The 144,179-nt window shown below is 41.6% G+C and overlaps 1 protein-coding gene across 1 annotated transcript; it reads right to left on the bottom strand.

Annotated features, from left to right (window-relative positions):
• Window positions 1-37,352: 37,352 nt before the first annotated feature.
• FOXO1 (forkhead box O1) lies at window positions 37,353-124,960 on the bottom strand (the record flags this gene model as incomplete). Its single annotated transcript, XM_084235218.1, has 2 exons — window positions 37,353-38,690; window positions 124,310-124,960. The coding sequence occupies 2 exons, from the start codon at window positions 124,958-124,960 to the stop codon at window positions 37,353-37,355; spliced, it is 1,989 nt and encodes a 662-aa protein (XP_084091344.1).
• Window positions 124,961-144,179: the final 19,219 nt, after the last annotated feature.

The raw sequence follows: 144,179 nt of genomic DNA, 5'->3' as shown, positions 1-144,179 counted from the left end.
AGCGCTGCTTTCAGTTCAAAGTTCATAGTGTGGTAGTCTTCATCACCATCAACTCTTTTATTCACATCTCCAGTTCTTGGTTTGAGGACATTCTCACTTTTCCCCAAACATGGAGTCATGCCAGCTGTTCCTGTTGACCACCATTCAGATCCCATCCCTCACTGTGGAAGAATTCTGCCCTATTGCCACAAGCTGTTAGACCTTAAAGCACAGAATAGTCTTCGCATTTCTAGCTTTGGAAGAAGATAAAGCAGTGACTTTGTGGCCATTTGCGTCAGAATTTACTCACATTACAGTCTTGAAAACATTCTACCGTTTTGATCCAACAGCCTTCCTTGGGGGAGGGCCATACATTTTTACAGTAAAACCACTGTGTCAATTCTCGGGGTTAACCCAAGCCCACTGTGGCTTTGGCAAAATTCCCAACAGCTGGTCCTATGGCCCCCAAATCAGCCATCCTCAGCCTCCATGCAGTCATGGACCAATTTAGAAGGAGCCATGGAGGGCTTTGTACTTAATAGTTTTAAGATTAGTAACAGGGAGTCGTGACCTTACCAAATGCTCACAGTACTTCTACTCATCCAGTGGCGCGTTAGGCAGCCCACCCTGATGTGCTGAAAAGCAGAGTGAAGGGAAAATAAATTTGTTAGAGACAGAAGTCCTTGGAGCCAAAATTAACTTACTCTAATCTATCTTTATTCTCTGTCTGAAACTCATTCATATATTCAGACAACACCAGCACCCAAATAATTAACAAGTAGCTATCAGTTCCCACTAGGTCACTCTTTGTCAGAACATAATTCTGGAAGGACCCTATTAAATTTGTAAAACCCAAGGGAGGGGAACCTTATCTGTTATGTCTTTACATTTCAGTTCTTAGCACAAATAGCCAGCATAGAACAAATTCACCAAAGATATTCGTGATATGAGCTGAATCAAGAAAAGCATCGTACTCCAGGGTTTAGTATTCTGAGGAATCCCCATGCTTTAAGGGAATAACTGGAGTACCTCAGAGCTCCAGTCACACCATGACTAGAGATGATTATTCAGTTCCAGGAATACATGCACCCTTGTGTCCATGGAGGCCCCATTGTTTCCCTAAACCAAAAGTCAAATAGTAGGATGCAGATTTTCTGGAACACACCTTCCTGGAATTCCCAGCTTATGTTGATTCTATGAGTAACAGTCAGACATTGGCTACCACTATCTGTCATTGGATAACGTCCTCTTCCGCCAGTTAGCCAACTGCATTTTGAATTTGAAATACCCTTAGAAGGGCATGTTCATTTCAGTTCATAGTCGGGCAGGACACAAGGGTCACCACACATTGCTCCTGGGAGGCAGGCACAGGTCTCTCGTCATCAGGGCCTTGCCAGCCAACATCCACCCATCACCACAACATTCATCACCTAAAGGCCTGGCTCACCAGCCAACTTCCTCTTAACTCTATTATTCTGAAGCCCATGGCTCTCTTTTGTTCCTCTGTCACTATTTTTTACATGCCACACAAATGTGTTTCATTTTCCATTTCTGGCGTCCCGAATGCCCTAGTTACAGCACCTGATTTGCCACTCTCTGCTTTCAGAATTTCTTCTTGAATGTGCTTTTCAAATAAATACTGGTCTCCAGTTTGGGGCAGCAAGTGTAGATGACTTGTCAAAAACGTTCCAATGGTTAACACCACTGAAGGCAAGTGTCCCCTCACTGCCCTTGGATTCCTCACCCTGGGATGGGCCAAAGCAGAATTGCTAGAGCTGGGTCCTCTGCAGTAGGAACCCAGGCAGAGGTCCATCTTGCTGGGCTGTAAGGGTGACAACGGATTCATTCTTTTTGGTTAATTAGCTCGTCAATAATCAAAAAATACATACATCAGGGTCTCCCCGGTGGCGCAGCGGTTGAGTGCTGGGTTGCAAAACTGCCCGCAGCCTCTGCAGCGCCAGTTCTATCCCTGGCCGCCGGGGAGGGTCCCACAAGGGGCGCAGACCTCTCCTGCCGCCCGCTGCTCCCCTCAGCAGTGTATTTCATCGGTGTCCCTGTTCTGTTCCCTGCTCTGGCTCTGGTGAATTCTCTCACCCTCCCGCGCTTCTCACTGTACCCAGTGCTTATATAAATAAATAAATAAACATTAAAAAAAAAAACAAAAAAACATATACATTAGTTCATTTCCTAGATTTTATCTTCTTAGTGTACTATTGTTTTTGTTATGAAATTTTTGTTACAATTTGCTTGCTAATATCAAAATAGTCTTATGGATTTCTTATGGAAATGTATGAAAAGCAATTTTTATATGGTGCATTTTTAATTACATATGCTACATGTTTAAGTGTATGCTGGATAAGAGAGAATTTCTGCTTTGATGAGGCATTGATGGGACTTGAATGCTCAGCTTAAAATTTTACATATCTAATAACTGGAATAATTTACCACAGAATAATTTCTGTTTCCTTCCATCCCGAGCCTTGATTATCTTGTGTTACCCACATATTTCCCGTGCCAGGTGCTTCAGAGTCTGTTCACACAAAATATCAGTGGGCTTACTGCACGGGGTGAATTAGTTCAATGGGCATTGGGTGCATTTCTAGCAGCCACTCCCACACAAGAGTGGCTAGAAATGTTCCACTAGTCACAAAAGTGACTGGAAAGCACATAAATAGATCCTTCTAAGCCAAACTGAACATTGGCCTGACTCTGCTTCCTCTAGCCTGATTCCCTATAGGACTGCAGCCCCCAATTCAAGAAGTGTGAAGGAGAGAAGTCACTCTGGAAATAGACGGTGTCTCCACAAACTGAAGTTAATCCATTTTAGGTGTACAAATATTACACAAATGTATGACCACATGAACACTTTCTTAGGGCTGAAAAACATCTGTGAAAGTAAAGCTTTTTGAACTGAAGGCTTGATTACCTTTATGCAAATCCACTCCAGCACCGGGCATGCACAACCAGCTCAGTCCTCAGGCACCTGATGGCCAAACAAGCATCCCTGAATGTTGACAACTGATGTGCATAAATATCTGCAGGTGCTAAGTAGCCCATGAAGACCAGATTCTCATGCTAACTTGTTTAAAGTTCTGTTTTGCTATCCTTTTGTTAAACAGTTCATTCTTACACTTTTTAAACTTATTTTCTGTACTCCTAATATCTTTCATTTTTTTATGCTATTCCAACTTGATAGGGGTAGAGTAGACATTTCAAAAATATGTGTTGCATTAAGGGGTTTTATGAAAACTGCATCACAGGACATACATATCTTCAAAGGAGGGTATAAAAGTGGCTTGGATTAAAGGACAACACATGGAGATCAGATGAAGGAAGGTATCAAACAGTTGATGACCCAATTGACCGAGTGACAGAGAATCCTAGAAGCATTAATCAATCCATTACCCATCCTCAGATTGGATCCAGAGCCAGGCCTAGGTGTCTATTTATCTACTAGCATATCAGTGTGTTGAGAGCAGGGGCTGCATGCTTCATCGTGTACCCAGCATGGTACAAGTACAATAAACTTTATTACTGGCTGAATGGATGAATGATCAAGCATGGGAAATGGTCCCTTTTTATTGTGTCGAGGAGTCACTGAAAACCTTGGCAAGTGTGATTCTGGCAAAGGTAAGGCAGGGAAATCAGATCAGAGAAATTCCGGAAGAGTGTTGTTTATTAAGGAAACTCATTGTCGATGCTGCTGCAGGATGTAGGGAGTAGGGGGAAGGGAAGTGCAGCTGTAAACAGGGCCAAACATCTGGGTTGTATTTCATAAAAGAAGGTATTCAAAAGGAGGGGCCAGGGCCCAAAGTAGAGAAGGGAGCAGGCCAGTGCAGGAGGCAGGACGAGGAGGTGGCAAGATGAGGGTGACAGAGACTTTAATGGACTTGTCTGATGTGGGTGGGGTCCTGGATCATTTCACATGAGCCTCTTGGAAAATGCTTACCTTTCAGGCCATAACACCAGCACAAGCGGGTGAGCTTCCTGGCCACAAGGAGTGACATGACAAGAAGAGACACTTAAAACTTCCCCAGAAGGGGAGGCTGAGGACTCAGAGGCACTGACAATGGAAAGAAAGCAACACAAGCACTTACAAACAGCAACAATGGGAATGGAATGCTTGAAAAGGCACCGATGGGTAACCAGAAGCAAATTCATTAACACTCCACAGTTTCTTTTAAAGTTTGCTCTAATTGCAAATCATTCAATTATTTTCTTCAGTGTTCTCCAGGATTGCCCTCTTCCCATTTCCATTGAGGATTAACTTGACAAAATTGTTGAATGGGTTTGACCCCTGTGGAAAAGCAGTGAGGAATGAAAACAACCTGCTATCCTTCATTTTGAACTTGTTATTAACTTGCACCTGATTTTTTCCTGCTCTTCCACTCCCAAAATCTCCCTTCCAAGATGGATGCATATGTTACCTAAGTGAATGATTCTGTGGTTGTAATCATTAAATTTCCTCCCCCAACTGACTAGATGTATGGGGAGTTTGAGCATAACCCTCCAAGGTGCCAACTTTCCCACTCGGCACAGTGTCACACATAAATTGAATGCCCACACTGAAGATTTATTCAGGTGTAAGAACGAGAAGGAAGGATGTTCATTTCCTCTTAGACGAGCTTTTCCCATTTTTTTTTTTAATGTCTATTTGATTCTTTGACCTCAGTACAAAGTGAAACCAAATCTAGAGAGAGAGAAAGAGAAGTTCATTCTGGGAGCAAAAGATAGAGCCCTTTCTATTTCATTGGCTGGCAGTAAAGCCTGAAACTCCATCACCACGTTGCCTGGCAACCTAGGAAATATTGTTCTGATTAAACAAAAACTATCTGGAGTAAATTCACAATGAAATAGCTGGAAAGCATTATTTCATTCCACATTCCACTAAGACATAGCAGCAAACACCTTGGGACATTTCACCCCCAAGAAAACAAACACAAATCTACTGTCATCACTAAGAGGTAGCCTGGGGACTCAGAAATGCATGGGATAGGGGTCAGAAGTCCTGGGCAAGTCTCATAACCTTTGGGAGACTCAGTTTACTCCATCTGCAAAGACAACAAGTGGTATTAATGAACTCTGATACCTCATGATTCAAAAGAAACCGTAAAAAAGGAGAGCACAGTACTAATCACCTTTTGAACTGCAGCATTTATTACTCATGTAGGTCATCAACTATGATACACAGGCCTAAAGGGTAAAAGTCATCCATGATACCTTAAATGAAACCCACAGCAGGAATTGGCGAGGTTCTGATAGGTTATTAATCCCCCTGTTATTACAAGAAACTTCTTTACTTTAGAAAAGCTGAGACTCAGCATTATGGAAACTGTTCGTCTCATTAAGATAAAAATACCTCCTAGAAATTTCTTTTAGGCTATTCTAGTGAGCAATGCTGGAGTCAAGAAGCCCTGGTAAAATTAAAGCAACTTGTTTGTGGAAATCACAGATGAATGGTTATAAAGCTATCCAAAAAAAGAAGCTACCGTTGAAAACTGAAAACTGCAGCAACAAAGCTTTGAAAAGTATAGTATGGTGTTTAAAAAGCAAGGCCTCTGTGTTCACCCTCGCTAGCACTTGCTACTTTGACTGATATTTACTCTCTGCATTTTGGTTTATCCATTCACACATAGGTATGAAATTAATAAACATCCCTCTTATAGTAATTGTAGGAATAAAATGAGTTAGTAGTGATGTTGACATTTCCCCTTCAATACATGGGTTCTATATTCCCTCCCCTTGAGAGTGGACCTTTACAACTTTTCTACAGCTAGGGTACAGCTATGTGACAGTTGTGTGTAAAAAGGCAATATAGCTTCCAGATACCTGGCTCTCTTTCTCTTGGAATATCTGCATTGGTATCCACGAACCACCATGTAAGAAGTGTGGCCTACTAAAGCGCCATCCTAAAGCTGCTAGGATGGAGACAATATAGGGAGATTACATAGAGAGGGTACTTCCCAGCTGTTCCAGCCCCCAGCAATTAGAGTCTTCCCAGCCCAGATACTAGAATGTGAACAAGTGAGCCTTCCAAGGATTCTAGTCCCCAGGCTTCAAATTGCCCCCATTCAATGCAGAAACAGATTGAAGATTAGTAAGCAAAACAAATGTCAGTGTCATTGATGCCTTTGAGAAAATGGTATAATCTAGGAATCCTCTCCCACGAAATACAAGTACATATCCCCTAAAATTTGCAGTTTCAGGAGTTTCACAGCTCCCCTAAGCTTCGTAGGGTAAGAAGCTTTGATGCTGTCTAAATTGAAACTTAGAGAAGATGTGACAATGGTGAATAGTTTCATTTCCATCAAAAGCACTGTCTGACCAATGAATGGGTAGATTATAATCTGTCTATGGAAAGGCCTGGAACTAACTGTTGGAGAGAATGCTGGAGTAAAAGTTAGAGCTCGTGTTTGGAATGCAGTCCCTCACCTCTAACTCTAAATTATATCATTTCCCACCTCTCTAACTCACAGGAATATTGTGAACATAAATAAAATAAAATGATAAAAATGCCTATTTTTTAAAAACTGAAAAAGTACTAATGAAGTAGACTGAGGAAATAAATGAAAGAGTTGGGTGAAATTGCATGTACTTAATGCAATTGCATTAAGTACAGGGTAGGGGCATACAACAAGTCCTTGGCCTTAGACAGATCTTGAGTTTAAGTCCCATTCATCATAAAATGAACTTAAATTCATGCCATTTGTAGCAACATGCATGCAGCTGGAAGGGTTGATGCTGAGCAAAATAAGCCAGAAGGAAAAAGATAAATATTGGATGGTTTCACTAATATGTGGAATGTAGAGAAACCAAACTACGGTCAGACAAAGACAAACCTTGAAAACTGACCATGGATCTGAGGCATCCAGGAGGCGAAAGAGAGGAGAAGGGGTAAAAAAAGGGGAGTGGGTGAGGAGAGCACAAGGGAATATGGTGATGGATTATGGGTGCCTTGGTTACAGGACAACTACAGTTACCACCATGAGGGGAGAAACCATATAATTGTCCAAAAGTTAATAACAATGTAAGAAAAAAAAAGTATGGAAATAAAATATAAAAATAAAATGACTCCCCCCTCAAAAAATTATAAAATTTACTTAAATACTCTCAGCATCAAATTTACTTAAACACTTTGAGCATCAGTTGTCTTGTCTGACAAACGAGGGCTAGCAATACCTAGGGCTATTATGAAAATACAGTGATGTAATGGCCCTGATAGTCTTCCAAAGGGACTTCCCCCCCACAGGGCTTGGCTCCCTAGTAATCATTCAAATAAGCAGTTGTTCACTGGGTGTCACCCCTGGTGGATTACAAGCTTTGAGAGAGCTTTGTTCACAACTGTATTCCCAGGAGCTCTATAATTGCTGAAGAATGACTGTTTTGCTCAAAGCCTGGTGCATGGTCTGTGCTCGATAAAGGATAGCACTTATGAACACCCAGCTCAAACTGATAACAGCAAAGAAGCACAGCTAGTCAAGGAAAGGCTGTCTGCTCAGGAAGCCATGGAGAAAATAAAGGGACTCCCTGGAAGAGGAATAAGTGCTGTGCTCTCTGTCACCATCCCCACACAAAGTAGAGGATTCACAGACTCAAAATCTACCAGTCCCATAGACCACCTGAAAATGAGCTTCTTCCCAGTTCTGGTCCACAAAACAGCTCTTAAAACTCAGCCTGACTCGCGATTCTGAAAGAGCAAGAAGCCACTGGTGAGTGGGAGGCAGTATCATCTATGGCGAGAGGCCTAGCCCTCTCCCAAAAAGGTGTTACTTTTGATTTCCTTCAAGTATGATCAAGGTGGGGGAAGTGGTAGCTATTGGAAGGCTGGGTGAGGTGTGGGCTGGCTGAGTCAGTGCTGGCCAGGTTCCCCTTGGGAAATTCCCATGGGGAGGGGAGCGGGTGGCAACTGTCAGCTGGGAAATTAACCAGGCGTGACTTCAAGATCAATGGGGAGATTATAATCTGCCCATGGAAAAACCTGGGTCTAATTAATGGATAGAATGCTGGAGTAGAAATAAGATCTTGTGCTTGTGGGCCTCCCCGGTGGCGCAGCGGGTTGAGCACCGTGCTGTGAAGCTGTCTGCAGCCTCTACAGTACAGGGTCGATCTGTGGAGATACCCACATGGTGCAGCAGACCTCTCCTGTCTTGCTTGCTGCTCCCCTCAACAGCGTATTTCATCAGTCTGCCTGTGCTGTTCCCCACTCTGTCTCTGGTGAATCCTCTCACCTCCACACATCTCTCTGGCCTGTACCCCAGCTCTTGTATGCATAAATAAATAAATCTTTTAAAAAAAGAGAGAGAGAACAGACAGCTTTTTATCAATAATGATTTTCATTTTATCACACATCAACTAGGCACTACTGCTTGCGCATTATTTCTAAGCCCCAAAACGAGTCCCAGTTCATCTACACAAGACAGAGAAAGCACAAATGGCATAGAAGTTCGCTATCCTTCTGAAAGGTGGGCTGGGCAGTGCGGGGGAGCTCAGCCAGCCTGCTGGGCAGCAGCCTCCCTTGAGGTCGTTCGCGGTGAAGCCCAAGCGGGTGGCACTGCTGGCCGGGAGGCCCAGCCTCCAGACAGGGTCCAGCCGGGCGTTTTTGCAGGCTGGGCTATGCCGCTTCTCTAAACTAGGACGCTTACACTGACAGAAGTCCAATGTTGAACTAGACAACCCCTTATTTTAGCTTTTCTCCGGTAAAATGAAAATTTAAAAACCAGACATGAAAAAAATATTTTTGACGCTTTACTGTAGAAATTTTCAAATGCACACAAAAGGCAAGAAACTGGTCAAAGTTAGCTTTTCTTCCCTTTCCAATAATGACCGGCATGTTGTCATTCTTGTCTGGTCTATCCCTTTGTTCCTTGAATATTTTAAGTCCATCCCAGACCTTATGTAATTTCACCTGTTAAATATTCTAGTATTGATCCTAATATGTGGAGACTTAAATTTAACACGAGTTCATTATCACTCATAAGGAAAGTAATAATAATTCCTTAATATTATTTTTCGGGTATACCATTATTATCTCTAAGATGTCTTCTTACAGTTCAACTTACTGTATTCTGTCCACACATAAAATCGTGTTCCTGCAGTTGTATACAGTTTTTTTTTTTTTAATTATAAATAAGGGAACATTATTGCTGTATGGTCCAAGATGTACCTTTCACAGTGAACTCGGGAAGATGGAACCACCCAAGCAAAGCAAGCTGACTTGTCCCAGCAGTGCACTTCCTATTGGCCAACGTTATTGCAGCGTTAGGAATTGGTTCCTGTCACTGCTGCAGAGAGAGTAGTTTTCATTGTAACAGATAATGTGCAGACTGATGAAGGAAATAGAATGTGTGTGGAATGGGTAAAAGTGAACTTCGTGGGGCCTCCCTGGTGGCCTAAGATTCAAGTCTCAGCTACCACCTCAATGGCCTGAGTTCGATTCCCAGCCATGAAGCTGGCACAGCAGACCTCTCCTGCTGTCTCACCTGCTGCTCCCCTCATCAGTGTATTTCAATAAATCTGCCTGTTGTGCTCCCCATTCTGTTTCTGGTGAATCTTCTCACCCTTAGTACCTCTGGCTTACAACCCAGTTCATTTATAAATAAATAAATAAGTGAACTTCATAATCACCTCAATGGTTGTTCTGAAGTAGAAAAAAAAAAAACTACTACTAGAATACATATATGTGTATATATATATATACACATATATCAATACAAATGTACATATTCACAACAATAATTGTCATCCTTCCCATAGAGAAGGCTTCAGAACAGGTTATATGCCCCCTGATACACAAAATCATTTCCAAGGAATACCTAAAGATTTTAAAGCAAATATTTTCCCCAGTCTCAAGTTCTACCTTCATTATTTCTTTTAGTGAGGTAACACTGGTTTATAACATCTATCTGCAGTCCTTTCTCAACTTTTTTTTGACTGAGTATGACCAAGGTAAAGCATCTTTCAAGTTCCTCTTCTTACATCCTCTTTCATAATAGAGCCTTCTCCCACTTTACAAAAGGAATATTTACTTCTCTCTCATCCCAAATCTTATAGTGACACATTGTCCATCAAAACTCCAGGGTACCATAGGTATATTTGAAATGTTAACATTGTGTTTGAGAAAATGCATGACACCAGTGACTACATAAAATATCTTATTGCAATGCAAGCAGTTTCTAAAGTCATTGTTTTCCCAAAAAATGAAAGGAGTTCCTGATAGAGTTATTCACTATAGAAATCTAAAAATAATTTCTGATGAAAGATCACCAAATGATTTTTGGCATTTAACTCTGAAGGAGTTCTGAACACATAAAGAACTCATATAACTGAACAGTAAGACAAAAACTCAATTTTTAAATTAGATAAAGATTTAAATTCACATTTTACTAATGAAAATAGAAAAAGGGCCAACAAGTACTTGAAAAGATGTTCAACACTAGCGACACGAAGGCCAATGGAAACCAAAATGAGAGAACACTTTACACTCACTAAAATGGCCATGATAATAAAGACAGACTGGAAAGAAAGGCAAAGTGTTGGTAAGGATATGGCAAAACCAGAACCCACCTACTTAGCTGGGATGAGTGTAAAATGATACAACCTCTTTGGGAAACAATCTGGGACTTTTTAAAAAAATGAAATATAAACTTACATGATCTAGCAACTCCCCACCTAGCTCTCTGCCCAAGAGAAATTAAAACCTAGGTTCATATGAGTATTTGTACGAGAATGTCCACAACAGGATTATTCATAATGGCTAAAATGTAAAAATAATCCAAGTATTTTGAGTTGGCAAATAGATACACAAAGTATATCCTTGCTGCAACACAGACCCACTCACTGGTGGCCTTAAAGACAATGCGAAGGGTCGTCCTCCCAACGGGTCCAGCTATAAACAGTGCACTTGGTCATTCATTTTTTACGGGGGACAAAATTGTTCAAGATATGGATTTACAGATACTCAGAAGGTGGTTAGTTGAGAGGCACCTGTTCAGCTCCCACACGTGAAACCTGGACGAGCGAGAGAAATATCAATGGAAACAAATACCTCCTCACTCTGTAGGGCTTTTTAGACAGTTCTAGTAAAACCCAATCCTAGCCTCCCACTGAGGGTTGGGACAAAACAGAGGCAAGCAGAAAAAGTGAAGCATTTGGCTCAGGTGCAAAAAGAAAGGGGGGAGGGAAGGGGGCACCAAGAAATTAATAATATTTTATTAACATTTTAAAATACTATTTTTAAAAATCCAAATCAATATAAAAATCCATGCTGAGCAAATATCAAGATTTTAAGTAAAGATAGGATCGATATTACTAATTTTTTCCTTTGGCCTCCAGCTCCAAAAATGTCTCAGCACAGCACTCTCATTGGCCGTGGGCGCTGCCAATCAGCACCTTGATTACACAGTCCTGTCTGGTCTTCCTTCCCTGTTCACGAGCCCATTTTAAAACAACAACAACAACAAAAAAAACCCACGTGTTATAGGCTCAAAATGGAGTAAGGTTCATAATGGAAAGGAATAAATTATCGACACGTGCTGCAACATGGATGAACCTCAAAAACTGTGTGCTATGTGAAAAGAGTCAGACGCAAAACACTATGTCACCACGTACTGATGATTCCATTTATATGGAATGTCCAGGTAAGGGAAATCTAGGGAGCCGGAAAGCAAGGTCTGTTTGCCTAAGCTTGGGGATGGACTGCAAACTGGTACAAAGAATCTTTTTGGGTGAAAGCCTGGAAATAGTTGGATAATTCTAAAAAATGATTAACAATTATTGAGTTGTATATTTAAAATAAGTGATATGTAAATGTGCCTCAATAAAACTGTTAAACAAAAAATCACTTTCTAAAAATGTAAAGTGAAATAAAGCAAATAAATCCAAATTTGTATGATTTAGTGGAATACCCACAGAAACCAAGATTATTTCTTAGTAACTTTAAATTTTAATGATGTTGGAGGATAAAGATATTGGGGGGCAGTGGAATAGAGAGGTAGAACATTGGCACAGGAGATTTGGTACAGGGTGAGTGAAACATGTACACATGGAGAAATAAAAGCTAACTCCAAAGTTATACGGACATGTGAAAGACAGACAAGTTAATAATATTTTTTTTTAATTAGTGAAATCATTGTGCATTCCTCAGAAGAAAAAAAATTTTGAAGTTTAAACTGTTTTCTCTAAGCATATTGTTGGCCACGGTTTTTCTAGAACAGTTTAGACTGTTCTAAATATTGCTGTTGCTGTAATGAGAATTTTCAATGTAGAGAAAGGAAATACAAATGTACAACTAGATTAAATTTTAACACCAGAGAACTTATTTCTTTTTTTCCCAATTATGTTTATTGGAAGTAACAATATGAATTAATGATGTAGTTCTTCTTAAATGGTTTTTCTATATTTGTCCACTGAAAATCCCAGTGAAAAATGAGCTATCCAGCACTAATGAATCTCCAAGCACCACAGAATGGTTTCTAAGTACAATTTTCCACTGAAAAGAACAAGTGCTTCATGAAGGAATAACTGACACCAGATCTGTAGCACAAAGTACACCAGATGAGCCTGGAGATTTTTGTCATGACACCATGAAAAAGAGCTTCCAAACACAAGTATATTCATATCCAAAAGAATGGAGGCACCAAATTAGATTCCACTTGACCAAAGCAAAATGATGAGTATCAAAGAGATGAATAATCACTATACATTCAACACCCCCAGCATGTTTGAATCTCTAACTTTATAAAGGTGCTAAAAGACAAAACAAAAAATCCCAGTGGTTGCCTTTGGAGGATGTTGGGGAAATTGATTATTTTGCAAAAATGGTAAATAAAAGAATTCGGCCTTTATCCTGAATTTCATATTTGAATTAAACCATTGGGTGCCATCAACAGCAAACTTTGAAAGCCAGGTCCTTCTATATTTGTCTGTAGTACTCCCAGGAGCTCTCACAGAGAACTTATTTCTTTTTATTCCCCAATTATGTTTATTGAGGTAAAGTTGCTTTATATCACTGTATTTGCCTTAGGAATTATAGGTTCAAACCTCTACAAACATATGTTCTCACAGCATGCCCACCACCAATGGCCCAGGAATCCTCACTGTGTTCTACTGTGTCCTCTCTCACCCTACTCCTACCCCACAACCTCCCCTTTAGGTTGCCTCAGTTGCCTCAGTTTTGCAGTCAGCTGTCAAAGATTTATTACTGGTTTGGTTTTGTCTGACCTGTTGTTTAGTTTATATTCCACATATAATTGAAACCATCCGGTATTTATCCTTTGCTTTCTGACTTATTTTCCTGACCACTATCCTCTCCAGTTCTATCCATGTCATCGCAAATGGCAAGAGTTCATCTCTTTTTTATAGCTAAGTAGTATTCCTCTGTACATATATGCCACATTTTTCTGATCCCCTCCCCTGTCCTTGGGTACCCAGGCTACTTCCAAAACTTTCCAGAACTTAGCTACGTAAATAGGGCTGCAGTGAACATAGGAGTACATACAATCCTTCAAATTAGTTTTTTTGCATTATTCAGGTAGATACCTGCAAGTGGAATTGCTGGGTCATATGGTCGATTTATTTTTAATATTTGAGAAACCTCCATACAGTTTTCAGAGGATGGACCAGTCTACTGTACAGCCAGCAGAGTACAAGGGTTCCTTTTTCTTCTCAACTCACCAACAATTGTTTCTGGGTTTTTTGTTTTGTTTTGTTTTGTTTTGTTTTTTGCTATGGGCCATTCTCACAGGTGTGAGATGGTTTTGATTTGCATTTCCCTGATAATAAGTGATGATATGCATTTTCTCATGTGCCTTTTGGCATCTGTATGCCTTTCTTTTTTTATTTTCCTAAGATTTTATTTATTTATGCATACAACAGCTGGGGCATAGGCCAGAGGTGCGGGGGTGGGGTGGGAGGGGTGTTGAGACGATTCACCAGAGATAGAGTGGGGAACAAACAGGAGGCAGATGGACTGAAATACACTGCTGAGGGGAGCAGCAGGTGAGACAGGAGAGGTCTGCTGCGTCATGTGGGTTGCTCCCTGGCTAGCAGGGAATCGAACTTGAGCAGCAGAGGCTGCGGATAGCTTCATAGTGCTGTGCTTAAGTCTTTGAGCCACTAGGGAGACCCCACCTGTATGTCTTCTTTAGGAGAACCTATTTCTAAATTTGAAAATCTTTCAGTGTAGCGGTGGCAGGCACACAGCCTGTACATCGATAATCCCCTAATGCCATTAAAGTGACTGGGTAGAAGAGGGACTTCCTTAATTACCAATTCTAAGAGGATCTGATCTTAAAGGATTTGTCTAGTGCTGTCATTGTATGACAATATGCCTTTCTTAGGTGAGAAAGTCACTGAGCTGCTGAAGAGAGTATGCTACCTATGTATAACTGTCCCCCAGGCCTCTTGCATTCACAGTAAAAATAATACAACAAAAGAAGCAATCAGTTAATTGAGCTTTGGATACCGAATAATTTAAGAGGATGCATTTAAATTTACAGAAGTATTCCAAGTAGTTAGGGAAGAAGGAAAATGAAATCAGAAAATCACCATCCTAATGATATAATGGATTTAGGCAATAATCACCAAAGGTTGCTATAGCAGGGGGGATTTTCACATATAATGATGTCCTGGTCGGAGTATATTTTGCCATTTATGATGCAATCTTGCTAAAAAAAATTTTTTTTAACCTGAACCTATAAAGGCCTTTAAAACACAACTTACAGGAAATACAGGAGAATTGGGACTTGTTAAATTATACAATGATGCTATACAAATATCTAGACTTGGGGAAATTCTAAAGAAAGACCCACTTCTTCACTTCAAAAGCAGGAAAAGCTGAAATAAAGACAAACCTACATATTAAAAGAGACTAAGAGACACACCAACCAATCACAATATATAGGCAGTAATAAAATCCTGATGTGAAGCCATTAAAACTATGAAAGGGTTTTAAGATTGGATTGTGGTGATGTTTGTACAACTGTATACATTTACAATAAAATCACTATAAAATTCAAACTGTATATTTACAATGGATGAGGTTTACACTTTGTAAATTATACCTCAATAAAACTGGAAAAAAATGCATCAGTCTACCAGGGAAATATAAACACTAATGAGCAGTAAAGAATTATTGTTGATTTTTAAGACATAATAAATATATTGTGAATTTTTTTTAAAAAGGAGTCCTTACCGTATAAAGTCTAATAATGAAATATGCAGATAATTTGAAGTATTTGCTTCAGAATACTCTGCTTTGGAGTGAATGGGAGCTTTAGGTATTAATGTTCAGTGATAAGCACAGAGGTTATTACATTATTCTACATTTGTACATATTAGAAATTTTCTATAATAAAAAGTAAGGTATAAATGGTAGCCTGAAAATCAAAAAGGAAAAAAAAAAAAACAGTGTAGAAGAGAAAGTCTTATAATGAATCAGTTCTCTTTCCCTAAATCATTTAGTTTTGACCTTTCCAACTTTAATATTAATGCAAAGGCCACATGAGGTAGGTGGGAAATAAGTAATGACACCAGAGCTCAAGTCCCATGGCTTCAGAACCACATGAGGTGTGGAATACTGCCTCCCACCCCTGGGGTGCTGGCAATATGAAAATGGGCCACCATATATGGGGGTCCAACTGCCTAGCAAAGGCCTGAGTGTGGTTTAGTCATGGTTCGTGCCCGGCAATGCACACAGACTTCGTGTCATTTTGTGGTGAAGCTGTCAAGCTGGTGGAGTAAGCTCAGACCCATTAAATGGCTTCTTATTAAAGTAAATACTTTACATTGTTTAATGGACATCAGAGGTTCATAAGTGACTTTATAGCAGGAAGCTTCTGAGAAGTGAACTTTACCTGCAAAATTTGGAAACTAGCCCTGAAAAGTCTAAAGGTCTCAACCATTACAGCTCTGCATAATGAATGCTTATTGGCTTATACAGTTTGTTGCATTCCAACCCCCACTTTAGTCTTGATCCTGGGTTATTTGTTCCAGAATCCTCCATTCCTGAAGAGTGTGCCCGTTAAGGCCGAACAGTGGTAGTGTGTGAAACCATCTTCACCTCCCAGAAGCTGTAGAAGTTATGGCCTATGTTGGGGAACACCTAACAGGTGCATACTATGTTTTTCCACAACTGAACTGGAGCCCTGGACACCCAGCTGGAGAAAACTATTCCATTCAGCAAGCTGGAGATTCTTATTCTCTTTAATCCTCAGACTCCTCACCAGGGAAGGAGGAATAAAGACACATTCTTCCCAGGGTAGATAGAGGCATTAAAGGAGACCACACAGGTAATGTGTTTAGCACTGTATCTGGCACCTGGGACAAAAGCAGTTCCTATGATTGTTCCTAACACGAGGCCTTGGGGAGACTGGAGATGGGCCTTGCAGCCTGTTTCACCAGAAAATGAATATATAAGCAGTTGGGTCACTGGATGACCTGGCAGGGCACACATTTGATGAACAGAGTTTTCCAGTGATGACTCTGCGCAGGGGAAGATATTTAAAAGAACTTCAAAGGTCAGTGCATTTTCTTGGAGCCCAAAGTCTGGGCCTGTCAACCTCCTTGTGGGCCTGGCATGATGGAAAGAGTGTAGACAGATGGTTCAGGGGGTTACACAGTCCTCTCGTCTTTGGCTGAGCTGAGAACTGAAATGACAATAATATCTACTTCACTGAAAAGCAAAGGCTGAAGCTGATGCTGGCTCAGACTGTCCTCTGTGTCGGTGATATGTCCAGAGCTTACAGTGTCCTTCAGCCTCCAACAACTCCATAAAGAAGCTGTAATGATCCCATTTCGTCACTGAGGAAAGTCTCATATCGAGGGCCCTTGCCAAGGTTACAAAACAGTTATGGGGAGGAGCCAGCATTTGACAATGAGTCTGAGAATGAACTCCAGCCCTACTAACCTCAGCTCACTCAGTAACCTAGCCTGGACACAGGAAAGAAATTGTGTAGGAACACGATTTCTTAAGTCGATTTTAACCCCTAAGATTTTATGAATCCCCATGGCAGCTACAAAGAGGAAGGTTTGGTGAAGGCCAAGCTAAGCCCCCTCTTTAGTTTCACTACAGACTTTTCCTGAAGGAGTGAGCTCTACCATATACAACAGGACCAACGGCAAACATCTATGTACCCAGAAGGTCAAGGGAATAATTATTTGGCACCTAGAGTTCAACTCCTAGAAGAAGAAATACAGCCATACATCTAAAGTCTGTTTCTTCAAAAAGTGAATTAAGAGAAGGCTGCTTTCAGCCAAGTCTCGAGAACAGAATATGAAGAAAGAACTTATGAGCTTGCTCTCCAAAGTGCTGTCTCATTGCTTAAATTCTTTAAAGCTGAATTCTGGTCTCAACCCTAGAGTTAACCTAAGTCCAAAAGTCCTGTGGCACCTGACCTACCTCACAGCAGCTAAGCTTTATAGAAGTTGCCAGACTGTTGAAACACAAGCAGAGCCAAAGATCCTCCCAGCCAGCACTGCCTTCTCCCAAAGTTCATGTGTTAAGGTTTCCATCACGCCCAGCCATAAAGTTCCCCCTGGCGTTTGTCATCCCAGCGAGCCATGTGACAGTCACCACTACCTGGGTTACATTCGCCTCTTCCCTTGGAACACAATTTCTCAGCAGAATGGCCTCAGGCACTTGCTAAGATGAGTCAGAAGTTCCTTAAACCTCATGATACCACTGATGAGCAAAGGGAAAGGCACAGCAAACAGGCCCAGCAGGGGCTGTCTAGCCATGACCTAAGAACCCAGACCATTTCTGTAGACAAGCATTTTTGCCCACATCCCAACCTGCTTTCCCGGCACCTGGAGAGGGCTTGAGACAGCATTTGCACTGGCGGTGAGTGACAGGCCTGGGGCCAAGTGTCACAGATTCCGTTGGCTGTGGGACACTTTCCAGTGGCTGTGGGACCCTCCAGACATTCAAGGTACCCACAGAACTTTCCCTGACGACCCCCAGGCCCATTGATCCTGTGGCATCCTGAGCTGATTCCCAGAAAGTGAAAGAATCTCTGAAGGAAATTATTTTCTCTCTGAGCAGTTAAAGTTCTATGTCACGAGCCTCCCTGGTGGCGCAGCGGGTTGAACGCCACCCCGTGAAGCTGTCTGCAGCCTCTGCAGCGTGGGTTCGATTCCCAGCCAGCCAGGGAGAAACGCACATGGCATGGTGGACCTCTCCTGCCTCACCCGCTGCTCCCCTCAGCAGTGTCTTCGGTCCATCTGCCTGTTCTGCTCCCCGCTCTGTCTCTGGTGAATCCTCTCACCCTCCCGCGCCTCTGACCAATACACCAGTTCTTGTATAAATAAATAAATCTTTAAAAAAAAAAAAAAACAGCAAGAACAGCACAGAGTGCACAGTAGAGACCTGAGGCCAGCGTGCTTCCCAAAGGAGCCCAGGGTTCACAGAATTAATGCCCCCGTGGGATGGTAATCCTCCCTGCCTCTCTGCACACACTGGTCTCTTCGTTGTTCCTTCACAGAGGCTCAACCTCCACAAAACCTCTACAGTATACCATTTTTTCCAGCACCTTTAGTGGCTCTTGGGGTAACCAGGCCACATTCAGACTCTATCTGTGTCCCTGATTCCTTCAGTGGGTGAAATCCTCCGGGGCTCAGATAATGAGTGTTCTCCATGACCTCTGCTGGTTTTGGGCTCCTCAGGCTCCTGCTGCCCTCAGGAGGAGGCATCACTTCATCCTCCTGCAGGTTGCCCATCTCTAGTCAAACTCACCCACTCATTGTTTTCCTACCCTTCCTGACCTTGTGCTTTTGTCCAGACCTCTAAAAGACCATGCACTTCAAAAGCCTCACCTATCCTACCCAAACCTGTCTGTTGAAATCCTCCCTGTCCTTGAGGCTCAGTCCAAAGCTCCTCCCCACAAGGCACCCCCACCCCTCACCGCTGTCCCCCTCGCCAGGCCACACAGCACTCCACCCCAGGAAGGAGGAATGAACTGTGAATCAGCCTCACTTTCAAACTTCTTGTGGCACTTATTTTTACTCTTAGCCATTGGTCACAAATACATTTGTTTATATTTTTTAATTTTGAGGTGATTTGAGACATAAAGAAGAGTTGGAAAAGCAACACAGAGTTTTTGTATAAGCTTCATCCAACTTTCCTTAATGCTAACGACTTACATAACCATTGTACAAAAATCAAAACCAGGAAACCAGCGCTGGAACAATACTGTTACCTAAATGATGGGCTTTAATTGGATTTCACACTTCTCTGCCAATATCGTTTTTTTTTTTTCTGTTGCAAGATCCAATCTAGGATCCCATGTTACATTTAACCAGGTCACCTTAGCCTTCTCTAACATATGACAGTTCCTCTGTTTCCCTGCCTTTCGTGAAGATGACACTTCTGGAGAGTATTTTGTCGAATGTCCCTTAACTTGGGTTGGTCTGATGTTTTTCATCGATTGAGGGTATTCAGTTTCAGAAAGCATACCACCGACAATTTGGTCCTACCCAGTACAGCAGATCAGCAAGAACAAGACACCATGTCTTATTATGTGATGTGAATCTTGATCTCTTGGTTAAGGTGGTATCTACTAGGATTCTCTACTATGATCTCACTATTTCCCCACTTACAGATAGATAGTATTTAAGGGAAAATGATTTGAGGCTATCCAAATATTATTTCTGCTTAAACTTTTGCTCTTTACCATTCATCAGTAGGTCTTTCTGTAACAATTATTACTATGATACACCAATGTGATCTTTATTTCCCTTATTCCTTCTGTATTTATTCATCAGAATTGTTCTGTGAAAAAAAGCTGTCCCCTCTGCCTCACATATTTATTTATTTTGGAAGTTTATACTTATCAGCATGAACTCAAGAGTATTTATCTTATATTAAAATTACTATTAAATATAATTATATATTGTAGAATATACAATTATGTTCATTATAAACTGTGCGTTATGTGTTATAAATGAATTATGTAAAATGTATTAAATATAAATACTACCATTATTTATTTTGTTCAAATTGTTCAAGCTTTGCCATTGTAAGCACATTTGGTGTGCTATGATTTGTTACACTAGATTATTAGCTGTTTGTAGATAAGAATCATGTCTTTTGTTCCCACAGCCCCAAACACAATATCATGAACATAATGGACTCTCAATAAAAATACTTAATATTTATACACATTTTAGTTTTTCAAATGTTTTCAAACAATTGTCTTAAGTCTTACACTATGAAGAGAGTGTATGAATAATGACCAGAATAATACATGAAGGATTTTTGTGTATATCCTAAAGACCTAAGTTAAACTCTTTCAAGAACTCAATTCTTTATCTGTCTATCCTCATTTGAGGTTAGAGATGCCATTAGGCAAAAATACTTGACTATTTTAGCTGTTCCCAGTCATACTTCTGACTCAGGCTAATTCTATATAGGTCGCTTATGAGCAACCTGAGGTTGTTTTTGTTTGTATGTCTTGGTATTGAATCCAGCTAAATTTCCCTGGCCACTCTGCTGATTTGTTATCATGCACAGGTTAGAGCAGAAAGGTGGAAGGCGTCCTCAACCACTGTGCATTCTCTGTATTATTCTCCATTCTTGGGTATTATACTTGGCTGTAAATGTCTGGCCTCATTCTACAGGACCAGAATTCAGATCCACGTGGCTAGACTAACACGGACATAGTCTAACACTTGGAAGGGCTGAACCATTGTTGACTGGAGAGACTTCAGATGCAAAACAATATTGCCTAGTTATCTAAAGTAACATATCTGGAAAAGAATACAGTGACACTCTCAGTCTCGCTGACCAGACAAGAAACACCGATGAGTCTCTCGCCCAGGAGAAACTAAGAGACTTAACCCAAGGGTGCTAATCTTCTTTATTCCTTGAACTCACTTCTACCATTCATGCCTGGGGACCTGAAGGATAGTACTGGGTAACTATTAAGTATAATGGATAACTACTGTGGACATTATTTTGGGTAGAGTGACAACAGGATTTATCATCCAAACTTGGAGACATATAAAAGTAAAAGAGATATTAGTAACTACAGTAGGGCAACAAGCATAAGTTGAGGCTATCCTGGGAAAACTGGGATTTGTAATCTATATAAAAACAGAATCCTCAGTAGAACAGACTAGTCAGCTTTTGCTAAACACATAAGAATCTTCAGGAAAGCCAACAACAATCTTAAATGAGGTTTTGAGGGAAAATAGATTGTCTTATAGTTGAGTGATACAAAGAAAATTAATAACTCTAAAAACATTGGCAGGCCTGGCACTACAGGCACACCTCACAGGTGTGCAAAGGGACAGACACTGCTGGGTGTGTGGAGGATTTTTTAGTGGAATGGAACCAAGGGATAGGAAGCAGCTTGACCCACCAGAAGCAACTGCCTCCTCCAATCAAGAAAGAGAAAGCAGCTGGGCCTCCCCGGTGGCGCAGCGGTTGAGCGCTGGGTTGCGAAGCTGCCCGCGGCCTCTGCAGCGCCGGTTCAATCCCCGGCTGCTCCCTGGCCACCAGAGGAGGGTCCCACATGGCGCGCAGACCTCTCCTGCCGCCCGCTGCTCCCCTCAGCAGTGTACTTCGCTTCTGCCTGCTCTGCTCCTCGCTCTGGTGAATTCTCTCACCCTCCCGCGCTTCTGACTGTACCCTTCTGACTGTACCCAGTGCATGTATAAACAAGCAAACAAATAAATAAATAAATAAAACATGCCTCTATAAAAAATTAAAAAAAAAATTTAAAAAAAAAAAAAAGAGAAAGCAGGGCCTCCCTGGTGGCGCAAGGGGTTAAGCACAGCACTGTGAGGTTATCCCAGCCACTGCAGCATGAGTTCAAGCCCCAGCTGGCCAGGGAGCTATAGATGAATAACCACATGGCGCAGCAGACCTCTCCTGTCTCGCCTGCTGCTCCCCTCAGCAGTGTATTTCAGTCAGTCCACCTGTTCTGTTCCCCACTTTGTCTCTGGTGATCCTCTCACCTCCCACACCTCTAGCCAGTACCCAAGTTCTTGTATGCAGAGATAAATAAATCTTTAAAAAAAAAAGAGAGAGAGAAAGCAGACCCCTCTGCCTAGAGGCCAGCTGCACTGTGTGTGCATAAGCAGCTGCTGTGTAGTATCAGCTAGCTGGTGTTTCAAAACTTGATACTTTCTTCTCTTAGGTCAAAACCAATTCTAAGTATCCTCATAAATAATTTCCTTGAAACATCTAGTCATTGAGATCACTTCCCCTTAAAAAACACTAAGCCCTCATGAAGGTAAAATGGACTCACACCAGGGAAAGTGTGTTTTCTGGAATGTTCTTCTCTATTTGGAAGCACTTACAGACCCCACCATCCTCCCAAGCTCTCTTGGTTAGTCTATATAGTGGGAAATACCTCTTTGGCAACAGGTTGTGAGCCAGTATTATTTTTTCCCATTCTATCAAGGAGGAAATGGAATCTTTGTACGAGGCAAACGACCTGTTTCAATTTCTGACTTGAATCAGTAAGCAGCCAGAGCTGAGATTCCTCATGCTGGAGCCATGGCCCTGCTCTCTAAATCTTAATGGGGAAAGCCAACACCCTAATAAATGAGTGTTTGTCCAGAGTTCATATTTTTTCAAGGAAAGGCACTTAACAGGATAAATCTTTTCAAACATAAGCAGGAAGAGGAAAGTTTTTCACCGATTCAGAGTGGAGAAAATGGCCCAGAAGAAACCCACACAGAAGGTTAAAGATCATTAGATAAATCTGCTACCTTATGGTGAGAACCAGGAGGATCTGTGAGTAATAGTTTCTGCCTCCGAGTATCTGATGAGTGAAGTACATGGATGCTTAGGTTAGAACCTGCCCCAAAAGTAATGATGATTATTATTGTGTGAACACTAATAAGCAACAACTTTGTTAACATTAACAACTACACTAGAGCGACAGGCAAAAATTGAGGAAAACTTAAAATTGTGATACAAAGAAAATTAATAATCCTAGAATATTCCTGGAACTATAGGCAAACATCAGAGAGATCACAGGTTCCCTTCCAGATTACCATAATAAAGCTAATATCACAACAGAGCAAATCACACAATTTTTAAAAATTTCCCAGTCCATGTAAAAGTTATGTCAACACTGTAATATAGTGTTTTAAGGGTGCAATAGTATCATGTCTAAAAAACAATGTTTATACCGTAATTCAATGTGACAGAGATACAAAGTGAGTCCATGCTCTTGGAAAAATGGCACTAAATTAAAAAAAAAAAAAAGAGAGATCACCTTACATCGTGAGAATGGTTATTATCCAAAAGACAAAAAAACAAGTGTTAGAGGGACATGGAATGAGGAAACGCTTATGCACTATTGGAGGGAATGTAAGTTGGTACAGTCATTATGAAAAGCAGAAGAGAGATTCCTCAGAAATTAAAAAAAGATCTCATACCATTCAGTTATCCTACTTCTGGGTATTCATCTAAAGAACACAAAAACACTAATTCTCCATGTTCTCTGCAGCGTCATATACAATAACCAAGAGCTGGAAACAACCCAAGTGCCCACTGACAAGTGATTGGCTACAGAAGATGTGGTAAATATACACAATTAAATACTACTCAGCTATATTAAAAAAAAAAAAAGAATGAAATTCTGCTGCTTGCAACAACACAGATGGACCTAGAGGGTATTATGCTTAGTGAAATCAGTCAGATGGAGAAAGACAAATACCGTATGACTTTACTTGAATGTGGTACATAATGAAACAAAACAAACGAATGAACCAATAAAAACCAAAATAAACTTTTAGACCCTAAGATCAAACTAGTGGTTACTAGAAGAGAAGGGGGACAAGGGGTGGGCAAAGGGTGTAAAAAAGAACCAATTATAGGATGAAGGACAGAATTAGGTTTTCAGTAGGAAAATAATGTATTATATGCCGATGCTAATTAAAAATGATGCCCACGTGTTATAAACCAATGTAACTTCAATGATATTATTTTTATTAAAAAAAAGAAAAGAAAAAGAAAAATGGCACTGACATACTCGCCAGACACAGAGTTGCCACAAACCTTCAATTTGTAAAAAATGCCATATCTATCTGCATGGTGCAATAAAGTGAAGCAGCGCAATAAAGAAAGACAAAGTCCACCAGGTATTCAACAGTTGTTTCAGGGAAGTATCTTCATAGATGTTTTCAGCCAGTGACAATTTTGGCATCGTGGAGGATTCATAACCATGATCCATGTCATCACTGCAACCCAGAAGACCTTGGAGGGCTGCTCTGGGAAGCTGTGGCGTGATGGCCGAGGGGCTGCCCAGGACATTATCCCCGCTTCTACTGGTGCCATCACATCTGCGGGCAAGGTCACCCATGAGCTAAATGGAAGCTGACCAGCTTGGCCTTCCATGTCACCACTTATGATGTGTCCATTAAGGGTCTGACCTGCCGCCTAGAGAAAGCTGCCAAATAGATGACAGCAAGAAAGTGGGGAAGCAGGCTTCACTGGACCCCTTCCAGGGCATCCTGGGTTAAATAAGGACCAGCTTGTCTCCTGGGGTTTTACAGTGACACCCACTCCTTCCCCTCCAATGCTGGGGCTGGCACTGCCTTCAATGATCACTTTGTCAAGCTCATTTCCTGGCATGACAATGAACTGGTGGTGGACCTCATGGTTCACATGGCCTACAAGGAGTAAGAGCCCCCTGCACCACCAGTTTCAGCAAAGCACAAGAAAAAGAGAGTGGCCCTCAAATACTGGGGAGTCCTCGCCCCCTCATCCACTCTGAGAATCTCCTGATTTGTCACAGTTCCACCCCAGAACCCCCAGAGAAGGAGAGGGGTTTAAGGGGCCCTGCCTTGTCCTTTACCACCAGTGAAGTACACTGTACCCAGTCAAAAAGAGAGGGAGGACTATTGATTGACTTGACAGTGACATCAAAACCAAACAAACTGCAATGTGTAAATGTGTAAATGCTCTTTGGAGTCTAATTTGAATAAACTATGAGGAAAAAGAAATAATTAAGAAAATGTGAATATCGTGATCAAATATTTGATATTAAGAAATTTTAAATTCTTTATGTGTGATAATGTTACTATGGTTATGTTGTTTCACTTTTTTTTAAAGATTTATTTATTCATGCATACAAGAACTGGGGTACAGGCCAGAGGTGTAGAGGGTGAGAGGGTTCACCAGAGACAGAGCGGGGAACAGAACAGGCAGATTGACTGAAATACACTGCTGAGGGGAGCAGCGGGCTAGTCAGGAGAGGTCTGCTGCACCGATATGGGTAGCTCCCCAGCCAGGGATCGAATTCATGCTGCAGTGGCTGCAGATAGCCTCATAGGCTGCTTATTAACCCCTTGCGCCAGCAGGGGGGCCCTGTTGTTTCACTTCTTGATCTAATATATAAACAACAAAACGATAAGAATATAAGATAGGGTCCTCCCTGGTGGCACAAGGCATTTAGTCTCAGCACCATGAAGCTTTCGGCAGCCACTGCAGCATGAGTTAGATCCCTCGCCAGAGAGCTACCCACATGGCGCAGCAGACCTCTCCTGTCTCACCCACTGCTTCCCACAGCAGTTTATTTCAGTATATATGCCTGTTTTGCTCCCCACTCTGTCTCTGGTGAATACTCTCACCACCTCCCACCCATGCACCTCTGGCTACATCCTAGCTCTTGTATGTATAAATAAATAAATCTTAAAAAAAAAAAGATAATACAGGGGTAGGTAAAGATTTCTTGCTAAGGATACAGAAAGCATGAACCATAAAAAGAAAAAATTAATAAACCAGATTTCATCAAAATTTGAAAGTACTATTCGTCAAAGACAATGTCAAGAAAATACGTACCCAACTGGAAGAAAATATGTGCAACAGCCATATCTGGATGGGTGGGTGGATGGATGGATGGATGGATGATAGATAGACAGATGAACCGACACATATGTACATACGTATATACGTACATACATACGTACACCACCTATGTCTTGTATCCAGAAAATACAGACAGTAATAAAAAGGCAAATGATCCCATTCAAATGGAAAAATTCTAGAATAGGCACTTTACATAAGAAGACATACAAATATCAAATAAGCTCATGAATCATACAAAGCTCATACAAATAATCATATCAATAAGCTCATCACTAAATCATCAGAAAATGCAAACTAAAATTGTGAGATACCACTACACATACCAGAATGGGTAAAATTTTAAAAGATGAAAAATTTTAAAGAGGATGTGGATCAGAACTCTCACACATTACTAATAAGAATATAAAATGGAACATACACAGGAGGAGCTCATTAGATATTTAATTGTTGAATGAATGGATAAATGAATGAGTAGTAGAAAACGTTAGAGCATTCCCATAGACTACCGGTGGTTTTCAAACTTCAGAGTTAAAAATCACCTGGAATGATTAAAATGTAGACTATCCCACAGGTCTGGGAAGGAGCCTCAGAATTTGTATTTTTATCATTCTTCCCTCAATACTTCTATTGCCCAGTCAAAAGTTCAGACTCAGAAAAACACTGTCTCACTTGTGGAGTTACCTTGCAGCAGGTTCCCTTGGGCTCTCCAACAAGTCAACTCTCCTGCCCAGGGGACAGTTTGTCCTAGGTGTGTGGTCCACAGAAAGGGGGCTTGCTCTTTTCTTTCATTCAAAGGGAGGCTGGGCATTGATCTAAGTGCTTGGACCCCTTCAATGGAAGGTATAAATACATAGTGTTGCTAAAATCACAAAAGCTTTTAAATAAAAATGTTTTCCCTAATAATCCATCTATTTTTCATAGTAATGGTTTTTCCTCCACAAATCTTAGCACTGTTAGGGGCGGGGCGCGGAAATCAGCTTATTTCACAAAGAAACACTCCAATCCGGCATTTGTGTTGGTCAGAGATGGCCATGCTACCTTCATAATTTCACTCTGGGAACTTTATTCTCTAGAATCTCAAAGGTGACAGGAGGCCGTCCCAGTGGCCCATGTTCGCAGACTCACTCTGCTGTTAGAAGCCCATAACTGTCTTCCCAAGAGGGGATACCTGAGGCAGAAGCAGACTTTATTTCAAGATGCTTAGGTCAAAACAGCATCTTGGGATCCAAAGCTGATTCAAACTTCTTTTTGCTGTCAAATACATCACCAAATTTTAATCCCTGAGGGAGTTTTCTTATCTATAATAAAGACTGAATTTTCATTCATTCAACTTGTCAGTTTCTCTAACACTCAGATCTAGCAGAGGGAAAATGGCCAGGTTTTGAGCCAACTCTTTGAGCAAAGTAAGGTAACTCGGACTAAAAGTATTACACAACAGAATGCCCGGTCCTGGAAACATTCCGAGGCCTTTTTTTTTTTTTAAGTTATCCAGAAATGACAAAGGAAATTATTTACTCCAGGAAGGTTTGCAGATTGGTGTAGCTGAGGGATCCAAGAATGCATTTTTCTTATGCCTTCCTCCCTGTCCTACTTTTGCCAGTAACCAAGTGACAACAGAATTATTGCTGGTCATCTATTTTTTTAATCATGTGCTTTTCTTACAAAAGACAAGGACAATTGTTGTTTCCAAAAAAAGGCACATGATGGTTACATGAGATTCCATACAGCTGTTGGATGCTTCCAGCCAGTCCTATCCAGGGTTTTGAAATTATTCATGCTTTTAATGGAATACCAATTATTTAAAGCAGAAAAAAAAGGAGTTGAATGGGAACTGGAACCGTAACGACAATACCAATTGAAAATACAACCCATAGGGCTCTGGAACTTTTGAGATCTCACAGGATATATTTACAAGAATAAAAGACATTTTCTATCCTGGGTATATTTATTGACAACTTCACAAGTATTTGTAAGCCAAATTGCCTGAACTTCAGAACATGTCTCCTTTTTACTAAGTCGCCGGTTTGGTAGCTGTGGTGAATTGAAACAGGAAAAACTTTTTCTTTAAAGTAGAATAATTACTTTCCTTTCAAAATAAGATTTGATTTCAAAAACAATTTGAATATGTCTTACCTCAAAATAATATTTTTAAAAATCAGAATGCAAATTCCACACGTTTTACCCAATTCCTTTCCGAAGGGAAGAAATGGAAATAACCCAGTGATACAACACTCAGGCAAAAATTACAAAAGACAGGGCCTCCCCGGTGGCGCAGCGGTGAAGCTGCCCGCAGCCTCTGCAGCGCCGGTTTGATCCCTTCCCGGCCACCGGAGGAGGGTCCCACATGGGACCCACATGGCGCGCAGACCTCTCCTGCCGCCCACTGCTCCCCTCAGCAGTGTGCTTCGTCATTCTGCCTGCTCTGCTCCCCGCTCTGGCTCTGGTGAATTCTCTCACCCTCCCGCGCTTCTGACTGTTCCCAGTGCTTGTATAAATAAATAAATAAATTTTTTAAAAAAAAATTACGAAAGACAGTACTTAAGGATTTTGCAGGTGAGGTTCTGTGAAAACAAATAACAAACTGCCTGTTTGTTTGCTGCTGTTGTTGAACTGAGAAGCTATGACTGTTCCAGGATCGGACGACCTAGCTGTCTATAAAGACACACTCCCCTTCCTGGGGGTAAGCAGAAGAATTGATATTCAGCCTTGTCAATGGCAATTTGGGAGGGGGGAGCTCAGTGAAAGGACCTGGCTCTGGCCCCTTACCCAAAGTAAAGCTACATGGAAAGGGAGGATTTTGCAGCCTGTGGGGATGACTGGCTGGAAGAAAAGCCAATGATCCCTTTCAGGCATTTCATCAGTGGTCATATGCCTTTGAACTTTCCTTGGTTAAAGAAAGTGAACAGCAGCTCCAGACTTGTCAAAATACCTTGGGTTTCTTGGTCTGCTTTTAATTTGTTGGAATGTTGGCAGACACAGAGTGGTTCGCCCAGGAGGAACGCCTTAGACTATGTTCAGTGGTCAACTGCCCTGATAGGGTCACAGGGAGCTTGGTGATGACACCAGTCAGTCTGGCTTGGCTCTGAATTTTGTGATAGGATGGCTATACGGTGACTTGGAAGGGCTACTGTGGGTTACTATTTATGTAGAGCTAAACATAGCCACATGTCTGGAAAAGGGGACCTGAAACTCATCTAGCCCACCTGGGCAAGTAACAATGGACTGAGGTGGGCTTGAAGGGTAGGGGAAGGTTCTAAGTTGTACTGTGGTTGACAAAGAAAGCAGGAGAAAGGCATTTCAGAAAGACACATCAAGCATGTGAAAGGCTGGAAGGAAGCACAAAGGGAAACAGTTGGGAGGTGTGACCGATGCATGGAGATGAGAATGCAAAGGAAGGCCGGAAAGAAATCTATGCTATTAAACATCCAGCTAACATTCCTTTGGAATAAGGCTCCAGCCTCCAGCTTCAAGTCCTCTCATCTACTGGGATTTCTTTCCATTGTGAGGTGTGGACTCTTGGAAGTAATTAACTGAAAAGAAATCATTTGCTTATAAGGTGAACATATAACTAAGCACCCAATCCTGAACACTTCAGCATGATGAGAGCAGCTGTAATTGTGTTGGGCACAGTTTGCCCAAACCTGTCTTGGACAACCCAGAATGTTCGGTCACCCAATTTTTTTTTTTAGCTCTTTCTAGGTGCCAGGCACTGTGATAGAATATTAACTCAAGTCCCTTAATTCCCCCAGTTACTCTGTAAGTAGGTGTAATGATTCCCATTTGACAAACCAATGATGAGTCTCAAAAGCAGAACTGGTATCTTTTTGTAGTCCTTTTCCACTCCACGATCTTCAACCCTCATGTTTACCAGTTAAACCTCTGTGGACATTTAGGGCATCCAGCTACTTCCTCATCACTGGACCTATACTTGTACCAGCCTCCTGATTTCTCCCTTGTGTTAAGGGCTAGGACACCTGAATTTGAAACCCTCTCTCCACCCCAGTCCCCTTCATGGGTTCAAAGGTCTAATTTGCATACTCCATGCAATCTCCAGACTCTTAGAGATATTCTGACCCCTGCCTCACTGCCTTAGTCACCCTGCCATGGCCACGCCCTCTACCTCACAACTTCCTGGTCTCTCTTTCCCTTATTTCCACACTACCTGTTCTGTGCCACCCACACTCCCAGCCCTGTAAGGCCTCCTTGCACCCAGTCAGTGGTGTACTGCTGTTTAACAGCTGGCTTTGCAGGCAAGTAGCATGTGCTTGGGTATCCGTACACGTTCATGCGAACTTACTGATTCAAGGATGAGTGGCACATAAATTACAAATAAAATACTCAGTACTCTTTATTGTAAACTCTTATCAGGTCAACTGATTCTCACAGAATGCTTTCACTGGTTTTTACTGAACTCTTATGTGTAGTCAACATAAAAGGGAAATTCAGCCAGGATTTGACTAATTGACCGGCATCCCAACCCACCAGCTAGCTCTTTTCTCAGCAAGCTTATGTTCCCAATCCATTTATCCGATGTGATTTACTGTTAAACTATTTCTCACCTTCATTCCAATTTTACTCGTTAAACTGAAACTTTGTTCAGTCTCAGCAAGCCAGTATTCCTACCATGCAGGTAAATACAAGCAACCTATGTCAAGAGTAAAATGTAGTTCATTCTGACATGATGAATTGAGTAGTTACTACCTTTCTTTAATATCTTATCTAATTATAATCTTATTTGCTAATAATGGTGGCATTTGAAATCGGCTCCCAATATTCCTGCAAATTTACCATCAGTTTTCATGAAATGGAGTCAGACTCCAGCCTACACTGCGGCTCCAACATCTTTCCCTATTTTACAGGACAGTCTAAAAATGGCACATGAAGTTGGCTCCCTCCAATCTACCTGGTAAACATGACGAGAGTGAGATCAAATAACCTAAAATGTCTCCAAATTTCCTTGGTCCAGGGAGAACTTCAAGAGAAATACATACCACAACCAGTCTGCACTGGGCACACAATGGCTTTACAACTTAGTACTAAGTACCTCTAGAGTTACAGAGAAGCCTACCAGCGATCCTGAGCATGAGTATGACAAACTGTGTATGCATTTACCTTCTTAAAAGGAGGACTGCAGAAAAGCATCAGAACACAAGCAAGCAGCTCTCCTACTTCTCCTGCAGGGAAATGCTGACTACCCACAAGCCCCACTAAGAAAATAAATCCCCAAGGCCTACTATTATCTACCCTGACACCAATTCGTATGCACAGTCTTTCTCCCTGACACAGGAAGCCACTGCAGACATTATCTCATCCTCTAATCCTCACATCAAACCTGTGAGGCAGGTAGCAGAAAATACCCTCAACTTACCTTATCTGCAGGAAATCACTGCCTAAGCATCTGAGAGGCTTACTGCTCTGCCAACACTCCCAAGTTTCCCTGCCACCAACAGAGATGAAGCAGTGGCATCTCTGGCTTCTAATGGAACCATGCACTAATGTGTAAAATGGACTTCCTCTTGAGCCCACTCATCAGAAAAATCTGGCATAAAATGACCCTCTGTGCGCTCTAAGCAGCTGTCTCACTGGGGCAGAATTTGGTCATGCTTTAGTCCCACGATTGTGGAAACTCCAGCAGGACAGGAACGTATTACCATCAGCATGGAAATTCTGCAAGTTGAATATAGAGGACTGGAACTTACAGAAGTAATGAGGTATAAAGAATGAACAACAGCACTCAGGAAGTTGCCTCTTTCTTCTTGAAAAATGAAATCTCTACTTTCTACCAATGGCACACTGAGCAGCTAGGTCTTCCACTTTTGGAAAATGCAAACGTGATGAAGGTCCTAATTGCAAGGAATTTCACTAGCCTTTGAGTTCATTTACCCGCACAAGGCAGGAGAACAAAGATAGTGTCCTATCACTACTCTAACTAAGAAAAGTTGGCCCTAATCTTTATCTCCTTCCTGTAAGAGGTGAATGTCCCCTCAGCGTGGCACTTTCTCCTCTTCTTGCCAAAACCAGAAGTCTGCACCTCCTCTCACAACCACCTGCAAACCTAAAAGTTCTTTAGAACACTTCTAGGTGTTCATGCCATCCTGTAGCTCCTCCAGTGGCAGGATCCAAATCCTTCAGCTCCCATGGCAGCCGTCTCCATTTCATGCCGTGATGCATTTACCACCACCACCTAGGACTACCTGTCTTCTTTTCCTGATCAAGCCTTTTCCATGCCATGAAAAACTTCTCTCACTTTTCAGTTTCTTAAACTGGAAAACATCTTTTTAAGATGTTTAAGTTCATGTAAGTTATCACAAGTATAATTTTTTTATACTAACAGTAAATTAGAATGAGGGCATCTACCATGAATAGACCCTCATTTTGAAGGTCATTGCCCAGCCCAGAGGCTGGCTCATGGGCCTGTAATGAGCATTCATATGAGACAAGGTTCATCGTGTAGGTGACAGCTTCAGAGACTGCCACTTAGTGTGGCATCTCTTGAAATGGCACTCCACCTGCCTAGCCACATCAACCAGTTTAAATTTAACAGCACACCATGGTTATAGGTCAGCTCAAACATGGAGAAACAACAGCTAAGGCAAAGTCCTTCAGAATGGTCGGTTCACAGGTCAAGAAACAATCCTGGATACACATCCTGATTCTGCTGTCATCTCCCACAGCAGGGGCCTAGATACTGTCCAAGGAAGGAAGCCTCTCCCTCTACACTAAGAGTTGAGCTCTGCCCACTGGGTCTATCAGGAAAACTTTCCTGCTGTGTTGCTTCCTCTTATCAAGTAATGCAAAACTTGGAACTAGTCTCAGTAAGTGACTTTAGAGTTCTGTGTATATGTGCAGAGGGTTTAGGAAAGGAGTCTGCTGGTTTGAGTTCTGGCAGTACAAACTGGTTTGTTGCATTTAGCCTAGATCAGCAGTTTTCAGAGATCTGTGCATGAGCCACAAGGCCTGGGAATAGATGATTTTATGGTTCTATACTCTGGATTTCTACCATGTCTTTAAAGAAAGGATTCCATTTCTGGAAGGGGAAATAAAAACCACCCTGAAATATAGACTGATCTTCTGGGGTCTGAACAGATATTTCTTTGTTGCTATTCCAACTCACTCACTCACAAGGTACAAGAGTTAGAAGCAAGAAGATTGGGAATGACCTGGTTTTAAAATGTATTTTAACCACACTAATCTAATCTTAGCTCATTCCTTAAGCATTTTTCTGGGGAAAAAAAAAAAATCAAACATATAAACCTCCAAATCGCAGTAAAGGAGGATGCAATTCTCCCCCTTCAGCAGGAGTGTGAAGCAGTGCCAGGCACACACCAGCCTTGGAAAGCACTGTTCCCTACATCCTAGTCCGTGCCGGCTCAGAGACCTCCTAGCAAGACCCTAACTTACTGTTAGGTGTTCTTATGTTTAGCACAGGTCTGTTCTGACATAAGATTTAGTAAGCTTATAGTAATTACTATACCGGATGTCGTCTCAGACATTCCAAAGATGAAGTACTCCAGGGTTGTCTGTTATCAGGAATTTTACTTGTTCTCCAACTCTCTTGGGCTACGGTTTGGTCCCAGAGGGACTGTTCCCCTCCTCCCGCCCTCCAAAGGAAATACCAGATTTGATAAACCATGGCACTGTGGCTGACAAGGTTTAAACCAAGTGATAGCTAAACTTTTTAAAATCTAAGAAAAAGCTTATTTTGCACAATTAGGAAAGAAAGACACCAAAGCACTAAACATAATTTATGTACATTTATGGCTTTATACAGTAATAGCAAAGATTGTTCTTGTGTCTGTAAGTACATCAGCATCATCAGGCACTTCTCAGAGAGTATCGGAACAGGAACATGGAATCTGCACTGTTACTAAACTCGAGTAGCGAAATGCTCGGAGGGCATGACTATGTCCTAACAGGACTTAGGTGGCTACCCCTGGCCACACTGCCAAGCAGTGCACCACTCTCAAGGAGGAGGCCAAGAGTAATGCCAGGCTGTTTTGTTTGCATAAACCACACTGCATGTTTTACTGAATGATTACTCCCAAACTAAAACCACAAGAGAAACTTCTTTAGTTCAAAGCCAGTTATAAATTAAGAACTCTTAAGAGCTGAATATAAGAATTTCAAGAAAGGGGTAAGGTTAGGGAGGTGGGGAGCACTGGTAACATATATCTAGCAGTTGAACAAGTCCAAATTGGATACCTTTGGAGAACTGTTTCCATTTTAAGTGTCCTTTCTCCTCTTCTTGGGATGTTCCATTTACTACTGCTCACTGGGACACAACATTTGCTAATTAATTTAGACTGTCAGTTGTCAAAGCAGAACTTTCCAGTAATACAGCTATTACCTAAATATATTCCATACGTTTATATTACGCAAACAATACTTTATATTTAAAATATCTGAATAGCTCTATAATACAATATGCTTTTAATAACAGTACAAACCAGAGGAAATAAATCAAACAAGGCTGCATAGATGATAACATCTGCACATTTCACAAAGCAATCATGTACAATAACTGATATACTAATTGCTCCAAAAAGTCAGTCTTCGTACAGAAAAAGAAGTACAAGAGGTCACATAATGTTTTCAAAATAGACAAGGTGCTTTTCACTGGACTTCACTGTACCCCAGGAGAGCTACCCAGGATTCCTGTTTAGAATTTCAACACAAAAAAAATTTGAAGGATAAAAATATATATTTACATAGACTCAGTAGGAAGAAACATCTTTTTAAAAGTCACTCCAAAAAGTAGCAAGATTTTAACCATGATTTTAGCTGTAGTTGCCTCCCTGAAGGGCTGTGAGTCTACGGAGTAAGGGTACCCTAGGAAGGGAGTGGTAGCACTTGATAACAAAACGAACATGAGTACTCTGGCACCAACAAGTTTTATCACATGCACAAGAGGCACTGCTTAGAGGAACTAAGGTTTCTAAAACCAAACATTTTGGAGAAGCCAACAATGAGGATGGTCAGAGAGGTGGCTGTTTAATAAATTTTCAAAATGGTAGAAGTCACAGTGGAAAATTTACAACAGAGCTGGCCTCCTATAGGAAATCAATTGGGTACACTTGTTTTTTGTTAAATATGTAGGAAAACCCAACAGAGATGCGATTCATATGCAAGACAAAGTAAGTGTGATTTGAGTTAAGTGCACAGAAATCAGAGCCCTCAAGAAGGCAAGTGGAACATTTTTGTGCACCTGTTCCACTTTGGGCATTCCATGTGACTTGAAAATACTGATGAATTAAATGGGAGGCAAAGCCAATTAACTTGGTCTGTCAGTCAGTTACTTATAATTGAAAAATATTAAATCATAATCAGAATTACAGTTTAGGTTATTAAAGGTTAAAGAAAGTCTCCAATTTTTAACATACGCAAAGACTTTTAAAAATACATTCAAATATACAACTTACAGCTGGTTTATTGGTTTTCCAATTAAATGCCCCAATTTAAAACAAGTTCTATTCCATTTGGTAGCCATCTGCATTCATGAACACAAAGCATTTCTACAAACCACTGAAGTCCCATTTAAAAAGTTCTCCCTTTGACTTAAATTTCCACAGCATGCTAAGTACTCTGCAGAAGTGGGAGAGGGTGTGTGTGTATGTGTGTGTGTGTGTGTGTGTGTGTGTGAAGGGTGAGTGTTCACATGATCCCGCAGAGCTACACAACCAGCCTCCAACCTGTACCAGAATAAGAGCACAGATATCTGAGGGGAAACTCTGCTGAACTCACCTCAAAAATTTTAAGTTGATCAAAAAAGCCCTAGTTTGAGAAAGGAGCAATGTTTTAGATGCAGACATCCCTCCTCTGCCCTACTCCCACCGCCAATTCTGATCTACAAACATTACAAGGCCTCCCTGGAGGAACTGGCACAGCACACAGCACATTGCCATCTTATGAGATGACGCAATGCTATATGGTGTGCTTAGCTCATGGATCATTGGAAGTTGACGGAGTTTCTTTAAAATACATATAAAAAACCATATTAAATTCTCCTAAACATGAAATGCGAAATGTCTATAGCTATATATCACTCTCCTGCCAAAATAGGGCCAGAAATGTTGAGTATGCAAGTATTAATTACAATGATTTTAAGATTAGTCAGTAACATCACCAAGTAACATCCCAAAGTGTACAAACCAGTTAAGCACGTATAAAATTAGTACTAATCCAGTTAGAAATACAAAATGAAAATTATGGATGCTGCCTCAAATATCTGGGATTCCACAAATTTACAAGCAGACTATGTAACAAAGTAGACTCTAGTTTTAAGAAAACATTACAGTTCAATATCTATTCCAAAAATGATCTCAAGTCCCAACAATAACATCAAAAATCATTTATCTGGAAATTAGAACCATTTAAATGTTTGTACAAATTTGCAAATAACAAAATAAACAAACAAAAAAAATAGAAAAGACCTGTACAAGGCTGGCGTTTAATTATTTTTTTTTCCTTCGAGAGTGTGACAAGTCCGTTGATTCAGCAGATTAATAACAGGCTATTGGTTCTCATGTAAATCATGTGGCAATAAGAACAGGTCCAAAACTGTTCAACGGAGGTGCAGTATGAAGAGCTTGGTACTTTGTGATTCATCAGTTCAGCAGAACCCAGGTAGTACGAACAAAAGTTTAACTTATCAAGGACATGAGACCATCACAGTATTACAAAAAGAGTAAAAACTTTCCTTGGACCAAATGGGTATTTTAAAAAAAAACACACACAAATACAATTCTGTAGCTACTGCTTATATACAAAACTTGAAAGCACACCAGGATCCAAGTCTTTTCTGCAATTATATGGTGTAGTGAGTTTGGCACTTCATTGTAATGAAATTTCCAATGGCACAGTCCTTATCTACAGCAGCACATAACCTGCAAACATCGGGCAAACATCCTGTACAGGAAAAGTGTCTTCGCTGCCAAGTCTGACGAAAGGAAAAAAGAAACTTTTTTTTTTTAATCAAGAAAATGAAAAAGAGGGGTGAAGGACATCTTTGGGCTGCTTCTCTCAGTTCCTGCTGTCAGACAATTTGAAGTACTTTTAAGTATAGCCTAGGAAAAAAACACACACCAAAAATGAAAATATAGCCAAATTAAAACCAATTCAATTTAACATATTACAGTGACAGGCATACTCAAGGGTAAAAAAAAAAAAAAAAAAAAAAGCTAGTGCTTTCTCAAATAGCTCAAATCATTCAATGGGGAAAATTACACTTAAAAAAATAAAAAACCCTTTAGTATTTGATTTGTATCAAACATAATCATTTATTGAAGAGCTACTAACAAAAAGATGCAGTCATCCAACTGTCAAAAGAAAATCTTTAAAGTAGTTATAAGAAGTTTCCTTAAGTTATAACTCAAAAGGAAAATTTACATACTGCGAAAAGGGCAGAGAAGGGATGATAAAGGATGACTCTGTGAGGGGCAGCTTAGTCAAGTACCAACCGTTAAAGACACATGGCATATGACTGTGCACCTCTCCTTTACATTCTATTTTCAGAAGGTGTTTTAATATTGGGGTGAACTTACCTGCTCACTAACCCTTAGCCTGACACCCAGCTATGCGTTGTCGTCTTGACACTGTGCGGGAAGCTTTGGTTGGGCAACACATTGTCAAAGTTAAAATCCAACGTATCTCCATCCATGAGGTCATTCCGAATGATGGACTCCATGTCACAGTCCAAGCGCTCGATAAACATGCCGTCCAAGTCACTTGGGAGCTTCTCCTGGTGGAGAATGCCCATCCTGCCGTAGCCATTGCAGCTGCCCACAGAGGAGTAGCCCCCCAGAGCATTCATCTGCATGGGGTGAGGCAGAGGCACTTGTAAAGATGTCTTCACTGGGCCCAAGCGGTTCATACCTGAGGTGTGGGGCATGGTGTTTACCGCATGGGGCAAGGCACGCCCATTAACCACAGACGTTGGCTGAGCATGCCCAGGGTGAGAGTGGGAGCTGGGACTCATCATTTTGTTATGAGATGCCTGGCTGCCATAGGATGGCATGACCGAATTAGGGCCCATCAACACATTCTGGCCAAGAACCCGGCTGTTGGGCTGGGCCACCCCAGGATCAACTGGTGTCATAATGTCATTATGGGGAGGAGAGTCTGAAGTAAGTAACTCCTTCAAAAGCCCCGGTGCACAGGTATACTGAGTCATACCTCCATAAGTCGATTTGTTGTCCTGAAGTGTTTGCATAGGCATCTGGGGCAAGGGGCTCATGCTGGATTGGCCATAAGTGTATTTTTGGTAGTTTGGGCTGGGTGAATTCAGACTGGTGTTTGGTGGTGCAAATGAGTAGCATGGCGTCTGCTGCATCATGGTGCCAGGTGAAGACTGGGTCGAAACAGTTAATGACGTTGGTGATGAGAGAAGGTTGAGATTATCCAAAAGGTTTTCCATGTTTTCAGGATTGCTGATCTCAGACAGACTGGGCAGAGTGGAAGTCATCTTTGCAGCAGATGGTGGGTACACCATAGAATGCACATCCCCATCTCCAAGATCATCCTGTTCTGTCATAATAGGGGAAAGTCTCCCACTAATAGTACTAGCATTTGAGCTAGTTCGAGGACGAAATGTACTCCAGTTATCAAAGTCATCGTTGCTATGAGAGCCAGGGCTTGCAGGCCACTTAGAAAACTGAGATCCAGGGCTATCCCCAGCACCCTCCTGGCCGGACTGGAGGGATGCTTTTTTCTTGGCAGCTCGGCCTCGGCTCTTAGCAAATTTACTGTTGTTGTCCATCGATGCAGCTCTTCTCCTGGGGGATTTTCCACTCTTGCCTCCCTCTGGATTGAGCATCCACCAAGAACTTTTTCCAGTTCCTTCGTTCTGCACACGAATGAACTTGCTGTGTAGTGACAGATTATGACGAATTGAATTCTGTAAAACAAAACATCATGTGAAAAATACAAGTACCTCTCCCTTGGAAAACATACTGCTCAAAATAGGTATACATTACATGAAAGACATGCAAACTTTTAAAGAGGTTATGGTATAATTTTCAGCTCAAATCGTCATGATGTTCTTTCTGAACACCATTATGAAAGAACTCAAATTGGTACAGGAAAAATAGTATCTTATCTTAAACACAGGATCTGCATCTTAATTTAATGAAGGGATAAAACTACGTAAGTATCATCATAAACACCTTTTATATAGCTATATTTCACAGGGAAATTACAGAAGCTGGTTTTAAAACCACTTGAATTTTGCTGAGTTATGATATGTAAATAGTCCTCTATGACAAAGTACATCAAAAACCCTTTCCATCTTATTACCTCCTAAAACTATTGCCAATTCTCTTCAGGTTGCACATGCACCATTTACACAAAGCTTTCTATTACCATACCCACATGATTATAGAAAACAAAGAAATGAGCAGGGTAAATGCTAGTCAAGAATTGAAAGTCTGAAAACTAGTAAGACCTAGATTCATTTACACCCTTAAAGCACAGGAGGGAAATACAGGTGAATATAGTCTTTTTTTTAAGAAACTAAACTGTCACCCCCCCAAAAAAAAATTTAAATTCAAGTATTGCTTGCCACCCTGCTCCCAAAAATAGCCAGTGCTATGTGCTAACTGAACACTACATCAGCGGTTATGCTGTCCCAAAAGACAATCTGAGAGGGATAGTGTGGTGGAGAGTACAAAGGGCCCTCCAAGCCTCTATAGCTCTCTGCACCACATATACCCCTGTACCACATGTAATATAGCAAGGCAATTAGTGAAGAAAAGTAACTTATTTTGAGCAATTACATGGCTCAGCTCCTCACTGGCTACATAACTATGGCAAACTGCTTGGCCCCTGTGTACCTAAGTTTCCTCATCTATAAAACAGATTATAAAGTTGTACAGGGTTGTTCTACAAATTAAGATATGGTATATAAAATGTGTCTGTCACATGTTAATCAGTTGCCAAGAAGAAGTTATTAGTTTCTGACTTTGAGGGCACAGGATGTCGCTATTCTGATTCGGTTTCTCTCCTATTCACAGGAGTGTGGTAGGAGCTTGCAGATATAGACGCAGACCCACATCTCCAAACCACATGGTGAAGAGGGCCAGCAATAAGTCTTCCAGGCTCCAGTAGAAGCATCGAAGTCAGGCTGCAACAAATGAACCCCAACTTGAGTCTCCTATGGGGTACACAAGATTTCCAGCATCCAGAAAGCCTCAGGGATACATGAAAACAAAAAGTAGATTCCCTGAAAAGGAAGGGCTTTGTCTTTTTGTCCCTAGCACGAGACAGGCGCATGGTAGATTCTCACTATCTGCTCCTTCAGTAGCCTCTGTCCTTTGGGCCCTTATCCCAAGTTCACATATAAGAACAAGGAGGTTCTTGACTCTAGGGAGCAGGGCTGTGTGCCTGGTATCCAGACTGCCCCAGTCACCTCTGCCTATAAGATGCAAGGCTCACCTACCTAAGCCCCTGGACTTCTTCAGCCCCCGCTCTCCCAGACCACAAAACGGGTCTAGCTAGATTTGCAGTCACCCAGGGATGCAGTCACGATGCCCACATCCTCATGCCTTTAAGTGGGATGCAGATGCCTGGATGCATCATTTGTACCAAACATTTGTACCAAAACAAAGCCTTTGCATGCAGGACAACGTTGGGACTCCAATATAAACCATGAACTCAGGTATACTCTAATTAAAATGAGGTAGAAAACAACAACAACAAAAAAAAAAACCTCACTTTTTAAAAGGAGATGCGAAAGTTAGTGAGGTCAGATAGTCAGGAGTGAGAAATCCACGTTTCAAAATACTCTCTGACCCTCTGTACTACATTCCACCCCAGGATTGCGACACAGCAGCTATGTAGCAGGCCCTTGGGCCAGGGCAGGCAGCAACTGCTGGTCAGACAGGGCCCTGAACAGGGAGAGGACTCCAGGCTGTTTGCCGGGCAGGTATGGAAGTAGATGACAGTGACAGTTTCTTTTGTTACCAAAACTTCCCTCTTTCTTCCCACCTAAGAAAATATCCCCAACTCAAGACAAGTTTTAAGGATGCCTTTCAGTCCACACAAGAATCTCTAAAGGAGGCCAAGTATTACATTTCCCTAATGTCCTATTTCACTCCCAAAAGACTCCCCTAAACCCAATGGGAAAGTTTTGTGCGCAGCACACACATGTAAATGGTACCAGAGCCGCAACCTCATCTGCTGGGCCCACCAATATTGAAAAACCAAGTTCTAAAGTCCTCCTTCAAGAAGCAGCTTGACCCTGGGGGATAGACTGGAATGGGCCAAGTACTCTCACCCTGCAACATTTTCTGTATACTGAAAGGCTGGCATTTGCAAAATATTCCATCTTGACAATCTTGTTCTTTGAACACAATAGACACAGATAAGCTACCATGAAATCTCTGAAGGAAAGGAAACTTGACTCCTGTCCCTATCACATTTACTTAATGATAAAGGGAGATCTTCCTAGATAATGGCTTACCCACAGTCTGTACCGCCTGGGGAGGGGGTGGAACAGCTCTCCAACTTAGATATTGTACCAGATCATCTGCACAATTGGAGGGCATTTTTAATAATACTGTGAAATACATGACCATCTTTTAAAAGTTCAGGAAGTATTCACAAACCCAGGTGGGACAGACAGTAATTCTCTACTTGGACTTACAAAAAAAAAAAAAAAAAAAAACCACAGCACTCCCTTACTTATCAAAACATTATGCTACATATTTTTCTTAGAGGACATTTCAGGTCGCTGTTTGAGTAACAGAGCTGTCTCCTCACTTTGCCAACAATTAAAAAAAATTTTTTTCCGAACAGGAAAAGGTTTGCTGTGCAGGGCTTGTTACATAAATTCCTGTTTTTCACATAGCCAGCAGGACATTAAAGAAGCTATGATTTCCAACTGGGGGTGGGGAGGGAGGTGCGGTGTTGATAGGTAAATCTTGTAAAAATATGTGTTGCTATTAATGATGTTATGTCTACAAATCTCTGCCGGACACAGCCAAGGCCAGAGGAAAGTGCAGTTCACCCATAGAGCTGTGTGGCAGAGCCACATGTAACTGCTGGTGCTCTGAGATATTCAGTTCTTGAATTATAGACAAATATTACTTGAGCAAAGAGGCAGATATGAGGACAGAGGACTCATGTGCTGTCAACCACTTACCCAAATCCTGATTCTGCATGACGCCATTAGAGAAAAAGACCAGTCAGCAATTTTCCTCCCCACTAGCTGTATATCTCTGCAGCCAGGGGTTTCTGCTAATGCTGAACTGGTTTTCCTCTTGGACCTGCTCCCCAGACTCTCCCCAGCCACCTGCATGCCTGGCCACCCCAAGCAGTGCAACATGTTGTTCTTATGGACTGTGTGAGGGAAAAGGGGTCTTCTGGAAAACAGGTATTTCAAAACTGCTTACCTGGCTATTACTAATTCTTGGGATTCTACAGACCAGATGCCATGTTCCTTAAAGGGCACGGGGCTAGAATTTGATTTTATTTTCAATCTCGAAGAGCTACACATGCTCTTATATACAATTAATGTTTGATACCTGACATCCCAAAAGCATCACAGGGAAGGAAGCTGGGATGTTTTACCCATCTTTTACCCACCCACTTGGGTACCATTTCTCCATTTATAAACTCATGCCAAGTAACATTTACTGGGACTTATTCTATCTAGGTGTAGTAAAGGACACAGAAGGAATTAGACACAAGAGTTTGCATTCTACCTGGGGAGAGCACAGGCCACATAAACAGTCACTAAGGGCAAAAAAATAATTATGTACAAAGGACTATCCAGGAATATTAACCATTTCCCACCAAAGGTGCTCACTTACTCTCCCAATTTTTGTTTCCTTTTAAGTGTCCTTTTTCTTCGAGATGAATTCACTGACTAACCCCATCCCATCCCGTAAGCTCTCTGAGGACCTTGTTTACCACTAATTATGATTCTGCTACATCTGGTCCTTTGGGGGCATATCTGGCTCCCCACCTGTAAGATGTGTCAGAGTTCATGAACATGATTTGTCTTCGTGGATACTATCTTCACAGCTCCACCACCAAGCAGGGACTCAAGTATTTGCTAAATGGATTAATAGGTCCCACATTTACAGGTCTGTTCTGAGATTAAATGAAATAATATATGTAAGGCACTTGCCTCGATCACTATTAGTTGATGTTATTATTATCACTGGGATAATGTCACCTATAAAATAGCATGTCTGTGCTTCAGAAATTTATCTATCTTATAAACATTAGTCTCACTTCTTTATAAGCATACCTTGTACTGTTTCCCCTAATGTGGCCTTTTAACATGGTAAGTTACTGGAAAAAGACACCAGTTTGGGGGTAAAATTATTTTATCTTTGCAGTAGACACTGTCTCAGATGTTGTAAACAGATGTTAACTAAGGAGTTTAGATACAAAAGCTGGTCTGTTAATACTGGTCAAAATCCTTAAGTCTTCTCAAGGTGCTGCTGCCGCACCAAGCACATGGGCACCACAGAGCAATGGGCTCTCAGTGCTATGGCACAGCCAGCGTGTGACAGGGAAGCAGTGACGGGTATTAGAGCAGGGCTACTCCCACAGGCCACAGTCTGGACGACCAGTCCTGCTAGTCCACTGCCTTCCTGATTGGAAGAAGCAAGGCTCTAGGGCCAGTCTGCAGAGAACCCCCTGAGGACATAGAACAGGAACTATCCTGCCTAAAATGCTCCTAGTATTACTGTCTGAAGTAATAATCATGCAGCCACTGACATGCAAGAAGCTTCTTTATGCCTTTCTTTTACTTTAAATTTAATTCATTTTTAAAAATACATATTTTCAAATGTATCATATATACATATTAGTATAGTGTACTATGTGTGTGTGTATTCGTATAGTAGAAATAAGTAAATTTTACACTGAAAGGGTATGCTGTATTTTTAAAAAACATTAAGAAGTCACTAGTTTACTAGAAGTCCCACCAAAGACCAAGGGAGCAGCTCTAGTTCGGGACTCAAGTCTAGCAAACTCTTTTCGCGCCCACTGGGTCAGGTCAGGTCCAGCCCTCGGTTTACAGCTCTCCTCCTCTGGCTGCCCCGGACTCCTCTTTACTTTGGGCTTACCTGGCTCCTTGCCCTCCTGCTTCTAGCCCCTCAGCTCCACTGCCAGCTTGGTTCCATCCAGTCTGTTGTCATCTGTGAGTTTGGACACCCTACCTCTTCAGGATTCTGCCTATAACGGCTATATTCTACTTCTCTTTCTGCTCAGCAGCCTAACACTACTCTGGTCTTTGCGTTTAGCCCCAAAAGTAAAACATAACAGCAACTTAAGCTGAATACATTCTCCTCATTCTTTATATTTTCCTCTAGTTTACAAACTGCTTTCAATACATCATACCTCATTCCATCATTGGAAGGGTCCTATAAGGCAGGTATTACCAACCCTGTTTTAGAAATGGAAAACCAAGGTAACACCTGGTTTGGCTTCACCATTCTATTAAGAAGATCCAAAGAAACATACTGAAGACTGAGGTTACATATGTGCATCTGAGGGGGCAGAAATAAGTCTGTTTATAAATACCAGTTTACAAAACTCAGTTTGCTTTTATTTTAATAGGTTACTCTTTGTGGCAGGAAACCATAGCAGTTTAAGTGTGAATTTCAGATGTGAGCATGACCTGGAGGAAAACTTGTGGAAAAGTCCCAGAGGCCCCCACAGCCTAGACCTGTCCATTGCCCTAGAATATGAGCCGGTGGGTGTGGACAACAGTCACCAAGTCAAATAAAAAGAACTTCAAACTAAGACGCTGGAACACATGACTAAATGAACTTGTTGTTCTAGAAATTCTAGAAATTCTTTCAAAATGCTAGACAAACTAGATTTTTCCAAAAGCATTTTATCTTATTTCTGTGAACTTTGTAAATGCGTGCGAGTGTTTGTAGACTCTCAGCAAGGACTTTACTCCCTCCTCCTGCTTCCTTTTTTACACCATCTCTTCCTGCACGTCTACAAGTGAAAACAAACTAAGGAGAAAGCAAGAATAATCTCTATTCAACACAGTTTCCATTAGAACTGCTAATAAAACAACAACAGTGTGAAATTACTCATTTTGCTTGCAAACAGAAGGAAAACGTGACCACTTGCCATCACTCTTTACACAGTGATGTAAATGGACATAGACTATCAATAGACAGCACATACACTGAACTTTTAAGAAATCCTGTAATCGAAGATCTGCTGTGAAGAGCTCATCAATGTGCTCAAAACATGCCCTTGCATCCAGCTTATCTTCTAAGGCTGATTTCATTTCCCACATACCTGTCCTTCTAGCCTGAAATTCCATGACCCCAAAGGCCACTCTTGTCCTCTAGTTTGCACCGAGGACACAGGCTTCTCCAGCAGTCCCAGGGCAGGGAACAGAGGGCTCACACTCTCATAAAACTGAAGAGCTGACGGCTCTGGGAAAGTCATCTGGTCTAACTCTCATTTTATGTTAGAGAAAATAGAGTTCAGTAAGATTAAAATGCAGGTGGAGAGTTTATGGGTGTGTTAATTTACAAAATGTAGAACCACAGGGGCTTTAGCCCTGGAAAAAATGTAAAACAAGTATCAAGACCATACGGTGTCCCTCCCCACCCAAACCAATTCTCAGCTATACTCTTGAACCACTGTAGATACATATTTAGCTCGAAGCAGTTTTATCTCAGACTTAAATCATTCCCCAAAAAGGAAAATATGAGTACATTAAAGCAGTTTCTACTTTTTTTAAAAAAAAGTGGGAGATTATGCACTCATGTAAAACAGTACCCAAAAGACCATGTTAGAACTCCTATGCAACACTTAGAAGTTTCATGTATTTGGAGGCACAATGAGACTTGGAACCCCAGGTGACTCTGAGTCAGTCACTCAATCTCCCTGTGTCTCACCTTCACATCTTTGAAACAAAAATGAGTATCCCATAGTACTGCTAGGGCCTAGAGGACATAATATACATGGAAAGCACTTAATGCATCACCTGACAACAAAGCTGAGGAAGTAAAGGTTGCCTATTTTGTTATAGGAAGTAAAGGGATATATAAACAGGAATTGTTAAGCCATCATGAGTGGTTACAACTTGATTAAAAACCATTTATCACAAACTTCCTGTTTAATAGGCAGTCAGCCTTCTGTGGGCTTGTTTCCACGCTCTCAAACTACATCGTAAGCCTTCATTAACAGAAAAAAATATTTTCTCTCCTTAAAAATTTTTAAATTAAAAAATTTGAATGCTGAACTGGCACACTGTGTCCACATTTTTGGTGCCCTACATGACACGTGTCTATGAGGTTGTTCGAGTTACCAGCTGACAGGTGACAGACCATATTTCAGGATGGCAATTAATGAGAACGATCCTCTTTTCTCCTCTCTTCTCAAACACAAGTTACCAAGCACGGTTTCCTTTATGGAGAGCAAACCCTGAAAGAGTCCCCAGGTAGTGGGGGATTTCAAGAACATGCTGTAGGACAACATGTTTGGTAAAGAGGTGAGTTACAACTGACTAGGCTCCTTGTACTAGGAAACAAAGAGTGGAGACTGAGGGGTACCCCACCCCCCAGGTGAGCGGGAAGGGCAAGGAAGAAAGCCTGCAATGGAGAGAACAAAACAATGCTCTGAGGGATCCCTGGTCTTCATTAGGGTCTCATAATAATCAAAAATCAAACTATCTCAGAGCAACATTTCAGTCAAAACCTCATGTATTTAGGATTCCAGGAAAAAATCTGCAGGGGTAGAACACTTTTACTTGATGATATTAAACTATATCAAACTTTTGATCCTCTGAAGGTGATAATTACAAAGTAGCACAGGGCTTCCCTTTACTGTGTCCAACAGGGAAAGCCCCTATATAGTAAAGAAAGCCACTTAGGGAAGGTAGGGCAAAGCCCTTAATTTTCAGATTGTGAAAATGACAATCTTTTCAATCCCACTGAATGCCATGTACTTTATACACTATCAGAAACTAAGAATCCCCGAAGAAAAAAAACGCAAAACAATTCAGGTGAGCTAAAAACCTTAAGTGCAAGCATCTTCCCTTCTGTTCCAGATCATAAGGCATTTACCGTAATTACTTTCCTTCTATAACCTTCATAAAAGTTGCTAATTAAAAAGTGGATACCATTTCATAAGTTTGGGGCATATAAGGCAACAAGGCAAACTCTCAAGTGTCATCAACCCTGGCTAATAAGGTCCCAGAGGTGGAAATAAAAAGACTAAAATTTTCTAAAATTCTTTTAAATGTCTTGCTTTGGGGAGGAAAAAAAAAAAAAAAGTCAAGTGGAGTTTGTTTCTCTCCTGAGATTAATTCAGTTTCAAAGCAGCCTGCAGGCATCCCTAGCGACCCTTTAGCCCACTAGCTATCTTCCCCAGGGGTGGCAAGAAGACCGCCCACTGTCAAGTCCACAGCAGAGAGCACCACAACTCCCCACCCTGCACATGTGTTAACCTTAAAGGATCCTATCCTTTTTGAAACTTCTACTTAATTAACTGCCCAAAATATGGACTCTTTTTGCTACTTCTGCCTAATGACTGTCTCAGGCAATAGGCCCCACCATTGCAGAAAATTAAGTGGAAACTCATTTGTTCCATAAGTGCTTCTGCTGTTTCCTAATGAAAAGCTTTGTCTATTTTATAGGCCATACAATTTTTCTAATCTTCACTGGCTTTATGACCACACTGCTTTAGAAAGCAATTAACTACCTTATGTTTTTGGCTGCCAGAAGAATGAGGCAAAACAAAATAACCTGGAACAAAGAATACGTTAGGATTTCCTTCTGATGACAAACTTAAATTAGGCATAAAATGAAGCATAGCATATCAATATTTTGCTCAATTTAAGTTTTCTAAAGTTATTGGCAGACTAAAGTGAATTTTACAGTACTTTATAACATTGTGATGAGTTCATTAATAAATATGTTCATATGACATAAATGTTTATTCAAGGTGAGTACCTAAACTATTTGCAAAAGCCAAGGGAGAGGGCCTCCCCGGTGGCGCAGCGGTTAAGCGCTGGGTTGCGAAGCTGCCCGCAGCGTCTGCGGCGCCGGTTCGATCCCCCGGCTGCTCCCCGGCTACCAGAGGAGGGTCCCACATGGTGCGCAGACCTCTCCTGCTGCCCGCTGCTCCCCTCAGCAGTGTACTTCGGTCCTTCTGCCTGTTCTGCTCCCTGCTCTGGCTCTGGTGAATTCTCTCACCCTCCCGCGCTTCTGACTGTACCCAGTGCATGTATAAACAAAAACAAACAAAGAAATAAATAAATAACTAAAAGCATGCCTCTATTTAAAAAAAAAAAAAAAAGCCAAGGGAGAGCTTTATGCATCTGCCCTCAAAGGCAAGAACACTGAAACTTGGACAGATTGAAACACCTAGGAAACTATCCCATCCAGAGCATGGACTATCCAAATTGCTTTTTATCTTAAATATGCTCACTGTCTAGAAGACCTAGAGAAAATTAATCCACTGAATAAGCTATTTGCCAAATACTGCTTACTCTTAGTAAACAGAATTTTGAAAAACAAAATCTAGGTTAATGTAGGGTTTATTTTTCTATTTTGGAACCCAATGATGATAAATCCAGAATAAAAAAAAAAACAAACAGCTAATTGCAATGAAGCACAAAACTCTGACCTACATATTATTTGTAATATGGAGTTTTCTTGTTTATACAGAATCTCCAAAACTAACTTGCCCATTAGTCTGACTAGGAAGCCTAATATAATACTACAATGACTTGCAGCAGTTAAGCACACATTGTTTTGGGGGTTACCTCCCAAAATTTCTTTTTTAAAAAAAGATTTTACTTATGTTTGCGTAGAACTGGGGTACAGGCCAGAAGTGAGGGGGTGGGAGGGAAGAGGATTCACCAGAGACAGAGTGGGGAGCAGAATGAGCAGATTGACTAAAATACACTGCAAAGGGGAGCAGCAGACAAGACAGGAAAGGTCTGCTGTGCCATGTGGGTTAGCTCTCTGATGAGTGATGGAACTCAGGCCAATGTGACCCTTTGCAGTGCTGGCATTCACACACGCTCCAATTCCAAACCAACAAAGCTCCTTCCACACCACCAGGAACGCAGGCCAGTTCAGGAACTCCAACAGAATCCCATAGACTCCAAGTTGAGTCTGCCCTGGAACCAGATTTAATGACCTGAGGACATCCCATGGAGTCCTTTGGTTTCCATAAATTTTGAGCTCAGCCCCAGGACTAGGCTGGTATATATTCCAAAGAGAAGGAAGTCAGGAGGACAGAAAGTATACCCAAATCACCTGAGTGATTAGCAAATTTTACCATCTGGAAAATTTTCCTGTATTCAACTTTTTCTCTAATGCTGCACTTTGAATTCATATCCTCTTTGGAAACATGATTAATAGTATAGCCACGAACTAAAAGTACAAGACTATAATAATCATAAATCTCCAAAGACAAAAACCTCAGAGCTACTACTGGTTATCAGTATCATTTTTTAGAAAGGTGTTTAAATTTTAAAATGCACTAGTTATACACAATATACATTTGTTGTTTGGGAGTTGAGAAAATGAGAAAATTTTATACAGTTAATTCTATTTTAAATACTTAGACGAAAGGGAGAATGACTAAATGACTAAATGAACCATTTCTTACAGTGATTCAAACCAATGGAGAATTAGAACTCTACAGAGACAGAAGTTATACCTTAAACTGTTCTTTTTAACTTCAGTGCTCATTGTTTTCAGTAGCATCACTTTGAATTTCCTCCAAAAGGGAACTGTGAATAGGAACCATTGTGGCTGAAATCCCGCACAGTACAAATATTTTGTATTTCATCCAAACCACTGCAGTCAAGAATACTCTCAACCCCAGCTACAATTTCCACCATAATATATCTATTAGTACTTTTGGGAAAGCCCTTTCTCCATTTTCTTGAAAGTATTTCCCAATATGGTTCAGTCAAAAGTTAGAGCTTATATTCACGTTAAGTCAGGTCATTTAGTCCACATGTGGAGCTGAGTGGGTTACAGATGTGCGGGTGCCTCACCACCATGAGACCCAAAGGCACACTGTGAAGACTAAATGACAGTGTCTGGAAGCCAATGGTGTATTAAAAATGTGGAAGATGTTAACACTTGCCAGCATATTAGAAAGTTCTTCGAGAAATTAATAATATTCTATAACAAAAGATTTTCCAGAAGTTTTTAGCCCATTATCACAAATAATTTAAAAACTACAAGCAGTCTAGACTCATGCGTGAGATCAATCTAAACTAACAGACAGACACTTTGACATTCAACTTCTCTCCAAGATCACTATTCTCAAAGATTTCTGCATTTCTTTAAACTAACAGGCAGTCTCCTTACCATCAGTTTCTTTGTTTTGGATTATGGAGAAAAGCAATTTAATCAAATTCTGACAACTTAGTTAAAACTAATGGATAGTGGGCCTCCCCGGTGGCGCAGCGGTTGAGCGCTGGGTTGCGAAGCTGCCCGCAGCCTCTGCAGCGCGGGTTCAATCCCCGGCTGCTCCCCGGCCACCGGAGGAGGGTCCCACATGGCGCGCAGACCTCTCCTGCCGCCCGCTGCTCCCCTCAGCAGTGTACTTCGGTCCTTCTGCCTGCTCTGCTCCCCGCTCTGGCTCTGGTGAATTCTCTCACCCTCCTGTGCTCCTGACTGTACCCAGTGCTTGTATAAACAAACAAACAAACAAATAAATAAATAAATAAACATGCCTCTATTAAAAAAAAAAAAAAAACTAATGGATAGTTTTGAAACTATCATTCTTCCCCCAAAGTTGTTGAGGGGAGCAGCGGGCAAGACAGGAGAGGTCTGCTGCACCATGTGGGTAGTTCCCTGGTCGGGGATCAAACTGGGGATGGAACTCATGCCGCAGTGGCTGGCAATAGCTTGCTAGTGATGAGACTTTAATCTCTGCGCCACTAGGGAGGCCCACAGCAAGCAATTAAAAAAAAAAACAAAAACATATTTTCTTTAACAGAGTTTTCCAGGTTGGGTTATGTAGTTTTTGATGTATTTAATTACAGATATACCTATGTTAAATGGACCATGCAGGAAAATAAGGCTGGAACAGAACATGTCCAGCCAGTCAGTACAACGGCAAGTGTTCTTCACAGGTCCTTGAGTTAGTCACTTTTATTGGGAATACAAACAGAAAATAAACTTTTGCCTACATTTCTATTACTGAAAAACCCATCCAAAATTAATCTACGAAATGAGCAAAGTGTAGTAGAAGCAGGACTAATGTGAACTATTTAAACCCACTGAAAAGCCTGAGTTATTATCTCCATTCACATTTTATTAACATACTTTGGGCCTTTTAATTCTGCCAAATTAAAGCAAGCAATATAATTCTCTTTCAAAAAGCATGTACTAAGCCCCTATTGTATACTACCGAGGATACAACAAAGTAACATAAAGCTCATTTCTGCCTCCCAGGGTGTATCTAACCATATAAATCAAAAAATCAAGATGGGGCCTCCCCTGGTGGAGCAGCAGTTGAGCGCTGGGCTGTGAAGCTGCCCGCAGCCTCTGCAGCACCGGCTCGATCCCCGGCCGCCAGCGAGGGTCCCACATGGCGCAACAGACCTCTCCTGCCACACCCACTGCTCCCCTCAGCAGTGAGTTTCGTCAGTCTGCCTGTTCTGTTCCCCACTCTGGCTCTGGTAAATTCTCTCACCCTCCCGCGCTTCTGACTATACCCAGTGTTTGTATAAATAATCTTTTTTTTTAAAAAATCAAGAAAGAGTGCCCACACACAAAAATGTAAGCTAGCACATGCTCCAAACAGAAGGATCCTAAACTGGAATTAAGGCACGTAAAAGGGCAAATTCTGGATTGCTGGATAAAGGGGGAAGAGAATTCTCAGTGTGAGTACAGAACATGAATCAAAGCTGACTGAATCAAAGTATACTATATGATGCTTAAGAACATGTGTTAGAAACCATACTGCCTGAGCAAGCGGGATAATGACATACAACCTAGCAATATTTATCTCATTGAATTACTACTGTACTAAAGGCTCAGCAGTGCATACAAAGTGTCCAATAAATATTAGCTGTCTGAATTTTCATAGAAAAAAATTTAAACTCTATCAAGATATGTCTGGAATAGACAGAATAGGCATAGAAGTATTTGAATTTAGACACTGAAGGGTGGAGTGGGGGGGATGTGGGAGATGGTTTTTAAAAACAAGCTAACACTACATGCAGTGCACAGGAGAGCAACTGCAAGATCAGAACAAAGTTATGACTCGGAACCCACAGGAAAAGCCAACTATCTTCCCACAAGAGCGTGGGAGAAAAGGAGTTTATACCCTGAGTGGAAAGCAGATCTTTTTGATTTTCCCAAATTTAAATAGTATAGGTGTCTGTATTTTTATGTGTATACATGCATATAAATCTTTTTTAATAAGCAAAAGCATCTTTGGGGAGGGGCCATCTTTTGGTGTGATCCTCCCCACACCAAGAGTGCCCTAAAAGCATGCTGCTACAGTTTGTGTGTGAGGGTTGCTGTGGGGTGAAGGACCTTGAGAAACAAGTGTCACCTTCAGGACTTCATTTATCTATCTAGAAATGGTAAAGTTTTATATTAAAGCAGCTGTTCAACCTTTGTCTCATGGCTTGAATGCCACTTGTTTGTTTTGAAATTCATGGTATAACCTGATTTTTTTTCATAGTGAGACAAGAAGCAAGACCATTTGTCTTGATAACAATTTTTGAAATTCTCCCTTCATAAAGTCTAATGTGTTTTCATAAATTTTATCCATTATTCACGACATTTGGCACACAAATTCAATTCTTGTATTTTGAAAGGTTTATTTCTGTTTCTTGAGGTCATTGTCTAGGCTCAGTTATATCTTTCAGGTTGTTTTGAACAGCTAAAGGGAAATTAAAAGAAATAATGCTTTAAGTGAAACCATAGGCTGTTCAACCAACAAAGCATAGCATAAGCACAACTTGTCACCCTGGAATTATAATCTATACCCTGGTGGGATCCAGGCCAAGAGTGACCCACGATCGTACCGCAGTGGTGTAAGGATAAACTGAGAGAGTATCTGGCTCCTCAGTAACCACACACACAACACTCAGCCCTGATACACATAGGATTCCCCCCCCCACACACACACACACACACACAAATCATGAAAGGACCACATACATAAAAAAGGAAAGAGGTCTAGGTCTTGGGAACTTGATTTTTAAAGATTTGCTTAACCTATCAGAATTCAATTACAAAAGCAAGTGACTGTGGATACAAACCCACACCTCTCAGCAGATACCAGCCACCATTCCCCTTTCACAGCCCAGATGCCTGAGCCTCCATCTGCCTCTTCTCCACCCAGTTGTAAGACAAGTTAGTGTCATGCAACTTTACAACCAGGTTTAAAAACCACAAGGTTACAAGCAAACAAACAAGAACAGACACTTCGAACATTCTACCAAAAGTAGGTCACTTAGTCTAATACTTTGATCACTTTTCCTGGGGAAAGCTGAGGACACTTGCTGAGAGAAATGCCACACCCATGGTTATTAACTTTCCCAACTATTTCACAGCCCATTCTCCCAAACATTTCTTATTCCTCCCACCAAAACAAAACAAACACTTCCATTAATTCAGAGTTTCTATTTTCTGGATTTTAAAATACTATATATGAACTTCTGATCTACAATCAACTTCTGGAACAGCTTAGCTTAAGGTAGGATGAAAGCAGGTAGGTACTTTAACTCTTTGGAAAAAGAGAACGGGGTAGAGAGGAAAAGGGGAGAGAAGGTAGAAGAAAGGAGGGAGGGAAAGGGAAACAACAAGTGTGATATCCAAGATCAGTTCTAAGAAGTTGGACCTACTTACTTGGTGTGAGATTTCCAGGCAAAATAATATATCATTGGAACAATGTACTTCAAACTAAAATTTTGTTAAGTTCTGCTTCTGCTAAACTGAAGTAGGAGAGCTGATCAATGAGATGATGCTGAATCTACCCTGTCAGCCTGTACCACCATCTCCTCAAGCCCCCACCATCAGTCAATCTAACAAAACAATGCATGCAAAGTTGAATATTAAACAATGAAAGTGGGGGAGGGTGGTTGATGCAGATGACTTCACTTATGGAATGTGCCTTGTCAAACACCTGCCAAGTTACAGCAGCATGCAGTTCTGGGTCCAAATTTCTTAAGTCCATCCTTGCCAAACAGTGCAGCTGTCACTCAGGCTACAGTTCATGGATCTTTACCTAAGAAAACAGACAGCTGGTGCTGATCCTATTGACTAAGAATTGTACTCTGATTAAAATTCTACTGTAAAGCTGCTGCTGATGAGGACATAAAAAGATGTCCCACAGCCAGCCTCCCATACCACAGTCGGGGTAGTCTTGTCTTTTCTTTTTTTTTAAGATTTGTTTTTTATTTATTTATGCATACAAGAACTGAGGTGTAGGCCAGAGGTGCGTGAGGTGAGGGATTGGGGGTGAGAGGTTTCACCAGAGCAGAACAAGTGGATCTACTGAAAGATACTGCCGAGAGGAGCAGCAGGCAAGACAGGAGAGGTCTGCTGCTCCATGTGGGTTAGCTTCAAGCTGTAAGCTTGATAGCACTGAAACTTTAACCCCTGCATCACCAGGGAGGCCCCAGGGGATAATCTTTATTCCCAAAGCATCTCCAATCATGATTTTCCTCTAACCACTGAGTTTTTCACAGACAACTTCAAAATACTTTCAGGCAAAGCAGCACATTGTGGCCTAGTGAAGGATCTTTAACATGAGCTCCACAGAATAATGGTTCCTCTCGAGTGAAAGTTCACTGAAGAAATACATTCAGGAAATGCTGGCTACACCAACTTAAATAGAATTCCTAATGGTGAGGTTTCAGAGTCTTTAATTCATTAACTGTGTTAATACATAAAACAAAAAGCAAAGCAAAACACTCCATTCGCGCGCGCGCGCGCGCACACACACACACACACACATTTTTCTGATCCTTCCTGATAGACTACTAAGAAAGTAATGATTAGAAGCACAGTCTGGAAAATACCGATCTAACTGCATATGGTAGACAAGAGGGAGAAGATTTAAGTCTGGGGCTTCCTGGTGGCGCAGGCGGTTGAGTGCCGCACTGTCAAGCTGTCCGCAGCCTCTGCAGCGCAGGTTCGATCCTGGCGGGCCAGGGAGAAACCCACATGGCGCGGTAGACCTCTCCTGTCTCGCCCACTGCTCCCCTCAGCAGTGTATTTCGTTAGTCTGTCTCTTCTATTCCCCGCTCTGTCTCTGGTGAATCCTCTCACCCTCCCGTGCATCTGGCCTGTACCCCAGTTCTTGTGTAAACAAACAAACAAACAAATAATCTTTGAGGGGAAAAAAAAGATTTAAGTCTGGCTCTGAAACAACTACTTCAATAAGCATGAAAATGTACTATATACTGAGTCTCTATTACTGTGCCAGGGAAGAAGGGGTGGTAACTGAAAGCTGCAAAACTGCCCCAGGCTTCTTACCAAAGAGCACAACAGTCACAGGTGCCTTAGAAAGCCCAGTCATTCTGCGAGCCATGAATGAGTGGTACCACTTACTCTCTGAAGGATGGAGAGATATATTACCCAAGTCAGGTTGCATGGGTTCCCCCCAAACATCACACAGGAAACAGTCAACATGATTACCTCAAAAGCAGAATCACCAGAATGGGCCACTCTAATTTCATCTCCAAATCTCTTCTACCTCCCTGAACACTTTAGTGAGAGGAAAGAAGGCAAGCAAAGTACAGGAATGGGGGGTGGGGGTGGGGGAGGAGGTAGGAGAGAGACAGAAAGACAAGACTGCTTTAGGTTGGTTTACTTAGAAGACAATCGGATTATAAAAAAACAAACAAACAAAAGAATCCTGAGACATCTCCTAGGTTAGGAAAACACTAACTCTGACTCTGATACCACTCCTCCCACTGAGAACCCTAATGAGAGCAAGGAGACATTTTCCAAGTCACAGAAATAGAGCCTGGAGGATGAGGAACCTACACACATGTTCTCCCCATTAGCATAATGAGTAGCAGATCCAGTGAAGGAGAGCATGTAGGACTGGAAAGTTTATATCCAACAATTGACAATGTCAATCATAGCGTCCCTGAAACCAGCAGTGCACATTATTTGTCATTAATATAAATGATGCCCTTTATTAGCAGTTATATGAGATCTATACAGTCAATTATTTCTTTTACAAGACAACCTTAATGAATATAATAATGCTGGCTCTGGGTGGTAAAGGTAGTGAGAATTTTCACTTTCACGTTTCCCTTTGCACATTGTTCTTTTGCTACTGGAGTATGTGTAACTTTTAAAATCGGAATAAAACAATGTCTTTGGGGGAAACAAGCAAAAAGAAAAGCCCTATGCCTGTTCCTCTTTCACGCATTCATTCAAAAAATAAATAAAAGTAGTTTTCTCCGAGTGTCAGAACCTGTACTGTGCCATATTCCACATACATGTGTATGCACACATATGTATAAAAACACATGTACATAAATATTGAGATAATCAAATGCGATAAACTTCACAAGCTATATCTTTTCTTTTTCTTTCTTTCTTTTTTTAAGATTTATTTATTTGTTTATTTATACAAGCACTGGGTACAGTCAGAAGCACAGGAGGGTGAGAGAATTCACCAGAGCCAGAGCAGAGAACAGACCAGGCAGACTGACAAAGAAATACACTGCTGAGGGGAGCAGCGGGCGCGGCAGGAGAGGTCTGTCGTGCCATATGGGACCCTCGCCGGCGGCCAGGGATCGAACCGGCGCTGCAGAGGCTGCGCGCTCAACCACTGCGCCACCAGGGGAGGCCCCATAAGCTATATCTTAAGTTTTGTTTGTTTGGTTTTTTCCAGGTAACAACAGCTCATTCCTTAAGCAGGAAGGGGAAAAAACAATAGTTCAATAATAGTTTTACATAAAAACCAGCAGAGTATATTGGCTGAGAAACAGGGCTTGTTATCAGACAACCTGGATTCTAATCCACTCCTAATTTAGCATGTGACCTTGGCCTAGTCACTTAAACTTGGAATGTTTCAAGGTATCATCTCCAAAATGGTGATAATAGTTGATACTTTAAAAGGCTTTTATAAGAATTAAAATGAGATACTCACACCAGGCATTTATAAATACAAAATGTCCTGCAAATAGCTAGCCTCTGACTAAAGGTCAGGCACACCTCACATGGCCTCAATGATACCTCCCAACACTAATCTGATGAGAACCCAGTATGAGTATGTTCTTTAGGCAAAACACATCCAGGGCACTAATCTTAATGTTTATTCAACCATTATTAGCAGTAGCAACAAAAGATACTGTCATTTGAAGGTGAAAGTCATCCAGCTCACAATCTAGCAAAATAAGGTCAGCCTGAAGCTTATGGAGACAGTTTTAGAGCACCTCTCAGCACCCACATACATATACCCAGGATGCCTCACTTAGACAGGCATGGGCCTTCTTGGGTTATGACCTGGGCACCAACATTTAAAAATCTACCAGGAGAGGAGAAATGGAGAGGATGGGAGAAATAAGAAAAAATAGAAAATAAAGTCAAAATGCATGGGCACTTTCTTGATGAACACAAGGAAGGAGAGGCTTTTCCAGGCCTAACTGGTCCAGAGTGGATGGAGCACCAATGAAAGTCTTAGCCTGGCTCCAAGATCCTCTCTCTTATCCTGGGTGAAATCTGAAGAGGCACTGCTTGAAGGAAAAAAGTGAACAAAAATAGAGTGTAACAGCCTGCACACTTGTTGCTGAATTCCTTCACCTTTGAAGGAGAACCATGAGAACTTGCAGGAGGGGCTAGCCTGTGTTTAAATTGGGAAGGCAGCTGCTCCTTGATCAGTCATCCTTTTATCATCAACAGAACTTTAGTTAGCCCCCATCTGCTTCCTGTTTTATGCCACAAATCTTAACTTTCACCTGTTTGGGACAAGCTGCAATAAGTATACCCATAGCAAATAAAAACAATTAATTTTTACAGAACATGCAATTAACTCTCATAAACTGATATTGGGCCATTCAAACTAGTGCCTAATTCAGATAACTATTTTCCCATAAATGACAGTATAAATGTTCTATACTAAAATTTCAACAGAAACTCTCTCCCACCCACATCTTCTTACATTTTTTCCATTAAGAGGTTTTTCAACTGTCTGGCTTCAATTTCCTGGTTTTACTGTTAAGTGTGGGGCCAAGTCAGGTCCCATGACAATAATAGATAAATCTCAAAAAACAATGCTGACTTAAAAGAAAAAAAAATCAAGTTGTAGAATGATATTTAACCTAACTTACATTGACATCTATGTAAATTTTATAGGGGGGGGAAAGGAGGTCCCATGTAGGATTTATGGACCCAAATATCAGCCCAGTCCAATGGGGGCGGGGGATAGAGGGTTCTCAAGAAAGGAGCCCTCCCAACACCAACTCTAGGATTAATGACTCTCTCTGGATGGGCCAAAGGATTACAGCAAAATGACTTATATTTATGAAAGCCAGGTTGTGACACGTGGGAACTAATTTATATTTAGTCTCTACACTTTACTTCATAAAGTTGGAAGAGACAGACAAACCACGGACAGCCAGCAGTCAACCAAGGAAGATGAAGAATTGATGCCTTATTCTTCTTGACCCCACCCACATGGGAACATGCCACCCACTGGTAGCTGGAGTAGCAATGTACACTGCTTGAAAATGTTCCCCAAGCATTCTCATGCTGCCACCTCCTCTCCTGCCCCACGCCTTGCCCCTGGAGAAAGAGTTACAATCCACCCTCAAGAGCAGGGACCATGTTTGCCCATCTCAAAACTGCCCAAGTTCACCTGCCTAATCAGTTACCTGAGAGACAAATACCATCTGAACGAACCAACAAATATCAGAAGAGGGTATTTTTGTTCTGCTTTTATCTAGTCCAAAAACCAAGCACATCAAGTCAATTTCCCTTTCTGGATAGATGAGACTAATGATAGGAATGTTCTAGGAAGCTTATTGAAAACAGGAACATTAAAGTTGCTGGTTCAGAGGTCAGAATTCAACAGGTATGACCCCCCCAGATCTGCATTAAAACAGATACTGAGGGTCTGGGAACAACCGGACGAACTTCACATCCAGCATTCCTTTCAGTTACAACATTTTTTTTTTTAAAGATTTACTTATTTATGCATACAAGAGGTGGGGTACAAGCCAGAGGCACGGGGGCCGGGGGTGGGGAGGTGTTGAGGATTCACCAGAGACAGAGTGGGGAACAGAACAGGCAGACTGACTGAAATACACTGCTGAAGGGAGCAGCAGGTGAGAAAGGAGAGGTCTACTGCTCCATGTGGGTTGCTCCCTGGCCGGCCAGGGACCTGGCCATGCTGCAGAGGCTGTGATTGCTTCACAGTGCTGTGTTTAACCCCCTGCGCCACCAGGGAGGCGCAGTTGTAACATTCTAAGAAAATAGCTGTGTTATTCCATACAGGTTCTGATTCAACAGGATGACGGAGAAGTCCGAGAATGTTCTTAGGTATCTCACATGACAGGCAAGTTTGAGAAGCAATGGTGTTGGTGGTACTTCTGGTCATTAACATCGAAAAAAAAGTAAGGCAACTTATTAGTATGATGTTATTTGATAGATGTTTGAGAAAGGATGTTTTAAAATATAATTATTAGGATGTGGATAAATGCCAGTTCATTCTGAGATCAACTTTTAAATCATCATTGTTTTTCAGAAAGAAAAACAGAAGCATCATTACTGAATGAGGAAGTGTCAATCTCACCTTTCAATTTCCTGGAATTTTCCTCCCCCGCTTTCCCCTTTAATATGTAGTATTTCCTTTGGACACACTCACAGCCAACTTCACAATAGAGTCTTGAAAAGATCACTGCTGCAGATACCAATAAGCAAGTGAGACCTCAGCGGGAGGTGCACTACTGCAGCCTGATAGCACCAGCTTCAACTGCCTCTCCTTTGTAGAGAAAGAGCAACGTTCTTATCAAGCATTGAGATCATCTGAAATTCCTTTACATTTCTGACAACCCATCTGACCCTAGGGTGTAAGTGGACTTCATATTTGCTCTGAGGAAATGAACAGTGGAATGTATTTTCATGAGATCAAAGGTTTTACAGACAGCTGAGCATAGGTCAGGTTAGCATGACTCCGGTTAACAGAGAAGAAAAGGAGAGCAGAACTCCATCCCACTAAATGGGTCCAAACAGCTGCCATTTTTGAGGGTTGAAAGAAAAACTTAAATGACAAGATTGTCCAGTTAAGTGCAAACCTATCCTAGTTACTCTGATATATATCAGGGCTTTTTAAAAAAAAATTTTGTTTTATTGAGGATGTTTTATTTAGTACATAATTCGAACTAGTTTCATGTTTGAGAATAATCCAAAGAGGGGACATTTCTTAGTTCAGTGCAAATCCTTCAGTGTGTGTCCAGGTGAACTGTGAATTCCCTCAATTCACTCCTGTGGCCAGTTCTCCACAGATGAATGCATCTACCTTTCCCCCCCAAATACAAGGCTGTTGCTAGGACATGAACATTTTAAAAGAACAGATGTGGGAAAGAAAGCCCTCAGACTGAAAACTGGATCACAATCCACAAGTAGTGAAAGCAATTCAGAGATTTGAGGTCAGCATTTTTTTTTAAATTAATAAAATTGGGCATATGTCACATAAATGGGTGCATATCATACTATTTTGTAAAATGCTTGTATTGTGTGCACATGTACCCTGAGTCATACTGTCAAATGGATTTCTTACTATGCATCAAGCCAGGAGGAAAATGAGAAAGCCCCAGAAACAAAAATGTACTACTTCCTAGAGGACAGGCTTTCCAAACTCTCCAAGAAAAGCTTAATGACAAAGCCATTAAGACTACAGCACACCTCCATCCCTTAGATTTATGGAGATATCCCAGAACCTTCCTTCCAGGACTCTCAACTGAGGTGCCCTCTGCTCTGCAAAGCTGGTTCAGCACCTTGCCTGGCAGATGCAACTCTTGCCACCTGGGACAGGGAAGAATGCTGGATTGGAAAAGGTTGTGTCTTATCATGTTTGAGCACTTTTTTTTTAAACCAACTTCTGAGCAAGTTACTTTCTTATCAACAGAATGAACATGGCATGTTCAACGTTCACAGGGTGCTATTTTAAAGAAACATTACTACTTAAGCCTTTTATCTGGAAAAGACGATCCCATCTTTCTTTCTAGGGGGTGCAAAGTCAGCACAAGGCAACCATGGCTCAGGCAAGTGAGAAAAAGTAAATTTAGATTATGTTTACAGCCAAGGGAAGGAGACACGTTGAACAATCCTCTACTGGAAACATTGCTAAAGTGTTTTTAAACTGAAGATTATACCACCACTTAGGATATTTTTTTCTCCACTATTTTGCCCAGCATATTACAAAACTGCCTCTAGGACTGAAATAGCAGATTGCCTCAAGAGCAAATGACAATATTTGTACCAGAAATGTTGGCAACCTGCAGCACAGATGGGTTTCTGCACAGCAATCTTCAAACTGGGGCTCTAAGAATAACTCCACCTACTGCACTAACGCTAAATTGCTGATCCAAAGTCAGAAGGGCTCATTATTCCATATTTTCCCCCACTACCGCCCTCCCAAAGGCACATGTACCTGCCCGACCTCCTGTGCCTGGAAAGGGCTCACAAAGAAAAAGAAAAAGTGTGTGAGAAGTTCCCCAGGCATCAACAGCTAGTGAGTGGTCAGTTAGCCACAAGAGGCAGGATCAAGCCCACCCCCAACCAAAAACAAACAAACAAACATACTCGCTGGTAGGAAAGGTCATGTCAGTTATTTACATGAACAGTTTTAATCTACACTTCAAATATCAAAAAGAAAATCATTCAAGTTTCATCTAGTCTCCAAGGCTGGATACCATTGGTTTAAAAAAAAAAAAAAAAGAATGACTCAAGAAATGGAGGGAAGCTGGCACTAACCATGGTCATTACTAAGATGATCCCAAAGGCAGTCTAGTCCTTCTGCACCTACAGTAAATACACATCACTCCACAAAAATGGAATCTTCTTCAAGTGCCTGAAGAAAATAGCTACCTTTAAACAAAGGAACTGGCAAGTCCACATCTGCTCTTGCTGAATGCCAACTGAGAAGTGCCAGTCTTCCTCCTTCCTTTGCAATTTCTACCAAATGGTCTGGAAAGGCAAATTAAATAGAAGTCTACATTTAAGGAGACATTAATTATGAAATTCATCCAATTAAATGTGCCATCTTTGGCATTCACGGTATCCTTTCCACGCCTTTGAAAAGGAACAGAGATTGGGTAAGGAAACGGGTTTCTCCCTCTGCGCTACCAGGAGCTCTGTGCTAAGTAAACCACGGTGCATCACACTCCATGTCCCCACCTGGCCTACAGCACAGGTGGCCTGGAGTCCCATGTGTTAAATTCAGTTAACAAAATGTTAGGGGATCTTTTTTTTTTTTTTTTTTTTTTTTTTGGTGGGACCCTCGCCGGGGAGGGTCTGCAGAGGCTGCAGGCAGCCTTGCAGCACAGCGCTCAACCGCTGCGCCACCAGGGGAGACCCAGGTTAGGGGATCTTAATAACATAAACATACACGAGAAAACCCAATAAATTGAGTAACTCCAGAATCCTACGTTTAAATAAACTTAATTTAACCCTAAAGAAACTGAGAGTGGAGAGTTAAGAGAGTGCTACTTGGCCTTCCATGGTGGTGCAGCGGTTTAGCGCTGGGTTGCGAAGCTGCCCGCAGCCTCTGCAGCACTGGTTCGGTCCCCAGCCACCAGCAAGGGCCCCACCAAAAAAAAAAAAGAGAGAAGAGAGAGAGAGAGAGAGAGTGCTACTCTCCCATATTTTCTCTCCAGACGATTCAATTCAGTGAAGGTGTTTCTGGAAAAGGGAGCTCTACATTCAGTATCATGCCTTGATTTACCTGAATCTGAATAGGTCATGTGACTTCACAAGAGAGACAGAACTCCCTGCCTACCTTTTCAGATTCCACTAGTGAAAATAGGGTTTTAAACCCTCCACAATCGCCACTAGCAAACAAGTTCAAAGGATTCCAAAACCCGGGGGGAAAAAAGGCATTTAAACTTTAAAGTACATTTTCATCCTTACTTGAAAGTGTATATAAGATCCGGGGAGGAATTTTACTCCAAAGGCCAAATAGCTACCCTGAGAAGACCCCATAAAAAGGGAAACTGAAAAGCAATGAGATTATTTCCCTATTATCCACCTAAACTCAACCCATATGAGTTGAAGGCATAGGCCTACTCAGAGTAGTCTTCAGGTAATCTTCTCCAGAGAATTCAGAATAAATAATTAATTATAGAGCCTTGCTTGGTAGAATAGAGGGTAGGTCCTTTAAACGTACTCCCTGTTAGGATGTAAACTAATGAAAACTAATTGAAATCAAGTGAGCATTACAGTTTCTTATAAATGCCACTGATGCAAGCTGTCCATCAGAGAGGGTAGATGATCAAAAAATGACTCGGGAATAATGTGCACTTAAATCTCAAACATACCCATCATCTATTCTCTCACAAAGAGTTTAACAACTCAATCCAATTCTCATGAATTCTAAAACAAGAAGAAACTGGCATGATATTTACATGTTCTCCCCAATCATGACACCTTCCTTACTAACAATAATATGGAGTTTTAAAATCTCACACAAATACAGTCAATATTGTTTTTAGAAAAAATTCATTTCCATTTTAATTTACTTGCAACTCAATACTTTCCAATAACAGAGACAGTATTTAAACACCACTAAAACCAAAAGTAAATGCAAAATAAAATAAAGTATTTCAGAGTCAAGCTCAACTATCTATGTTGGAAAATATTTGGTCTTTGTTACTCTCTCAGCATTCAATTTGTAAAAAGGAAATATGTTCTAGTTTGGTTAATTAACCACTAACATAAGTCAAATAATGAACGCTGTTGCCTCCTAAGTAAATCAGAATAGATAAACAGAATCCTCCGAGTTTATTCTGTTTCAGAACAAATTTCAAAGCCATCACAGTAACTCTGTCTGGAAGTTAAAAAAAGAGGAAATGTGCTTCTGTATGTCAATAGTAGAACAGTTTTCAGGAGTCCCATTGTTCCCATGTGCAGGGAGTTCAGCTGTTTGGCCCTGGCATGAATCAAGACAGGAAGAGTTGTCAGACTTCTGGGGCTGGCCACTAGATCATGACTGGGCGGAGACCTGAAGCAGATGTTTAAGGAATGTTTGAAAACAGTAATGTGAAGAAGCAAGTGACTTGCTTAGTGACTTGAAGAGTTACACTTGTTCTTCTGCTGTAATTTGCAATCAAGAATTTAAATTTTGCAAATTTGTCCTTTGGCAGTTTCTCGCCTATCCTTCTCTACAGCTTATGGCCCTCACCCAACCCCTCCCAGTAACAACAGTATTACTGTACAACCCCTAAAGCTCATCTAAAAATGTAACCAATTAGAAAGTTACCATTTCTGTCCAAGGACTATTCTAGCACTGTAACACTCACACAAACAAAAACCTGTTTTCACACAACTAACCATTGGATTAGATTAGCAACATCTAATCATATCTAAGTCAAATGATGCAAACAAAACAGCATAAGAAGAATTTATACTATGGCCCAAATGATATGAAATAGGGAAATCCTCTCCTTGCTGAGAATCCTGGGTTCTTCTTACATGAAGACTCCTAGCAGTTACCATACCTAAAATAGCTTTCTTTCCAAATGACCATCATCCAAAGGTCCCTGTCTTCCAGAGTTAAATTAACTCAAGTTTGAGAGGAGCATTTATCTGTAAGGGTACAGAATAAAGACAGGCTGCCTTTAGTCAGCTTTGAATGTGACACAGCCTAGGATGAGGTACCATGTAGTAGAATCTAAAGATGAACCAAAGACAGCACAAACCCAGAAACTTCATTAAGTTCAGCTTTCCAGCGCCACAGCATAGGGTAGATACCAGCAATCTTAAAGTACAGAACCTGATAGGCTCAGATTTGCTGTGACTAGAGTGTGATGTGGACATGTGCTGAAATGCCACTCCAGCTTAAGGAGCTATATTTAATGTCTACTCTCCTCTTTCTTTTATTCTTTTTTGGTTTTTAAGTGTTAGGTACTGTTAGAAAACACAATGCACGGGTTCTCAAAGACCTCTGGAAAGACGGAGCATGACTCCGTCATGGACACAGGAGGAATGGAGGCCAACAGGACTAAACACTTGCAAGCAGAAAGGAATGATCGTTCAAGGAGTTCATCAGAGGTCCATCATTTCTGCTTTGCAAACCTACTGAGGAACAAACAGGTCTCCCCGTGAACAAGCAGAAAGGAGGAAGCAGGGGTACTGAGAAATCTAAGAGGGAAGCATACTGTGGAAGAGCGCAAGTTGGTAACTTGCTGCTGAAGGATGGCAGTGACACAGACATTCTCCCAATGGTTCCCACCTTCCAGGACACAGAACATCATAATTAGGTCTAGATGAGGACAAGACAAACAGCTCAGATGGAGGACAGTCTCAAAAATAATCATCACTGTCAGAAAAGCTTCAGCTTATTTGAGTGGGACTACAAACTAGATGGTAGGTTCTAGTCTTGTGATGCCTCCTTTAGGTTTTCTATCCTTTCCTCCATCAGAGGGAAACTCCAATTTTAAACAACTGAAGCCCTAGAAACTGCCAGGAGTGGAGAAGATGATTAGAGGTTAGTGCAAGGCAGTCAATGGCCCAGAACAAGAATTCTAATACTGCCCTTACTCAACAGGTCAACCAGGTAGAATGCCCAAAGGGTGCCACGAAGGACAGAGAGCAGAGACAAGACTTACAGGAGCTAACAACTGATGGGGTCTATAAATGGAGAGAGATTAAAGCATAAAAGGTCACAGTCATTATGTAAATTTACTCTGTCTGGTTGTTTCTGACAATCCCTATTTCCCTGGGATGAATGCTGTATTGATTTTTTTTTTTTTTAAGTCAGAAAACCATTTCTTCTCTCTTCCATAGAGAGCAGGAAGAATAGCAGTTCTTTCTGACTATGCCTGATCTCATGGCCAGAGAGAAGAAAGGACAGTCACTAAGAGACCCCACACTGCAGACAACCTCTAAGATGATCTCCCCAGGCACACAGTTTAAATCAGGATTCCCTATGCACGGGAACTGTGAAACAATGAACTGTGTTATTTTAAACTCCTAAATTTTGGAATACTGTTACCTGGAAATTGATAACAAAACTATTCCCCATTTTGTTAATGTCTCCAATGTAAAAACATAAGCAACTAAAATTAGCATTTCCTTAAGTGCAAAGCCATCCAAATTGATATTCAGCCACTTTTTCTATCTTTGGGCTCAAAGACTTCATTAAAGCCCAGATACGTGACAGAACACCACAAAGCAGTCAAGAGTTGACACCAGATATTTCTTTCTTTAATATTTATTTTTGACAAGGAAATAAAGTATGTGGTACAAGATTCAAAAGAAGACCTCATCATTATAGGGGCTGGCATAAATGTTACCCCAACTTTACTTCCTTTACATTATAGTTATCTAATGTCTCTCCTACTGTCATTGTAAGCTCCACACGGGTACAAATGGCGCACATGCATTTTGTACATACAGCTCCACATGGGACTGACCTGTTTGATATTCAGCACATATTGACAAGATGAATAAAAAGGGGATATAGTGGGAAAAACCCCTGCATCTTCTTGACATGGCGTCTACTCTAATACCATTTTCATATACGATATTAAATTTAAATCCTGAATTTGTTCATGTTTGATCTCTTCAAGAGCTACAAAAGCAACATGACTTTTCCATAAAAAACACCAGGTCTTGCACTGGTGGTTCTGAGTGAAACAGTTAATAATGAAGGCTTTTTCCTTAAGTCACTTTGTAAAATTCTTTGATAAGAGGTCCCCATGCATATTTTAACGTAAGTCAAAAATCATTACAGATATTTCTAGATTGCAGCCCCTTCCAAACCACTTTATTATTTGAGACGTCTATGGGAGAAACTAAGTTTCCAATTAACTGGAGACTGCTCACACCACAGTGCTGCAGGCTGTTCTGTATACTGAACTTCTCTAACTCTCACTCTTCGTCCCATGCCCATAAACTGCTGGTGGTATTATGTCCCAGGGATAGAACATAACTTATAAATATGGCACAAATTATTGGAAGTTTTTGGTTGCTGGCTTAGTAAGTTAAAGCTTTCCAAGTACGTTAAAGGAAATAAATCATTAGGCTTGCTGAGTTCTCACATGACATACACACGTACACATACCACAACTTATTTTTTTTAAAAAGATTTTATTTACTTTTATACAAGAACTGGTGTACAGGCCAGAAGCTTGGGAGGGTGAGAGGATTCACCAGAGACAGAGTGGGGAACAGAACAGGCAGACTGACGAAATATACTGCTGAGAGGAGCCGTGGGCGAGACAGGAGAGGTCTGCTTCCGCATGTGGGATTCTCGCTGGCTGGCCAGGATCGTACCCGTGCTGCAGAGGCTGCGCACAGCTTCTCAGTGTGACACTCAACTGCCTGCGCCACCAGGGAGGCCCCCAACTTATTTTTTTTAAAGATTTATTTATACACACAAAAACTGGGGTACAGGCCAGAGGTGCGGAGGATGAGAAGATTCACCAGGGACAGAGTGGGGAACAGACCAGGCAGATCCACTGAGATACACTGAGAGGAGCAGCGGGAGTCAGGAGAGGTCTGCTGTGCCATGTGGGTAGCTCCCTGGCCAGCTGGGGATCGAAACTTGTTCTACAAAGGCTTCGGAGAGCTTCATAGTGCTGTGCTTAACCCCTTGCGCCACCAGGGAGGCCCACCACAACTTATTTTTAATCTTTGTGCTATTGTCACTCTGGTTCCAGCGGCAGTCAAATTACTAACTTCCAGGCAAACTAATTTGAGGACCTGTGTACCTACCCTCCATTAAAAGAAAAAACTAATCATAACTGAAAATACAGAGAAAGTTGCTTTTTGCCTACTTCACAATTTGTTTTGTGAATTATCCTAAATTTTAAAAAGCAACAGATTAATTTTTATTTCAAAGATCCACAACAGTGAACATCTTCTTTTTGAATAGCAGTGAAAGCAGAGAAGAAGAAAGATTAAACTATAAGCAGTGCCCTAACTGCTGTATTCCTCAGGACATTTTCTAAATAGCTCCAATTCTGCAGCTAGAACTGTAACATTAGGGGACCCCTGCCTTGGATATAATCTACTCCTGAAGAATTCAACTCTGCCTTGTCCTCATTTGTCTTCCTGCAGTACTTAGCACAGGTGTGAAACCAGATTTCTCGTTTCAAAAAAAAGTAAAGTTTTTGTTTCTTTTATCTGTTGGGCAATGGCTGTTTTTTTAAGATTTATTTATGCATAGAAGAATTGGGGTGCGGGTCAGAGGTGTGGGGGCAGGGCGGGGTGAGAGGATTCATCAGAGACAGAGTGGAAAACAGAACAAGCGGACTGATGAAATACACTGCTCAGGGGAGCAGCAAGTGAAGAAAGGGGAGATTTGTGCCACTGTATGTGGTTTATCTCCCCGGCCAGGGATAGAACCTAGGGCGTTTAAGTGATAGGCTAAGACTTAATTCCCAGGCCACCAGGGAGGCCCTGTGAAACCAGATTTTTCATAACTGACAAGGTTCTAAATTGCCCCCCACCCCCTTTTCCATTTCAATGATACCAATTCCTATCTTCCAATCTCTTTATCACTTTACTGCTTAACAGTGATGGCAGGCCCCTATATTCTAGCCAAAAAATACTAAAGAATATAAGGGATGTTTCTGGGATTCACATTATTACACATAATAAGAAGGTACATGGTTTATCATATTATCATTCTAATATTAGTAATCATTTCATAGCCTACATAATAGTTATGTTTATAAAATTTAATGCTGCTAAAATACCAACTATGCCTCAAGAATAAAAAGAAGCATGAATAAGTCTTTCTAAAAATCTAAGGCACAGGAGAAAGAATACGGAACCTTGGGTCACACTTACAATACAATAATTAGAAAAGTTTACTTCCACAGCCTCAGCTACACCTTTCAACATTCCAAGATATTGCTGCTTTCTATTTAAGTGATGTTTAAAAGTTTAGCAAGGTAATTATACATGCAAAGAAACGCTATTACTACTGTATAGTGTGCCCTAAAAATATTTCAGGTTCTGGGCCTCCCCGATGGCGCAGCGGTTGAGCGCTGGGTTGCGAAGCTGCACGCGGCCTCTGCGGCGCCGGTTCGATCCCCGGCTGCTCCCCGGCCACCAGAGGAGGGTCCCACATGGCGCGCAGACCTCTCCTGCCGCCCGCTGCTCCCCTCAGCAGTGTACTTCGGTCCTTCTGCCTGCTCTGCTCCCCGCTCTGGTTCTGGTGAATTCTCTCACCCTCCCGCGCTTCTGACTGTTCCCAGTGCATGTATAAACAAAACAAACAAAACAAACAAATAAAGAAAGAAAGAAAACATGCCTCTATTAAAAAAAAAAAATATTTCAGGTTCAAATATGAACCCCAATAATATAATACAAACTACTGGACAACCTAACCTATGAGCTGGTTCTACTTATATCAGGTAAAGAAAGGTAAAATTTAGATTTTTGCTGTTTGCCAGTTTTTCAAATGGCAACATAAAGAATCCTCTCACTTCTAGGAAAATCTACCTTCTGATAGATATCCTTCTTTGCTCCTCAGATGTGTTTCACTGGCTTTCAAGTGAAACAACTACTGATTCTGAGATAATTTATCTTTAATTAGAAATGTTAAGCTGCCTTGTCACCATTATATAGCATTGTCTAATGAAGTCCCTTTAGATAAGGGTTGACTTGACAACAGTTCACAATTAGTTAATACTAAAACACGATCCAACATTTCCTAATTCCTCTGAATGTGAAAAGAATTTAGTGATAGGTAATATTTCATGAAGGGGTATCTTTTGCTTGAAGCAACTCCAAGAGAACTGTAACTATCAAGAGAACAGTAATATAAATTCACAAGTTCATCACCTCTGAGTTCTTAAACACAGAATCTCCCATCTCCTTGATTAGTTAGCGAATAGTGTGCATAAAAGACCACTCTGATCACTTATATGCTCTTTTGGAGTTTAAGAAGCCCAGCAGAAGGCAGGGCAGTTGAGATTATATATCTGTAACTTGTCCAATGTGCTGTGATTTTTTTTATACTCTTTAGAGGCCAAGATTAACCCCTCTCTCCAAATAAAGGAACACCGTACTAGTTTCACATTACAAATGGTGGAGTGATCAAGAGTTTAATAAATTAGCCAGACTTTGCTAGATATGGCAAAATGCCCCTTGGTGCTAAACAGCTACACTAGAGACTTGTGTTCTTTAGGATCAAACTCTTAAAAATAAAACATTTTATCCTATTTTAACCACTGACTTGCAGGGAAATCAATAATCATTAAAACCCATGGGCCTTCCTGTTGGCTCTAGGGGTTAAGTCTCAGCACTATGAAGCAATCCTCAGCTATTGCAGCACAAATTCAATCCCCGGCCGGTGAGCTGACCCACATGGTGCAGCAGACCTCTCCTGTCTCTCCCACTGCTCCCCTTGGCAGTGTATTTCAATGGATCCGCCTTTTCTGCTCTAGTTCTTGTATGAATAAATAAACCTTTAAAAAAATAAAAGTAAAACCCAGTGCCCTCTCATACCTGAATGTGCCCAAGGACCATGGGAGACCTTGTCAATATACAGATTGTTTCAGTCGGCGGAGACTTTAACAAGAAGCTTCTCAAGAAGCTGTGGGGTGATGTTGAAGCCATGGGCCCAGTCCCTGGACCATACTTTTAAGTAGCAGGCCACAAAAAAACAGGAGGAACCAAAGCACATTTCAAGGTATGTTTATTTCACAACTTGCACTGCTGGCTACAAAACAGTAACATGTGATTTCTTTTCCTTCTGGTAAGTGTGGGGCTCTGTAGAAACATCAACATAATTTCTTCTGGGGGAGGGGGAGGAGCTCAAGTCCAATAAATAAACATAAAAGTATTCAGTACATGTCACCATGGCTATTTAATATAGCAGAATCTGCTCTGGCTTCTAGGATGAAAAAGAGAGTAAAGATGGCAAAGTTAAGGAACCTGATTTAAGTCCACTTGGGTAGTGACATGGACCGACTGTTCATTTGCATAAAAGTGAATCTTGCCTTACATGAAACTGAGGCCCATTTGCTCTAAAAAAAGATCTTGTTCTTTTTCAGGAGTCCTCAGACAAGCACAGGAAAACTTAGGGCAGGACCACGGTGCCAGGTTCCTCTACTCCAGGTACATCACTACTTCCAGTAATAGCTGACTCCATTTCTTCCTGGGACCTCATGTGTCTTAGTGAAAGTGTAAGCTTTCTGCAGACTACCTTACAGTCTTTCTGGCCTATTCCATATTTGAAGAATAAAATTTTTTAAGTTAGCCTTATGAAAAAAAAAAATTGAATAAAAATTAGCCTTATGAAGTGATGTGGCTTTGGAGATCTTAACTCAAATCCCTGCCAGCTACTGGTTACATGACCTTGGGCAAATGATTTAACCTTTGTCAGTCTGCTTCCTCAACTGTAAAGTGAGGACAATTGCCTCTAAGTGAGATTCCAGTGAGGTCATACACTTGGGAGCACCCAGCAACTCAGTGGCTGGCCCAATGAGGGTCAAGGGCAGGATTAGCATTGTCATCATCAGGGCCACTTTCTTCAACTGAGCTGACCACAACCCCAATTCCATTGTATTAAATAAATATATACATCACTGGGTAGGTTCTATTCTCAAGTTTATATTCCAAGTCAGTAACACATGTAAGTTACAACCACTTTTTTTAAAAATATTTATTTATGCAAACAAGAACTGGGGTACAGGCCAGAGGTGCAGAGGGTGAGAGGATTCACCAGAGACAGAGTGGGGAGCGGAACAGGCAGACTGACTGAAATACACTGCTGAGAGGAGGAGCGGGTGAGTCAGGAGAGGTCTGTTGCGCCACGTGCGTAGCTCCCTGCCTGGGGATCAAACTTGTGCTGCAGTGGCTGTGGACAGCTTTAAAGGTTGCATCTTAACCCCCTGTGCCACCAGGGAGGCCTACACCCACTTTTTAAAGGGCACTTATAATTCTTGATTTCTATCTAAGCATGTGATATATTCAGGGAAAAAAAAGCTGTCATGTGCACAACCACTTTCTTCATTGTCCCCGGTGCCATCATTATTCCTCCCAACTCTCACCCTCATTCCATCTAAAGATAGCACCGCAAAAGGAAAAGAAATCCTATACTCTCATCCCATCTCCCACAATTTGTCCGACCAAAGTCAAAAGCAACTCATATCTAGACCCCTGTTTATGTGAACTTGGTTTAATTTCACAGGGAAGGCTATATTACCAAAGCAAAAACCTGAGGACCATTATTTGCAAATAAGTGCATGTGATTAAACTCCTTTATCTCACTCAATCCCAACAATAACCCAGTGAAATATTTAGGTTTATTATTACCACTACAGATGAAGGATCATGGAGTTTGATGAGTCAATTTCATGACCACTCAGCCTTTGAGCATGTTCCCTCATTCTCTAAGGCAGAGATCTTCCCAGTAAGAGTGTGGTGGACACATGAAATCATCTTTGTTATCAGAATCATCTATGTAAATTCCATTACACACACATTTTCCATAAAAGACCACTGGAACCTATTTTTATCTCTCTGAGCTGTGTCCCTCTAAATTCAGGATCTATATAATTCACAGTCCTCCACCAGCCCATCAGAGTTTGAAACAAGGTCTCCTGTATCAGAATTTATATGGCAATACTGAATCAAGGTGGAAGTCAAACCCCTACATTTGTTCTCCTTTTGAGCTAACTCTTCAGGTGATAACAGGCCAGAAAAGCAACAGAGTCTTGGAGCATTCATACAGCTCCCAAGAAGCATCTAAGGGCCTTGTTCACCAGTGTGAAAGCACCTCTCTCTCACTGCCCACACACCCTTCCACAGCTGAAAGAGTCTTTTCAAAGCAATTATAGGTATGCTACAAAATCTTCACTAAGTAATTTAATAATGTGTGCGTCTGGTACTTCAGTCCCAAACAGAAAGGAATGTGCCCAGGAGCCAGCAGGCAGAGCCACATTCTTCCTATTTCACTGTTCCAGCGGGCCGGCAGGCAGACACTGCTCTGGGGACCAGTCCTCTGACAGCACTGCCTTCCCAACATCAAAGGGTGGGCTCCGTCTTCAATTTGTAACTTGGATTTTTCTGTTTCAAATCACAGGCTGACAGAGGTTAAATACCAACAAGGGTATAGTATCATAGATACCCAGTCAAGAAAATGACAAGTAAAAGGGGACAATGGAATAAAAGAGGTCCCAGCTCAGAGCAGGAGACTGGAAACCTACCCACAGTAAGCAGGAGATGGAGAAGAAGTGAAACTGGTTCTTCAGATGGCAGACAGCACAGTAGATGATTTGGTCAAGTACTGTGCACAGAATATAGTGACAAAGGGGGGACAGAGGGAGGGTGCTATGTCTTGCAGATGGTATTTTTTAGTTTAGTTCATCTAATTTTTTTAATTTTTAAGGAAGGGAATTCACAAATTATCACAAGTTATTTCCAGATTTATTTTCCTAAAAATTGTGAGTGAATTCATGGTTATTTTTACGAAGCTGCATTATAGACAGTTTAACAAAGCTTAACTAGTGAAACCAACCCATCTTGCCACTAGCCAGAAAATCACATAGAGCAAACCATTAGAAGGAGCATTAACGCTTTTTGAATGGATTCTTTCATGTATATTTACACAAATGTGGCTCACATAGTAACTATCAACCCAAATTTGTGGAGTGCTTTTATGGGCTAAGTTGTTCTCATTTTGTGTTTCATAACAACACATCTTTAAATGTGAGTTCGCATCTAACCCCACGGTACTCAAAACGTGGCTCGGGTACGGCAGCGGCATGGGCACTCAGAACCTTGGGCTTCGCCTTAGACCCAAGTTAGAGCCTATGTTCTTATACAAGATTTCCAGATAATTTATATACACGTCAATGTTTGTTACCCACCATCTCAAGGGACATTTCATTATTTAAAATTATGTAAGACCATTTTAACAATTCTAAGTCTTCTTACACTTAGTTGTGCTAGCCCTCCCTATAAGGCCCATTATGGCTTGATAACTTAAATACTAAGGAAAATAACTCCAATCTTCAGCTTGTTGTGCAAAATACTTTTAAAATAAGCCAAAGGTCATTTCTGATGCATGCAAGGAGATGGGGGGTGGGGGTGGGGCGCCTGATGACTCAAATACATCACAAAGCTTTTTAAAACACAAATTATCACATTTCCATTAATGAACAAAATGTACACTATAAACAAAAATAAAAGTAGATAGCTGCATTGAATCAATAATATTAACTGAGCAATAAACATTGTGATAAACAATTCAAGTGAAAAATGAAATATAAAAAATGTTTCCAGGATTATGCTCAGTGAAATAAGCCAGAAGGAAAAAGAAAAATATAAGATGGTTTCACTTATAGCAGGAATACAGGGGAACCAAATAAGACATCAGTATAAAAAAATAACAACAGTACAAAACACGACAAAGCAAAAACAGACAATTATAAATGAGAGACATACTGCTGGGGAGGAGGTGGGAGAGGGATCAGAGGGAGGGAGAGAGGAGCACAGGGGACTGAGGTGATGTGCACGGGTGCATTGGTGAAGGAAACTCTATGGGGACCACACCTGAGGGGGTGGGGGGAAGCAAATAATGTTTAAAAATGAACAAGATGTAAAAAAAATTAATTTATAAATAAATAAAGGTTGCTAATTAAAAAAAATGTTTCCAGGGCTAAATTATTTGCAAAACATCTTACTGGGGAATACTGGCTATACCATTCAGTATAAGAAAGACTACTTTTACCTAACTAAGGTTTTTTGCTGTGTCCAGCAATTATTACTGCTTTTAAGCCTTACCACAGCCTTATAAGGTGAGCACTATTTTAGTCTCATGGGAGTTTAATTCACTTACAGCCAACCACTGGAATCTGCTATGTCCAGTATGATGAAAATTTGTATTTGTAAACCCCCATGTAACCACCACCCAGATCATTTCCAGAACCCTCACTCTTGATGACCCACCCCTCATCAACAGCACCTTCCCCATCGATAACCCTAGAACATGAAGATGGGCTGGGAAAGGAAGCTGGAAAAATGGGCCTTTCTGATGGGGGGTGGACGCCCACCAATGCCAGCAGAGAGCATCTGAGGTGTTTGAGGAGGTGAACAATGTAATTAAAGTGATACATCAAAGAATCCAACATAGTAGCTTGCCCAGAGAAGAGTGAAGAAGCAAGTCCCCTGTAATGATCCAGGTTTGTGAAGTGTTCAAGTAGGGAAGAGGTGAAACTCCCAGAAAGTCTCAACTTGATGCTTCACTGTGGTGGCAGGAGTTGATGGGAGTTTTTCCACCTCTTCAGGAAGAGACTAATGAAGGAAGAGGAAGAGAAGGGGGAGGGAGCTGAAAGGGGGCGGAGGGGGGGGGCAGTTGTCCTCCTTGTCATCAGGAGGAAAACCAGTCTTAGTAGGAAGAAGACAAGTGAGCTATCAATTTGGTCATCAACTAGTTGACATATTAGACGAATGCTGAAGAATAAAGATGTGAGATAGAGATATCAGAGGTGAAAAATGAGACAGCAGGTACTAATGGGTCTCCAGGAGCCATATGTTTGGCATTAAGGCAACTAGTTGAAGCCAGTGAGAAGAGAAACAGCATAAGGTAGAGGACTTATGGGGAATACTTTTATAAGTTAAAAAGAAGCACTATGCAAAAAATAAATAAATAAAAGGGCAGGGGACAGGAATAGGGTTGGAGGAGAAAACCAAAAGTTGGGGTGTAGCATAAATTTAGTAACAATTCCTGATTAGTAGGCATTCAATTTAAAGACGCCTTTTTCTCAAATAGAAACATTGTAAATGCTGAGTCAGATACTCCAAGAAAATACAAAGCACTTCAGAAGCTTCATTAACTCTTTCTAGCATCTTCAAGGTATTACTTTGCAAATTACTGTCTGGGTACACTAAACTTAGTAAATTACTGTTTGGATAGACTAAATAGTACCCCTGTGCTCTGAAAGAGTTAATGGAGCTTCAGAACTATCTAATTTACTCCTGAAGTGCTTTTCATATTCAAGACTAAATTTGCATAACACCAATGAGGGCTTAAAGCGCTGGGTTGTGCCTTAGCCTCTGCAGCGCCGGTTCGATCCCCGGCTGCTCCCCGGCCACCAGAGGAGGGTCCCACATGGCGCGCAGACCTCGCCTGCCGCCCGCTGCTCCCCTCAGCAGTGTACTTCGGTCCTTCTGCCTGCTCTGCTCCCCGCTCTGGATCTGGTGAATTCTCTCACCCTCCTGTGCTTCTGACTGTACCCAGTGCTTATACAAATAAATAAAAATAAATAAATAAATCTTTCAAAAAAATAAAAAAACAAAACAACCCTGTCCTGCTCTGCAATCATCTGCCCCTCCCCCCCACTAGACTATAAATTCCACCAGATGACAGAATTATAAATGTGTTCATAAAAGTCCAGTCTTTCAAGGGCAGTAAATGACAATCCTTCAAATGAGGCATGTTTTTTCTCTAAATGATGACAATTGATAATGTGAAAAAGGAATTTAGCTTTCAACTTGAAGCTTATTTTTATCTGCTCAAGTCACTTTTAGTCTATGCTGTCAATAATTCTATTTCACATTATTGTCCTGATTGAACTTACTCTCTTAATCAAAAGCCAACTGGCAGGTTATATACATTGCATCAAGCAACAATTTTTTTTAATAATGCAAAGAAAAATGGAAACACTACTAAAACATTCAGCTTAGTCTTGTTAAAGAAATATGACTGACCCTTTTCCATATTTTTCAAATTTCTTAATGATCATAATTTTTAAATTATCGATAAAAATTTAACATCAACTTGTTCTAAAATCTTTAAGCAACTCTGAACAAATCAATCTGAACTGCCCAAAAACTTAAACATTAATACTTCACTATAATATAATTTGGGGATTCCTGCTAAAATTCTCAGTGGTTAAATGGCTTTTTGTCAGACTGGCACTTGAGCACATGTTTTAAAAGATGTTTTTCTTTGCTATTCATTTGTAAAACAGAGCAGTAACTAGCATATATTTGTACAAGCACAGTTTTATCATTAACATCTTGATACATACTTTGAAATGGAAATACCACCAAATATCCTCAGCAGTTCAGAACTGGTATGTAGTCTAAACAAATGCCAATAAAAGGTTTATCTACATTTTCAAATATTAGAGATTTCAAAACAAAATAACTGGAATTCTATGAATATATGTATGTTATTGTTAATAAAATTATATATACAGTTTTCAGTATCAAGACGCATTGGTTGAAATCACAAAGAGAAAAATGCCACGTAAATCTCAGCAAGAAGCAAGCTTTCTGGTTATTTATAATTTCTTTTCAATTTATCATGATAGGAATTAAATTTTTAAAACTTTTTTACTAACTACAAAATAGCCAACCTGTTTCTTAACTGTAGGTAGGTATGCTTCCTGTGTATGAACAAGCAAAGCACAGTGAATCTGAATTAGTCATCTGCAAAAAATTGAGCCTGCTGCAAGCAGAGAAATTTTCAAAAGGAATAGGTATATGGGAATAAATAAAAGCTTTAAAGAATATTTCTTTGAAATGTGAAATTCTTTTCCCAAGACTTACTGTACAAGGACAAGAGGAAAAATTTAACTTCAAAGCATAGAATTCATTAATATAGATCCCTTGGTGACTAAATGTGGAAGAAACAGGAAAATGTACAATCTACGTACATCTTAAGTATAAAGCAAAATGAAATTCATATAAGCAATACAAAACATTGCTTGAAACACGAATGGAGAGATACTTATCTTCAACTGCAACAGCTTTTTTTCAATGTCCAAGTTTTGACACAAAGTTATTTAGATTTTTTTTTAAACTACTGCATTCTATCTAGCATTCTATCCAGGCGGTATCATAGCCCTTATCTTTGGCCACTAATTGCCAATCATTTTAAGGCTTTTCCAGAATTTGTGCCAGAGATGTGGGGATAGATTAGCAATATAGCCTTTTTAGTTAACACATGTAAAGATGATCCCAAATGGAAAAACAACATACAATCAAGCTCATCTACTTGATAATCAAAATTTTCTGCATATTACTCACACTACCATAAAATTAGTACAGAGTTCAAGGCTCCAATCTACAGGCCACTTTGTGTGGGGATGAATAAGGAATGATACTCCCAAAAGCACAAACCACACACACTCAACTCCCCTACTCACTGCCTTTGTCCCTCAGTCACTCAACAGATACACCACTATGAGGACTCATTTCCTCATTTTTAACTGAAGGCATTGGCAATAATCCTGCAAGTATCCAACTTCTTACTATGTCTGTGCCTTTTATTTGCTCTCAGCATAAAGATCTATCTATCATTTCAATATAAAGCAATAAAGAGAAACAAGATGTATCACTAATAAAGTAATGAGAAGTAGCTTTTGACAGCTGGTGTTTAATTCCACTGACCATTAGGTTAAAATGTGCTTGTTTAGCAAATTAATTTTTTTAAAAAAGCCAAAATGCAAAAGCATTTTTAAAGATTCACGTCTTAAACATTTACCTTGCATATGTATGTATAATAAGCTTGCTACATAAGGCAACACCTTTCCTTTGAGGTAAGGTCTGCTGGCTGGACTTAAGCATTTCTTATAAATTCACAATACAGCGTCACCTAAGATTTACAATTCTGATTTCTTTAAAGCGAAGAAGGAAACTACCCAACTGCTACACAGTCTCCAATTACAGACTTCATGTTTTCCACCTAATCTTTCATAGGCTCTGACCACACATAATTTATTCACATTTAATTCTTTCCAAAATGCTTGATTTAGTTTTACTAAAGAGAATTATTTCACATTCATATATAATGGTTCATTTAATATTTACTTATTTTTTATTAATTGGGAAAATAAGTACAACTGTATCAACATGTATAAAGAAGCACAATTGAGTTCCAAAAAATACAAATTAAGCAGTGTACTAAAGGCTCAAGCAGTCAGAGTGCACAATCACAGAAGATGGAGGTCTTTCAGAGGGAAGGGAGAGCACAGGTTAATGTGTGTTGGTGAAGGGCAGTTCAGCCAAGAGAGTTGCTATGGTAGGTACTGGCGTTATCACCAAGAAGTACCCAAACACTATGTGTCAAATTGGGGTAAAAACAGAGAAGACAACGGAATAGGTTTTTTTTAATATTTGACTTACATTGTATGTGACAGAATTTGCCTGAATTGTTTTGATTTCCATTAAAACAAAAAGACTTGCCACCCAAGAAGCACTGATATTTAACATCTCAAATGTTTAAGAGGTGAATGTTACTTGTTCCTACAAGTTCATCTTCTAGAAAATCTGAATAGTGATATTGCATATATACATGCATGTTTGTACATGTTAATTAATATGCACATATGACCTATGCAACTCCCAATTATCTCATAATTAGCTTGATGCCAGATTTTTTTTTTAATTCTCCTAGGCTTTAGAATACATGGTATGGTCTGTATGTGGTTATCTTATCATATTTATCTTCCCATGTACTCTATATACCATCATTAGAAATTGATTCCGATGCCTTCAGCCCAGTGTCAGATTGGTACTAGTCAAGGACACTAAGATGCCAACATGTAAAACAAACATACAGAACTACATTACAGACAACTGAAAGATGCCTTTCTCTACTGGAAGCTTTCTTCTTTGAAAATTTTGTAACAGTCAATATGGCTCTATGCCAGACTGTTCTGGATTAGTGCTCCTATGTAGAATAAAGCACAAAACATAAGTTAAAATATTACTGATACAGAAATCAAAATTGTATTTAACATTAAGGAGAGTAAAATCCAATTGGTTCCTATTTTACACGAAATCTTTCCCGAGTCTTACACTGTTTCAGGAACACAGATTTTGCTATGAATATTCACATTTGTTAAGTGCCACAGAAGCCTGAACTTTGTCTTCAGAATTTAAAAACTAGTATCTATTTCTTGATTTACTAAAAATCAAACAAACCAGTAATACTGGCAGTGATGGTCTGTATTTTACTCAAAAGTGTGACTTAACATTTTTTTTTAAAGCTTGAAGTTCGTAATAGCAAAGAGGTAGGCATTCCCAGAAAAAGTAATTATGTTCAGTTATGTTAAAATTTATTTTAATATACCTTTAGGTACATAAAATTAGTAATTCAAACTTTCCAAAATAATATGTATATGTATGCAGTTCGCGATCAACTACAAAGTAATCCTCATTTTTAGCTAGCAAAACCATCCACTGTAGGAAAAAAACACTAAAATCACTTAGTAAATGTGTAAAGAAATAAAATAAAAAAATGAAACTCTTAAAATTCACTGATTGATCATATCATTTTAAACCATGATTGAGGAATACGTAGATTATTTCCAAAATGTTTTGAGGATAATCTAATTTGTTTACAGATGTTTTTGGTTATAACTTTCAGCAGTGCAGAGCTTCACAGTTGGTGCTTAAAATTTTAACAGTATTAATGTCAGCAAAGTATATATGACAAATGCTCTCCTCAACAGCACCCTTACTTTCAAATGCAAATGATAGGAAAAGGATTCCAATTTTCCAGTATTATATTTAGTAACCCATCTCCAGCTACACTGCATTTCTCAATTCCCTTAAGACACTCACCCTTTCATATATGCCATCCCTTTGTATTCAAGGCTTGTCGTATCCACCCTGAATCACCATCCTACACAGCCCAAAGACAGCCCCACCTGGTAAAAATGCAATCTGTACATCAGCACTTTACTTAAGCGTGGGCCATATTTCCCTGGTGCTCCCAGCCCGATGTGACCTTCTAGTCCCTGAAATTCCTATTTATATTTCTCCCTATTTACAAGCCCTTAATACTAAAGTATCAGTAGTTTTAAGCCCTGACCAGTTGTTAACCTCCTAAGGCAAAGTCTGTGTCATTATCAACTGCTCAAAGGGAAGGAACAACATCACTGGTCATCAATGGAGTTCCAGGGCTGGCGTGTGGAAGGATGCCACAATTATAACAATAATGCTGCCAACACTAGCCACCAAAGATGCTTCTTAGTATCAGCTGAGAAGTGTCTAAAGCCAGTTAAGTACCAACCTAATAATCCAGAAGATATACATGGGCTGAGCAATAATAAAAATATCAACAATCTGGAAGATTTATTAAAATAAATTTTGGTACAATCTGTTAAAAATATCAACAAATCTGGGATTTAAAAAAGTATTCTAACACAACAATGGAGTGGAATTTGATGAAAGGCATGTTCTCCTTAACCATAATACTATAAAAATATTTTTTTTCCAGGGCCTGCCTGGTGGTGCAAGGGGGTTAAGACACAACCTATGGGGCCTCCCCAGTGGTGCAGCGGCTGAGCGCTGGGCTGCGAGGCTACCCACAGCCTCTGCAGCGCCAGTTCTTTCCCCGGCCGCCGGCGAGGGTCCCCCACACACACACACACCAAAAAAAAAAGACAAAACCTATGAAGCTGTCAGCAAATTCTGCAGCATGAGTTCAATCCCTGGTCAGCCTGGGGCCCGAGGCTACCTCAGCTGTGAATTTCAGTCAATCTGCCTGTTCTGTTACCCACTCTGTTTCTGGTGTCCTCTCACCCCCCACACCTCTGGCATGCACCCCAGCTCTTATATGCATAAATCTTTTTAAAAAGAATTTTAAAAAAAAAAAAGGTTTTTTCCAAATGTTAAATAACAAGATAAAGTAATGCCAACAAACTGAAGACAAAATAGCATCTATTACGTTATAATGACCAAGGTGGTATCAAACACACCAAGTGAAAATTTACCAACTGAGATCACAACACCCTTCAACAATGAGAGGATACCACACATCCTGTAACCTGAAGTTATCTAGCCTAAAACAGACTATTTCAAAGACTCGTAACATTTCAGAATACCAATTCCCATCAGCTTCTGAAAAGAGAATTTTAAAAGACTGAACTTCATGTTCTCCACTTTGGGGGGGTGGGTGAGAGGGGGTGAAAGTAATCAGTGTGCCAACAGGACGTGGAAAAGACTATAGATATGGATACTGAGAATCTACCTGTCAGGTGCTCCCCTGTCCTTCCATCTTCCCCAAGTCACACTGCCACCCAAGAATCCAACATACCCACCTATCTGACTTCCTCACTACTATCCTTGTTCCTTGCTTTCAAAAAAAGCACATCCAGGGCCTCCCCTGGTGGTGCAGTGGTTGAGCACTGGGCTGCGAAGCTGCCCGCAGCCTCTGCAGCGCCAGTTCAATCCCCGGCCACCGGGCGAGGGTCCCACATGGCACGCAGACCTCTCCCGCCACCAACTGCACCCCTCAGCAGTGTACTTCATCTCTCTGCCTCTTCTGCTCCCCGCTCTGGCTCTAGTGAATTCTCTCACCCTCCTGCGCTTCTGACTGTACCCAGTGCTTGTATAAATCAATCAATCAATCAATCAAAAAAAAAAAAAAAACCAACAACACATCCAATCACATCCCTGACTCTCCTTAAAAACACTCAGTGGCTTTCTTTTTCCATCAGGTAAAGATCAAGTTGAGGGAAGGCTCTCAGATCTAATGCTGTCTGCCTGCAGCCTTGTCTCATCTGCCTCTCCCTTTGAACTTTTGATTCAGGCTACTAAAATATATTTTGCCATTTCACGCTTCTCAGAGATTCCCTTATTTCTTCTAAGTGAGGTGTCTCTCCCTATCCATCAGGACCAGACGTCACTGTGGTCCCTGAAGGCCTTCCCTGTGCCTTGTCCAAGCCTTTGCAACAGAGGCATAAAAAGCTACAGCTCTGTGAAAACTGGAAGACAATGACTAGGTTTCCTTGACCTGCACACTGAGTGCCTAGCAAAGTGTCAGAGACAGAGGAGTCAGAGAATACATGATTATCTACAATAATGTTGCAGTCCTTAGAATACTGTAACAACCCAAATGTCCAGAGGCAGGCAACTATCCATCCTGTAATCACTAAGTATGAGCACCAAAAAATTCTCATTCCCTTTGGAGACACTTTTAAGCTCAACCCTCAAATTTCCCATTTGAGGCTTCTTATTTCATTTGCTGTTTCCAAATGTGATGAGCTCTACTAAGTCAGGGACTACAGACAGGAGAGAGAGAGGGAAAGAGGGAGGGAGGGAGGGAGGGAGGGAGGGAGGGAGGGAGGTAAGGCATTTTCAGGGAGCTTGGAGTCTACAAGGGGTTCCATAACCACAAATATAGTATTCAGTAGTCATTATTCCACACTAACACAGCACACAGTACAGATAAGTTCCTGTACATTCAATGCCTTATTCTCACTCACTATTTAACTTTCTTTGGCTACTAAAGTCATTTGTTGCCCATGGGCATTTCTCTAGTTTTATACCTTGCCAATACTTGGTAACATAAACTGGAGGTGCCAATGAATGAAATCTGTACTTACACAGAGGGAATAAAAACTCCATTAGAAGGAACCACAGAGACAGAGTAAGCACAAGACCTCTATTTTACAGAACAAGTGACCCAAGGCAAAGCCAAATTACATGAATTGCCCAGGGTCATCTCAGGCAATTGTTGAACCCAATTTAGTATGCAGTTCTAAGTCGCACATCCATCCTCTTCCCCTCTCTCTTGCACCTTGCCCAATAGTAATTCGACGTCTGTGGTATGATAAATTTGGTCCACAGTCATAGGAAAAGCTGAACTGGGATTTCTTGGGGCATAGGAAATGACATAAGTCAAAGGCAATAAGGTAGGACCATATAATCTCATAACCAAATGCTTCCTTCAGTTGCTAACATTTTTAGCATTTGTGGAAAATAGAATTGTGGGTTCCAATTGTTCCCATGTAATTATTTCCATGACCTTCTAGTGGATGAAGTACACTTCCCTACTCCTTGATTTCAGGTCTGACGACTTAATTTTGGCTAATAGGATGCTAGCAAACCTGGCACTAGCTGAGACTGAAAAAGTACTTGTGCATTTTAGGTTGGCCCTCCTGAACATAAGACATGGTCATGAGAACTTACCCCACATAGTTACTTACCTTTCAGCCTGAATCTCAAAGTCAGAAACAGAGTCAGCTTCCCTAGGCAACTTCATACATGTGAGTGAGAAATAAATGTGTGGAAGTATATACCACTGACATTTTCCAGATTGCTTGTTACACAGCAAAAGCTGATTGGTACAAGTCAAAAATGCCTACTTCTGGTTATCTTTCACTGTTGGATATATCCCCTCAGAGTATTAGCTCACTATCAAAATAACAATAATCTTATTCTCTTTTATTTCCATTCTGCTAATATCTCAAAAGCCATCTTTTATGAATTCTTTTCAGAAAAGAGCGCATATCCAAATTAAAGTGCCATCTCCAAGTGCTCAAGTTGGTGTTACATTAAGTGAGAGAAAAGCTTACCCTTTCAGTATCACCTCATAAAATGCCTCCTTCTCCCTTCAAAGCAATGAGATTTGTCACGATCACAGTAAATTTATTAAGCTTAATTTTCAACACATCTAATGGAGCCTACAGATAAGTGGGAAGAGAGTACAGGTATCTCTCAGCGCAGATACTAAAGAATTTTTAAAGCATGCTTTTGAAATCCTCAGACAGAATAAATGTTCATATACACTGATTTTTAGGAAGCACCTCCAAATCAGGGTAAAGTTAAAAACAATCACATACAAAGTAAATGTCCTTTAATTTAGACATTGTTTTACCCTAGTACCTAGCTCAATGTTGTTAAAATTACTCCAATTTAATTAATTATCATTTGTAATTTCTGAAGTTCAGCAGACTTGAATAAAGTTCCTTTGTGATGACAAAACACATTATGTAATAAAGTCATAGGAAGGGTAGAATATCAAATTGCTTTTTTTCCCTTCTGCTTGCCATGACAAGGTTAATTTATTTCCTTTCTTTATTCTTGTCTTAATAAATGAAAAGGAAACATTTCTTTCTGAAAGGATGCAATTTCCATCCATACATCAGCATATACAGTGTTACATGCCTGAGCACGTACAGAATTGTGCATGTATATCTAGCTGCACATGTGAGTATATTTATGCAATACCACAGAAAATACAGGTTTGAAGGCATCTCTTTTGATGTCAAAAGAGCTGGTGATCTTTTTAGGAAAATGAATGTTAATTTGTCAATTATGAACTACTGATAATTAATTTCACCAAAGAAACAAAAATTAAACATTCCTCTCTGCTTTTTGAATAGACACCAGTGGAATGGCACCACCTTCAAGAAAGACTGGACTTGCATATGTTCAAAGTGATGTCTAAAGATATTCTTTGGGGGGGGGGGGGGAGAAATCCCTCAGACGAGCCCTCACCCTGAAGCCTATGAATAGAACTCAAGGAATTTAGTAAACTTAAATAAAGGGGAAACATACAATTTTTATTTGTACTAACCTCTCATTGAAATTTAGCATTTCTTTCAATTATGAAAATAGACAGTACAACACAGTAGTGTCAGCACCTACAACTCTGACACCAATGGAAATGTGGTATCTTCACATTACAGTTGTTGTCAAAAATTTTACTTATGATGAGTAATTACCTCAAAATTATGGTGACTCAACACTAAAGTCAATGATTTTAATGCATTAATAAAGAAGCACATACATCTATTTCCATATGGCAATTTTGATAACTGTATTCCCTATAACTGGTTTTCTTTGCAATCATGTATTGCATCCATGTACCACATCTCTCACTGACCAATCCTTATTAACTAAAGACATCCACGGTTCTTTTAGTGTGTAGTAAGATAAGCATTGTAGAGAAGGGGGCAGTGATAACTAAAGATAACTACTATACACATGTGCGTGTGTTTGTGTGAGTGTATGTGTGTGTATAAAACAATGAAATTAAAAAATGGTAATTATGAGGAGGCATCTGTCTATTTGGCACCATCTAAAACCAGCACGCAATAATTGTACAAGGGGGTGTTTAGTGTGTGAGGTTTAGGACCTTGTGCCAGAAAACCTAAAGCATCCAAGTTGTAAAACACAGTAATAAGCAGGTAATCCTAGGCCCAGCGTCCAAGTTTCTGCCCTAACCTGTTCCTTATGATTATGATTTTAAAAGATCCCAGTGTCAGCAGGTTCACTGTGAGTCAGTCCTGAAATAATACATGGCTTATTTTCCACCCTAATGGAGGAAATACACCATTGCTCATTGTGGCTCACTTGACTGAGGCTGTTTTTACAGGAAAATATAAAAATAACTAAGCCATTCTATCTTGCCATTTTTTAATTTTTTATTTTAAAAGTCCTATACTACAATCTAAAAGAAAAGATATCTTTTCAATATAAACTGTAAGACCAATATCCCACAAACAACTACAAGGAAAATTAACATAAACACTTAGAAAATTAGGCTTTTGACCAAGAAATGCCCTGATAAGCCAAGATGACCAATTAAATGCATTCAACTTCATCAAGATAAAGTGACACTATTTAAACTGTCAACCACATGGTAACGCTGTTAAGATAGCCTAGATTGGCCTCCCCGGTGGCGCAGCAGTTGAGCGCTGGGTTGCGAGGCTGCCCGCGGCCTCTGCGGCGCCGGTTCGATCCCCGGCTGCTCCCTGGCCACCAGAGAAGGGTCCCACATGGCGCGCGGACCTCTCCTGCCGCCCGCTGCTCCCCTCAGCAGTGTACTTTGGTCCTTCTGCCTGCTCTGCTCCCCGCTCTGGCTCTGGTGAATTCTCTCGCCCTCCTGTGCTTCTGACTGTACCCAGTGCATGTATAAACAAAACAAACAAATAAATAAATAAATAAATAAATAAAACATGCCTCTATTAAAAAAAAAAAAGTTTTAAAAAAAAAAAGATAGCCTAGATTTTTCACCTCTATTTATGAAGGTTACCAGGTTTTATAAAATTATTTATTTATATACAAATATATACATAAATCCAAAATCTTGGCTGTTGCACTTCTCAATTAAAAGTTATAGGCAGGGGCCTCCCTGGTGGCACAGCGGGTTGAGTGCCACGCTGTGAAGCTGTCCACAGCCTCTGCAATGCAGGTTTGATCCCGGCCAGCCGGTGAGAATCCCACATGGAGTGGCAGAACTCTCCTGTTGCACCTGCTGCTCCCCTCAGCAGTGTATTTCTGTTGTCTCCCTGTTCTGCTCCCTGCTCTGTCTCTGGTGAATCCTCTCACCCTCTCGCACCTCTGGCCTGTATCCCAGCTCTTGTATAAAAAATAAGTAAAACTTTTAAAAAAAAAAAAGTTATAGGAAGGCTCCCTGGTGGTGCAAGGGGTTAAGCACTGCACTATGAAGCAAACCATAGCCTCTGCAGCACGAGTTTGCTCCCCAGCCAGCCAGAGAGCTACCCACATGGCACAGCAGACCTCTCCTGTCTCACCCACTGCTCCCCTCAGCAGTGTATTTCAGTCAATCTGCCTGTTCTGTTTCCCACTCTGTCTCTGGTGGATCCTCTCAACCCCCCCCCCCATCTCTGGCCTGTGCCCCAGCTCTTATATACATAAATAAATTAATCTTTTTTAAAAAATTAAAAAATAGGGCCTCCCCCGGTGGCGCAGTGGTTGAGCGCTGGGCTGTGAAGCTGCCCACAGCCTCTGCAGCACCAATTCGATCCCCAGCCGACGGTGAGGGTCCCACATGGTATGCAGACCTCTTGTGCTGCGCCCGCTGCTCTCCTCAGCTGTGTACTTAGTCATTGCCTCTTCTGCTCCCCGCTCTGGCTCTGGTGAATTCTCTCACCCTCCCACGCTTCTGACTGTATCCAGTGCTTGTATAAATAAATAAATATTTAAAAAAAAAAAGCTATAGGAAATGTGACATCTTCCCTCAAAAACTAAATATTTCTTCAATGATAACTACATTGCATATTGGCTGCAAAACCCACTCTTATCAACCCATAAAATGAGCTAGCAGTAAATTTTGGGAACAATGAGTTTGTTGTCTCTCTATTTAAATACATTCCACATAATCTCAGGGGTTTGGTTCTAGAGACCATTGATTATACTACTTCATAATATAATCTTATTTGTTACCCAAAATTGAGCTAGAGGGGGTTCAGTACACTTTAAAAAAAAAAAAAGGCATCACAGTAGCTAGTATTAAGTACACAAAATGTATACTTCAGGATATGACCGATGAATTTATAATTGTATATAAGGGTTTCTGTATATTACCTTGAGGACAAAAGATTTCATAGCACTTTTGATTTATTTTAATGAGTTATGCTATCCTTCCAACCTCTCTCCCTAAAATAGTGCTAAAAAGGTAGAAAAACCCACTAAGAATCCCTACACACTTACCTGCCCATGCCTTTCTCATTTCTTGTGCCCTAAGTCTGAATGGGGAAATGGAGAAAGAACACAAAGAAAGGCAAACAGCAGAAGTTATATTTCAGTGTTATTCTTGTTTTCAAGTATGAATGAAATTCAAAAGGCAGAAATTTTCTCACATGCCCTGTTATCACCATCTCCCCATTAACAATAGTGTTATAAAAGTCTTTATTCTTAAAAAAAAAAAAATCCTAAGAATTAGGGGGTTAGGTTTTGCTCTAAATTTTCACAGTATTTACCAAGACCAGGGTCAGTGGGCTCTTAAGAGGCACAGAAGAAAAGGCACTGTATTTCAGAGTTCCAGTTCTCCAGCTTCCATTTATTAACTCTTGCAACACAGAGACCTCAAATCTCACCAACAAAACTGGACTTTGCCACCACCCCACTGGGTTCCAGAACACTCAAATGGGATAGCTCAGCAGGCATATTATGTATCACAAACACTCAAATATTAAGAGAATATACCATTTATGGGGAGGAAAACAGTATGTCATCTGTTACATATCAAGATGACACTCAGGTTTTTGGCCTCAAGTAAAACAATCATTCAAAAATATTTGATATATTTGTGTGTTACACAAACACATACACAAACATGCAGTATACTTAAGGAGATTTCTTTCAAACACAAAATTGACCCTACAATAGTCCCAGGCACAGTATTTCTATAGATTTTTTTAAGCCATTATTAAGTCAACTCTATTATTGGTATGTCAACTGATCTAGAATTTTTTTAAAGATTTATTTATTAATACATGTAAGAGCTGGGGTACAGGCCAGAGGTGTGGGGGGGTAGAGGAGTCACCAGAGACAGAGTGGGGCACAGAACAGGCAGACTGACTGAAGTACACTGCTGAGGGGAGCGGCAGGCGAGACAGGAGAGGTCTGCTGCACCAAGTGGGTTGCTCCCTGGCTGGCTGGGAATCGAACTTGTGCTGCGGTGGCTGCGCATAGCTTCATAGGTTGCGTCTTGACCCTTGTGCCACCAGGGAGGGCCCTGATCTAGAATTTTAATGGCAACTTTTTAAAGAAATGATCCACAAACTTTGCTTTGCATTTATTTCCTCATACTCTTTCCATCAGCAACACAGAGACAAAGAGCTAAATTTTAACAGCCACGATTTCAAGAAACCTCCTAGATAATCCCAAGGATTTGAACCTTGGGGAAATCTTGGGTTAAAGGAACACCTAATGCCCTTAAGCTCTTATTTCTCCATCAGGAATATCACTATCTCAATGACACAAGGCAAAGGCAAACGTGTCCTCTTGGGGGATGGCATTGTGTTGGGGGGCAGGTACTGTGTCAGAAATGACTATAAGTAGAGACAGTGAAAAGGTCAATAGTCTATCATCTCTCTTTTACTTGGGTGCATAGGATGTGATATAAGGATATGACACATACATGCAGTTTGCAAGAGGCCTCGTCCCTTCATAAACCATTTCCCCAACACAGCCCCAATCTAAATCAATTTTTATTTTCAGTTTAGCATTTAAAAAAAAAAGTTACCACACAAAGAGGGACTTAAGTTTGCTACATGAATCATGTCAAAGTCTAGAACTTCAAAACTGCAGTTGCCGCAGCAACGGCAACTCAGCTCCTATCTGCAATTGAATATTACTGTATATGGCAGCCTCTCTAATTTAAGACACTGATGTATGTCTGGGCAGTGTGGGCAAGTCACAGGCACTGAGAATTTGAATTTCCTGACTCTCACTTGGTTGAGTTGAGGCATAACCATCTACATTTAAAACAGGTCCCCAAAGAGGAAGCACATTCAAGTCACTTGAACAAACATGAGCGTAGGTCATACCAAAACCATATGACTAGCTGCCTGGCCTTTTCAGCTCTATGGTCTCTTGTCAGAAACCCACAACTAGGACTCTGGGACAGCTCTCACAAGATTTAAAGTTGGCCTCTCATGGCTGGCACCATCAAATAGGTCCTTTTTCTAAGAGTCTGTGAAGAACTTTATCAGGCAGAAAAGAAGTAAGTTAGGCTCCTCCATAAAGAGAAATAAAACTAGCATCCAACACAGCATTTGAAGTACTGGCAGTTATCTTTTCTCTACCATAAAACATAGTGGTTTCCAAAGGTATTTTCCACCAGTTTTAGTTCCTGATTTCAGTGGCCACTCTGTTTCAGGAATAAGAACAAAATTCAACACAGAGACAGAATGCTGGAAAAGTCCCAGAGAACTAACTTGGCACCAACGATTATGTGCAAGTTCACCCAGCCATGCCAGGATGCTTCTAAAAGCCAAACTGTTTTCTGTATGCTTGGTCTCCATTGTCCTCATCTCCTCCAGGGGTTGCAAATGGTGAAGTTACATACAACATTTAATACATGCTGACCATGAGCTAAGTTCACTTGAGAAAGCCAAGAGCAGTCACTATATGACCCCCTATTTCAAAGCATCATTCTGCAATGTTATTGCACTACATTTAATTCATCTAAAAACACTCTCCCAAAAGCAGCCTAGGTGACTCAAGGTCACTAAATTGTAAAATATCTGAAAACACTCCACCTCTTTTTATGAATAGGAAAACTAAGAGGGGGTGGGAGGAAACCCTCATGTATAGGGGCTTTGTTGCTGAGAATGATGCGGAAGACTTTTGGGGATGAAGTCCATGGAAGACACAGGCCCTGGGCAGCATGAAGGAAAAAGTACAAGTAAAACAATACTATCCCTCTGATCTGGACCAGCCTTCCAACAACCTTATCCTTTCAGACAACATTTAGGCTGTTTGAGCAAACATGAACCAGAAAGCCAGGGCAGAAAGAAGATGAAAACAGGTTGCTCTTCTACGGACAGAAATTCTCTTAGACCCCGATGCAGCCCTTGCTAGATATGTTTTATCAAACAGATCCCATTTCACAGGTTCTCCAGAGAACCTCATTCTTTCTTAACTTTAAAGACCATTTTTAAATAGCTAGGAGACCAATCAACTCCCTGATTGGAAGAGTATTTCAGTGACTCCAAAAGGCATTATGGAGGTGGCAGTGGAAAAGTAGATGTTTTCAATGCCCACTCCAGACACTCCAGTAAGACTGAAAGTATACGTGAACTCAGAGGCGTAGCACATTCATTTAACAACTGCTGAGCACCTATTAGGTCCTGGGCTCAAAGCAATGAACAAACTGAAAGAAAATGTTTGTCCATGTCCTAAAGGGGAGACAAAGGAGAATACCCACCGCAGTTCAGGTGGTGGATCACACTGTGAAGAAAAACAATAAAGCAGAGACGATGTACACACATTGGGGAGAGGGGAGACTAATTTTCAACAGAGTGTCAAAGAAGGTCACACTGACATCTGAGTAAGGAAGTCAACCATTCATACACCTACAGAGGATTGTTTCAAACAGAGACAAAAGATGGCACACCAAGGCCCTGAGGCAGGAGATTGCCTGGTCTACAAGGTCGTCAATGTGACCAGGGAGATTTGAAAGGGAGGGAAACAAGGTTGGAGAAAGGACAGGATTATCACCTTGTAGTCCTGTAGTTCATGGAGGAACCTCAGCTTTTACACTGAGGGAGCTGTACAAGATGGGGGAAGGTTCTGAGCAGAGAATCACCCTGGCCCTGCTGGGAAGAAACTGAAAGAAAGCAAAGGAAGAAGCAGGTTGTCAGTTAGGAGATAAAGCAAGCAACAAGATGAGAAATTATATGGCTTAGACCACTGGGTAGCATTAGACAGCAGTGAAAAGTAGAAGGATATCTGAATATATGTTGAAAGTAGAATTTGCCAATAAATTACATGTGGAGTAGGGAGAAAAAGAAAAAAGGTCCTATTCCTAGATTCATGAGTACATTAAAGTTATTTGAAATGTTTACTTAAATGGAACACAGATATCTTTAATTCTGCATGGAATTCAAATGGAACAACAAGAAGAGAAAGAGTATTTAAGGAAATACTCCATCCCTAATGAATAAAGGAATTATAAAGGGAAAAGGCTAGGAAGAATGCAAACCACTAAAAAAAAGAGAAGGGTGACACAGAAAGCATTTTCTTCTGACAGTAAAGGTGAAACAAGACAACATGTACACAATATTCAAAAGTCATTGGAGAATTCAGACTCAGCCAATGAAGACACAAGTCTCAATAAAAAAATAAATGTGGTTGCCTAGGGTGAAGGGACATAAGAATATTATATCATGGGGAAGGCCATGATATGAAAAATTATAGATAAACTGATGAGACAGCTACCTGGAAAAAAAGATTCAGAGTAACAGTGATGAACAGTAACCAGAATGGCAGCAAAACCATAAATGGTCCTGAATTTTCAATTTCAGAGTTTCCTAAACAATTAAAGCGTGGGTATTTTATGTTATATATAGGCACAAAAGATGAGATATATTACTTGTGAAATTCTCTAGAGAATGAAAAGCTCTGAGTGTTAGCCTAAGATTGTCATGAACAAGAAATGAAGACACCTAGACCTCACACACATTTTATAAGCAACTGAACAACTAATAACTCTTTTAGCCTCATTCTTTCATTGGCAAAATAGAAACCAAAATGTGACACGCCTGTCAAAATTATATCATTTGCATTTCAGATACTCCTTTCAAAGTAGTTCAAGATTTTAGAACTTTAAATGTACATGTTTAAGGGCCTCCCAGGTGGCACAAGGGGTTAAGCACTGCACTATGAAGCAATCCACAGCCTCTGCAGTATGAGTTCGATCCCCGGCTGACCAGGGAGAAACCCACATGGTGAGGCAGACCTCTCCTGTCTCACCCGCTGCTCCCTTCAGCAGTGTATTTCAGTCAGGCTGCCTGTTCTGTTCCCCACTCTGTCTCTGGTGGATCTTCTCACCCCCCCCCATCTCTGGCCTGTACCCCAGCTCTTATATGTATAAATAAGTCTTAAAAAAAAAAATACATGTTTAAATACCAACTCATAATAAAATAATCCTATTTTCCAAACTCTCAAGAATTACATTCCATGGTATAGTGGAATACAGTGGGTTTTTAGTGGGTGAGGTTTTTTTTTTTTTTTTAAAGATTTATTTTTTTATGCATACAAGAACCGGAATACAGGCCAGAGGTGTGGGCGGTGAGAGGATTCACCAGAGACAGAGTGGGGAACAGAACAGGCAGACTGACTGAAATACATTGCTGCGGGGAGCAGCGGGCGAGTCAGGAGAGGTCTTCTGTGCCATGTGGGTCGCCATGTGGGTCGCTCCCTGGCTGGCCAGGGATCGAACTCATTCGCTCTACAGAAGCTGCAGATAGCTTCAAAGTGCTGTGCTTAACCCCTTATACCACCAGGGAGGCCCTCATGCAGTTTTTCTTTTCTACAAAAGGCAGTCTTTCCCAAATTAAGCCTATCTAAACTAAAGTAACTAAAGCTTCCACCAATTCCACACAATTCCAGTGTTTCCTGAGTCCATTTCCTCCAACTATAAAACAGAATTAGTAACAAATAGTTGCTTCAAGATAGCTGTGATGACTAAAGGAGATAACACATGTGAAATGTACAAAGCCATAAAAACCAAAGTTATTTATTACTGATAAATTCCAATCTTTTAAAAATCACTTTCCAATTTACTCTCATTGTGTCTATTATCCAGTAGTTATCAGAGCTACAGGTATGCATGGAGAAGAAGTGTTCTGCTTACTAAGACACAATTTCTTCAGTCAGAACAGTCTCCGAGGCATTATCTACCTTAAGGGTTTGACTCAAAGATTTAAGGCTATACCAATCACTTTATATGATTTTTAATGTGTTAACAGAAACACATTTATTCAGCCAATTTCTCAACTGAAAGACTAACTTTTATCAAGGGTGTTACTAAGCCAAAACAATGTAATATGCATTTATTCACCTTTTCTGTACAACCTTCCAATGGAAAAGTTAATACAATGAAAGAAAGGTAAAGGGAAAAAGGAACAATGGAAACAAGAATGGGGTTTCTGAAAAATAATACAATCATCACTATTGAAAATATGACAATAAAACATTACCCCATTGGTAGGCCACTCTATGAACGCAGGTGGTCTTAAGTGAAAACATTAAAGTTGAGGCTCAAGTTGAACAGTAATTACTATTGCTCACTGTCCTTCATAAAGCTTTTTTTTTTCACTTTATCTCTGTGCATCACATGACAACCCAAGAAGGCAGAGCAGCAAACTTGCCAGTGACAAGAAGCAATATTAGAAAAGTGAAAAACACCACAATAGGGCCTCCCTGGTGGCCTAGGGGTTAAGTCTTAGCGCTACCATGCTATCACCACTGCAGCATGAGTTCAATGCCCCTAACCCATTATGGTACAGCAGCCCTTTCCTGTCTCATCTGCCTCTTCCCTTAGCATTGTATTTCAGTAGGTCCAATTGTTCTGCTCCCCACTCTATCTCTGATGAATCCTCTCACCCCCCGACAAATCTCTGGCCTACACCCCAGTACTTCTATGCCTACTTATGTAGGCACCATAAATAAATAAAATAAACAAAATAAATAGCGTATTATCATAAATAAATAAAATAAAAATCTTAAAAAAAAAAAAGAAAAAGAAAACCACCACTACACTGACAAGTTAGATTGCTGGGTTAAAAACTCAAAAGGGTAAAACTGAAAGTTCAACTTAGTTATAGAAAACTGAGGCAAAATGTCTGGAGGTAGCCAGAGAAACGTTTATGACTGCAAGCTTTATATGAACCAGAGAATGATACAGATATTGTTGAGTTGTTAGGGTCTTATTTTTAGTACAGTTTCTAGATCACACAAAATTAAAGTCCCATTGTGCTCAAAACTGGTCACACCATAGCTAAAGGATTAGGCGAGCTCTTTTACACTTTTAAAAGGACACTGACAAGGGCCTCCGCGGTGGCGCAGCGGTTGAGTGCTGGGCTGCAAAGCTGCGTGCGGCCTGTGCAGCGCTGGTTCGATCCCTGGCTGCTCCCCGGCCACCAGAGGCGGGTCCCACATGGCGCGCAGACCTCTCCTGCCGCCCGCTGCTCCCCTCAGCAGTGTACTTCGTCCTTCTGCCTGCTCTGCTCCTTGCTCTGGCTCTGGTGAATTCTCTCACCCTCCCGCACTTCTGACTGTACCCATTGCTTGTACGAATAAATAAATCTTTAAAAAAAAAAAAAAAAAAAGGACACATAAAATAAGGTATGCCCCATAAGAAAATGGAGAACAAATTAAGTTTCTGGAAATAAACAGGGGCTAGATGACACGTTACAGGAGATGCTGAAAGGGAATGATCTAGTCTCAATTGTAAGATTTCATGCACCTAGGAATTGTTATCATAGCCTGACTAACAAAAAACAGGTACGTAGCGTGGTCATCAAAAGTTTTTAGCACTGGGTCTCCCTGGTGGCACAAGGGGTTAAGCACCGCACTATGAAGCAATCCACACCCTCTGCAGCATGTGTTCAATCCCTGGGCGGCAAGGGAGAAACCCACATGGCGAGGCAGACCTATCCTGTCTCACCCACTGCTCCCCTCAGCAGTGTATTTCAGTCAGTCTGCCTGTTCTGTTCCCCACTCTGCCTCTGGTGGATCCTCTTACCCCCCACATCTCTGGCCTGTACCCCAGCTCTTCTGTGCATAAATAAATTTTTTAAAAAATAAAGTTCTTAGCACTAATACTGCTGCAAAAAATAGCATGCATGAAGGTCCTAAAATCATCTGAAATACTGTTACCAGAGTTTTAGAAAGACTTACCAGAACCTGCAGTAATGCTTACTTTTATTTTTTTTTAAAGATTTGTTTATTTATTTACTTATGTTTGTTTATTTATACAAGCACTGGGTACAGTCAGAAGCACAGGAGGGTGAGAGAATCCACCAGAGCCAGGGCGGGGAGCAGAGCAGGCAGAGGGACTGAAGTACACTGCTGAGGGGAGCAGCGGGCGGCAGGGGAGGTCTGGGCGCCATGTGGGACCCTCCTCCGGTGGCCAGGGAGCAGCCAGGGATCGAACAGGTGCTGCAGAGGCTGCGGGCAGCTTCGCAACCCAGCGCTCAACTGCTGCGCCACCGGGGAGGCCCCAAAGCTTACTTTTTTTTTTTTTTTTTTTATAGAGGCATGTTTTATTTATTTATTTGTTTGTTTGTTTTGTTTATACAAGCACTGGGTACAGTCAGAAGCGCGGGAGGGTGAGAGAATTCACCAGAGCCAGAGCGGGGAGCAGAGCAGGCAGAAGGACCGAAGTACACTGCTGAGGGGAGCAGCGGGCGGCAGGAGAGGTCTGCGCGCCATGTGGGACCCTCCTCCGGTGGCCGGGGAGCAGCCGGGCATCGAACCGGCGCCGCAGAGGCCGCGGGCAGCTTCGCAACCCAGCGCTCAACCGCTGCGCCACCGGGGAGGCCCCCCAAAGCTTACTTTTAAACATCTAAAAACTGTGACCAAAGAGTACACCACCAAAATAACTATCAGGTTTTGCCCACTGATAAAATTCTAGTACTGATAAATACTGTATTATGAGAATGGTACTCTGACTAGAGGAGGGAGCTGGGATTATAAGGCCAGAGTAACCATCTCATCACAAATTAAATGGTGATTAGTCAGACAACTGGCAGGTAACATTTTATATGAATTTAATATTTTTTAAAGTATATCAACTCCACCCAGAATTGCTTTTTGGAAATTTTGAAAGTGTATGGAATTACCTACTCCCCCAATCTAAGATCTTTTTTGGAATATATGATTACAACTTTCAATGAGATTGTTTCAGTAACAGAAATAACTATCTTGGGCCTCTCCGGTTGCACAAGGGGTTAAGGCAAAAACTATGAGGCTATCCACAACTTCTGCAGCACGAGTTCGATCCCCAGCCGGCCAAAGAGCAACCCACATGGCGCAGCTGACCTCTCCTGACTCGCCTGCTGCTCCCCTCAGCAGTGTACTTTGGTCAATCTGCCTATTCTGTTCCCCACTCTGTCTCTGGTGAATCCTCTCACCCTCCACACCACACCAATGGCCTGTACCTCAGCTCTTGAATGCATAAATAAATGTTTTTAAAAAAATAGAAATACCTTGCTGAGTTATACACATTTTTTTTTAATTTATACAACAAAGAATATTTCTGGCACTCCATTAGGTAGAAAATTTAATATGTCAACTGCAGTAGTATTAAAGATTTATGTGTGGGGCCTCCCCGCGGCCTCTGCGGCGCCGGTTCGATCCCCGGCTGCTCCCCGGCCACCGAAGGAGGGTCCCACATGGCGCATGGACCTCTCCTGCCGCCCGCTGCTCCCCTCAGCAGTGTACTTCGGTCCTTCTGCCTGCTCTGCTCCCTGCTCTGGCTCTGGTGAATTCTCTCACCCTCCCGCGCTTCTGACTGTACCCAGTGCATGTATAAACAAAACAAACAAACAAACAAACAAACAAATAAATAAATAAATAAAACATGCCTCTAAAAAAAAACAACTTTAAAAATTAAAAAAAAAAAAAGATTTATGTGTGTATGTTCTAAACTCTCATGGTGCAGCAGACCTCTCCTGTCTCGCCTGCTGCTCCCCTCAGCAGTGTCTTTCAGTAGATCTGCCTGTTCTGCTCCCCACTCTGTCTCTGGTGAATCCTCTTGACCCCCCACTCCGCACGTCTGGCTTACACCCCAGTTCTTGTATGCATAAATATTTAAACCAAAAAAAAAATAATAATAAATAAAATATTTTAGGTATAATCTGAAGGAAAATGTAGCTCGTGATAAGTACATTACATGGACAACAACCTTCTTATTACCTACCATCTGTATCAAAAGCAATCCAGGCAGTACAGATTACCATCCCTCTTCTATGGATGCTGACACTAGAGCAAGAGTTAGAATGATATACCCACCCAGGGATGAGAAAGCCTTTTTCGTTTTATTATCTATTTTAAAACCCAAAACTATTTTAGAAAATACCTACTCTATGGTACATTCTAGTAGATAGAAAAATTGAAAAACACAAACATTCTAATAATAGATACATCTTAAAAATGATCCCACTATTTAAAACCATTGTAAAAACGTAAGGATTCAATATTGCCAAATTTCTTGACAAAGAACCAAGTAAGATCACTGATATTTGGTGGTTATGATGTTTTCATATAACTGATAAATATGTTAAAAGATTGACAGCCTAACATAATTTCTAAAGTTGTCTCTATCAATGAACGATCTTCAACCCTGCAATAATCTTTGCATCTCAAGAGTTATAAATTCTGTGTCATTTTGAAATTCCCCATGTTTTTTGACTCCACAATATAGAAGATTCAAAAGTAACTTTATATTCAGTGCAAGAATTTAATCACCCACAGAAATAACGAAGCTATGTATCAAAGTTGTGAACACCAGTATCTGCCCTTCAAACCTGTTCTCAAGCTCTCTTTGTGCTCTCAGTTGGGGAAAGATGACTGGTTTCACTTGCAGACTCTGGTCTATGAACTTACCTAAAACTAAATAAACCAAACTCTGCCCGAGATGGTATCAGTCTTGATTCCTTAAAAGCAAGGACAAAACTTCCATCCATTTAAAGTTGAAGGGTACCAGCTATGCACGCAAGAGTGATTTCACGGGCAACTCCCCATGCAAGAACTTGAATCTGGCCATAGGATACAAAACTCCTAAAATTTTACCTCCTCTCTCTAAATGGTTATTATCAGGGGTGTCATGGGATCCAGTAAAGTTTATAAAATATTCCATATACAACCTAGAGGCATGAAACTGCCCTTTTCCAGTTTTTCTTTATTTCTCCCTCCTCTTTATTTCTTTAATTTTCCAGATTATGTGCATTAGAACCCTATAATCACTTCATTTTTCTCCAGTTCTATCCATAGCCAAGCAATTTTGCCAGTAATACCTCCAATCACCTAAGTCTCTCAGTCCCCCACCACCTGCAATCATCTCATACCTGTTCATCTTCCCCAAACCCACCTGGATCATATTCACCCACCTGCTGCAAACTTTTTGACACTACAAAATAGCTGGTCTGTATTCTTTCAAATTGACATGAAAGATAAAGAAAACTATTCAAATCAAAGGAGATTAAAGGAAGGTGATATTTAAATGCATTGTGTGACCATCGATCAAATCACATGCCAGAGGAAAAAGACAAAATTGGAACATGGGATTAAAATATACTGCACTGATGATTAATTTCATGGTGATTAATTTCAATGTGATAATATCTTATGGACACATAAGAGATGACTCGTTATTTTTAAAATATACGTAAACATTAAAGAATAAAGTATTTAGAGGAGCTGCTCTTGAATGAGCTGCTCTTGAATGAGAAAATGTTTTTGTGGGTATATATTATGCATATAAAAATAAATTTACACACACATGCATGTATACCTAAAGAGTGCAAGTAAATGTAGCCAAGTGCTAAAAATAGTTGAATATGGTAAAGAGTATACAGAAGTTCTTTATATTATACTTTAAACTTGTCTTTTGACAATATTTCAAAATAAAAAGATTTTGTTCAAAAAAGTTCTTTGAAGGGGATGCAAGGAAATGAATCACAGATTATTATATACTAATCATGGTAATGGATATGTTCATTATCTTGATAATGGTAATGCTTCGTATGTCAAAATTTATCAAATTGTACACTTTAGGTAAGTACAGTTTATGTATATCAATTATACCACAATAAAGCAATTTCTTAGCATCATACACTCAAAAGTCCTTTGAGGGTTTCAGTCTTCATGTACCCTGTCACAACTTATCTCCACACACCTTGTAATTGTGTGACCTTCTTGTCCCTTATCTGCACTCTTAACCTTTCCCTCCCACAATCCTCAAGAACTCACAGTTACCTGAGCTCATCTTCTACTTTTCTGTTCATGTTCTACTTTTTTGTTCATTGGCATTTGGATTCATCCCTTCTAAATTCTTCTCAGTTGTAGCAAGTCCCGTGCTCAATGAGAAGTCCAGTTCCTCATCTGTGAAATGGTCACCTGACACCATAGAGCCTTTAAATGCCAGCTTTGTAAATTATAAGAGCTCAATATTTGAATCCAATAGTGTATTCCATTACAATGATTAGACCATTGTCCTTGAAGTTCAGCAATAAGTGGTAATGAATAGTTACAACAATTGGTTCTGAACCTCCTATAACTTCTTTCACAACTGTGGATATATATGGCTAGACATGGATGGGGTCAATCCACCAGAGGCCCTCCCTTCACAGACATGTGGTAGGCTTTGGCTAAAATCTGGAAAGATACCATGGATCCAGTTTTCCTTCCAGGGCACCTGGGTACACATGGTCCTTCTGGGGTAGCAGGTCTATAAGAATAAGCTGATGATAGGCTCCAGGATCATTAAATGAGAGTTAATGAAGTGAATGTAAATCTTTCTAAACCAGAGGTCCTAGAAGGCTTAAGATAAGATTTGGTGGTCAGAAAGGCTCCAGAAAGAACAAGTAATGTGACTCATGCTTTTCTCATGTTCAGCACAGAGGTCCATCAACATCTAGAGGTAGTACGAAAACTACCTTTAGTTACATCACATTAGTATTTTTAACTTACTAACGCTTACCACTTTAAAAAAGAGAATTTTCTATCTCCAAAAATTTTTTTATCTCCAAAAATTTAGATTTAAAATGTAATTAGCTAAACTAGGAATCCCAGATCTGTCAAAACACTAGGCATTTGGGGCCTCCCTGGTGGCACAAGAGGTTAAGATGCAGCACTGTGAAGGTATCCCACAGCCACTGCAGTACAAATTGGATCCCCAGCCAGGGAGCTGACCCACATGGCGCAGCAGACCTCTCCTGTCTCCCCTGCTGCTCCCCTCAGCAATGTATTTCAGTCAATCGGCCTGTTCTGTTCCCTACTCTGTCTTTGGTGAATCCTCTCACTCCCTCACACCTCTGGGCTACTGGGGTTCCTGTATGCATAAATAAATATTTTTTTTAAATTAAGCATTTTGTTCCCAGAATCCAAGTACCTTAAATTTAAACAGCAAGGGGAACTGAAACCCTGCAAATCTCAGATTATATAAAAAATCTGCATATAGTTCTATGTACATACAAGTCAGGGGGAATCATTCAAAATAGTCTGGGCTGTTTTTGTTTCTTATTCCTACTAAAGAGCAAAAATTTGTCAAAACTGGGAAAAAAAACAGGAAAGGCTTGTTTTTTAATGATTGGTCTAGGAAACAGAAAGGGCCTAAAATTATCTATTTTTCCCTTGAGTATAGCAATGGTTTACACGCTTTGCAACACCATTCTGTTATTTTCTTTGCTTAAATCTTTTAAATTTCTTAATTGCAGGGAGGCTGCCTTGAGGTACAATACCAAGACTCCCTCAGGGGTACAACTTTGCTGGAATGTGGTTCAGAATGAGAACAGAAGGAGCAATGCCTCACACAGGTGTGACTTCCCACTCACAAAGAGGCCTGTAGGTGCAGGGGATTTTCTGCCTACCATAAATTAATGGTGTGGGGATACGTAACTATAAAAGCCTGAAGTCATTATAATGAATAAGAAAAATGAAGATGACACAAAAATAATTACTGCAGTAGTCTTTGCTCCAGACTTTTCAATCCTGTTGAACCAAGAGGCGGGACGACTTAGAGGGTCCTACTGAAGGTGGGAATGGCAGTAGACAAGGGTTTCCTGCCAAAAGCTTTTATGCTCCAACTTCAGAGCATAACCAAAGCAGACCTTTCAAAACTACAGCATAAGTTTAAAGCCACAATTCCATACAATATGAATGTGATTTCATACCACATACCAAAATTAACTCAAAAGGATCAAAGCTCTAAATATAAGAACTATTGCTATTGGGGCCTCCCTGGTGGCTCAAGGGGTTAAGATTCAGCACTAAGAAGAAATCCACAGCCACTGTAGCACGAGTTCAATCCCCAGCCAGGTAGGTGACCCACATTGCACAGGAGACCTCTCCTGTCTCGCCCACTGCTCCTCCCTCAGCAGTGTATTTCAGTAGATCTGCCTGTCCTGCTCCCTACTCTCTCTCTCTCTGGTGAATCCTCTCAACCCCCGCATCTCTGGCCTGTACCCCAGTTCTTGAATGCATAAATCTTAAAAAAAAAAAAAAAAAGATGGGGCCTCCCTGGTGGCGTAGGGGTAAAGTTTAAAAGTCTCAGAGCTATCACCAGCCACTGAGGCATGAATTCGATCCCCAGCCAGGGAATTAACCCACATGATACAGCAGACCTCTCCTGTCTCACCCACTGCTCCCTCAGCAGTGTGTTTCAGTAGATCCACCTGTTCTGCTCCCCACTCTGTCTCTGGTGAAACCTCTCACCCCCCACACCTCTGGCCTATACCCCAGTTCTTGTATACATAAACAAATAAAAACAAATCTTAAAAAAAAAGTTGGTCCAGACACACATCAGCAGAAATGCCTGTTGAACATACTATGCCACATACCCAGGTCATAAAAATACTATGCCAATAAATCACTCACTATCAAAGTTGAAAACTCGATTATTAAGTTTCTTTAACAATCAAACACATGACATTAGCTCCTAAACATCAAACTGTTTGCCCACATTACAGATATGTGATAGGATACCAAGGCTTGATATTCTATATCTATGTGATTTTACAGCAAAATTTAAAGAAACTTTTCTAATAAAAATGCCCATAACAAAATCCCCTTAGAGTTTTTCCAATGACAGCACAAAGTCTTGCTTTGTGTTGAAGTAATCTGCAGAAGACTCAGCAATTTAACTAGTTCCTGCCTCAACTACATACAAGGATATATAATTATCTTGACATATCAGTAATAACAAATTTTACTTAGAAATTAACAAATGAGTAATTTCACATCCAATAAGCTGAATAAAAACCTAAGAAGCTGAAGGAAAAAACATATAATTTATAAGTCACTCTGAATATACTACTCTAAGAAAAGTGTCCTTGGTCCTAATTTCTCAAAAAAAAAAAAAAAAATCTACAAATTCAAAGCCAATTTAACATCATTCACTAAAAATCAAGCCTCTAAACCTAACTCACAACAAGTATGATTCATAACCAATTAAATATATAAATTGTCACCTTTTGGGGCATCTGCATCGTTGTTATCTACCTGAAATGAAGTACCAGACATCAGAAATGCTTACAGAAGAGACTTTCAATCAAGAAATCATAAGTCCTATTTAACTGCACATTAAGTAACCAGAAAAAAATTTAGAAAAATAGGTATTGGTTGACATTCATTTTGTTTTCTCAGTTCTAAATACAAAGATAAGGAGTAAACTCAAAATTTCCCCATAAGCCACTAAAATCTGCAGCATTAAAGAACCATTCCGTTACAAGCTTTTACTATTTAAAAAAATTTAATTGTTTCTAATAAAACATAGAAAAAGGTAACTTTTAAAGTCTTAATTCATTATTATTGCAATCTATGGGGAGAAGAAGGCATTTTATACATTGCTGAGGCAGTTTAAAAAGAAAAAAGAAATTACCATGGTCAGTATTATTTTTACTCAGCTTCAAAGTCTGTCTGTAAAACACTACTGAAATTTGTATGATCATGTTTTTAATCCCTGAACAAATATCCTGTCCAGTCTATAATAAAAATATTCCTACAATTCTGTCAGTATTTGTATATACATGAAAATTTAGAAAATGTCATATGTGGGCAATCTCTTAAAACTAGATTCTCTCACCTCTACAAGTGGGCACAACTGTCCTCAGTAAGAAGGACCTCTGGCCATCAGTACACCCTTTGAAGGCAATTGCTTCACAGTCCCTTGAACTATACCCTGCCCACTCCCTAGGGCCTGACAGGAGGTTCTGGCCCCCAATATGCACTGCACTCTAACTGGTGTTCCCTCCCTGGGGACCCAAAATATGCCCTCCACAGGGGCACAGTAGAACACATCTGTGAAAAAAGCAGTGGGTTCAGTTAAACCTCTACCATTTACAACTGCCACATCCTGCTATATAATCTTGGGCAAGTTCTACCTCTCTAGGTCTCCTGATGATAATATTTATCCTGAATGGTTGCTGTGAGAACAAAATAACACCTACAAGTCTAGCATGGTCCTTGGCAGGCGGTAAAAGCTGAATAAATGACAGTAATTATATACAGTGACATTTCTTGAACATTGATTATGTGCCAAGCACTGTTCTATAAGCACTTTACGTATTGACTCATCTGGTTTTCGTAACTCTCCATCATTATCCCAATTTAGAGATGAAGAAAGTGAGGTATAGACACTTAAGAACTTATTTCACAAGTGGAAGAAGTCTGGATTCCAAAGTCACACAGAAAGATCTCCAACTGACAGTCATCAGCCCTTCCAGAAGCAGTGGCAGTCTAGTGGTTACTGATCCCAGCATGAAAGCTTACAACAGATCCAAGCCGAGATTTCACCTTTGGCCTTAGCCTTCCTATCTATCAAATTTTAACCAACTCAGAAAACAGCAGTCTCATATTTTCTGACATATGTATATTCTGATATACACTAAAATAATAACAATGGTGGCCATTTATAAAACATTTCCTACATGCCAAACAATGCACTAGAACATTCCATATTTTATTTAATTCTCACAGCATTTTATAAAGGTTACTATCTATCTACATTTTTCAAGAAAAAACTATAGTACAAACATATACATATAGTGGTAAAGATGTATTCCAAAATTTACATAGTTTTGTAAATAAATGGCAAATCATAAAAAAACTACAGCACTTTGAGGTCGACTTGACCACGTGACAAAGTACAGAAGGCAGCATTCAACCCAAGGCATTGTAGCCAGCAAAACCAAGCTCTTACCTACTCCAGTATATTTACTCCCTCACAACTATTAACTTTTATGAGAACAACTGTCAAACCGATGACTCATCAGACAACCAATACTACAGAATTTCAGATAAAACTTAATTTTTGAAGCACCACACTTCAGGATCATTTCCAAGTTGCAATACACATTTTCACTAGGAGGTAACAATGAAATGTCAGCCCACTTTATGTATTTTTCAAATCCCTGAAATTTATTTTTCTACCAGCATAATTCAGTCAGTGGTAGGTAAGGCACAACGATAACAATGAAGCGATAATTTAAGGATCTGATAATTTAAAAGGTTGCTCTAGAAAAACAAGTTAAGCCAGATGAGAACCTATGGCATAACAACAAACATCAACAACTTAGAGAAATATTAAAGAAAGAAGACACAGAAGAATGAAACGGTTTCTATGTTTTCATCATGAAATATGTAACATGTTATTTTCTAAACGTCTGTGTCTTACCCCTATGTGCAAAGAACCATACTCTGGTGTTTCTAAGTACTACCAAAGAGAAGAGAAGAATTCTGGCCTAAAGAACTTTCAGTCAGGTAAAAGATAGGAAGCAAGAAACTAAACCCCAGGAAATTTCACAACCTGCACCCATTATGAAGAATCAAAGGAAAGAGAGAGATATCTCATTTAACAGGGAGAAAGACATGGAAACTTTATAAAGGAAGTGGTGAAAGAGGTAATGTGGGAGGCGAAAGAAGAGCAGCAGGAGAATCAGGGTGCTGAATGTGAGCAACAGGCCTGAACTGAGCACTTTTCTGACATATACTCCAGGGACCCAGAAATTCAGAAGGCAGCAGATATACTGAAAATATTCATGTGCTTTTATGATAGTAAAGAGAAAAAACTGAAGCAAACTCTATGTACATGCCAGACTCAGGACAGCAACTTCTAAGTCTTTGTAAATTTTGGTATCAATTAATTTGAATCATTTGGTAAATAGCAAATAAATAGAGGTTAGTATAGAAAAAACATAGCATAATCTTGCATAGAGTGAGGCCTTTCGATCTCAGCAGTACTCATACTGGAAGCCAGGTAATCTCTATTGAGGAGGCCTGTTCTGAGCATTACTAAATGTTTAGGCAGCATCACTGGTTTCTTCTTGCTACCAGCAGCAACTCCCTTCCCCCAGTTTTAACAACCAGAAATGTTTCCCAAATTGCCAAATATCCCATGAGGGGCAAAATCCACCACCACCACTCCACACCCCCCCCCCCCCAGTTGAGAACCACTGGTCTAGATCTTTTGTTTGCGAAAAATGTCAAAATACTTAGGATTTTTTCCTTTCTCTCTTCTATCTGAAAAATCTCTGCAGATAAAATGGACCAAGGACAGGGTGACAGCAACCTTTGTCTTCTTATGTGACAATCCCAATCTCTTAACCCTCATAACAATCCCAGGAAGTATTAGCCTTGTTTTACATATAAGGAAGCTTATACTTATGTTAACTTGTCCAAGGTTCTCCTAAATTCAACAAGCTTGAATGGATTTGAGAGTAAGACTCAAGGTTCTAAATAACACTGCCCCAAGGAACTCTTTTCTTAAGTAAATAGAAATTCTATTATTTGAATAAAACAAATATTAATAACCCAACATAATCCCATACTAAAATGGCACAAATCCTGTCTATCTATTAGTAACTACCTGTTCAGGAAAATGCACATGTCACCAACTCATACAAGCAATATATGCAAATTCAATTGAAACTGTTGTAGATGGCAACCTTTTTGAAAGGATATATGGGAAAAATTGGGAGGATGAACATTTTTGGAAGCAGGATTGAAAGTCAAGCAACATTTGCCTCTGAAGCTGTCTACCACTGCCTTGCATGCCTCTTTTGAAGCACAATCAAAAGAATGTCTCAATAAAAGAGTGACACAGGTCAACAGATGGTCTAGGAAGAATGGCCACTTTGGCATTCCACAGCTCCTCTCAGTTCCAGGAAGGCAGACTGGAATGAGCCACATGGCCTCCGTTGGTCTGTTTCTCATCCATACAGCGGAAAGAGTGTGCAATGGTGAGGAAAACTGACCAAAAAATTGTAAAGTTTGCATGCTATCAATTAAGAATTTCACTTTGTCCCCGTCTCATAAATGAAGGCTCAGTAATCTTCCTGAAACTTAGGCTCACGTCAAGAACAAAATCTCTTTTGTTTGTTATGTCATCTTTAAAGCATCAACAGGTCAAGTCCTCCCTGTAAAAATGGAAGTACATTTAAACAGCGCCTGCAGGTCAGAGGGCCAAAAGCAGAAGGACTAGAGAGCACCCATCCATCTGATGAGGAAAACGGCTTTTTGCCACACTATAAGCTACTGCTGTGTCATAAGGTCAACTTTTTCCAGTGGCTTATTAAATCATCACCACAAATGTACTTATTCTTCTCCGAGGGCAAAAAAAATTCACTAACACCAAGGGTCATCATAGCAAGTACCGTTTTAGAGAGCAGTTATTGCTGGAGGAGCCAGCAAGACTTCTAGCTTAGGGGCCTCCCCGTTGGAACAGCGGTTGAGCGCTGGGTTGGGAAGCTGCCCGCAGCCTCTGCAGCGCAGGTTCGATCCCCAGCTGCTCCCCGGCCACCAGAGGAGGGTTCCACATGGTGCACAGACCTCTCCTGCCGCCCGCTGCCCCTCTCAGCAGTGTACCTCAGTCTGCCTGCTCTGCTCCCCGCTCTGGTGAATTCTCTCACCCTCCAGCGCTTCTGACTGTAACCAGTGCTTGTATAAATAAAAATAAATCTTAAAAAAAAAAAAAAGACTTCTAGCTTAGAACTGCTAGTACATGCATTGTTTAGATTCTATTAATTAACTGATTAACTTTTAATCTTACCTTCATATATCTAACTTTAAACTTAACAAAGTCTTACTTTTTCTTCCAAGATTACAAAGATAGGACTTCCCTGGCAGCAAAGCGGATTGAGTGCAACACTGTGAAGCTGTCTGCAGCCTCTGCAGTGCCGGTTCAGTTTCCGGCTGGCCAGGGAGATCCCCACCTGGCGAGGCAGACCTCTCCTGTCTCGTCCACTGCTCCCCTCAACAGTGTACTTTGGTCCTTCTGCCTGTTCTGCAACCTGCTCTGTCTCTGGTGACTTCTCTCACCCTCCGGAGCCTCTGGCCTCTACCCCAGCGCTTGTGTAAATAAATAAATCTTTAAAAAAAAAAATTTAAGAAAAGATTACAAAGATAACCATTCTCTCCAGTGTAGCAAAATTAAGCAGCTAAGAATCAGAGATCTACAGTGAAAAACCATCAGGAGCTTATCATCGCTTTCTATGTGACACTGCAAACTATTTAACTCTGTGCCTCAGTTTCCTCATTTACAAAATAGAGATAATGATGCTATCTACCTTATACGTTTATGAGATTAAATAATAAATATAAATTCTAATTCCAACCCCTACTCCTCTCCCTAACAATATTACTAATTAACACCTGATTGAATACAAATGCCACAAACTTCTCACTTAATGTTTCTATTCAAAGTGTTGCTCAAAATATGAAAAGGTAAAATACAAAGAAAAATTACGTTACCCATATATACATATGATCCAAACAAAATCCACCACTAACATGTGGGAGTATTTCCTCCTCCTAAAGTGGAAAGATTTCATACAATTGAATCCATTTATATACATATTTTATCTTCTGCTTTTCCATGTTGCCAGGTATTTTCCCTGCGTATTACAAGTTTTTGCAAAACAAAAAACAGTCTTCCAGAATGTCCTTACCAAACTTGTTTCAGAATTACTAGGGAAGTAAGAAAAGATAGATCAACTTAAGTGTTTTGGCTCTTTCTTTGATTTTGCATCTGTTTTGGTTTTTTTTTTTTGGGGGGGGGGCGGTTTGCCTAACAATATTCCATATACTCAGTAAGTCCATAAACAAAAACTGAAAGTCCCAGACTTCCACATACTTTGAATTTTAAGTTCAAGTATTCTAATATTGAAATATATAATATGGCATAATTACACAATTCCCAGCTCTAAGCACTCCAACTTGCCCTACAAGTACTTCCCAATGGTATCATTAACTTCATCTTACAGATGAAGAAGCCAGTACAGCACCCATGTGACTTACCTAAATATGAATTATCTAGTTACCTATCTAGACACAGACTCTAATCTAACCCAGCTCTCAGCCTCAAATAGAAAGAGAAAATTAATGAACAAAAGCAAGCCTACTAATAGAGTGGGAAGGGGTTAAGATTCATGATTTTCTGTTTAAAACACTTAAAGCAAAGGTTGGCTTTTGTGACTTTTAAAATGAAAATGTTGCAGAATTCTGGCATCAACAATTTCTACTTCATCATATTTTGGATATCTGAATTTCATAACAATTCAAAGAGGCTAATTTTGATGGTGGCTCTGTTCATCAAACAAAATCACACATGTGAGCTTTCAGACAATAGCAGCAAAGCACTCCCCTCCAGGAAAGAGGTGCAAGCACGTTCCATTTTGCAGCTTTCTCTGCTGATGACAACGTACTTAGACTGGCAAAGACATCACAGACCTAAAATATCAAAAAGTCAAAAATTAAATCATGATCAGAGAAAATAAAACTAAATATCATTATATCATTTTCTTAGTATTTTGCAGTACATTTTTCGTAGGCTCAGATTCCTATAAAAAGCATGCCAACTGAACCACACCCAGTAGACATAATTAATACCCTCTTTGTGCATTCCAATTATGCTTTTTTTTTTCCTGTCCTCCTCCACCTCTTAAGAGCCAAAATGTGTATTCCCCACACTATCACAGGAAACAAAGCAAGGGAATCCCATTTAAATGAAGGATGTCAAACTGCCTGGCATAGCCAAGCAGGATGTTAAAGGTCATGCCCCATATTTGGCCAAACAAAAACTACAATCAACAGATTTATAGCCAAAATGAATAACTATAAATGCAAAAGCTAAAATATGATGAAAGCTAGAAGAGGCACTAAAATTCAAAAGCTGTCTGACTCTTACACAGGTGTTCTGTCTGAGTGACATTTTAGTATATTTGAACCATAAATGTGATCTAACAAGTCATTATGCTCTCTGATCAGCAGGCCCACAAACTGATGTGCCCCAGTCTTCAGGAAAGTGGCTGCTAACTTGTTGCAGGTCTAAGTAACAAGATAGCAGCCTGAAGGAGCAAGAACACCTCACAGAAGATAGGAGTTTTTGTGCAAATGCTGTCACTGTCTTGAGTTTGCTTAATAAAATGCATTTTTAGGGCACATGACTGAGGGAGGTTGGGGGGGGGTCTCAATTCCATATGCTAGGGAGGTAATTATACAGTTATGGATCACAAAGAATTTAGTTATAAAAAGTTTCTGTATGCCACTGACCTTAGAATTTGAAATCTAAGTTTTCATTTTATCCTTAAGTCATCACTTCCTTCCAGCCTCTTCAAAGAGTTACTTGAAACAGATATGGGGATGGAGAGTGTAAATGAGGCTTAATTGGAGGTCGTGTTAATTAAGTTCAAATTAATCTCAGTTCCTGTCTTGCCCAGTAGAATGTGTTTTCCATTTTCTCCTCTTGCCTTTTACATAAACACAAGGGAAAAGTCAAGGCTGTCTAACAACCACAACCATCAACAACTTATCTTTGATTAAAATGCCTCCATAGGGCCTCCCTGGTGGCACTACAGCACAAATTCCATCCCCAACCAGGGAGCTAACACACATGTCACAGCAGACCTCTCCTACCTCTCGCCCACTGCTCCCTTCAGCAGTGTATTTCAGTCAATCTGCCTGTTCTGCTCCCCACTCTATCTCTGGTGAATCCTCTCATGCTCCCTCCACCTCTGGCCTGTACCCCAGCTCTTGTATGCATATAAATCTTTTTTTAAAAAATAAAAAGCAAAAAAAAGTTTTTAAAAAAATTAATTAAATGTCTCCATAATTTCATGACAAATAAAACTAAAGAGAGTTCTTTCTAGGAATACATTCAGGATTCCATAGAACCGCCTGGTGGTGCAGGCGGTTGAGCGCCACACTGTGAAGCTGTCCGCAGCCTCTGCAGCACTGAGTGCTGGTTCGATTCTGGCTGGTGAGAATCCCACATGGCGCAGCAGACCTCTCCTGTCTCGCCCGCTGCTCCCCTCAGCAGTGTATTTCGTCAGTCTGCCTGTTCTGTTTCCCGGCTCTGTCTCTGGTGAATCCTCTCACCTTCCCGCGCATCTGGCCTGTAACCCAGCTCTTGTATGCATAAATAAATAAATATTAAAAAAAAAGAACTAGAAATCCTTTACATGGGATGATATGGAACAATTTATAAGGTAAGCAATCAAATGGTAATTAATTCAGAAACTGACTTCGAACATGCACCCTCCCATAGTTTGTGAAGCAAATACAGCATATATCTGGGTTACACCAATCCTTTTTATTCTGCATCTCCCATATCCTCCCACCTTAAGCTGAAAATAAAGGAATCATTCTAAGGGATACAAGAGCATAAACTCTAATGTTCAAACAACTTGCCAAGTGACTTAAAACTAATTTGATATGATTAATTTCAGAGTATTTACATCTCGGGGCCTCCCTGGTGGCACAAGGGGTTAAGCACTGCACTATGAAGCAATCCACAGCCTCTGTCGCACAAGTTCAATCCCCAGCAGGCCACGGAGCTACCCACATGGCACAGCAGATCTCTCGTGTCTCACCCACTGCTCCCCTCAGCAGGGTATTCTGTTCCCCACTCTGTCTCTGGTGAATCCTCTCAACCCCCCTGCATCTCTGGTCTGTACCCCAGCACTTGTATGCATAAATAACTAAGTCTTTAAAAAAAAATTACATCTGGACCTCCCTGGTGGCACAAGGGGTTAAGTCTCCACACCATGAAGCTATCAGCAGCCACTGCAGGAGTTAGATACTCCCCCACCCCCCCACCACCACCCACCCCCCCCCCCCCGCCCACCCTGGCAGCTAACCCAGCTAACCCACATGGCACAGCAGACCTCTCCTATCTCACCCACTGCTGCCTTCAGCAGTGTATTTCAGTCAGTCTGCCTGTTCTGCTCCCCACTCTGTCTCTGATGAATCCTCTCACCCCCACACCCTGCACCTCTGGCCTATACCCCAGCTCTTGTATGCATAAATAAAATAAATCTTTAAAAAGAAAGGAATATTTACATCTAAGCTACATACCACAATGAGAACATTCAGGCTAAAAGTACCATAAAGAAGGGCAGTAACAGATTCTGGGGGACCACTCATCAACAAAGAATGCACTTAAGCAGTGAAGGGCAGACACGACAATTGAATCTTGTGACAACTTTGCTATTAATTTTTTATCTTAATAATCCTAAATCTGCTTTCTTGTACTTATTTTTAGTATGTTCTTAATATAACTATCAAAAGTGTCAAAACAGCATTACAAGAAATATTAAATGCCCCAGGATTACTGGATTATAATACTACAGTACTACAGAGCAGTGTGGTCACAGTGGGGGGGAATCATTACAGAACAAAACAACAACAAAAAAAGATTGTGCAGATTGCATAAAAAAACACACCTAATTATAGGAATTTTTAACCCTAATATATTTCTTCAGCATTAGTTTTTTAATTATCCCAAATACATCAGAAGAGAACAAGAATAGCAATAAAAAAATCATTTTGGTGACCTCTTCTAGAATGTGAAGCAAACCCATCAACTACTATTTTTTTATTATAAGATTTATTTATGCATACAAGAACTGGGGTACAGACCAGAGATTAGGGGCAAGAGGATTCACCAGAGACAGCGGGAAGCAGAACAGGCAGACTGACTGAAATACACTGCTGAGGGGAGCAGCAGGTGAGACAGAAGAGGTCTGCTCCCCATGTGGGTTGCTCCCGGGCCAGGACTGAACCTTGCTGCAGAGGCTGCGGGATAGCTTCAGAGTGCAGTGCTTAACCCCTTGCACCACCTGGGAGGCTCAAGTGCTATGGTTTAATTCAGTGTTCTATTATAATCTGAAAGCCCACATTACCACATATGCAGATAATATAAATCAAAGTCCTACAGGAATTCTAAAGGGTTCAAGAAACTACTTCTGCAACACAGGTTAAGAGAGTGACAGTACAGGAATCTTTCACATTCAGTGTATGTAAATATCATAATGGGCCACTAAAGAGAAAGTCCACCAGGAGGATGGTCCACAGGAAGCTTTCACATTCATTACATGTAAATTTCATGATGGGTTTGCATACCCACATATCCAAAGAGAAAAGGTTTCCATTTAAATTTAGAGAGATGTAACCAGCTTGGTACACAAACAACCTTACTTGATATTTACAAGTTCTGTGAGTTCCCTGCTGTTCCCACCCTCTGCCTTCTTCAGAGCTGGCTGCCTAGATGCAGACAGGAGAGGTAAAGGAAACACTTGCCTTAAGGTTACTCCCATTTTAAAATCTGTATGGACAGCTAAAATCTGACACTGAACTCTCACTGGTGTGACAAACTGATGATTCTACAAATTAGGCATCACAATCAAGAAGCTACATTATCAAAAAAAAAAAAGAAGCAGCAGGGCCTCTCCGGTGGCGCAGTGGTCGGGCGGTGCAGTGGTTGAGCGCGGGGTTGCGAAGCTGCCCGCAGCCTTGCAGCACCAGTTCAATCCCCGGCTGCTCCCCGGCCACCAGAGGAGGGTCCCACTTGGCGCGCAGACCTCTCCTGCCGCCCGCTGCTCCCCTCAGCAGTGTACTTCGGTCCTTCTGCCTACTCTGCTCCCCACTCTGGTGAATTCTCTCACCCTCCCATGCTTCTGACTGTACCCAGTGCTTGTATAAATAAATAAATAAATCTTTTTTTATAAAAAAAGGAAAAAAAAAAGCAGCAGCAGCAAACAGCTACATTATCTCTGATAGAAACTTAGGGTGATTGAATGCACCTACCTTGTTGCAATTTTACACTTAGGTTATGCGAATTGAACTGAGAAAAATTCTTTTCATGTCAAAATGGTACAATAAAATCCATACTTATCAGTAAATCAAGATTCCAAAGAGCCTCTAGCTAAACCATATGCAAACCATTTCCTTTGAGCTGGCTTCCCAACAACCAAACTGTCTGATGTATTCAGTATCTACTTGTATAAGACCACCCCCGAATATTTATGCGGTTGTTTTGTTTTTAAGCTGTGAAGGACACATAACAATATTTAGGTACTTCAATTATAATTTATCTCTCTAAACTGGATTTGAAACCCAAGTGCATTTCTTTTCAGATACAGAATGTGGGGGTGAGAGCTTTTCACTCTCCCCCCCCCCCCCCCCCCGCTGGGATTTCTCAGACAAGATGCATCTTTCCCTCATCCACTTGCATGGCAGACTTCTGGGGCATGGTACTGGTAAAAGAAAAGCACTGCTACCAATTTTCTAGATTGAAAAAGGAAAACTCAAAGAACAGGTATTAAGAAGACAAAGCTAAGTGCCTCTAGATCTCAGTTAACTTCCACAGATACCAAGTTTATTTTTGTTTGAAAGATTTATTATTTATTTTTTTGATTTTATTTTATGTACTTTTTACAATTTTTGTTTTTGCACAATGTATGCATTTTCTTTTTTTTTTTTAAGATTTATTTATTTATTTACCCAAGCACTGAGTACAGTCAGAAGCGCGGGAGGGTGAGAGAATTCACCAGAGCCAGAGCGGGGAACAGAACAGGGACACTGATGAAATACACTGCTGAGGGGAGCAGCGGGTGGCAGGAGAGGTCTGCGCACCATGTGGGACCCTCGCTGGCGGCCAGGGATGGAACCGGCGCTGCAGAGGCTGCGGGCAGCTTTGCAGCTCAGCACTCAACCGCTGCACCACCAGGGAAGGTCCACAATGTATGCATTTTCATCTTGGTCATAGTCCCCATACAGTTCCCACCCCCCTTATTTTGACCCTAATCCCTCCCCCCACCAGTGTGTCTCTGGTTTATAGTTGCTTGTTATCAACAAGATTTATTTATTTATGCATACAAGAGCTGGGGTGTAGTCCAGAGGTGCCACGAGGGAGAGAGGATTCACCAGCGACAGCGTGGGGAGCAGAAAAGGTGGATCAACTGAAATACATTGCTGAGGGGAGCAGCAGGCAAGACAGGAGAGGTCTGCTGCGCCATGTGGGTTAAATCCTTGGCGAGGAATCAAACTTGTACTTCAGTGGCTGAAGATTGTTTCATAGTGCTGCGACTTAAACCCTTGTACCACCAGGGAGGCCAAGATAGCAAGTTTAAAAAAAGATCTTTATCTTCAAAAACAGATTGATTTATTCATAGGCCTCTCCACTAGCTTTCAAATCAAATTTTTAACTCAACAAACAAACCAGTAATAGAGACCCTAGCATTAACTCAGGATCATAATTATAAACAGTAAAATATTTTTTCCTTAACTAGGATGCTTATATATCTAACACAGTAAAAATTAAATTCACAATATCATGACCCATTTTCCAGATTTATGCAGAATAGCAATTGAGAAAAACATGTTATTCTAAGAAATGTGTTCAATCAAAGTAAAGAAGACAGATGGAAAAAAGATATGGAAACAGGGCACTCTCTCATCACAGTTTTGTTTTACTTAGATGGACTGCACCTTTACAGCTGTGCAGGTCAAAGGATTTGCATTAAGTTCTGTATCTTAAGCCACACAGAGAACTACACTATGAGTAAGACCAATAACATTATCTAGGGGAAAAACTTAAGGATGGAAAAGCCTTCCTTTTTAAGTCTCAAAGATCCATACAGAGATACTGGAACCAAACCACACAGAAAAAGTTATCAGCCTCAGGATTTTCAAGTATGTTGTTGGCAGGGGTATGTTAAGAGACACAGGACTTGAAGAGATCCAGGCACCTCTCAGGTCACAAGTGCTGCAGTGCAGACCAACGAGCCACATGCTTTAGATGTAGCATCCCCTTACGAAAAGACAGATGTGCCATCCACTGTCTCAAATAATTAAGGAACTCTCATATAACTTATGTCAGTAGGGACAAACTACCTTGGAAAAAAACTACCTAGTCTCCTACAGAGCTGCAAATGAACTTCTGTCCCTTCTCCCAAGGAGAGAAAAGATTATACTTTTTCCCCTTCAAAATTAAAACCAAGAGGGGCCTCCCTGGTGGTGCAAGGGGTGAAGAGGCAACCTATGAGGCTATTCCCAAACAATGCAGCAGGAGTTCAACCTCCAGGCAGGGAGCTACACACATGGCACAGCAGATCTCTCCTGACTCGCCCACTGCTCCCCTCAGCAGGGTATTTCAGTCAGTCCACCTGTTCTGTTCCCTGTTCTGTCTCTGGTAAATCCTCTCACCCCTCCTCCACAACTCTGGCTTGCACCCCAGTTCTTGTATGCATAAATAAATGAATCTTCGAAGAAAATTAAAACCAAGAGAAGACACAAGCTCAGGATAAAGTCGCTTCACATAATATCTTATGGAATACAAAGATAAAAAAAGAGCTATAATTCTGAACTTCACTGAATCTACAAACAGCAGTGGGGAAATATTTAATAGATCAATTCCATACTCTTTCCTAGTTGCTTCTGTCAAGTTTAGCCTGACATCATTACCAATCATGCAAGTGTGACATCCTTATATACTGGGAGAGCAATTTTGTCCTGATGTAAGGAAACTTACGCATTTAATAAAATCACAGTAGTGACCTAGGTACACTTTTGTTTTACTGTTGGCTCTGCCCTAGCAGGATATCTTTAAAAATAAAATGTCAGGCCTCCCTGGTGGCACAAGGGGTTAAGCACAGCATTGTGAAGCCAAGGAGCTATCCACATGGTGCAGCAGACCTCTCCTGGCTCGCCTGCTGCTCCCCTCAGCAGGGTATTTCAGTTAGTCTGCCTGTTCTGTTCCCCACTCTGTCTTTGGTGAGTCCTCTCACCCCCCACATCTCTGGCCTGTACCCCAGCTGTTGTATGCATAAATAAATAAGTCTTTAAAAAACAGACCAAGCAAAAAGTCAAGTATTTTGTGAATGCCTACTATTTACAACAAGTCAATTATATTACTCATTCCATGTATTGCCAAGCTGGGTATGTCAGTTTTAAATCAAATGCAAAATATTGGTTTTAAATTACATTCCATGGGTCTCTGTATTTACAAGTTGGCATATTTCTATGAACTTTCATCAAAAAACTAAAAATGTAATCCTACTTTCATAATTTCTTACATTAAAAAATACAATTTCATAGAAAATTTGATCTAACACATTATTTTCATTAGACACATAAGTATCTACACTAGTCTTCTATCTACATTGTGCATCTCAAATTCTCTATATTGCATATATCCAACATTCAGAGAAAATTATCCTCTAATATCATGCCTTTATGAATGCCAGTGCATCATTCCAAACACGATTTTTGAAAAATGATGGATGGATGGATACAAGATGTGTGGATATGACAAAGCAGTATTGTAAAATGGCTATAGTAGAAACTCGGTGTTATGGAAGTTCAACATAGAATTCTTTCAACCTTGGTAAACATTAGGAAATATTATGATGAAATTTTAGAAGAACAGTATCCCATTTTTAGGTGCAACTCAATGACCAACACAGAACTTTATTCTCCACATCTTCTCCCCAAGGTACTTTCTGCCTTGTAACAGGGTTTTTTAAATCTCACATCTACTCTCCCTACAGGATCCGCATTTGAATCACTTCTCTATCATTCAAATGTATCTAATACAATATCTTGTATACATTAATCACTCAAGGAATGAGAAAAAAAAAAAAAATACCCTGACCATCCATTAAAAATAATCACTGGTGAAATAAGTCAGAAGGAAAAAGAAAAATATAGAATGGTTTCACTTAAGTAGGAATACAGGTGAAGCAAATAAGACATCAGTGTAAAAAAATAACAGTACAAAATACAACAAAGCAAAAACATACAATTATAAATGAGAGACATCCTGCAGGGGAGGAGGAGGGAGAGGGATCAGAGGGAGGAAGGGAGGAGCACAGGGGACTGAGGTGATGGTGCACAGGTGCATTGGTGAAGGAAACTCCACGGGACCACACCTAAGGGGGTGGAGGGAAGCAAACATTGTTTAAAAACGAATAATGATGTAAAAAATAAAAAATGTAAAATAAAAATAAATCACTGTTCTTTAGTCACAGTGCTAATAAAATTATTCTCACATAATACAAATTGTGATCATTATGAACACACAGAAGCTGAAAAATCAAAGACCTATGTTTCAAGAAAAAATTTCCCCAACTCTCTCTCTCTCTATATATACAAACCTGAGGAGTTAAAACATGCAGATATTAAAATAATAATATAACACATAGCAGCATGAATTACGAGATGACCAGGCATTCACTGACAGAAAGCAAAAATGCCTTCAAGCATAAGCCAAGTTTGGAAGTTGGTAGGACTGATGTAGGCCTTTAAGATTTTTTTTTTTTTTAATTTCCAGCAGAGGCCCAAGACAATCCATGTCCTGGGAACAATATGGCCGAGGTTTGAAGTAAGAGCTAACCTAGAGGAATGGTTAGAAGCTGGGAAGTAAAAATGCTCCAGGAACTCTTCAAAGGAAGAGTTAACAGACTTGGGGAAACAAAACATCATGAGAGAGTTGAAGACGACATCAGGTTTAAAAACTAGGGAAAGGGGCCTCCCTGGTGGTGCAAGGGGTGAAAGAGGCAACCTATGAAGCAATCCCCAGCCACTGTAGCACGAGCTACCCACACGGCACAGCAGACCTCTCCTGACTCACCCGCTGCTCCCCTCAGCAGTGTACTTCAGTCATTCCGCCTGTTCTGTTCTTCACTCTGTCTCTGGTGAATCCTCTCACCCCCACACCTCTGGCCTGTACCCCAGTTCTTGTATGCATAAATACATAAATCTTAAAAAAAACAACCAAAAACTAGGGAAAGGGCAAACTAGACCATAAAGCTTAAGAACCAGGAACTTAACATGGAGCCTCATGTAAGCGGGTGGAAGGAAAGATTGTACGCTTGCGAATCTGAGGTGAAATAGAGACATCTCCGGGGGGGTTGGGTAACTGGAGAGACAGGACAATAGAGGGTAAGTTATCTAGGAAAGAGTCTGAGTCAAGTCCACAACTAGTCCTGAGGTTTATTTATGGTTAAGGATAGAAGCAAAAATAAGTTAACCAATTAGAGAAGCCACAATGGGGAGATGGGGCTGAAGGGGAGCAGGGGAGCAGGGACCAGAGCAGTACAATGTGACAGTGTCTGAAATAAGAAGGGTTTTCTACAGAGGAGGTGGTCAAGGAAATTTGAGAGAGGGTAAGAAGTTAAACACTCCCCCTCCCAGTCTTTGTGACTTACTGGTCATAGAGTAGAGTTTCAGCAAACATCAGGAACCCAGAATTGGGGGCTAAGAGACTCCTCATGCAGTTCTGCCTCAACTTTATTTTTTTCTGTAATGATATGGTCTGCAATAAAGGACACATGTTGAATTCATGCCCTTATGTAAGTAATCCATTACAGTGAAAATTCACTAACTAAAAAGGGATTGCATGTTTAGCTTTATAATTTTATTTGGCTTAACATCAAAACTAGTTTGCTTTCCTTCTCAGTGTATACCAAAACTATGAGGATGAATGAAAATGGGAAAGAAGCAAAAAGGGGAGGTGGGGGTGAGGAGGCAGCCCAAATTCCTGCCAAGTGGCAAAAATAACTCAAGCCAAGACTAAGTACAGGTGGTATGTAGGCCACAAGTTGATAAACCACAGGTAGACTGAGTGGAGTAAACTGGGATTTGGGAGCAGGGGTATTAAAGTTGAACCATAAGATAGTGACAATATATAGAAATGTAGTTTCATGTGCTCCTTGAAGACCACAAATAAGAGATACTTAATAATTCTCTGCTGGGGTCTCCCTGGTGGCAAGGGGTTATCCGCAGCAACTGAGAGTTCAATCCCAGCCAGGGAGCTACCCACATGGCACAGCAGACCTCTCCTGACTCACCCGCTGCTCCCCTCAGCAGTGTATTTCAGTCCATCTGCCCGTTCTGTTCCCCGCTCTGTCTCTGGTGAATCCTTTTAACCCCTGCACCTCTGGCCTGTACCCCAGTTCTTGTATGCATAAATAAATAAATCTTTAAAAAATAATAAAAATTCTCTGCAAAGAAGTTCTGTGCCACTGACTTAGTTTTGTTAGCACCTATCTGGAATTAGCAAAAAGGGAGAATTACTACAGACTTTAGTATATTAGTATACTGCATATCCATTGCAATGCAAGCCTTCACCCTGGTAAGCACCAAAATAAACATTTTTTTCAAGTTCACCTGGTTCTCTGTTTCAAAACTGAGAAACAACTACACCAACTTCATAATTTTGTGCGCTTGGAGAAAAGGTGGTTATCTGACCCTGGGGAGGTATAGAGAGGGGGAGGGGCTTTGGGCAAGTCTCTGCAAGTTGTTACTATGAAGGCCAAGGCAAATTTTGAACTGCAGGAAAACAGGACTGAATCTACTCTATACCCTCTCCTCTTGACTCATGATCCTTACAATTGCAAACTCCGTTTGGTCTCTCCAGTCACTATGGAGGGGGGTTCCTCAATGCCTTTTCAAGAGGATTCCAGGAAGCCCCAAAGTTACAGCACACATAGACCAGGGGAAAAAAAAAAAAAAAAACTGGCCAAGTGAATTCCCATGATGCCAGGGTACTGGGTAGTTTCCAAGGGCAGAGTGTTCCAGAAAAATGCAAATAGTTCAGGCTTCCAGAAGAAATTCCAGACCAATACAAACAGCTGCTCTCTTAGAAAGTCTAAAACAGAATCTGCAGTTTAGGTGCTTGGAGGAAGCTAGAGCACAAAGACAAGCAAAGCACATCTAGCTTATTAAGATTGCAATTAACCACTGAGTATTCTTCCCCCTCATTCCCATTTCATAAGTCCACTTAGAATACTACGTAGTTTATGATCTCTAATGTTATTTGCATCCACTAGCAACAGCAAAGGGGGGAGGGGTGCAAAATGTCTCAATAAACTTTTATCTTTTTCAAAGTTAATGAGAAAAATGTCTTTTCCAGCATTCGAATATTTGCTACTTAAAAAAAATGCTCAGTATCACTGGAAAATAGAAGCCATCCTTTCTGCCAAACCTTCCCCAAGAGAAATGCTATAAAACCGTAGATAATATAAAGTTATTATGAGTTTTAGTTAAGGTATTCATATTCAACATCTCCTTTGGAATTTCTGAACAAAATATCTCAAAGATGGTCACATCAGCTGCATACAACTTTCAGCCTTTTGCAAGTAAGATACCAAACTTGGCTGTATAGTCCCCTCGCCTGCTTTTTAATTCTCTTTCCTCCTGCTCCCTTCCCTAAATACATAACTGAAATTGTCACCCAACTTTATAAAACATTTACTTTAAGGTAATTTCAGTAACAACCCAGAAGTCAGCCTCACCAGGATTAAGTCAAATGTGACTGTGGAGCAAGAAAGCAGCCATCTTCCTACCTGGAATCTCTGTGGCTAGTTAATTACTCATCTGCAGATTAAAAACTCAAAAGTATATAGTAGATAGTGCATTTTCTGATATCTTAAAATTCCTGTCATTTCATAAATCAAAGACACTTCATTCCAAAATAAAGAACATGCCATAATGAAATTTCTTTAACAAGTACTGTCTTATTTTTGAAGCATTCTTTTAACCTAAATTAAGTTCCAAATAATACCAAAATAAAAGACAAGAGTCAACTCAAAACTGCCATTTAAAAAAAAAAAAAATCAGAGCTCAGAACACTGCTTGACGAGCTTTAGAAAGTTTTGTATGTGAGAAAATAGACCATGGAAGTTAAGTTTCACTATTTATAAATACTGTACATGATTTAAAAGATCCCGGGTTTTCCAAAATTCTGTGCTTCCACTTTATGGGTGGTGACCTTCAGACAATTCTAGCCAATATTAAAATTGTGAACTAACATCTTTACAACTATTTTGTCATTTTGCAAATGACTTTCAAATTCCCAAACAGGCCCCAGGAAGTAAAGCACAAGAAACTATATTCTACTACAGATTCAGTCTAATTCCAACCAGTAAATCACAGGAAATATTTAGTTCCAAAGCAACCTCTACTCTGTCCTAGCAGTTAAGCTTTGATTGACCTGTATTTTAGAATTAGATTTTAAGGTATAGTAAAATTCATTTTTTATCAATCTTATCTTAAAAACAGGAAAGTCTTTCAGATACCTTGGTTTTAACAAGTAACTCATTTTTAAGAAAACTCTAACCAGTAGACTAGTAATGAGTTAGAATACTTCAAGTTGTTTCTTTTCTTCCTAAAATACCCTTTTACTCAAAGTGAAAAAGCACTTGCTGTAATCTGACTTGCACCAACTGACTGGTTACACCTGAAACATTTACTTAATTGAAATGGCAACCTGCTCCCTCTTAAAATCCCACTAGGTTTTCCACTAGGACTCCAATTCTAGACAGACAACCCTTAGTAACATTGAGTAGGTAGTCGAGTTCTGGTTTAAAAAAAAAAAAAAAAATTTTTTTTTTTTTAAATAAAATCATAGTTACATGTGGGGGGAAAAATAGACCGAGAATCTAATAAAAATAATGAGGGGGGCTTATTTGTTTGTAGAAATTTTTTAAAGGCACTAAATCTTAAAAGCTTAAGTTATATTACTAGTGTAAGAAGAACTCTCTACAGTCATTTAATCAGGGAAATGAGGCAAAATTGAAATCCCCAAACATCGTCTTTTTCTATTTTTAAATAAAGGGACTCCAGCAAGGTTAAGTTGCATCCATGCCTAAGGACTTAAAGAATGGTACTCTGTACTCTGAATGCCAAAAAAAAGGGGGAGGGAGTTTTTAATTATTACTTTATAATACTTACACAGGGCTGACAAATATCAAGTTAAATACTTAAATTCAAATATTAAGTAAAATTTAACTTGACAGAAAATCCCGATTTTGTGACTTGAAATTATATACTCCATAAGTTTAAGGAGACACATTTTTTTGAGTAAGTTGGTAAAATTGCACGTAATGCTAGCAATGAGGTTATAAGTGATATAGCTCTTCTCTAAAACACATTTTGGAAAAACTAAAACCCTGGCTCCTTCTCCAGGAACTTCAAATAAAGTCAGTAACTTGACCTTTCTGCGACACATTAACCACAGGGATGACAATGTGTGTAAAACAACCTTGGTGTAACAACTGCGCGGCAAACACCAATCTTCATTAGGCTGGACTGTCTGATGAGCGATGAGGAAGGAGTTCAGCTCAACGACAGAACCTTCACATCAATTCGTCCACGAGTAACAGTAAGAAACTGCCAGCGTCAGGAAGCCACAGGCAAACGGATCCCCGAAAGGATCCCCGGTAAACCTCCCCCATTCTGTCCTTTAGGGCAGGGATGTGCCCGTCCTCCACGTGAGTCCCGGTCTCCATCGCTCACCCCCTCTTTGGTAAAAATGGCCTGAGGCATCTCCTGCTCTGTCCTCCTTCCCTGCCCGTTCTGTGGAGCACCTCCATTTCGACTCCCCCAAACAGTTGTCACAAAGCTCCCCGGGATTTGTACCTCCCCGCAAATTAACACCAAGGTGGCAAAGCAAGAGAAGGTAGACACGTCCCTCGTTCTGGTCCAGAAAAACCCCTCCGCGCCTCAGGCAGCGCCCTGGCCCCAGGGAGAAGCTGCCGGGGGGCATGTCCACGCGCGGGCACGCGCGGGCTCGGCCGGGCCGCGCTGGCCCTTTAAAAGCGCCGGCTTCCTGCGCGCGGCCCCTCCCGCGCCGCCGCCGGCCCCCGCCCCCGCCCCCGCCGAGGGTCACACTTGAACTTTTGCTCGCCCCGCGCGGCCGGGCGCCGGCGCTCGGCGAGAGGTGGCCGCCCCGTCGCACGTGTAGGATGCGCTGAGCCACCCTGGGCTCCGCGCGCCCGGGCCCCACGCTCTCGAGGGCACTTTGGGTAAAACCAAATCAAAGTGCACACCGGGCTCCAAGCACCGCGCGGCCAGGCGCACACCGGCCGGCGCGTCCCCGCCACCTGCAGCCGGGGCCCCCGGGAGCCTCCCCCGCCCAGCGCGGCGGAAACCGCTCCGCGGCGAGGCCCAGGGCTGGGGGGAAGGGGGGAGGCGCGCCGCGGGGGCGGGGAGGAGCCGCCCTCACCCCGGAGGTCCGGGGGGAAAAAGGCGCAGGGGCATGAGTCCGGCGGGCTGCCGGGGGTGCAGATGCCCGCGGACGCCTTTCTCCTCCCACCGGCAAACTTTTCCGCCCCTCTGAAGTCCACTTCTGGGCGTACCCCTCGCCCCCCCGGGGTGCCCGGGCGAGCCCCTTCCCCGTCCCCGTCCCACTCCGCCTCGCCCTCCCGCCCGGCCGGCGCGCACACGCCTCCTCCGCGCCCGAGCGGCCGCCAGCCCGCCGCCCCCGGAGCCCCGCGCCGCCGCGCGCCCCGCGCTGCCAGGCCCGGCGGACTTGCAGACGCGCCCCCTCACCTGCCCCGCGGCCGCCACACACGGAGGCGGGGGTCCCCCGCGCCCCGCGGCCACTCACCTTCCAGCCCGCCGAGCTGTTGCTGTCGCCCTTATCCTTGAAGTAGGGCACGCTCTTGACCATCCACTCGTAGATCTGCGACAGCGTGAGGCGCTTCTCGGCCGAGCTCTCGATGGCCTTGGTGATGAGGTCGGCGTAGGACAAGTTGCCCCACGCGTTGCGACGGGACGAGCTGCTCTTGCGCGGCTGCCCCGCGAGCGGCCCGCCGGCGGCGGGGGGCACGGGCGGGTGCTGCGACAGCGGCCCGGGCGGCGGGGGCTGCGGCGGCGCGGGGTGCAGGCAGCCCGCCTCGGGGCCCTGGAAGTCCCCGCACAGCCCCCCGGTGGCGGCGGCAGCGGCCGCGGCCGCCGCGGCCACGGCCGCCGCCGCCGCGGCCGCCGCCACGGAGCCGGGCGCCTGCGGGAAGTCCCCGCTCTCCTCCAGCAGGCTCAGGTTGCTCATGAAGTCGGGGCTGACAGCGGCCGCCGACGCCGAGGGCAGGCCCGCCGCCGCGTCGGGGTTCCCGGCCGCGCCGCCCGACGGCGCCGGGCTGGAGGTGGCCGAGTTGGACTGGCTGAACTCCGGCCTGGGCAGCGGCCAGGTGCACGAGCGCGGCCGGGGCAGCGGCTCGAAGTCCGGGTCGATCTCCACCACCTGGGGCGCTTCGGCCATGGTGACCCCCGCCCCTCCCCCAGTCGCGGAGAGCCGAGAAGGGGCCGCGCGCGGCGCGGGGCGTCCAGGGGCAGGGGCTCGAGGGGCGCGTCCGAGATTCGGGCCGGCGGGGCCGGCGCCGCGGGCGGGCGGGCGGAAGCCGGAGGCGGCGCGGCGCGAGCCCAGAACTTAACTTCGCGGGTCCGTCACCATCCAGGCTCCTCGGGGGCCGCTGCCCGGGCTGGACGGCGAGCCAGAGACGCCGGGCCGGCCGCGCCGGCGCCGCGCTCCCGCTGACAGGGCCGGCGGACAGGGGCTGGACGCGCCGCGGGCCGCTCGCTCACTCGCTCGGGCGGCGCGACGGCGGCGCTGCTGCCTGTTGAATGTGGCGGCGGCTGCGGCTGCAGCGACTACGCTGCTGCCCGACTTACGGGATCTGCCGCCGCCCCCCGCCCGCGGCGGCGCGCGCGCCGGCCCGCCCCTGACTGACAGCCCGCGCGGCCTATGAGCGCGCGGCCCCGCCGCCCCGGCAGCCAGTGGACGGCGGCGTGGGCGGGGCCGAGTTTCCACGGGGAGGCGGCGGCGGGCTGGTGGGGGTAGCGGGGTGTTTTTCTCTCTCACACACTCGCGCGCTCGCTCGCTCTTTTCTGGGGTGTTATTATTTTCTGGTGATTCTCGAGTGTTTCTGGGAGTCTCTCGCCCTCAGTGTTTTGATTGCTAGGAGGCAAACCAGCGTGGAGGCGGCGGCGGCACTTTGTTTACTACGGAGGAGCGGAGCCGAGTACTCCAGAGCCCGAGGGGCGCGCCGCCCGCTCAGCCCGCGCCGCGCCGCGGTCGGGGTCCCAGGCGGGCCGGGCGGGGGGCTGGGCCCGGGCCGCGCTCGGAGCTCCGGGGCGCCGGGTGAGCGGGCGGGCGGGCGGGCGGAGGCGGCCTCGCGGGTGTCCACGCAGTCGCGCCCCCTCGCCCCCGCCCACTGTTTCTTTGCACGGAGCCGTGGGGAAGTCGGGGGGGTTTGTTTCTGGGTGTTGTTTTCTCGCCCCACGATCTGTCAAGTCCGCCGGCCCCGCGCGGGCGGCACGAGCCCCTGGCGCCGCTCCCCGGGGGGAGGGGGGGGGGCAAGGCCGCGTCCCCGAGCCTCCGCGCTCGGACCCCACCAGCCCGCGCCCCTCAGTTCGGGGTCTGCCCTTGCGTCTAGCCGGCCACACCGCACCCCGCACTCGCTTCACTCGGTTCTTGACCCGGGAGGGGCTTGGCGCGAGCTGGAGATAACCTTGTGTCACGCGCACCCGCGCAGCCGGAGGCACCCGAGACCGCAAGCCCCCCGGGAGCACCGCCTCCCGCCGAGAACCCCAGAGCGGGACGCCCGGCTGGCCAGCGAGGCGGGCCGGGGGCCGGCGGAGGGGAGTCAGAGCGGAGCTTTGGGTGAAAATCTTCTCACTTTATCACTTACACCTACTTAAGTTTGAGGCTTTGCTTGTTATTTCTTTGCTGTTTCGAATGGATGTTAGGAGACAGCCCTGCCCCACCCCCAGGTTCCTTTAGTCGGGGACCCCTGCGTCCGGCAGCCTACCCCCACCCCCACCTCACCCCACCTTGCCCCATCTGGGCTGCAGGTCCTGGACGTCCTGTGGAGATCAGTTGGGGGCCAAAGGTAGGAAGACAATGGCTCTTGTGTCTCAGGGAGCAGAAGAAACAGTTTTCAAATTTTGTTTTGCTTTTTTAGGAGGAATATGAAAGGCATTTCCTTTCAGAGGGATGGGATCGTTTAAGATGGAAGTTTGACAGTAGGTTTTTAATATCTTGTCCGCAATTGCGCTCCATAATTCTTTTTCAAAATCTCCTTTCTTACAGACAAAAATCCCCTTTCTTCAGTTGGAAAAGTGGCATTTAAAGAACATTGGGCCTGTTTATACAAATATTTTAAAAGATTTACATTTATTTTTCCTTTACGTTCACACCGTCATCACCCTGGTTCAGATCCCTGTGTCTTCATAGTCCATTTAGCTCAATTTCCCGTTGTTAAGGGGGCTGGAGGAGTGAGGGTTATGAGCCGGACGGATGAAGATAGGGGTTAGTTCCCGACCTCCTCCTCCTATTTATAGTCTCTTGGCAATTACTGTCAAGTTTGTGCAGTTCGAGCCTCCTCAGCCAGCCGCTAGGGGACCTCAGTCACCCAGGTGATGCGTTCAAAAGAAAATCTTAATGTAGGACTTTTCCTTCCCTCTTTCCAATGAAGCTCCGCAGAGGCAACCCCCATTTAGATGGCTGGTCGCACCCTACAAATAGGCGGTGTACACTAGTGATCATTCTTGGCAAAGATAGCCAGCTGCAAATTTAGCCTTGCCTTCATTTCAATTCTGGTTTTACGGGGCCTTAATCAGAGGAGAGTATTTAGTTTAAGGGAGTTTTCTTACAGACTTTTCTCTAGATCTTGAAATCTTCTGACTATCCTGCCTAATTTTTTCTTTAAAGATCATATTTTGCCTTTCTTAGGTCTTTTTTTAAAACTGTATCCTGGGACCTCCCTGGTGGTGCAAGGGGTTAAGCACCACGCTATGAAGCTGTCCACAGTTCGAGCCCCCACCAGTCAGGGGACAACCCACATGGCTCAGCAGACCTCTCCTGTCTGGCCTGCTGCTCCCCTCAGCAGTGTCTTTCAGTCAATCTGTTATAGGACAGGGAGAAGGGCAGCCCAAACCCTGCAAACCTGCCTATTCTAAATGGGTTCTGCCATCCGCCGCATCAACACAAAACATATGAGACTTTAATGGGAAGGAACTTTAATAAAACTAGGAAACAATACAGGAAAGGCAAAGAGTCTAGTTTCTAAATGAAGCACCCAAAGTTACCCATCCCCTCGTGGGTAAAAGTCCATCCATATGGGATCGGCCCAGAACAAGGCCCCAAAGCCTGCTAAAAGTCTAAAGCATCTTCCAGTGGGGACCCACAGAAAAGGGTCACAAACAACCGGACAAGTCCGGAAGGAAAAGAGCAAAATCAACATCAAGATAAAAGCTGCCATTGTCACCTCCCCATGGGTCTCACCCACATCTGTGTCACCCAGTCCACGACCAAAAGACAAGCGCAGTTTCTTCACATGTCTCTAGGCTCCATGCTCCTCCTCCAGGTCTCCTGGCTCCATCCTCCTTCCTTCCTCAGTCTCTTCTGCAGCTTCTCCTCTTCCTGCTCAGCTCCACCCTCCCTTGGGTGGGGCAGGGAACCTCCCCCTTTCCTGGGGACCACCCTGTTACAAATCTGCCTGTTCTGCTCCCCACTCTGTCTCCGGTGAATCCTCTCACCCGCCACACACACCTCTGGCCTGTACCCCAGCTCTTGTATGTATAAATAAATCTTTTAAAAAATTAAAAAATAAAACTGTGTCAGGAAGCAGACACAGAGTACCTGCAGCTTTAGTGTCTGACACGTGGTTCAAAAAAATTAAAAATATCTTTAAAAATTAAATTTTTTTAAAATTTCAAAATTAAAAAAATTAATTAAAAATAAACATTAAAAGGTGTTTATAACTTCTTACCATATGGATTTATCTGTCAATTTACTGACCAGGAAGGTGCTGGTAAACTTTTGGTTTGTTTCTAATCTTCAGCTATCACAAGCTATTAGGTAATGAGTAAACTTATATAAATCATTTTGTCCAAGTTTATCAATATGAGGAATTTTTGGAAAGGAAATTGCTGAGTCAGCAAATCAAGGTTTGACCTTTTGAGACACTCTAACAAATTGTTCTTCTTAAGGGCTGTTTCAACCTAAACTTTCTTTTCATATAGACCCACAGAATGTTGAAGTTTAAAGCAAACATGAACATTGGTGGTCACCTTTAATTTACAGATAGGGAAACTGAGGTGCAGAGAGAGGCTGGATGATTTTCCCGAGGTCACACAGTAAAAGTGGTGGTGCCAGCGCTAGAGCTGGAATTTCTTGCTTTCCCAACAACAATCTTCTCACTACACAGATGAAAAATTGTAATCCCAATATAACAATAATGACTATGAAACTTTGTGGTATATTTCCTTCCAGGAAATCCCACAGATTTTAGTAATTGTAGCTAGATGAACTACACTGAACTGAAGGAGGATTTGATTTAAAAGATTAAGAAAGCATACACGAAAAGATGACAGTAATAATAAGATAATGAAAGAATAAAGATTCCAAAGAGATGGGAGGTGGGGGAGGGTTTGTGTCAAAAATTAAATATTTCCTCTCTCTCTGAAGAATGCGAAAACTATTTCTTTTTTTTAAAGATTTATTTATTTATGCATACAAGAGCTGGGGTGTAGGCCTGAGGTGGTGTGGGGAGTGAGAGGATTCACCAGAGACAAAGTGGGGAGCAGAACAGGTGGATTGACTGAAGTACACTGCTGAGGGGAGCAGCAGGCTGAGTCAGAAGAGGTCTGCTGTGCCATGTGGGTCACCACCCTCCACCCCCCCATCCCCCCCACCCCCCAGGGGCCAGAGATCAAACTGGTGCTGCAGGAGCTGCAGATTGCTTCATAGTGCTGACACTTAACCCCTTTTGCCACCAGGGAGGTCCCCAGCACTACTTCCTCTAAGAGGAAAAAGTTCATTTCTCTTCTCCTGTATCTGTATGTTTGTGGATTTTTTGATTTTGGTTTTTGCAGTAGTTGTTTAATTTGAAGGCTTTTTCTGATAATTATCACTTATTAGACAGCGTATGTGGCCAAAATGGGAAGGAAAATGTTTCCTGTCAGGCATGAATAATTCAAATGAAAAGGAAGTTTGCCCTACAGAGCCCATCTCACAAACAAGTTTCTTTGCCTGGCTTTCAGGGTAATATTGCATCAACCTTAACAAGAAGACTGAAGTATGATTCCCTTTGATCAATATCTAGACAGAAACTTCTGCATTTTACCCTTTACCACCAACACACCAATCCAGCTTAAATTCTTACTTGTCAAAATAGGTCAGTCAAATCCAATTTCCTCAGTGAGTGAAAGCCTGGATGCTTATTTTTCAGTAAGGACACTAGCTTCATATTCCACTTTCCCTTTCCCCAACAACTACCCACTTCCAATATTTTGCCTGAATCATCAGGAGGTACTGGTAGTGTAACAGGGTGGTCCCCAGGAAAAGGGGAGGTTCCCTGCCCCACCCAAGGGAGGGTGGAGCTGAGCAGGAAGAGGAGAAGCTGCAGAAGAGACTGAGGAAGGAAGGAGGATGGAGCCAGGAAACCTGGAGGAGGCGCATGGAGCCTAGAGACACGTGAAGAAACTGCGCTTGTCTTTTGGTCGTGGACTGGGTGACACAGATGTGGGTGAGACCCGTGGGGAGGTGACAATGGCAGCTTTTATCTTGATGTTGATTTTGCTCTTTTCCTTCCGGGCTTGTCTGGTTGTTTCTGGCCCTTTTCTGTGGGTCCCCACTGGAAGATGCTTTAGACTTGTGGCAGGCTTTGGGGCCTTGCTCTGGGCCAATCCCATATGGATGGAGTTTTACCCACGAGGGGATGGGTAACTTTGGGTGCTTCATTTAGAAACTAGACTCTTTGCCTTACCTGTATTGTTTCCTAGTTTTTATTGAAGTTCCTTCCCATTAAAGTGTCATATGTGGGCCTCCCCGGTGGCGCAGCGGTTGAGCGCCGGGTTGCGAAGCTACCTGCAGCCTCCGCAGAGCCGGTTCGATCCCCGGCTGCTCCCTGGCCACTGGAGGAGGGTCCCATATGGTGCGCAGACCTCTCCTGCCGCCCACTGCTCCCCTCAGCAGTGTACTTCAGTCCTTCTGCCTGCTCTGCTCCCCGCTCTAGGTCTGGTGAATCCTCTCATCCTCTCACCCTCCCGCACTTCTGACTGTACCCAGTGCTTGCATAAATAAACAAATAAATAAATAAATAAATCTTTAAAAAAAATAAATAAAGTGTCATATGTTTTGTGTTGATGCGGCGGATGGCAGAACCCATTTAGAATAGACAATAGGCAGGTTTGCAGGGTTTGGGCTGCCCCTCTCCCTGTCCTATAACAGTAGCAACCTAAAACAGCCTTCAGTTTTCCAATCGAAAATAATAATCTGAAGTACCCCAGCCTCGGATCCCTAAACCAATGTCCTGAAAGCTGTAATGTTTAATGGTAGCAACAGTTTTATCAAAAGTATCATTCTTGGGGCCTCCTTGGTGGTGCAAGAGGTTAAGTCTCAGTACTATGAAACTGTTGGCAGCCACTGCAACATGAGTTCGAACCTGGGCCAGGGAACTAACCCGTATGGCGCAGCAGACCTCTCCTGTCTTGCTACTATTCCCCTCAGCAGTGTATTTCAGTAGATCTGCCTATTCTGCTCCCCACTCTGTCTCTGTTGAATCCTGTCACACCCTCTCCTCACCTTGGCTTACATCCAGCTCTTGTATGCATAAATAAATTTTTTTTAAAAAGTAGTCATTCTTCTTGAGGAATTGTTTCCTTTGGATTTTGTCATTCATTCAACAGATACATAGAGAATTTTTACTACATATTTGCCAGGTGCTGTGCATTTGCATATGTTGTTTTAATGGCAAATTCCTCAAAGTTATAAATGGGTTATTTTCTTTTCTTTTATACAGTATTTGATGTCAGAGTTAAGATTGGCATTCTAGTAATCAGCAATACATACTGACAATATTTATTTGGAGAAATTACATTAAACATATTTGATAGAGACAAGTATAAGATAGAAAAAGTTTGCAATATTGTCATTGTCATTATCTCCATGTTGAAGAAAATCAGTAAGATGAGGTAAAAATAAACCCACCATCCACAAGCACTGGAAGTATAAGCCCTGGCCACGAAGCCTAGGGTTTGGGATGATCTTCCTCCAAATGGACAAAAGATAGGAAACATCAAACTATTTGTTTATCACAAATAAACATGATGCTTACCAACCTGTAACTGGAGAGAAACATTAAGCAAGTCATGAACCAATTAGTCGTTATTTTCAATTCTGTTCTAAAGAGCCCATGTTTATCAGCTTCAATTAACTGTTCCTACACTTTAAGTGTCAGTGAAAAATTGCCTGTGGGTCTCTGTAGGTAGATAATCTAAATGACCAATGACAAAGAATAATTATAAATAAAAAAAGACACATCTGTAAGGCAGAATCTTATAAAGCCAACTTAAAATCAAGTGGACAAAGCATTTCTCATGACATTCCAACAATGCTGGTGATAACATTATCTTAAAAAGTTTGGAAGGTACTACTATCAGCTTGAAACATTAGCAGTGATTGTACCTGGGTGATAGATTTATGGGTAATGTTACTGGCGAAATTTAGTCATTTATCTAAGACGGTGCAGTTAAGGAAGCTCTGGGACCAAAATTGGGGCCACCTGCTTTCAACCCAAACACTTTGCATTCTTTTGCATGACTTTTCATTATATTACCTTTCTAACTGCAGGTTTTCAGACAATTTGATGAATTCAACTTGTTTTAAACACTAGGTCCTTAACAATCTTTGAGACAATAAAATAGTTTTCTGCAACCCCAAGCTGTCCACGCATTACAATTAATTATTTTTCTAACATTAGGACTTATAAAATTGACATGAAATGAACGGATGGCATGTGAAATTCCAAATTCTTTGAATGTCGCAAATCTGAATTTTGCATTCATGCTTGAACACAATGTGTTTTCACTATTTTATTTCTGTTTCATGTCATATTAAAGCTCTTAACATGCTTCCCAAAAAAGGGGACATATGTATTAAATAAGAAAATGCTGCCATGTAGCACACAGATGGTAATACATTTTTGGCAGAAAGGAAGTTTAACAAAGCATCTTACTTATTTGCTTGGAAAACTAATATGTATGCATGTTCAAATGAAGCAGTGAAAATTAATTGCTTTCTTACAATAATCCACTTTTTTTTTCCCCAGTCATATCAGCCTATTTCCATAACATTATAGTAGGGAAAGGGTGTTAAATATGATTGTTAACAAGCCACTATGAGAGTCCTTAAACAGTAATAAAAGAATGAAGGAAGAAGAAACAGCATTTTACGGTAACTAACCCGTCTGTTGTCATGTGTGGATCAAAATCAGCCACAAGAAGTAATGACCGTGTAGTTAGAGTGCATGTGTTGTTAATATGATAGGTATATCACTGACTATGTCAGTTATGGTGTAAAAACAGGACTTAAGAGTTTATCAAATTTCAGATTTGGCTGACTCAAGAGGCCCACCCATATGCAAAACTGGCTGTGCCAGAGAGTAAACATTGGTAGACGATGAGTATTTCTCCAGGATATCAGGTTTCTGTTTTGTGGTAAATACAGCCTTTAAAACTCACTGAAATAGTCTATATTCTAAAGTTTAACATTTAAAAATGGAATTTCTAATTAGCTGATCACTGATATGATGCAATGTGTGCTTTAAATAATTTTGTGTTTGAACAACAAACTGAAAGCAGGACATTTGACAGCTAGAGAGCATGCTTGTGCTCTAGAAGATTTCAACCTGGAAAAGCTCTTTCCACAATCCAAAACTGAGCTTAATGAGATCTCTTCCTATTTTTCAGATATTTTTGAAGGTTATCTTTCAGATTTTTATTTCATCTGAAACACGGTGATACATAAGTTGGTAAATATAAGGATATAGCTCCTGTTTCAAACATTTTCACTTCTAAAGCTATAAATCATTTTACCCAGAATCAGACTATAAATAGAAAAGCTACTTTCCTTATACACCAGTGCTCATAAAAAGGACTAATTTTTCAATAGTAGTAACTGACCTAAACATTCTGTAGCTATTATTTGAATCAGTCTTCAAAATCATCCAATAACAGAGGAGTTACATGATTCACATTTTATAGAAATTGATACGAGGTACAAAGAGCTAAAAAACATACCTCCATTCTTTACTTAGAAGCTTATCTTGTTATAATCAGACTTAATCCTACTACTATCAAAATCCAGAACTCATCTGTTTAGCTCTACACTTCGTACCTTCATACAATGTGGGGATTTTCTAGAGGAATAGAAATTAACCAAAGTTAATTTGATGATTCAAATATTCAGAAAATTGATGTTTCAGGGGATGAGGAGGATTATTGTCAGCTCTTGGCTCTGCCTGAGATCACTTCATTTTATGTTAATGAAAGAAGCCTACAAATAACAATAATAATGCTGATGTTTGCATTTGTATAACACAAATGATGTGGGGATTTCAAGCCATTAGCACTTGCTTATTTGAACAGACAACCTCAGACCATATACAATTAAGATCAACCTGTCCTTCCGGATTGTTTGGCTTATCTGAACTCTTTCCAAAACTCTCCTTATTCTGAATAAAGGCATAAAGAACCAAGTTCAATAACTACACTGCGCCTATCCCAGGCAAGGAAAGTGATTATAAGCATTGGATTTTTATGTAAAAACTTTTCCTTATTTGAGTTTCAAAAGCTTGAAGTTAGATTAGAACAAATGAACACATAATTTAGAGTTCAAATGGGGGATCTAATTCTAATACTTTAATCAAACTTTATTGCTGAATCTACTGGCTATTGGTCACATTCATAAGGTTTACTTTCGTGTGGCAATAAACAAAATTAAAGCCAAACCCTTATGTTCCTCTCTATTTTGAAGTGAGCATAAAAAATGATTAAAACACCGTTAGAAAAACTTGCTGCAGAAAGGAGAGGCTCATATCTTAAGACCCCAGTTTTCATTAAAAAACATGAGTAGGGCCTCCCTGGTGGTGCAAGGGGTTGAGCACCGCACTATGAAGCAATCCGCAGCCTCTGCAGAAGTTCAATCTCTGGCCAGCCAGGGAGCAACCCACATGGCGCAGCAGACCTCTCGTGTCTCCTCTGCTGCTCCCCTCAGCAGTGTACTTCAGTCAATCTGACTGTTCTGTTCCCCACTCTGTCTCTGGTGGGTCCTCTCGTCCCCCGCACCTCTGACCTGTGCCCCAGCTTTTGCATGCATAAATAAATAAATCTTTTTTAAAAAATGAGTAAAACATCCTTTGACTAAGAGCTAAGGTTGTATTCTCTTGTCTTCAGCCTCACATCACAAGAGCAAAGCAGCCGCACAGACCAGACTAAGGCCAGTGTTAGTCAGAAGAGCTGTCTTGAGTGGCTGTCTTCCCTGAAATCATTTAAATTGCCTATGAATTAAAAAAGGAAAATCAGGTCCTCCCTGGTGGCACAAGGGGTTAAGCACTGCACTATGAAGCAATCCCCAGCCTCTGCAACATGAATTCAATCCCCGGCCAGCCAGGGAAAAACCCACATGGCGAGACAGACCTCTCCTGTCATTGTAACAGGGTGGTCCCCAGGAAAGGGAGAGGTTCCCTGCCCCACCCAAGGGAGGGTGGAGCTGAGCAGGAAGAGGAGAAGCAGAAGAAGAGACTGAGGAAGGAAGCAGGATGGAGCCAGGAGACCTGGAGGAGGCGCATGGAGCCTAGAGACACGTGAAGAAACTGCGCTTGTCTTTTGGTCGTGGACTGGGTGACACAGATGTGGGTGAGACCCGTGGGGAGGTGACAATGGCAGCTTTTATCTTGATGTTGATTTTGCTCTTTTCCTTCCTGGTTTGTCTGGTTGTTTCTGGCCCTTTTCTGTGGGTCCCCACTGGAAGATGCTTTAGACTTGTGGCGGGCTTTGGGGCCTTGCTCTGGGCCAATCCCATTTGGATGGACTTTTACCCACGAGGGGATGGGTAACTTTGGGTGCTTCATTTAGAAACTAGACTCTTTGCCTTACCTGTATTGTTTCCTAGTTTTATTAAAGTTCCTTCCCATCAAAGTCTCCTATGTTTTGTATTGATGTGGCGGATGGCAGAACCCATTTAGAATAGGCAGGTTTGCGGGGTTTGGGCTGCCCCTCTCCCTGTCCTATAACATCTTGTCCGCTGCTCCCCTCAGCAGTATGTTTCAGTCAGTCTTCCTGTTCTGCTCCCTGCTCTGTCTCTGGTGGATCCTCTCACACACACAAAAACCCCCCCACCCCCCTGCATCTCAGGCCTATACCCCAGCTCTTGTGTGCATAAATAAATCCTTTAAAAAAAAGGAAAATCACTCTGAGCTGCTTTCCCACCTCCAGGAGATGTCCTAGGTGGGATGATTCCATGAAGGCAGCCAAAGCATCCAGTTGAGTTGAGAGGCAGATGCTGAAGATAAAATCCAACTTTTTGTCTTATAACCAAGTAAAATCAGTTAATAGCCCAAACATTATCTCTCTTCTTTAATAGTTGTATGTTTAACACTTTTTTAAAAAAAAAGATTTATTTATTTATGCATACAAGAACTGTGGTACAGGCCAGCAGTGCAGGGGTTGAGAGGATTCAACAGAGACAGAGTGGGAAGAGAACAGGCAGACTGACTGAAATACACTGCTGAGGGGAGCAGCAGGCGAGATAGGAGAGGTCTGCTGCTCCATGTGGGTCACCTCCCTGGCTGGGGATCAAACTCGTGAGCTTCAGTGGCTGCTGATAGTTTCATAGTGCTGAGACTTAACCCCTTGTGTTACAGGGCAGGGAGAGGGGCAGCCCAAACCCCACAAACCTGCCTATTCTATATAGGGTTCTGCCATCTGCCGCATTAACACAAAACATGAGACTTTAATGGGAAGGAACTTTAATACAATTAGGAAACAAGACAGGAAAGACAAAGAATCTAGTTTCTAAATCAAGAACCCAAAGTTACCCGTCCCTTCATGGGTAAAAGTCCATCCAAATGGGATTGGCCCAGAGCAAGTCCCCAAAGCCTGCCAAAAGTCTAAAGCATCTTCCAGTGGGGAACCACAGAAAAGGGTCAGAAACAACCAGACAAGCCAGGAAGGAAAAGAGCAAAATCAACATCAAGATAAAAGCTGCCATTGTCACCTCCCCACGGGTCTCACCCACATCTGTGTAACCCAGTCCACGACCAAAAGACAAGCGCAGTTTCTTCACATGTCTCTAGGCTCCATGCGCCTCCTCCAGGTCTCCTTCTGGCTCCATCCTGCTTCCTTCCTTAGTCTCCTCTGCAGCAGCTTCTCTTCCTGCTCAGCTCCACCCTCCCTTGGGTGGGGCAGGGAACCTCCCCCTTTCCTGGGGACGACCCTGTTACACTTGTGCTACCAGGGAGGCCCATGTTTGATCTTTGATTTTCACTTTTCATTGTAGACACAGCTATATTAGAAGCCTGATCACAAAACCTAGTGAAGTAGGGTGGTGAAAGGATCCTAGAAAGTCTTTGGTGAGTAGAAAGCTTTGGACAAATAGTGGCTCTCTTACAGTTTGTTTGTTTTTTTTGTTTGTTTGTTTGTTTTTGTTTTTGTTTTGTTTTTAATAGAGGCATGTTTTTATTTATTTATTTGTTTGTTTGTTTGTTTGTTTATACATGCACTGGGTGCAGTCAGAAGCGCTGGAGGGTGAGAGAATTCACCAGAGCCAGAGCGGGGGAGCAGAGCAGGCAGAAGGACCGAAGTACACTGCTGAGGGGAGCAGCGGGCGGCAGGAGAGGTCTGCGCGCCATGTGGGACCCTCCTCTGGTGGCCGGGGAGCAGCCGGGGATCGAACCGGTGCCGCGGAGGCCGCGGGCAGCTTCGCAACCCAGCGCTCAACCGCTGCGCCACCGGGGAGGCCCTCTCTTACAGTTTGATTAAAACATGGGGACTGTTTTATCAAAGATGCCATGATGTTGACCAGCAAGCACAATATGATAGCGCGAAATCACCAATGGATCCTCCAAGAAAAGCAGAAAGTCAACAAAGCATGAGCAACTCAAAACTCTTATTCTCTAAGTAGTGCTCAGTTTATTCTACATCTTGAATTTTTATCTCAGTATATAACTTGCCACCTACATACCTCAGGGAGGTAATGTAAGGATTAAAATGTCTTAAAGTGCTTTGAAACAGTGAGGAAATATTTGTTCTTTGAAGCTGGTACAACCTCGTGGGTAGGTTTTTATTACTATATGAACTTCCTTAACTTAGGTAAATACGTGACTTCTAAATCACTGATACTTGTTCTAAATGCTACCAAGACTCCTTCATGTTTACGTATTCTGTACATTGGTTGCCAAACTCCAACTGATTCTTTGTGAATTCAGAGTTTATATATATATATATATATATATATATAATATCCACAGACTGACAAGCAAGAATTTAGGAAGCAGCTATAATCTCAGGGATTTTTGCTACTTATCCATGCCCTACAGCTGAGTTTTAAAAGAAAAATCATATGGAAATGACTTGAGAATTCCAAACGTTTGCCCTACCTTTTTTTATGTGGTCTGATATGCCAAAACTTTGTTATAAAGGCTCTAAAAATCTTCATATTATTCGTGATAGTCTCAGCAGGCAATTAAAAAGCAGTTAAAAATAAAGTTAGCTGACTCATTTGGGGAGGTTAGCCCATGATGGTACTGGCAAGTTAGCAGATAATGTTATCCTCGAAAGCAGCAGAACTTAACAATAGACCAAATTTCTCTAAAATGATTGTAAAAGAGAATTTATACAATGCATACTTTAGTTTTCTGTGCTTCCTTCTTTTGGGTAAAATTCTTCAAAACTAAACCCACTCAGACACCCCAACATATTTTGAAGAAATTAGAGGTATTTCCTCTAAGAAACACAAAAACTGGAGACCAGTGACTTTCTCATAAAGAGAAAACAAAAAAGTTCTACAAAATTAGCTTCTCTCAAAAAAAGAAAAAGAAAAGGCATATAGAACAACAGTAACAAATATAGGAAGATAATGACTTAGCGCCTGGATTTTTTTTTTCTTTCAAAGACTATTGAAATACTTATTTAGGAAAGAGCAGTAACTTAATTTTAATGTTCACTTTTAAAAGGATTCATGTCTGTTCATGTAGACAAATTATCTCTAACTAGAAACACCACCTGTATTATCAGATTCTGCAGTTATTCCTAGATTAGTTATTCTTGGCAGTTACACTGTGAAACCACGTGTCAATGTGTGTGTGTGTGTGTGTTTGCGTGTGCGTGTGCGTGCTTCCATGCTCACTTTCCTATGTGTACACACCAGGATTCTATCAAAAGATCGTAAATGCCACATTATTTTCACAGCCCAATCAAAACATACAACAAATTTAGTCACTAATAAACAAAAATTCATGAGAACCATGGAAGCCTCTTAAATTAGAAATCAGGAGGACCTAAAATTAAAAAACGAAAGTTGCTAAAATCATAGTTTAAGGTAAGCACTAGTAGTGTAAATGTTACCAACAAACATTTATTTTTTAAAGATTTTTTATTTATGCATACAAGAACTGGGGTGTAGGCCAGAGGTGCAGGTGGCGAGAGGATTCACCAGAGACAGAGTGGGGAGCGGAACAGGCAGATCCACTGAAATACACTGCCGAGGGGAGCAGCAGATGAGGCAGGCGAGGCCTCCTGCGCCTTGTGGGTCACCTCCCTGGCCAGAGATCCAACTGGTGCTGCAGTAGCTACCAATAGCTTGTAGTGCTGAGACTTAACCCTTGGCGCCACCAAGAAGGCCCCGATCTTAACTACTTTTGCTGATACATTTTTTTTTCCTCTTTTAAAGATTTGTTTATTTATGCATATAAGAACTAGGGTACAGGCCAGAGGTGTGGGGGCTTAGAGGATTCACCAGAGACACAGTAGGGAGCAGAACAGGCAGATCTACTGAAATACACTGGTGAGGGGAGCAGCAGGTGAGTCAAGAGAGGTCTGCTGCGCCATGTGGATCATCTCCCTGGCCGGGGATCGAACTCTTGCTGCAGTGGCTGTGGGTAGCTTCATAGGTTGCGTCTTATCCCCTTGCTCCACCAGGGAGGCCCCTGCTGATACATTTTAACCTAGTCATAATGGAAGGATTATTTTTAGAAGGCCAGTGATTCAGAAATTACTCAAGTGATCATAATAGATGGAGTACTCTCTCTCTTTTACTAGAGACTCATCAGCCTTCTGAGTTGGACTCAGGTGGGGCACATGAGTGGCTCTTGAAAGGGCCTCCTAAGTCTTCACTCCCTTCCCACTGCTGCCCCTGTCCCGCTTCCTTCTTCTTAGCAGAGAAAGACAACAAGAGAGATGAGCTACAGAAAGTTTTTAAATCATGATGTCCTACTCACTTTGAGGTGAAGGCCCTCCCATGGTGATTGGTCCCCACTATCAGCATCTCTCTTTCAGGGGTATGAGTCACATTCTAGATTGATGTGCATCTAGATACTTAAGCTTGAGGAACCTGATTATTATGGCTTCAGTTGTGCCCCTTTATCCCCAAATTCATGTATTGAATTCCCCCAGAACTTCAGAATGTGACTTAAAGAGGTGATTAAGTTAAAATGAGGAGTGGGCCCTAATCCATATTGACTGGCCTCATAGAGGAAGAAATTTGGAAATACAGAGGCCAAGGGCTCACATGTACACACAGAGGAAAGATAATATGAGGACACAGAAAGGGCCTCCCTGGTGGCACAGGGGGTTAAATCTCAGCACTGTCAAGCTATTGCCAGCTACTGTAGCAGGAGTTCAAGCCGGGCAGGGAGCTAACACACTGGTGCAGCAGACCTCTCCTGTCTCACCGTGACCTGCCCCCCTCAGCAGTGTTTTTCAGTAAATCTGCCTGTTCTGCTCCCCACTCTCTCTGTCTCCTCTTACCCACGCACCTCTGGCTTACACCCCAGTTCTTGTATGCATAAATATATAAATCTTTAAAAAAAAAAATGAGGACACAGAAGAGGCCTCAGGGGAAAAAAAATCCTGCTGACATCTTGATCTTAGACTTCTGGAACCATGAGAAAATTAATTTCTGTTAAGTCACTCAGTCTGTGGTATGGCAGCCAGTGCAAACAACACACTAAATAATTAGCTATGTTTTCCCAAAGGTGAGGTTAGCTTTTTAAAACATTTATTTATTATTTTTTATGCATACAAGAACTGGGGTGTAGGCCTGAATTATGGGGACAGGGGGAGTGAAAGGATTCACCAGAGACAGAGTGGGGAAAAAAATAGGTGGATCTACTGAAATACACTGCTGAGGGGAGCAGCGGGCAAGAGAGGAGAGGTCTGCTGTGCCATGTGAGTCAGCTCCCTGGCCAGGATGGAACTTACGCTGCAGTGACTGATGATAGTTTGATAGCACTGAGACTTTAACCCCTGCGCCAAAAGTTAGATTTTTAACATTCCATCGAGGTTTCAAGTACTTTATAAATTCATTTCACCTTTGCAAAACCATATGGGGAAGGTACTCCTTCCAGAGAAGGAAATCGAGGCAGAAGGAGGTTAAGAGCACATAGTCACCTAGCTAGAGTGTGGGAAGTGGAATATAAATCCAGCAGTCTGGCCCAAAGTGGGCTCTGCACCAGTAATCCAGCCTCTAATACTTCTCTAATCAACAGATCTAATACTTAATCACCCTACCCTCACCAACCCGACAAGCAACCAGTGCAGTGTGGTGATAAGAGCACTAAAACACCAGTTAAAAGACCAATTCAAATTCAAGCTCTACTCCGTATTCCTCCAGGCAGTTCCCGTATCTGAATAACAGGAATGATAATGCTTACCTTCTGTGGGGGTCAACTGAAATAACAATATAAAGGGGCTTTGCTAGTGGGATTAGCCCCAGGCATTACTGGCCAATTTATAGGATCTGAAATGCCTTTGTAAGCTATTTCGAAGGTCTCTCTGCTGAGTGTGATGCATCGCACCATGGCTTTACAGGTCCAGCGAACAAAAACAGAAGGGAAAAGATGTCCCTTCTTGCCTAGCCCCTTGTAGTCCATCTCCCCTGCTTTCCCCCAGGCTTCTGGAGAGCCTTAGAAACATCACATTTAGGAAAAGCCAAGTCCTAGAGTGAAAAGCCTTTGGGGGGAGGGGACGCTCATTGAAAATTCTCTCCCACATATGCCACTTCCCCAGAGCACAATCCAGCTCCTTTAGCGCTGTGGTCCTCGTGGCTGTGAGGCTTCCTAAGGCCGGACAGCCTCCCCGGGCTGGCCTCGGATGTGTCATGCTGGATCCTGTCCACCCCAATTGGAAACACTGGCCCTCCAGCTAACCTCTGTGGCTCCCAGGCTCCCACATCTTGGGCTTTTCGAATCACAATTGATAATGTGAGTTGTCAGTCAGTCACCCCCATCTCAGTCTTGGCATCAGCGTTGTCCATGCCATTGCCATCCATCTGGGCTGATGACAGCATTGAATCAGTTTCCTTCCTAGTCTTGATATTAGCACAGGCTTTTCCATGAGAAGAGAAACACCCTTTTAAGAACCTGCTTTTGAAATCAACACTCCTCACATACTTTTGCATTCCTTTCAGCTCACATTACGGCAGCTGCTCCCATGTCTGGATCTAAAACCGTCTCATCTTGTGTCCGGTACATTTGAATTACCTTGTGGTGAGAGCTTTCAATGTCTTGGCAGGGACAGAGCGCAAGCCTCCCCCACTAGCTGGACGGGCCCTGTATTGGCTATAAATTTTAACACATTCAGAGCCATAGGATTTATTTTTCCTGTGCTGATGGTTTCTTTCCAGACTAAAAAATTTGAAAAACAAATGACAAAAAATGCCACAGGCTAGGCTACATTCAGTGCACATTTTCTAGCTGTGGGGCATGACCAAAGGGAGATAAACGCATAGCCTTGCCTTTCCCTCTCTTTCTCATGGAAATAATCCAAGAAACAGAATCGCTAACTTTGTAAGAACCAGTTGCTCCTTCACCTCGTGGTGTTGTGTGTCCCTGCCAGGAACCCTGACCGCCCCCCACCCCCACCCCTTGAGCCCAGCCTGCCCCATATATATAGGACTCCAATAGTCTAGAATGTCCTCTGGCCATTCCTCACCTTGTTTTCTTGCCACACCTCAAGTGCATGGCCGCCCAGTTCTTGCACAAACCACCATCACTCTGTAAGATATTACAATCTAGGGGTTTAAGTCACAGCAAAACAGCTCATAGTTCATGAGCAATTGAGTTTTGCCATTTGTTTCAGTTTGGGAGATCCCTGGCATAACTGTCCATAGTCCTTATGGGGTGTCAGAGAGCACAAAGTTTTGTATCCATGACCTGTTCACTAAACACATTAAATATAAGGTGGCATTGTTTTTACACAAAAAATGATTCCCTCCTGTGTAAACTTAGGTCATGGTAACTTGTTTACTTTGATCTCTTAGTTGAACTGTGTTTCTCTCCTCTGCCTGTATCCTTGGTCATTTTACAATTAATTTGAAGGAGTAAAAGAAAAGTTGTCAAGAGGTCCTTTTCCACGCTGTCCGCTTAATAACATTTAAAAGCGATGTTTTAGTGCCCCCTACAGGTATGTAACATTAGTGGTTCTTTTGCAAACAATGTTTACAGGAAAAAAACAAAATCAAGGAAAGTCTTATGAAGCTTTAAAAAGTGATTAATTTATATCTTAAGACTACCATAAACACACCGCCATTTTCATTATTTATTACATAGGTATATTTTAACACTAAACATCTGTCTCTTTTATATCTTTTATTCTAGTATCCGGTGTTGATGGGAAAATTATCAATTGCGTTTTGGCAGGCAAGAATTCTACTCACTGGACCACCAATGCAAGATCAGTTGCATTTTGGGAAACTTAATAAAATTATTTGATAAGCAAATATACTTGTTAAAAGAAAATTTTACCTTAGATTCCACATCCCCTCTGAATGATCTTCTTTATTAGTCTAAAAATAGAATCTTTCTTTCAATTGCGATAAAGTGAGAAAGTGGCTCATGGGAATGGATCAATCCTTTTAAAAAAATGTATGCCTTGAATTTTCATGCACAGTAATAATTATAGAAGCATTATGATCAAAACCAAAATCTCTCTAAGAATAGTAGACACTCTATGTCACACGAGATCAGTACATGGAAAGATCACTAGTGTGAACAGAAACTAAGGCAAAGAGGTGGAGGCTGGGGTAAGAGTTTAACTAGAATGATTATAAATTAAATTTGGAGAATGATTTTTGTTCCAGATAAAGCATGTATTACTTTATTTTATTAGCAGAACAAGCTGATTTACTGAAAAACACTGCTGAGGGGAGCAGAGGAGTAAACAGGAGAGGTCTGCTGCGCCATATGTGGGTTAACTCCCTGGCTGTGATCAAACTCAGTTTGGAGCAGTGATAGCACGAAGTCTTACCACCTAGGCCACTGGGGAGACCCCCAAGCATGTGTTGCCTTAATAGTAAAAATAATTTTGCCACATCAAATTGCACATTTTTTCCCATTGTATTTGGGCAAAATGTACAGCCAACCAGGGCAAAAAAAAGACCCCACATGGCCTAGTGCTCTCTGTCCATTCTCAGCCAGAAG

The sequence above is a fragment of the Talpa europaea genome (assembly GCF_964194135.1).
Source record: "Talpa europaea genome assembly, chromosome: 6".
NCBI lineage: Eukaryota > Metazoa > Chordata > Mammalia > Eulipotyphla > Talpidae > Talpa > Talpa europaea.
Note: the sequence above shows the minus strand (reverse complement) of the source record. Positions and strands in the feature narration are given on the sequence as shown.